Source organism: Lactuca serriola, chromosome 4, assembly GCF_051521515.1.
Source record: "Lactuca serriola cultivar US96UC23 chromosome 4, Lser_US96UC23_V15, whole genome shotgun sequence".
Taxonomy (NCBI): Eukaryota; Viridiplantae; Streptophyta; class Magnoliopsida; order Asterales; family Asteraceae; genus Lactuca; species Lactuca serriola.
In genome coordinates, this window is record NC_136411.1 from 294,459,628 (window position 1) to 294,603,806 (window position 144,179).

Here is a 144,179-nt window from a genome sequence, read left to right on the forward strand (position 1 = left end):
CTCGAACTACCAGAAGAACTGAATGGAATTCATAACACTTTTCATGTGTGTTACTTGAGGAAGTTCACGGGAGAAGTTCCGGACATAATTCCACTTTCGGAGTTGAGGATCGATGAGAACAAAAGGTTGATTGACAAACCGGAGGCAATCGTTGAACGAAAGACTAAGAAATTGCGACGTAAGATGGTTGAGTTAGTGCTTGTCCGATGGAAACACACGAATGGGCGGAATCTCACCTGAGAGACGGAGAGTGACAGAATGAGTCGCTATCCGCATTTGTTTGCTGGTGTGTGATTCCGGGGACGGAATCATTCTAAGGTTGGGAGAATTGTAACGCCCGTGTTTCCGGGCTTGCCATTTTTAGCAATGTAATAGTCTAGGTTAACCTTTGTAACCCCAATTTGAAATAATAAAAATGTATTATTTGTGAATTATGTGAATTATGTGTTTATTTTCTTAATTATTATAATTTAATGAATTAAGAATCAAATGAGCATAAAAAATTAAAGTATTAGATATGCCCGATATCTTTGCATAAAGTTGTAGTGGCCGAAATGAGGTTTTCGAATATATATAGAACGCCCAAATCTGACTTCGTATGAGGAAGTTATGAATTTTCTAAAGTTTCGACTGGGCAGTATGCAGCCCGAATACACGATTTGAGATCGAGCGGTTTTTAGCCGAAACAATCTAAACGAGAATCGAAGATCTCGTTGTTAGTAGTGAAACGATGAAAAGATAGGCGAGAACGCCGAAGAAGTTATGAATTTATAACGAAGTTTTTCTGTCCCGGCCTCCTATAAATAAATAATAAAAATAAAATCAAAATTTGCCGACATAGTCTAAACGAAAGTTGTAGAGCGTAGTCTCACCTACGCGTGGATATAAAGAACGTCGAAGACGGAGTTCGTATGAAGGAGATATGAATTTTTGAAGTTTAATAAATATTTAATATTTATTTTTAATTAAACAACTGATATTATCCGAAGAGGAGTCAGCCGACCTATCCGAAGTACGCCCCGCGTACTGATGTACGCCCAGCATACAATGAAGGATGACGAAGTCAGCACTAGAGTACCTCCGATGACGCAAGTGCTTATGATCTGAGGCGTACGCCCCGCGTAGCCTCGTACGCCCCGCGTACGTGCGAGGGTTCAGCCCCTATAAAAGGCTTGCGAAGGCAGCCGATTTTCTTTTACAAATTCCATCCTTTTCTCTCTAGTTTTTCCTTGATTTGCGTGCCGTTTATATCCCGAAGCCCCGATAATATTCCCGAGCCCCGAGGCGAGATCCGAAGCCCCGAAGATCCCGAAGAGCGTTATTCCCGAGCCGAAGCTCTGCCCGCGAGGAGCCCAGTTTTGTGAAGATCTTCCAGATCTACGGAGAAACACTACTTCTGCAAGCCGTAGTGTTGCCCGATCGTCTTCCGATCAAGTGAGTGTATAGTCCCTTTTCAATACGCGATATTATACAAGTAATCGTTAAACGTATTTAAGAATACGGGATGTGAGTGTGTAGTTATTTTCATTCCAACGCAATATTATGAAGTATTCTATATAAAATACGTGCTATGTGTATATATTTTGTTGTTATATGTGTGAATGTATATTCACTCTCTTCTATCTCATAGATCTGATATATTCTCTATGAAATATGTTTTAGGTGTGTACGCCTCTTCTGTTATGTGGAATATGTATTGATTAAAGCATGCTATACAGGTTTTTAAACAATGTATAAAAATGTATATTTTTATCTTCTAATATGTTGGGTAGAACATGGGTAGATAATTGGTGTGAAATAAACAGATGAGAGGCCTCGGTATTATCGGTGTTATTCTAGTCATTCAGAAGAGTATGGATGACGACCACAGACTATTCTAGACTGTCCTGTGGAACACTAGCAGGCTCATTACCTGTAGGTGTTGTGAATGCGTGTTCACCGGTGTACTCTATCCCCCACATGGTTGCCTTTAGGGCACTTATTGTTGAGGAAGCCCCTCAGCAGTAATGTCCGTCCCGATGAAAATCCTGAGTTAGGTTCCTTATAATAGATGTTATTTTAGTGACGTAAAGTGAGGATAACGGGAATGGGTAATCGGGTTTATTGTGGATTGTTGAAATTAAATATAATTATTGTGGGTTGAAAACCTATATGCTCACCAGGCTCCCAAGCCTGACCCACTCAGTTTATTTGTATTACAGGAAGTGGCGCAAGAGCTTAAGATGGTCGAATCATCAAGTTGTTTTGTTTACAAGTCTGTATATGTATATATTCGTTGAATGACTTGTAATGTTATCGTTTATGCTTTATGATCTGTATCGGAACATGACATCCCGACTTTTGATTATGAAATGAAATCATATTTCTATATGAAATGTTTTGATAAATATCTATTTTATCATGTTTTGTTTTTGGGAACAAATTCCGCATTTCTTTTAAAATTAAAAGGATTTACTCTGAAAATGTTTAAAAAGCATAAATGAAATCGGTATTTTCTGGCCGAGATTTTGGGGATGTCACATACTAAACCTCTAAAATATGTCGTTTTAACTTGGTCAATATACCCGGTTTGGTTACACTTGGTAAATATACCATCCTTGATAACATTTCTTTCTTTCATTACCGTTTTACCATCTTTGTTTTCTTTCCTCCATTATCATTTATTACTTCACCCAAGTGAACATTACTTTTTTCCACTGTCACGAAGGCAAAGATAATCAATATTCATGCTTCCTTATCTAAACCCTAAACCCTAAACCCTAAACCCGAAGCCTAAACCCTAAACCCGAAGCCTAAACCCTAAACCCTAAACCCCAAACCCTAAATCCTAAACCTTATTATGTCGATCTTGAATTTACATCTTCAAGTATTAATCGTGAATCCACTAACCGCAATTTGTATATAGTAAAACCATGTATTTTCAAGAGGTTTAGTACTTAAGCTTAAGTGGGCTGTAATATATATTCCTTTTTCCCATATATATATATATATATATATATATATATATATATATATATATATATATATATATATATATAGTCAAATGTTTTAGACAACTATGTATACATACATGGACAAATGAGAATGCATGAAGAAACAAATTTATTTATATAAAAATAAGGGGTAATATTGGGATTATGTATATAATTAATTTTATTAAACAAAACTAAAATTGGATATACATGGAAATCCCTAAATAAATGAAAAAGGTTATAGTAAAATAAACCTTAAGAAATCGTTCATATATTCTTCTATCTTCTTCACACACCACTTGCGGAGTGATGGTAAGAGGACAAAATTCACCTTTGTCTCATACTTCACCATTTTCACTATCAGGAACCATAATAGTAGCCATCGAAGAGCCAACTTCCACCCGCTTTATCTTGGAGGTCACCTACCACCGCTTAAACACTGTACATGACAAACCATCTCCATTGAACATCGATATCAGAAAGTTGGACTTCACACAACACATCACACACCCTTCTCCAAATTCTCCCTCTGCTTAAACATACAATTTAACACTTCTAGTTACTAAATTTAGCTGTTATTTTCTATCGTAAATGTGGTATTTTTTATGATAAATGTTAATCCAATTAATTATGGACTGTTCAATTTCAAATCAGCGTAGTATATACTTATTTTTTCGGCTGTTGGTTGCGAATTAGTTTTAGTTACATAATTTGATGCTTTTTCTTCTATCCTACGAAACTAAATCTTGAAAATGTAATCATTTCAATAGCTTATAGTATTAGGCCAAAGAATACTATAAGATGATAAAAATCTTTTGTGTCCTTAAGATATTGGAAAGAGATCAGGATTTGAAGTTGTTTTAATGATTTTTATGATTTCATGACAGAAAATACAAACAATTAGAAAAACATACATACACATCAAATTTCTTGCTTTGAAGTGAAATGAAAAAAAGACTAGGTTAGACTTGATACATAAGTAAGCAAGTGACCATGTTGTATTCTAGCATAAAATATTTTGTCAAAATGTATACATGTGAGAAGTATTATAGGAGAATATTCTTGATAATAAATTTTTTTAAAGAACATTTAGAAGTATTCTAGGAGAATATTACAAAATCATTCTTGCATAAGTTTGGATGATGATGTGTGGAATGGAGAAGAACAATGGTCATCAACACATACAATGTTAGATGGAGATGAACAATAGTCGTGATGGAGATTTTCAAGAATGACATTAAATGCTTATAAATTAGATATTATAATAATACAAACTCGGAAACAATATATTCTTATAAAATGTGACTCTATTGTATTATTTTTATTTTTAGACATTCATTCTTGAATACTGTTAATAATAAATGAAAATTCTTTAAGAATGTTCTTGAATAATGTTAATAATAAATGAATATTCTTTAAGAATGTTGTTATTATGTAATAAATGGTTCAATAATTTGTTATATTTTTAAGAAGTCCATCCTACAAAAATATGTATCCATCAGAATATATATTAAGAATGTTTTTTCTTTTTTGAAAGAGTTAGTAAGAATGTTGTTATTTTTCAAGATATCTATAAACATATTTTTCCATAATGTGTTCTTTTAGAATATCATAGTATTTAATAACAAAATCCCTTGATTTGGGCAGAATACCTACAAATCTAATTTTTCCTTTTATAATTCTTTCATAAAAGACTGAAATACCTTTATAACAGTCATTTTTAGAAAATGGTTAATTAACTAATTATGATATAATAACATGAATGTAATTTAAATAATTGGCCCAAAACTATTTTTATTGAATTCTCATTTAGGGATGTCAAAAATTCTTGTTGGACCCCATTCCCATGGTGGCCCTATCGCGTATAGGAGTATTTTTTTTAAAATAAATTTGGGGCGGTCAAGGTTAACCCCCATTTTAATTTCGGGGGCAGGGGGCGAGGGTGGACAGTCCCGTCCCAAAGCCCCCATGCGCCCCCGTTGATAAATTATGTATATTTACTATTATTAGTTATACAAATATAATAAACAATATCATTATTGAGCTCCCAAAATTCAGTAAAAACCATGATTTTACGTAGTTAGTATAATGTTTTTGAGATGTCGTAGCATCCTTTTTAACATGCAAAATTATGCTATAAATAACACTACTTGTTAGCTTAAGCGACTTCTTTTACCCTAAAAAAACACAGTCCATAATCAATTGGGGGCGGGGGAATGGTGGTGGGGCGGAGATAATAGAAGCAATTCGGGGGCAGGTGCGGGAGTGGGAAGGTTGGAGATTTTAGGGGTTGGGACGGTGGTGGGGAAACAAAGGAATTTCGGGGGTGGGTGTGGGGGATTTACTCCCCGTCCCGGTTGCCCCCGTTAACATCCATTTTCTCATTGGTCAATTCATTCACACAATAGTTACCTAGAATACACAAACCTAACCATATATATATATATATATATATATATATATATATATATATATATATATAGAGAGAGAGAGAGAGAGAGAGAAATCATATAAAAACTCATAGAGAAACAAATATAAAGAAATATTTTGATAATTTTAACTTTTTTGTTGGTTTAAGGTTTTTTGGCAACATTCTTAGGCAAAGTGACAATGTTAAAACTTTTAATTTGTATATAAAGTGTTTTCTAGATTAAAACTGCCAATAACGTGTATGCAACGAGTTTATATAGATATTTTAATGAAGATTAAGTAGTTAACTTTTAATGTACAAACTAATGTAAATGTGATTTTTTTTTTGAGCAATAACAAGACAAGAATAAATTTTGAAAGACTTATTTAATAAAAATATTACACTTATGAAACAACAATAAAAATCATTAATTATAATATTAGATAGAAATTTAAAAACTTATGTAGTTTGAAGTAGATGTCATGCAAGCAAAATAGAGATTGTAGGATATATGATAACAACAATTTTTAAATGATATATATATATATATATATATATATATATATATATATATATATATATATATATATATATATATATATATATATATATATATATATATGCAAGCAAAATAGAGATTGTAGGATATATGATAACAACAATTTTTAAATGATATATATATATATATATATATATATATATATATATATATATATATATATATATATATTAATTATTATTTTATATTTAATGGTTGTACTTTAGTTATTTTTCATAATTTGTATTCGTCATAAATTTTAAACAATATAATTTTATTCCTACGCAAAACGCGGGTAGCCATCTAATGAAACTATAATAATCAATCTTATTAATACATTCTACCCGATTAGAACTACTCTCAATGCTATTTCTTAATCTTTCTTAGATGATATATAGACTCTCATTATATGGATAATCTTTCGAGAATTCATTATAACTGTTTTCTATTTGCTCACACACTTTTATTTTAATATCTTTAACCCTTTATTTTTTTCTTGATGATTTTGTGTTGTTCCTCTAAAATATTTCACTATTGCATTTATTATAAAATAATAATCAGCTTCTTGTATATGAATTGATTGTGTGTCTTCTTGTTTTATAACTATTTTTTGGCATATAATATTTTATTATGTTGAGAGGTGGTAGGATATTAATCCACCACCCTTTTAAACTTCTTAAAAATCTTGATGTTATCATTTTAGCACAAGCTTTCTCTCCATTACCTATTAATTTTGAAGAAATAACATATAAGAGCATTTTATTCCTATAGTTTAAGACTTAGTATTTTGTCATCACATCTATATTCATTCTTGTATTTCTTTGGAATTATAGCTTATTTGAGTTGTCAAAGCTTTTCATAAGTTAATTCCACTTGACTAGGTCTTGGATAAAAGTATATTCCTCCAGTTACCTATATTTGAGGTCTTGTTTCTTGTATTTTGTTAATTTGTGTATTAGATATAAATTGGTCTTCTAATTTTTCTTAGTATATTTAATCATAATCACTATTGCTGCTTTCGTTTACTACTTCTAATTTTCTTCTTTCCATATTTTTTATTTTTTAGTGAGTATATCTCAAAAATATTCAATATTCTTTTTTTTTTCAATGCAATTTTCTTCAGGTTTAAACTGAATTTTTGATTTAATTATAGGTATATAAGTAGTAGGTGTTTTATATCCTACATTTTCATTGTGAATCTGATCTATATCTACTTTTTACATATAATAATTCACTACTGAATTTTTATAGATTTATTTGTGTATAATCAAAATGTTGTAATGGTAAAAATCTTATGCAATTAAATAGATTCTCATGTGAATTTGAGCACATTCACCTATGAATGTTCGTATTTATTTTAATATATATATATATATATATATATATATATATATATATATAAAGAGATAGAGGGAGAGAGTGAGTGAGAAAAAGAGAGAGAGAGAGAGAGAGAGAGAGAGAGAGAGTGAGAGAGAGAGATTAACGATCTTTTGCACGTTCACATTGATATTTATCCTTTTTATCCATTATTAACAAACTAGACGAATGCATGCACGTTACGTAGAAACACCTATATAGATAAGATCTTTATATATATATATATATATATATATATATATATATATATATATATATATATATATATATATATATAAATATAACAATAACGTTGTTAAATTTGATATAATAATTTGTATGCTAAATTGATATAATATATTGATTATTTTGAATTATATGATAATAAATATATACATCTATTATAATTGTATAATCTCAATCGTTTGAATCACTTCTAACTGTGAGTTATTTATCAATAAAATTAAATATAATATATGATTTAATGTTATTTATAGTTGTTGTTATTGTTATTTAGTTTTTTAATATTTATTTGCTTAACGTTTTAATTTTATCATTATAATTATTTAAAACATCAAACATTGTTTTTTGATTTTAAAGGTAACAATATAATCATTTATATAGAGTTATTTTTAACTATTGTTATTGTAAGTTATTTTAAGGTACTTATTTGAAAACTTTTAACGATTATAAAAATATCTTTAGGAAATATTTTAGTTAAATTGAGATTAGAATTTAGTTTTTCCATTTAGCACTACAATTTATCACATTTAACTATTCACAAAATATTATTTAGGTTTTTTAAGTGAAATGAAATTTATATTTAACTTTACACTGTAATGTTATATTTAAATTAACAATTTAAGTATTTTGTCCGAACTATTCAAAAGTTGTAGCTTTAAAGTAATAATAGTTTACATACAACAACATATTAAATCTAAAAAATTAAGTATAATATGTTAAAAATTAAAGACATAACTTTATAAATAGAAGTAAGTATATTATTTTAATATTGAAATTTAATTTATTTATGATTATACTTTAGGTTTGATATTTATTTAACCTTATTAACCAACTTATAATCATTATTAGAAAGACTCAGCAAATTATCACTTTTAATTATTTACAAAATATTCTTTGGATTGTTTAAGTTCAACTACAAATTTATATTTAAGTTGACTCTGTAATTTTATAATTAAATTAATAATTTAAGTATTTTATACAAATTGTTCAAAAGTTATTGCTTTAAAATGATAATGGTTTACATCCAACAATATATTAAAACTAATGAATTGAGTATAATATGTTAAAAGTTAAAAAACATAACTTTATAAGTAGAAGTAAAGATATTTTTTTAATATTGAAATTTAGTTTATATACGATTATACTTTAGGTTTTGATATTTATTTAAACTTATTAACAAACTTATAATCATTATTAGAAAGAAATTGAAAACTAATGGGAGTTTCAAATGAATGTGGTAAAAAAATATATGCAAAAAAAAAAAAGATAATGGACACTATATGGTAGGGCGGTGTTCCGCACATATGATGTGGCAAACCCTGTAGCCTAATCGTAATGTATGCATTTGATGTGTATTGCTTTTAATTGTGTCAGGTTATGAAAAGACAATTAAAAGTCTAATAAAATAATATGTATTAGTATCATGTGAATGGTTTTTTTTATGTAATTTGGCACGGGAACACCGCCTCCATATGCGGTTTGAACTACAGTCTAGCCAAGGACTATAGATTTTGGCTGCACCTATTCCTGTGTGTGTGTGTGAGGAGGGGGGGCAAGGAACCACATTTTTATAGTAAAAATTGATATGACGCTAACATGACAATAGTGGCCCAATAATTATTTTATTATATCAAATTTTTAGTTATCATGTTTTTTTCTATTTTTTTATTTTAAAGCGTTTAATGTATTATTAAATAGTAATTTTTTTCTTTTAAATCAATTATCTAAATTTTTTTAATTATATTATTGTTTTCATTTATTTATTTATTTTGAACATATCTTTCTTTATTTTTATTATTTAAAATTCATCCAATTCTTTATTCTTTGTAATGTATGTCCGTTACCGATTACCAAATATATTTGTTAATAAAATGGTATATCACCCATTCTTAAGTCAAATGATAATCTCCAATTAACGTAGAAATCTTCTTTCGCTTTTGAAGACATCTTCAAAATATCAACAAAAATATATTTTTGATATGTGTTTTCCATTAATTTTTTTAATAGGACGTACATTATAGTAAATATTAGTTTTTATGTGTACAATTGTTGTATACCATAAATATTATAAAATATAAAACCATATTGTAAAAATATATTATAAAATAAGTTAAAAATTTTATAAAGAAAAGTTGTAAATTAAAATAATTTGTATAAAAGTTTTAAAGTTGTAAAAAAACATAAGTAAACAGGTTTAAAAAATCTAAGTTGTAAAAAAAATTTAAAACTTATTACATATTATTTTAAATATATTTGTGAAATAAGTTGAAAAATTAGGCAAAAGAAGTTTAAAATTTTAGAAGTCTTTTTTAAAAAACAAATGCAAACAATTAGAAAAAAGTTTTAAAAAATTGTAAAAGAGTATTAAAAAAGTTGTAATAATCATTGCTTAAAATTAATATATCTTAAAAATAACAAATATTCATTAATTAACTAATTATTAATATAATAGTAAAATATCTTAAAAATAACAAATATTCATTAGTTAACTAATTATTTTCATAATAATGATTTTTAACTTAAGGTTTTTTAGTAAACATTTTCTATTTAGTAATATTATAGGTGTCATATCATTTATAGCATAAAAAATGTGTTTGTTTTTGCCACATATTAAGTGTGGAAACCATATGTGAGAGAGAGAGAGAGAGAGAGAGAGAGAGAGAGAGAGAGAGAGAGAGAGAGAGAGAGAGAGAGAGAGAGAGAGAGAGAGAGAGAGAGAGAGAGAGAGAGAGAGAGAGAGAGAGAGACCGCATCCAAGACCACATGAGAACGGTGTTTCAATATCTATATGGTAAAGATTCAATATCTATATGGCAAAGAGTGCTCTCAAACCACATACCAGTTTCCTTAATCTTATCCATTTAATTTATATTATATACATAATGTGTCTATAATGTGTCTAATATATTTTCTCAACATTTCTACTAGTTATCGTAGAATGCCCTCGTAATGCTATCCAAATCATTGAATTAAAACGGAGTATAATAAAAAGGAAATGTGCAAATTCTTTTTCATTCCTAAGATGCTAAGTCACATCATACTATCAAATTTTAAAGATAAAAGAATTCAATAATTTAATCATCCAAGAATCATTATCATGATTGGAATCCTACGGGGATCCATAATTTGATTAATATTTTCAAAGATATTGATATGCTCTTGTTTTTGTATATTAACTTTATGTTTAATGGTTTATGTTATTTAATAGTTTTTAATGTTTAATTTGGGAATAACACGTCTTAAAAATTATAAATTTGTTTTCTAATATATATATATATATATATATATATATATATATATATATATATATATATATATATATATATATATAATATGACTATTATAGTATGTGAAATTTATGTTATGTATAATATTTTTTTTATTAATGTAGTGTAAATTAATTAATTAGAGTAGTTGAGTATTGTAGAATGATATTGCAATATAAAGTAATGAGTTGGTTTAGCGTAGATATATTGTAATAGCGAAATTTATGTGTGAGCGGTGATTGTGTGTGGAGTATCGTTATTGTTGAATATAACTATATTATTATTGTGCACAAATGGTTATAACTGAATATAAGTATCGTCTTATATACATCGAAAACTAAGATTATACATAGTCGGATGGTTATATTGAAATATAACTATCACACTGTTAAAGCTAAAATGGTTTGTGTGAGAAGTGATTTCGTGTATCAGATAATTATAGCGGAATATAAATATAATTATTGTGCATAGATTGTTATAGTTGAATATAATTATTAAGTGTATATAGTCGGATAGTTATAGTTGTGTATAACTATTTTTACTATACACATATGGTTATAGCTGAGTGCAAATATCGTATTACACAAGCTAAAATATGAGATCGTGTATATCAGAGATTGAACAAATATAGATGAATATAAATGATATAACTAATTAAATTTGAACAGTTATTGTTGAATATAACTGAATTGTTGGATGTCATGTAAAAGAAGAAATTGAGTATACTCAAAACGTTGCAGACAAATATAACTCGTGTTGTTGATGATAGCCTGGAATGGTAGCTACAGTAGTTATACATCCATTAGTATATGTAGTTAGCTAAAATGGTAATCTTTATGCTTATATAACCATAACTACTTGTTGTTAATTAAAAAGGTAATTATGTTGTTTTAATATATATTTAGATGTTACAAATTGTTGATAACTTCAAATGGTAGTTTGAAATCTTGTACAATTGTTATTGGGAGCAACATGTGGCAAACCACGGTTCAGGCAACCCACCTACCAAAAGGCGTGGTGCGCCTTTTGAGGTTATGTGGTCCCCTGTCTGATTTTTGCCTATTAATTCAGTTTCAAGCTGCCATTCTTCATTACACCTATCTCTTTATCTCTCTGACGTCTTTTGAGGTTATACGCTCGAGTTCTTCTAGTTATTAGGAGCATTTATCAAGGCTCTGAGGAATCTAAGGGTCTATAGAATTAGATGTACTTAGTATGAAGTTCTGCCTACGCATTTCCCAGTTTTCAGTAGAACCTCCTATAAAGTAAGTTGCACTAACTAAGCCTTAAGTTTAACTTATATTTATATTTATAGTCGTTGTTATGAATGAATAAATAAGATTTCTTAATAACTCCAATTGTATTGTTGATTGATCTACTTATGGGAGAAAGTTGTCAGGAATGGTCACATTGGCTTGGTTGTTGGATTTCAGAAAAGCTATATGCTGAAATGGTCTTGTCTCCTAACTTTCCTACCTAGTTGATCCTTATTCGATATATTTCTTTGTATTCATTGGGATTAGTGAAGCATCTAGCTTTCATTACTAGATTATAATATGGATTAATAAGTTAAAGTTGTTGGATTAGTGTCTAAGCCCGTAACCATATTTGGTAAGTTCTTGACCTGGTTGTGAATGGTCCTTTTGGGTTGCATTCAAACCTGGAAATGGAATAGGATAATTGTTGGAGAGAGAAGAATGATTTATTAATTTATTACTTGGTTAATAAATTAATTTGAAATCAAGATAAATGATTTATTAATGTATTATGGATATAATATATTGATTAGAAATCATATTGTTTAATTAATATTTAATTAGAAATTAAATTGAAATTTATTTTAGGATTAAAGGAATTAATTAAAACTGCAGGGACTAAAGGTGACAATGTTCAAAAGTTGAGCATTGAAGCATTCTAGAACCTCCATTAGAGGTGGGAAACGAAATCTAGTGTGTCCTAGGGTTTCCTTGGGCTCTAAGGGCGCCTTGGAAGCCTTAGGGAGGAAGTTAAGGGATTAGCGTTATCAAAGATACAACTTCCTTATCCTAAACCTTCCTTATCACCTATATAAACCCCTATAGGGTTGGATTTCGTCTAAGGTACTCCAAGAGAGGCATAGATCTGAATTTTCCACTTCCCTTCTCTCTCTATAGTAATCCTTGGTTGCTAGGTTTGTTTGTGAGCCATTAGAGGCGCGACACTTGTGGCGCTTGCTTTCAAAGACAAGAAGATTCAAGATTTAAGTTGTTATTCCAATATAACAACAAGAGGTATGTATTTCATCTTTCTTTTTGAATTTCTAAATCGCTAGAAGCTTGTTAGGGTTATTTACATGTTCATAATGCTGTATAACTAATAGTGATAACATAGATCCAACTCTAGGGTTGCATGCACACATAAGATTGTTTTTACAAAAACCATCAGTGGTATCAGAGCCATTGGTTTTTGTTTTCAATTAGCATTATACAAATGTATGAACTTGACAAATTAGGGTTTATTGCCACTAAACCCTAGGAGGCATGAAATTAGGGTTCTTGAACCCTAATTCACGAAATTTGGTTAGGGTTTCCCAAACCCTTTCCTTAGCCTCCAAGATTTCGAAATTGGTTAGGGTTTCCTAAACCCTTTCCTTAGCCTCCAAGTTTTCGAATTCGAGGGTTATCCAACCCTTGAATTTCAAAATTTGCCTCCGTCCCCAAGATAAGATCCTATTATTTAGGGATTTGGATAAATGCCATATCTTGTAATTATCTTTTAAGTGTTTAAATTTGGTAATTAAAGATTTTGAATTATCCCATCCCATAATTTCGAATTTTAGAGGATTTAAGGGATTAGGTTAAATTAATTGTTTAATTTAAAAGATTTCCTTACCAAAATAGAAGATAATTGTCAAATTAATTAGATAAACATTGCCTTATGTGATAAACTTGATTTATTTGAATTATTTGATAGATTATCTTGCAAGAAATTGAATTAGGTCATATTTAGATAATTACTAATTAATTGGTTAATTATTATTATTTGTAATTTGATCTAGAATGTTCTTGCTTATGTTTTGAAAAGTTTTAAAAACTTGCCCTCAAGTTTTGGAATTTAAATTTTGATTAAAAGTTTAATTTTAAAATGGTAAATTTTAAAACCCTAGTTTTGAAAAGTTCAAATTTCACCCTTTTGGTTTTATTAAGATAATTAAAAGTATAATTCAAAAAGTTAATAAATTCATCATAATTTGGTTTATATTTGATTAAATTAAAAGTGTAATTTATAAATTAAACCACATAGTATTTTAAAAGTGTAAAATACACCCATATACTATGTATAACATTAAAAGTCTAATATTATATATGTATAACTTAAATGCTAGTCTTACCGTTAGTAGGCCTCATTCACGAAGCCAGTATATAAGAGGGGTATAAGGTTATGACCTATAAAATGGCTGTTTAATGGGTGCCCACTCTTACCCACCGCTTCCTTGATTGGTGGAGGGTCGTTAGCCGAACGGGTAGGATAAGGCAAACCCTCTCCTCATTAAAAGTATAATGAAAAATAAAGTAGCTAAATGTTTTACAAAATTCCCAATCTTAGTTACTTTAGGAAAAAGTGAATTGATGCAATTCCATGAAATTACACTTTGTACCCTTGCTAAGACGTTAGTGGAGCGTGTGTGGTTAATCGGCACACTCATTGGGCTCTAAGAAAAGGTGGCAAAGGGTGACTCGATGTTTGTCATAGTCCAATGGAGTGTGTGTGGTTAACCGGCACATCGAATAGGTGACTGTAACATTGGGGGCACCATGTATATTTGCATGGTTATTCACACCCTGTTTTGTGATCCACGGCATCCCAGTCACAAATCGAGGGGAATATCGAGATTTAAACATGCTATTGAAAAGTTCAATGAGTCTCAAAAGATCTAGGAGTTTTCAATACATTTAAAACTTAAATTCTTTTTTTCGTTTTTCATGGTGGAAAATTAGTGAATCGTCATTCACTTACCTTCAAATGTTCTGCAAGTTGGATTACGGAATCCTTCTTCTAATTTGTAGGATGTTGTGTTGGATCTTGGCCTTAATATCTCATTTGGGTGTTTTATTAAGGACTCAATCAACTAAACTTGAATTTTCTCCCATTTCAGAGATGTCAAAGTCTGACAACTACGGTCTTCCTAAATTCGTTGGAAAAGGTTTTCCACATGAAGATGATGTTCCACGATTGGATTGTGAAAATGGAAATCATGCTTCATTTCTCCACCTCCTCCAATAATTCTCCCTGACCCGCGTGTTTAAAAACTTAAAAAGTTCAATGTCATTCAAGCCCTATTGGCAATAAGACACAAAGATGGAAAGTCTATGTGTACATACGTCTTAAAGATGAAGTCACACATTGACAAGATTGTTAGGTGTCGATGTCTCAAGGAAGTTGGCTGTTCAGTGACTTCCCGAATCACATGGTAAGTTCTTTAGAGAGTACTATATGATGGACCACGACATGACCCTTATTGATTTGACTCATTTGCTTATTGCTGTTGAAGCAGAAATGATTTTGCGCACTGGTCGAGCAAATTTTGTCTGATAAATCAATATCCCAACCTTCTATGGGATATGGCCAAATTGGAAGTCTAGAAAATTTTTCTCTACGCAAGAGAAAGGTCGAGTCTGAGATAGTCTCGTGTACCATTCCAGAAGAATCCGTATGTTTCTACTGCCAAAAGGAAGGGGCATTGGTTACGAAGCTGCCCTCACTACCTAAAAGATCTAAGAGATGGGAGAGTCAATATGTATGACTGTACTTTAGGTAAAATCCATTAACTAACTCTTTTAAGTTCCTATTCTAGATTCTTAATACATGATGTGATAAGATTACATTTTGATGTTTTGTAGGATCGAAGAAAAGAGAGGAATCTTAAGGGAAGAAGTGAGCTGAATCTAATCCTGAAGAAATGAATTTCGATCGAATTGCTTGAAGATTAGATTCTTGAGATACTACTTGGAGTTAGAATAGATTTCTAAGAAATATGTAATAACATAGTTTTTCAATTGAATTGCGTTGTAAGGACAATTTTTTCCGCAATAGAATAAATTTTGATTTCATCTTATTTATTTATCCTTGCAATGGCGTGTATGAAAAATTGATGTTTGAAGGTTTCTAATATTAGCAATAACGGATTTGATTCTTAATTATGTTATTTGTGGAGATGTCAAGAATTTACCAAATACGGAGAGTTTCTCATCGCCCAAGTTTCAATTGGACAGAAACTTGGAATCATACAACTTGGTTGTGTGATGAATGAAAACTTTCATATTTGGAAATTAGACTAACTCTTTGATAAAGTGTCAAGTGAAGGACTAAGAGATCGAGTACACTAGGTTGTGCGTTGATCAAATCCACTACAAGGAGAGATAAGATATTTGTCATGATTTACTAAAAGGTTAGTAAATATGATTATACTTATAAGATTAAGTGTAATTCTGAGTTGATTGAAAGAGTTTCAATGAATAACAGAACAAAAAAAGAAGTATCAAGTAGGCAGAAAGATAAAAGTTTATCTATTCTTAGAAAAAGGGAGAGTACCTTTTATGATAAGTCTTAATGATTAAGAACCATATCTCAATTGATCCTCTAGGTGAGTCTTAGTGCATTTGTATGTATAAGAAGAGGAATCGAGAATTGTGGAAATGGTTAAATCAAGAAGTCAATCATACTTCATTCCAAAATCAAGTCTTAGAGTCATACTCCAAGATTGTGACTTGAGTGACATAATCTTAAGTAGGAATGTTCTTATACTTGCACATGTTGGTACGTTGTGATGTCTTGAATAAGACAAATACCAACTAGTACAAAATTGCATGCAGGTTTTGTCTTGATATAGACACACTAACTCACAAATATTTGCTTTGTCAAGAAATGTTTCTTGATAAGAGAATCTAATATGTCAAGAGGTCAGTGGGAGTCTAAAGATCTTGAAAAGGTTCAAGAACAAATCAAGAAGTAAACTGATTAAACACTAGCACACAACTTGAGGAATGTAAGTGTTGACAAAATTTTATTTCCATGCCAATACAGTTGAGTGATTATGCATATGAGTTCTATGAGTTCTCAATAGGTTGCATAAGGGAAAATACCTTGTTCAATGAAAGTACATTGACTGGCATAGGTGAGCTGCTAAATAACTTGGAAGCAATGGTGGGACCCTTGATGGCAAGAAATTAAGAATGAGCATGTTCTGTCCATAAGAGTTTGGATTTGTCGCTAACATTATCTTGTTATAACAAATTCACATGGATAAGGGCACATGCACAATAAAATCTAAGTGTCATAAGGTTTCTCTTCTTCATGAAAATGATTGTGAGGAAACGATTTCATTAAGAGAGATTTGAAGATAGTATTAAGTAATTTGGGTTTCTCAAATTCAACTATGATTACGGCATCTCTCTTCATAGTTCGAATTGTGGGAAATGGAAAATGGGTATGAACATTTTAGACTTATCGCTATAAGTTCTAGAATCGTTTAGACACACACATGAGTTATCTAAGAAAAGGTGTATGAGGTTGAGAAGCTTAGATAAAGTCTTATCGAAGCGTCTTAGTATTAGAAATATGAACTTAAGGAACTCAATAAGCATTGTTTTCTAGAAGTTCAACTGTTTTCTGAATACATGTTAAAGCTAGTGGGAGCATAAGTGTTATGTTGGTATGAATATAATCATCATGTTAGTGGGAGCATGATAATTATGGTAAGTTGCAAATTAGCAATATTAATTATAGAAAACAAGTGTTTTAATTTTCAAAGTTGCAAGGGTTGAAAAGTTGTTTTGCTATAATTAAGGGAGAGAATATTGTACTTCGTTTCGAAATCTAAGAGCTTAGATCGAGAAATTTTAATCAAATTTAGTCAAATATATGAATTGCATTCTCAAAATTCGATTATGATTACGGCATCCCTTTTCTTAATTTGAGTTTTGAGAACATGGCAAATAGAAATATTATGGAAAAATACTGATAAAGTATCACGTCTTTATGTAAGACATTATGCTTCATGTTCCATACGCTTCGAGTATAGGATCGATCGCATATACTGTAATAATTGACCGTTCTAAAATTTTCCAAATTCCTAGAGCATTAAGAGGGAAAAAGGACTAGAACCGGACATGACTAAGTTTATTAAACAACTATCAAAGGACAATATAAGATTCGTCAAGGACTGGTTGCTTGTGAATAGTTGGAAGTATAGTAGTGGATGGACCATACTGACATTATTTTTAAAAGATTTGATAATGAGTTGGCATATGGAAAATGTGGAAATGTTTCCATATTGGGAGTTGGATGTTAAGAATCTATATGTCTAGATTAGAAACTTTTATGCAGAAGGATATTCAAAGGAATGTACCTTGAATATGAGGACTTTGTAATTTCATTGACAATAGTGTTTGTGACTTTAGTGCAGTGACTTTACGAAAGGATCGTTGCATAAAACTTTAGAATATAACATATTCTATAAGTGGCAAGAATTTGATATTCTTACACTTGTGATAAGGATTGGGAGTTGTGAAATGAGTATGATTGGAAATATGTTCATTTGATCTATTTCACAAAGGACCATAGGTAAACATTGTGTGCATGCTAAGAGCATGGGACAATTATAGTAATAATTCAAGTAATAAGTTAATTAACTGAAACAACAAATAATGAGTAATCGATATGGTGATAAATAAAAGGTGTTTTTATTTATACTCAAGGGTTTGGGACCATATAGGATTAGTATTATTCTTGTGTTTCACTTTGCATGTTTTGACTTCCTGAATAATTAATTATTTCAGAATAATCAAATTATTCGAATGGTCCACAGTCGTTCATATGTTGGAAGTAGGTATGAATGAAGAATGTCATGAATTGGTTTGTAGATTTTCTAAAGTGTATTTGAGATAGCAAAGGTTTACTTCAATGTTCATGAGTGCTTATGAATATGATTTTAAGCATTGGATTAAACCCACGCTCACTTGGATCGCTTCATGGATTTTATCACGAGTGATTGGTAAGACGATAATAACTTGTATTCTTGAAACTGAGATGTGTGAGTTGTATGTTGCGAATCGGTTACACATTGATAATATGTAAACGCACCAGTAACATGGTGCTATAAAACATATTGTTGTGTGTGATTTGGTGAGTGAGTGCAAGCAAGCATTGAGTCGAAGTTAATCCGTTCCTTTTACCCAAAGTGGGATAAAAGCGATATTTGTGGGCCCCTCGATGATTTAGTGATGACAGACATAAATGCTTGGCCGGGCTAGGGCTAATTTGATTTGTTCAATTAGTCAGTCGTCGTAAATCGGAAATCGGGAAACAACACATAGACTGAGAGAATGATTTCAATCCATGTCTCACATCTATACGATATCTAGAATGGAGGAATATATGATCCCTTATCTAAAGGATAGGTTACTGATAAGATCAGAGTTCGACAACGTCTTTGAGAGCTACGATTGCCAATCGGGTTGTACTTGCATTTATGGTTACTAGATTTATCCAGGTGGGAGACTGTTGGATTAGTGTCTAAGCCCGTAACCATATTTGATAAGTACTTAACCTGGTTATGCATGGTCCTTTTGGGTTCCCTTCAAACCTAGAAATGGAATAGGATAATTGTTGGAGAGAAAAGAATGATTTATTAATTTATTACTTGGTTAATAAATTAATTTGAAATCAAGATAAATGATTTATTAATGTATTATGGATATAATATATTGATTAGAAATCATATTGTTTAATTAATATTTAATCATAAATTAATTTGGAACTAATTTTAGGATTAAAGGAATTAATTGAAACTGTAGGGACTAAAAGTAACAATGTTCAAAAGTTAAGCATTGAAGCATTCTAGAACCTCCCTTAGAGGTGGGGAACGAAATCTAGAGTGTCCTAGGGTTTCCTTGGGCTCTAAGGGTGCCTTGGAAGCCTTAGGGAGGAAGTTAAGGGATTAGGGTTATCTAAGATACAACTGCCTTATCCTAAACCTTCATTATCACCTATATAAACCCCTATAGGGTTGGATTTCATCTAAGGCACTCCAAGAGAGGATTAGATCCGAATTTTCCAGTTCCCTTCTCTCTCTATAGTAATCCTTGGTTGCTAGGTTTGTTTGTGAGCCATTAGAAGCGCGACACTTGTGGCGCTTGCTTTCAAAGACAAAAAGATTCAAGATTTAAGTTATTATTCCAATATAACAACAAGAGGTATGTATTTCATCTTTCTTTGTGAATTTCGAAATCCCTAGAAGCTTGTTAGGGTTCTTCACATGTTCATAAAGTTGTATAACTAATAGTGAAAACATAGATCCAACTCTAGGGTTGCATGCACACATATGAGTGTTTGTATAAAAACCATCAAAAGTGTTATCCAGTTGAATTATAGTAGGATAGCCAAGATAGCTCTCAATCATTTGAGTAAATGTCCTGGTAAGTTATCTGACTATACCATGTAGTACAATATATATATATATATATATATATATATATATATGTGTGTGTGTGTGTGTTATAATATAGAGCTAATAGAGCAAGAGTTGACAATATAATCTCTCTATGCTTAAGTATAGTAGAAAGTATAAATGTTCCTGTATTAGTTAAGTCTAAAGTGTAGTCTCTATGTGCATAATTGTTGTAATATCAAATTTATTTAAGGGATGATGGCGGAACGATAAAGAGCTCGGGAGACTATAGAGCCATGTGCTAACAAAATGGTGTGTAGGTCGTAAGTACATATAGAACTGTGTTAACGAAATGGCATGTACGCCATAAGTACACATACACTTCTGTTAACAAAATGAAGTGTATGTCGTAAGTACACATATTATTGGCGTATATGTATTGTGGTATATGATATTTTGGGGAACTCACTATGCCATGCTAACCCAATTTATTATAAATGGTTTTCAGGTGCTTCATTGATTCGTGGGAAGGGCATGTTTTGACTATATACACACATTCACAATGTGTGTTCTGCATAATGTAATTATACTCTGATATATTTGAATAAACAAGAATGAAAATTTTAGGTTGCAAATCGGGTCTTTACAAGTTGGTATTAGAGTCCTTGTTTGAGAGAACTGGATGAACACTCATGTGATTCCAGACTAAAGGAAAGTGATTCCTAAAGTATACATAGTATGATGATTATTCATATGCGAAGTGTTAGAAATGAATCGTATTATGTAGGCTAGGGATCCTTTCACGAATTGCATGATAGAATTGTCTGATACTTAAAGATGCCTCATAGCCTAGGGAGTTACTTGTTATTTGTTGTCTAGAACCTATATTAATATTAATTACTTATTCGGTAAATACGTTAAGTTTCATGATACCAAAACTAAATAGATTTAGATTGCTTGATTTGGCATTTTTGCACTGCTCTCGTCTAAATCTAACCGTCCTAGTGTCGGATTTTTTAGTCGACAAACTGTTTGATTTTAGCGGCATGCAATTGTATTCGTGTGATAATTAGTTAATATTGGTAGAAGTTCATCCTCAGACAATATTAGTGGGCAGGGTAAGGAATCCTACAAGGAGAGCCCATAAATTTAATAGATGCTTAATATTCATTAGGTGGGGTGTTGATAGAGAAACAAAATCCTAGTGAAGTATAGGAACATGATCAATTAGGCCCTTGTAGCAGTAGGTGTTTGAAAAAGACTATCAGCAGATGAGTGTAGAGACTTGGAAGCCTTGGATAAATTCTTGGATCTAGTAAGGATATGTGTGGAAGGTAGTAGGTGCCCATACTACCGGAAGCACATGATTCATATAGGGATCAAGAGAAGACATAAAGTTGCTAATGAACTTGAGGGGATTTGGATATCATTTTGGAGTTTGTTCAGTTCGTATTAAGTTATTCCCATTACACCTTCAGCATGGTGATGATCACTAGATTAAGCAGTTTGGGTCTGGATTAGAAGGGTCAAGACCAAGCAAGAGTGATATATGCGATCGGGTAGAAGCGACGGTATCAACAAATGTAGCGGAGATGATCCCAAAAATATTCTAAACTATTAAGAGTGAACTAATAGCCTTGTTTAATGAATGGTACGCTGCCATTGCTGGTACTGTTGCTGCCACATCTACTACTGTTGTTGCTGCTTCAACCCCATATAGAGAAAAGGAAATGCCATATCGAGAGTTCAATAACATCAAAGCACCTGAGTTTGATGGTTTCAAGGATCCAATTTTTTCCATGAGATGGATCTCGGATATAGAAGGATGATTTTACACTTGTTCTTGTCTGAAACCCTGAACCTTAGAAATGCGCATAGTCTTCTACATGTAGGAACAAAAGACTGGTGGAACTTTGTCACCAAGAAATATTCACCTGCTGAGAATAGAGCGGTGACATGGGAACAATTTGTTAATAAGCTCAAGGAAGAGTCTGTTCTATTAGTAAAGAGGGATCAACTCACTCAAGAATATTTATCACTCAAACTAACCATTGAATTGGTGACTGATATCACCAATATGTTCATCGAGAGAGCCTTGTTTTTCCCATGTATGCCTCTGTAGAGTCGAAAGTTGTAAGTGTCGAAAGTTGTTGTAAGAGTTGAAAGTAGTGTATTTATGTTTGATTCTATTATTAGTGAAAGTTTATGGACTTTCGTTATCTTATCTATTTTCAAGGTATATTAGAGTTTCGTGTGTAATGACTAGTCCTTGTATTTTTTGGTATGTAAGTACCCTATAAATAGGATAAGTACTTAGAGGTTAGAATAGTGAACTTTCTCATAATTACTCTTGTACTCTTGAAATCTCTTTGTATCATTCAAGACATAAACTGAGCTAAACAGATCTTGTTTAGATCTCTGTGTTCTTTACTACTTTCATTAATCGATTGACTCAAACTCGTTCTCAACACTCTTAAATTGGTATTAGAGTAGGAATCACTACTTTGATTGAAGAATCTGTATCATTTTTTTTCATCTTTTTTGAGTCGTTAATTCTGATTCATTTTCGGCAATATTGAAAGCATAATTATTCGTCTAATCAAGTATGATTAATCGATTCTTCTATTCTTTCTGTCAATCGATTTTCTAATCATCTCAATTCTCTTCTGAGAAATTCTCATTTTCATAAAATCAAATGGCTAATCTCAATGTGAACATAATGATGAACTATGTGAATCTTCATAGATTTGCAACTAATATCTTAGTACTGATCTCAAAGTATTATGATCAGTGGGCTGATCAAATGGAGCATTAAGTTAACATAATTGGTGAAGATTCGTGGAGATCAATCGAAACTGGAGCTTATCGAGTAGATCTGGTTCACGCCGTTGATAATGCTGGAGCAACTAAAGACAAATTATGCATGGAAATTAGATGAAAACTAATGATAAGAACTGTCTTCATAAGTAGCGTGGAGATCTCCCTCGTGTCGTCTACAACTATGATTTTGGATGCAAGACTGCTAAGGAAATTTGGGATATTTTGAAGAAAAAAAGTATCAAGAAAATGAGAGGACAAAGAAAAGCTTGGTGACGAAATGTTTGACTGAACTTGATGATTTCAAGCAGAAGGAGAACGAAAATATTGAATCATACTACGACAGGATGAATGATTTAATCTTCAAGTGCAATCGGTATGGAGTGATTCGTACAACTCTTGAATTCAACCTCACTTTTGTTTATGGACTCAAAAAATAATGGTGTAGTATCTGCTTGATGATCAAGACACGGGAGAATTTTGATACATATTAGTTATCAAATTTGTACAATATTTTAGAAATGCATGCATACGAGGTAATGGGAATTGCTGAAGAGAAAAAGTTGAACTATGGTGGTCCAATGGCATTGGTGTCAAAGCAAATGTGAAGGAAGATGAATCTGAAGGAGATACGAAAGAAGATGAAGAAGGATTTCTCCTTAAATCAGACGATGAACTTGTTTCCTATTACTCAAAGAATAGGGTGAAAACGTTTTTCAAGAAGCCTATGAGTGGAAATTTCAGGAACAACATGGACAAGAAGCCTATGTCGAATGTCGGTGGAAGTCAGAAAGTGATGACGAAGGTAGAGAAGAAAGAAAAAGAGATGAAGACTAAGGTGAAATTGAAAGGAGATTCAGGCTACAACTTCAATTGCTATCATGGCCATAATCATTTGGCTAAATATTGCATGTTGAGGAAAAAGGAAGAGAAGAAAGATAAGGTGATGAATGAAGCCTATTAAGTGAAAAGGCTTGAGGAAGTTCGTGCTCCGACAAATAATCTTTCGCTAAAGATTGCATGTTGAGGAAAAAGGAAGAGAAGAAAGAGAAGGTGATGGATGAACCCTATTATGTAAAAAGGCTTGAGGAAGTTCGTACTCAGATAGATAATCTTTTAATGGCCAAAGGAGGTGATGATAGCAAAGACACCTATCAAATCCGTTCTTCTAAATCAAATGATGAACAAATGTGTCATCATATTCATGGCATGTTATTTGCGAAACTTGAAGGATAGTTTTATTAGAACAGCGTAACTAGGAAAAGTTTGGAAGACACTTATGAGGATTTGGAGGAGAATGCGAAAGAAGAGGGAAGTAATGAAGAGGATGTGGAGACTACTGGCAGATGTTTTGTTTCGACAACTCCAAAATCTCCAATGACTTCCAAGGTGCGTGATCTTATTTTTTCTCTTAATGTTACTTTAATATCTTATCTTACCATTTTATGCAGATTTAATGAAACTTGCTCTTATTTGAATGACATTCTTATTTCGATGAGTAGTGAAGCAAAGAAATCTAAGGCATCCCTTTAAGAAGCTCGAAATAGGTTTGAAGAGAAGAACAATAAAATAGAGAGTTTAGAGTTTATATAACGAATATCATGTGTGATAGGGATGGTCTTAGGATGGATAATAAGATGTTAGTCAAACAACATAACATTGACTATAATACTACAAAATGCTTATATGGTAATTTGACTAATCTTTATCACTCCGTTAAGATTTGTGTTGAATAACATAGGAAGTTACTTCCTTTCATTACTTTCAAAAGAGAGTTAGTTGTTGAGACTACTTCCGACTATGATGGTAAAGTAGCTGACGATGCCACCATTCCTAATGATTCATATGCTTATGGTGTTGTTAACATAAATGATTGTTTAGATGTTGATGAACTTGTTAAAATTATAAACGAGACCTTGACCAAAAACAAACAAATCAGAATTTTGAACAAGACCGAGAATCCAACACAAAGTACTCAACAAAATTTTGATAATATCGAAGATAACTCTGATAATATCAGTGAAATCGACGATGATGAGTGTGTTGATTGCTTGATTTTTTCTATCATTAATGTCACTTTGGTAGCTAAGGACAAAGATGTTATTGACTCAAAAGAGAAGTTAAATGATGAGTCTTCTTCCACAACTAAGACTTCTTATTAACAGAAAAAAACTATTATTGTTGAGGACATAACAAACAACGAAAGTGACAGTGATGGTGATTGTTGTGAGAAGGAAATTCCACAAATTGTGGAAGCACAAGTGTATGATGATACAAAGTAGCTTATAAATATTTTAAATGGAAAAGGAACACATTATTTGGAAACAAATACTCTTCCTTATCCAACATGCATAAAAGGTCTTCCAAATGAAGTTTTTGTAAAGAAAGGAAATGCTGATAATTTTGATCAAAAAAATCAATGAACTGCTAGAAGAGGATAATTCAAATGTGACTAATGAAGGGTTTTACTCAAATCAGAATATGGAAGAAAACAATTTAAATAAAAGATCTCATGTTTTTCAACGTTAAAATAGTCAAAAATCCTTTTCTAAAGAAAGTGCAAAGAATTTGAATAAAATTTCAATTGTGAAAACACATAAACTACATGTCGAAAGAAAAAGTAAAGTAAATTTTGGACAACCTTTACCTAATTATTCCAACAATCAAAAGGAAAATGATTGTGATTTTAAAAAGGAAAAATCAGTTTCAAATGAAAAACATCTCAAAAATCAAAATAAAGAAGTTAAGAAATCTGATTTGAAAAGTGAAATTTCTGGAAAGAAATTACGAAACAAGGATTGTTCAAAGTTTCAAAAGGAAAAAAAGGCACAATTTTTGAAATACAAGAACTCTCAAAATACTGAAAATAAGTTTTCACAAACATTAAAAATTCATACTTCAAAAGAGTCTTCTCAAAGTGATTTGAAAAATGTTAAAAAAAATGTTGGCAATAACAGTTGGTTGTCGTCAAAAGCGAAAGTTACTCTTAAAGCGAATGAGAAAACGAATGTGAAAAATTCTAAATCATGTTGAATAGAATTTTCAAGAAAGTTTTCATCAAAATTATGTTAAGAAAAATGTTCAAAAGATGAATGTTTTTGAAATGGAATGAAACTTCAAAATCGTTTTCATAACTACGGACAAACGATTCTTCCTCATAATCGTAAAGTTTTTCAAAAGGATTCTCATTTTGGTTATCAAAATAGATACCCAAATCGCTTTCAACAATGGCCACAAAAGCCATCATCACAAATAAATGTTACAAAAAGGACAAATGTTGCAAAGAGAAATGTACCATTCAAACATGATGGTCTGAATTTTCCATATCATCATTTGAAGCAAAAGTCGAAAGTATCCTTCGTCAAAGGAAAAAATGAAACAAAAAATATTAAACATTGGATGGAGGGAAAAGGAAAACAATTTCAATTGAAAAAGAATTTTCAAGATCCAAGAGGGTTATTAGAATTACTTAAATGAGTCCTGGAATGGAAGTACCTCTTCTCAAGAGCCAGTGTCAAATATGTTAAAATGGAAAGAAGTTAAAGAAACGAAAGTCGAAATTTCTCAAGGAAAGGCTGAAAAAGAGAAACTCAAAGTTGAAACTTTGCCATTGCAATATTACATATCAATGCCAAAAGCTGACGAAATTGACTTAATTAACAAAATTAAATCGAAAGTTTGTATTTGTAATTAATTCTAATTAGTCGTGAATTAATTATGGATTAATTATGATTAATATTTAATTAATTCTTATTGACTTCATATTAATTTATCAATCATATAAATTAACAAATAAGTTATATAACTATTGATCTATAAGCATCTCCCATTAGGGAAACATTTCCATATTCCTACATGACCATCAATTCTGACTAAGAATCATATCAATGCAAAACGTGTCATTATCATCCTTTCCAAATAATACCGTACTTCTCACTAACCACAAGTAAACAATCTTTGGTAAAATGCGACAACCGTCAAAATTTGAGACAGTTCTAGATTTGAATTAACTTAGTTGCACATATAGGCATGATACATACTAGACTTTGTAACTAAGAACTATGTTATAACCTACTAGAAACTTAGAAAAAAGTATAATCAGAGGATAGTGTACTTATATTTCACATTGGTATGTGAATTTTACAACTACTTAACTGTAATGACTATCCATATTCGGGTCATTCCTTGAATTGAACATCTTTGCATGAATCATGTAGACACATCATGAACTTGACCTAGAAGTAGAAATTAGTTCAACGTCTCATAGAAACTTAAATAAAAGTTGAAACTAGGACTAGTATACTTTATTCATCAAATTCACTTGAATCTCGAAATGACTATATAGAATGCCAATAAACCGATAAAAATTAATGACATACATTATTTCTAACTTGAATAGGAGTTAGGATACCCAAAAACAATGTGAAGTGGTAAAGATTCAATTTATTTGGATATCCAAAGATTTACAAAATTCCTTAAAACCCTAAAAGTCATAAAAACTTAAACTTATGAAGTTTTATCTCAAAATCCCATAAAAGTTCGTATAAACACTATCATATCAAATTAATATATTTAAAATGTGGAAATATAATCAAGGAAATTAATTTAATTCATTAACATTAACCAAACATTTATAAGCTAAAAATCCAAGAGTTATGAACAAAATTCAAACAAAATACACATTTTATATAAATTGAAAGAAATTTTATAAAAGTTAAGTAATTAATAAAAAAATCAAATATCCTCTCTCCTCTTCAAAATTCAGAATCCCTCTCTCTCCCCTCATTTATCATTTCAAAGTCAATCATTTTCACTTCCCATTCACTCCACCTCCTACTTTTCTCACACGAAAACTTCCCTCTTACTTCTCTCTAACGATGACTAACTTAGAAGAAGAATTATGGGGAGAGATTTTACATCCGATTCTTCATGAGTTCATATACATCGCAGTATTTTGGTGGCCGTTTTTGGTGGAGAGAAACCCCAAAGATATGATGGGAGAGATTAGGTATCAAGAGAGATAGAATCTCTTTTTTTTTTCTCTTTTCTTCTCTCTAAAACCCCCATTCTTTCCTTCTACGAATTAGCTTCATAACCCATGAAATTTCCAGAAAATATCCCTCATTTTACTCTAGAATATTCATTATTTGAAGTTGAACTTCAACGTAAATTCAATTTCCTTACATTTTGTTCACTTTTCTTTTAGAAAATGTCAAGTTTTCTTGCATTTTGCTTCTCCATAAATACTTTTCTTTGAGATTATTCACATGCATGTTGAATTTGATGATAATGGTGGTAGAATTTCACACAAAAACAACATGCATGTTGTTAGAAGGTGAAATCCAATGATCAAAACCTAAATCAAATCCATCAACTTGAGTTTTACAAGTTTTAAATATCCAAAACCACATGCATTCAAGATTTTCATTTAGAAGCATCATTTTAACCGAAATAAGTTTATACATGGTCTTCAAATCATAATGCATGTGATGAACATCAAGCTTAAAGGCTTGATTATCAAACTACATTGTTAAGAATGCTTATAAATGATTTATTCATAAATAAATATGTAAAACGTCTTTTCTGTTCAAATATGATTTTTCCCAGAATCCAAACCACAAAATAAGATTATCTGGAAATTTATAGAAAATAATTTATTTTTCTCGAATTATTATAATTAATGGAAGAAAATAGAGCAATAATTCATATAAAATTCTTTTGATGGTTAATAAATTATGGTAAATTTCGGATATCACCTATGAACTTAGTAAAGACTTTTCATGAAGTTGCATGCATTTATATGAATGTTTTATATTGATTTCACATTTTTTTTGAAGAGAAATCAAGAGTAAAATACAGTTATGCACAAATGTTCAGATTTTTCGAAGATTATTTATTAGTTCTCCCGATTTAATGAATATTTAAAGGATTAAATTGATGAAAAATAGCTACACTTATCAAAAAATTATGACACTTCATAAGAATATCTTATATTACATAAAAATAATAATTAAAAAGTTTAGTGAATTTTATCTACTGTTTAAATTTTTTTCACGAATTAATGCTTCTTCAAGCGAATAAAACAAAGAAAAATAGTTAAATTTTTTGAAAACCAACTTTGATATTTTTCCCAGATTATATATGTTAAATAGTAGTATCACAAAAAGTTTAGATAATTTTATAAACTGTTTCCTATTTATTTTGAATTTCTATTTATTTGAGCAATTAAATAAAGGAAAAATATCTATACATATATAAAATTCATGGAAATTTTATGCACGTCCATAACTTTAGTTGGAACACAAATAAAAAGTTTGGTGATTTTTAACTACTATTTTGTATTTAAATAAAATGTCTTGCTGCAAACGATTATTAAATTATAAACCGAGTTTTATTGATCAAAATTGGCATTTAATAATTTTCCCATTTTAAGGACACTATGAAGCAGTAACGCAAAAAATATATTAATTTTCCATGACCATTAACTATTTTCCTCAAATTTTATGATGTTTCAAAAGAATTAAATTGATGAAAATAGTTTAACAAATCAAAAATTCAAGAAAATTTGTTTTAGTGTCTTTGACTTCATGTAAAATCAAAGTACAAATTTTGGGAAATTTTATAACTTATTTGATTTAGTTTTAATTATTTAACCATTTGAAACACTTTCCAAAATGTTATAGTTGCACTTCAATTGACATTGCCAAAAATGGAATTTTTCACTTGAATTTGTTATACAACAAATTGATTCATAGAAATCTAAATTTCATAGAAAAATGTTTGTAACTTAACAACATTAAATTTTGACACAATATTGGCATAATTCTATTATAGTAGTAAGTATACTAGAATTAGACTTCGATTAGAGACTCTTTAGAGTGTAACATAATTGTAGGAATCGGTAGCGGTACAAGTGGAACATAGTTCAAGGCATCATTTGCATCATCTCAATGCATTGTGAGTATTTATTCAGCCCCCTATTTTTGGTTTTTGTGTTTTGTGGTGGAAAAGCATGTCCGAAAAACTATTTATTTTTCATTGTATTTAAATTGATTTGTGTCAAACTTGATTGCTATATTTTGCTATGTATGTTTATGCAACTTGAAATATGAGGCCTTATCATCTTAAGTACCTTCCACTTTTCTCCAACCATTAACTCTTTGAGCCAATTGTCATTAGGGATATCGCTATTAGGAATTGACAACTCCTAACTTGCCCGATTGCTTGAGCGCATGATTGCATATTAATCTATGTAACGATAAGCACGGATCTTGATAGGGTATCACTAATAGGCTTGGTTGGGAACTCATTGTTTGCTCTTATACATACAAGCTTGTTTACTTATTATAGCAATAAACTTTGTTTCTCATTATAGCAACACACTTTTATTAGTAGAAACTGATTTACTTGTTTTAACAATGAACGTGTTTGCTCCTTGTAGCAACGAACTTGTTTGCTCATAATAGCAATGAAACTTGTTTACTCGTTTTAGCAACGAACTTTATTTCCCATGAGGATATGAATGTTACATCTCATTTGGGCAACATACGTTATTTCTCATGATGACAACGAACGTTGTTTATGCAAAATTATTTATTCATTTTAACAATATATTTTTATTCATGGAATTTTTTTGTCAAAAATTTGATTTCGATTTATGAAACCAATATTATTTTTAATCTGTGAACTCACCAACTATTTTTATACTTGTCGCTCGTTTTACATGCTGTTTTAGGAATCACCTAGTATGAGGCACATAAAGACAACACTTTTAGGAGCATTTGCATGTGTTGTTCCATTTTAATATGTTGTAATAACTTTTAAAAGTTGTTCAAACTCATTGTAATTTGTAAAGTTTTTAATACTATGGTTGGTGTTGTATTTTAACTTTTTCTATGAGACCCTTTGTACTGCCACGCCCCTTGTTTTTACTATGGCGGGGTGTGACATAAATGGTATTAGAGCTGAAGGTTATAGAGAATAACGGTCTTCCTTTGGAGAACCACAACTATAGCAAAAAAATTTCAAAACGTTTTTAAAATACTGAACATACTACATATCTAACTAATTCGAGTACGCATTATTGGACTTTAATTAAGTATAGCCTAGCCAACTATGCTTAATTAAGGAAAATTAAAGCAAGGCTGGAAAAGGTTATAGGAGACTTATGTTCAAAATGATTTTTAACTTAAACTTTTGAAAAACAAAATTTTTCGGTGTGCATATGGGCATTACATATTATAGGCATTCATCTAGTTAGACTTAGAAACTAAGTGCACTTTTATCACAATGTCTTTATTTCGAAATACTCTTATACTTATCAAGTGCTAGGCTAACAAGTTAGGTTATATCACTACCCACTCTAGAAGCAATCCACTTAGTACCGAGAATGAGTATTCCTTGGTAGCTATTGACTTTAGACGTAAGGTTAGTAGGTAAATAGACTCTAATAATAATCCTATGTCGAAACCAATACCAATTATACCTCTATACATCTTCATCGTCTTCGTACTAGAGCTGAAAATAAGAAAAGCGTTTCGATACCGACAAGGATGAGAATTGGAGCATCGGGTAAGGAGGTTGATGAGTCGCCACTAAGTGATCACTTAGATACCATTGGCGGGCCTTCCAGATTCGATTCACGAGGAGACACAGAGGTTTAACCTATTATTACTAATATGTGAGACCTTCTTTCTACGCTACGATTTAGCTCCAGGTTGTTTCCATCTTGAGCTTAAAACTTAACATAGGATATCCCTCTGACTCAAAAGCTTACGTAGTTCTTACCTTACCATATTTACTTCGAATATCCTAATTCAATCAGAAACCATTCCTCTTATGGAAAAATTGGCAAGCCTTTGTTTAAGAACCCTAGATGCACTATTGATTACCACAAGTATACCATCATCTTACACTTTCAAAATTACTAACATGTTTCACACCAAACACCAACCTTAAATTTTCATACCTGATCAAACATCACACTACTTTGTTGTACGAATCCTTCCTATAAATTTTGAATCCTACTTCGAACCTTATTATTTTCATAAGTTTGTTTGAGCGTTAATGACATTACTAACATTTCTATCGTTATAAAGGATTACATCCTCTTACGTCGTGAGCTAGACGCCAAACCTATAACTTAACCTTTGACCTCTATAAATGGCCGCAATATTGCATTGACACCATAAATCATTTTACAAACAATTTTTCTTGTCCTTTTTCTTGGGGAAAAGACATCGATACTCACCTTATACTCGCCTTGTACTCGCCTTAGTATTTAGGTACGATTAGCTACATAAATCTACTTATTCCTTGCTTCTTAATTTTCCATCAAAAAGTTATTTCGCATCATTGGTTTAATTTATCACTGATAAAATACTTTATAACCACATCATACAACTTACTAGACCTTTCCTAGCAATGGAAGCCATATTTCTCGCTAAAAACAACCAACTTTACTTTTGACAACTTGCTTTAGCTTAACACTTCTCTTTAAAACTCAATTTAACCAATATTGGTTTTAACCTTGTTATTTCAATTTCATTTCTGATGAGATTAAAACTTAATCTTGAAGATCGATTAGATCTTAAACAGGTAAATAAAGAATAAACAGCAAGAACGTAAAAGTAATGAACAACTCAAGAATGAATCAAACGAGTCGAATGATTATAAAATAACCCTCAGAAGAGCTCGACAAAGAACATCAACTGTAAAGGGTTGGAGGTTTACAAGAATGATAAAGAAATCTGCAAAGCTATCGTAATGATCGTTATCTTCTAAATCATTGCTCTAATATGCATGCAAGCATATACTTATATAGTAAACCTAGCAAGCTCACGGTTGGACAGGCCCAAAACCGGAGCACAAAACAAATGGACTAACAGCCGAGCCCAATGACGCAACACTTAAACAAATCTTCAACCCAACAATCTCCCCCTTTGCATCCATTGGAGCGAGATCTTCACTTGTTACTTGGGCCAGCAGCGGCGGCAGGTACCTTCTTCTTTACTGTCTGAAACAGACAAGAGATAAGAGCAAGTATCGTCTGCCTAAATCTGATGTACCATTGGATCATATCGTTGAAGTATTTGACATCGTCCGCTGCATTCTCTTTACACCTACGGATGATCGACAGCACATGCTCTAGACAAGCTGTGGTATAAAGATGTTTATCCGCTAAAGCAAAGAGACATTTCTGTCCTTCTGCTCTAGTGAACATGACCGAATTACGCTTCAGGTCGATCTTGCCCATCTTCATTTGATTGAGATCACTGGCCGATCCAACAGGAGATATCTTCGGTTTCTTCTTGAAGACTGTGGCTACCTCCTGGTCCATCAAGGCGACCTCCATGATGTAACAGACTAACATCCTTTTGAGATGGTCTATAATTGGACCATATTCAGCTTCATTTGTCAAAAGGATGTTATGCAAAACGATCCAATCATGACGGTTTAGGTTCGGTAGATCTGCTAAAGATATTAGATGTTCGGTTCTAGCAGACCCTCGAATCACCCTGAACCGAACGTTGATGAATCTTCCTTCGGAATATGGCTTCAAAACCTGAACATTAACGATCTTCTGAGCGCTCCATGTTTGATACTGTGGTTGAGCGGCCTTCAGATAGAATTCGATAAGCTCCCTGTCGACCTCTGGATTAGGATGAGGGACTTCAAAAATGTTGGAGAAGGCGTGGAAGATAAACGCCTTTCGAGTCAACGGCATATCGAACTGCGAATCGACAGAATTATAGCAGTCGAAGGAGATCACCGGTTCGAGCCATAGGATGCTAGGAGTATCTACGGCCTCCTTTATCATTCTCTCCCGAGTCCAGGCAGGGAAAAGAGTCTTCCTGCTCTCGAGGAGATCGTGGGCTTCTTTCTTCTTGCGTTCGGCTTCTTCAGCTTCTCGCGCCACACGAATGTTGTCATCATCAACACTGCGACTGTTTTTGCGTTTCAACATGTCCGCAATGGTTTCTTTATCATCTTCATCTTCTTCCTCAGCTATTTTCTTTCCTTTATCCTTCACACCCGAACCCGAAGTTTGACCAGTTGGAGGTGGTTCGGTTGTGTGAGTAGCTTTGGAAGAAGGAGGTGGTTTCGATCCGGACTTCACTTCTCCCCTTTGTTTCGGATCGGACACGAAACTAGGTAGCCCTTCTATTTTGCTGAGGAGGTCCAGAGCAGGAGCAAGTTTTTCAGCAAGGGTGCGCCTCACCGAATGATTGAGAATCGGATCGTGTGCTTCCAGGATGTTGGATAGGGCAGCGTGTACATCCGAAACACAAGTTTTTATAACCTCCCGTTCGGATCGAAGAGCTTCAATCTGTTGCTGTGAGTTTGAAAGCTGAGTGCTCTTGACCTTGAGGGTGGTGGTTTTATTAGCAAGAACGTCCATTAATGAGTTTTCAGCTGCAAGATCCTCTTGTAGTTTAGCGAGGCGCTCGTCAATGGAGGCATGAAGGGCCGAGTTGTCGTCGCTGATGGATTGGCGAAGGGAAGCGAACGACTGTAACTCCGTTGAGACGAACTTGGCCAAGTGTTGAACGATTGGTTCCAAAGTTGTCTTTGTAGAATCAGTGCTCTCCTGTAAGGACTTCAACACAGAAGAGGCTTCCGAGAATAGTTTATCGACTTTTGCGGTCGCAGCCTCACATGCTTTTGTGGAGGCGTCTATTGCTGCAGTGGCAGAGGCGACAGAATCATGCTGAGCCCTGGAGAAGGCATCAACAATCTTCTGAAGAGCGGCTTCAGAGAGAGAGAGGACTGAGTTTTGGAGGATGAAGCAAGAAGCAAGTCAACCTTCTCGTTTAGCTCCTTAAGATGCTTCTTTGTTACTGGAGCATCGTCCTCGTCGTCGCTTTGAACCTGAAACAGACTAAAGTAGACCGAATCGAAGGTCATATTTTCCCCTCCAAGAAAAGGGTTATGTCCATCAGAGGCATGATCTGGAGATGTTGGGGGTGGTGAAGCTGGGGGTGAGGTGGTATGTGTAGGTTCAGGTTGAGTGTTGGTGGGGGTAGTTTCGGCTGGTGGTTGAGTGTGGATAGGTTCGGTTGTATGCTGGGTTTTGGTTGTATGAGGAGGTTCGGTTACAGGTGGTGTTTCGGTTGCATCAGTATGAACCTCCGTATCAGATACGTTGGTTGTAACCTTTGTAGTTGTGGTTGTTGTATCTGTGAAAATGGGTGGTGGTATAGGGAAAGTGGTTTTAGGAATGGTGGTAGTGGGGTTTATGGTGGGAATGGAAGTAGGGATTGTTTGAGTAGATGAAGGAATGGGTGAGACATGGATTTCCATGTCTGGGGTAGGTGATCGGGGTGGGGTGCTGCCTCTTGGAGGAGTTTCGCCTCTTTGAGAGCCGTCCGAATCCGAACTCTCACCGTCTGAGTCACTCGAAGAGGAAGCAATTATGAGTTTGCGCTTCGGTTGAGTCTTTCGCCTCTTCGGCTGCGGGGACTGTGCAACTTTGGTTGGTTTCCTCTTCCTGGGAGAAGGACCTTTAGCCCCTTTGGTCACTTGCTTCCCTTTATCTACCTTTTTGCCCCTATTAACAGGCTTGTCAGCATCATGGATGGACTTGAGCATTTCCTGTGTGAGTTCCCTAGGTCCAGACGCCTTGAACTCCTTAATGGTCCGGATGATCCTGCTGTCAGATGGAACATTGCCATACATGGTCTCTGGAATGGAGCCAATGAAAGAAAACTTAGATGCATCAGAGACGATGATCTTCGTGGTATGAAAAGAACCGATCGAAGACATCGATGCACCGGCAGCAGTGGGGACATCGAACTTATCCATCGCCCACTTTGTGATGAGAGTCCAGAACCGGGCATACGACACCTCAGAATGTCGTGAAGAAGAAGAGAGGCTCTGGATGAGTTGTTGCCAGAGAACCAACCCATAGTCAAGATTGACTCCGTTGTAGACGCCATACATAATCGACAAGAACAGTCGACTAGAACCATCGGATCCTGAGCTCCGTTCAGATAAGCCCTTGAAGAGGACTGTAAACATGCCGTTCCACTGAGGCGGCAAGCAGGATTTTTTTAAACTTTGCGACGGAGGAGAGCACCTCCGTGTACCCCATATTGTAAAACATGTTGTAAAGATGCCCAATCGGAATCGTCTCCGGATTAATCCTTGAAGGGTCAGCAGCAAACCCTAGCAGTGTACCAAATCGTTGCCGTGAAATCGAGGTCTTGTGCTCAGAAACCTCGAAGAACACCCTATCGACTGCTTTATCGTAATGTGCAGTCGCATACACCTACGAGAGGAGCTCCATGGGCACATACTCAACCCTAGAAAGTGCAGGAGCGATTTGTGAGTACTTCAGGCACTCGATGATCGGAAACATATAGGAATCGTATGCCTGAGGGGTTAGGTCAATCACCAAACACTGTTGAGGGAGAATGGGAAGGATGTGTGAGGTGGCATGGACTGAGGATGATTCTTCCATTGTTGAAGTTAGGAAGAAGAAGATGAACAGTAAAAGCTTTAGGGAATTTTTGCTCTCTTGGAAATTCGGATGCAGTAAAGAGGTAAATGGGAGTAGAGACTGCCTTTTATAGTGGGTGGAAGGAGAGAGAAAAATCTGTTCAAATCTTCTATGGAAACACGAAAAGGTTTTTCGGAATGACAGATGCGTGACAGTTAAGGCATGCGATGATCACGTAGGAGAGAGAGTGTTAGATTCCTAGGAACACGCCGCCCAACAAGCGCCATTTTAGAAGAAACCGTTTCAATTCCACACGCGTCTTGATGTGCCAGAGAGGAACCGCTTGAAATTCGCACACGCGTCCATGATGTCAGTTAAAGAATGGGCGTTTCAAATTCGCATTCGTCCCTTTTTAACCGCCATTTGAAATTCAATCTTTTTATCTCCCGCCTGAGTCAGCAACCCTTCAGCTTATCTTTTAAATGACATCTTTTGAATTAATTTCCCACGTGGATGATTGTTGACCACGTCTTAATAATTAACCACCAATGCAATAAAAACAGCCTGTAATTATTAGTACCAGATTGTTGGAAAATCAAAGATTTTCGTGCTAAGAGTGTAAAAAGAAAAGAAATAAAGCAACTCTTTTTAGGAATAAATGTGATGTCAATAATGACACGAAACAGATGATCCCGGGCACGAATCTCTTCCTTCAAAGTCAAGAGAGACCTTAAAGTGTTAGTGTGGTTTCCCGTTGAATGACGATCAACCATTTATTAATAAATGTTGAAAGGCTTCGTTTAATTAGGCTACTTAAGGGTGGCTTTCGCTTTGATGCAACAATTCTAATCTTGAAATAAGAAAGAAAGTGAACAAAGTACTTGTGAGACCAGTGTAGTCTGTTGAACAAGTAGGCAGGAATTAATTTTATTGGCTTGGAAAATATAAAATCTCAAAAATAAAAAAAACTGGATCCCAAGGGAAGAAATGTTATGGTGTTTAACAATTTCATAGGAATCACACAAAATAAAATTTGAGATTTCATCAAGGTACATCCATCAATTCTTTGGTGAAAAACTTGAGAAAATTAATTGTTCACCGTCAATTCAGATTTGGTGTTGAATTTTGGGTTTCACTCAGCTCGTAGTGGCACAAAACTAAGATCATAAACACAGTTGTTGTGTAACCATAAACCTCAGTGGTAAGTTCTGAGAGTCTCAAGGGTTACGTTGATGAAACGAATGTAATGGAGAAATGTAATGGAGATGGTGTAAGAAATTAAAGTACCTCTGCTGCGAAAATAAGGACCAAGCAGAAAACTCTTATTTCATGTGAGAAGAGAGTGAGGTAGCTCATGATTAGAATAAATGTGATAGCCTAATTGGGAAGACAAGGTTTGTTTATACGAAGTCATTAAGGCTATTATTCAGAAAAATATGAGGCTTGGGACACATACAGCAGCATGCTTCTAGGGACACTTAAGAAATCCAACAATTATATCCCCATAAACAAACGAACACATAACTAAAATAAAAAAATATTTTTGGAGTTTTTGATATATATATAAAAAAAATAAAAGGAAATAAAAGAATAAAAAAAAACTAAGCAAGAAAAAAAAACTTAGAAAGAGTAAAAAAAACTTTGGAAAAATTTGGTAACCGAACCCGAACGTTCGGTTGGTTTCGGTTGAGAAAAGTTTGAAAAAAACCGAACCCGAGCATTCGGTTGGTTTCGGTTTAAGAAAATTTTGGAAAACCGAACCCGAGCGTTCGGTTGGTTTCGGTTTCAGAAAATTTTGAAAAACCGAACCCGAGCGTTCGGTTGGTTTCGGTTTAAGAAAATTTTGAAAAACCGAACCCGAACCTTCGGTAGGTTTCGGTTTTGGAAAATTTTGAGAAACCGAACCCGAACCTTAGGTTTCGGTTTTGGAAAATTTTGAGAAACCGAACCCGAACCTTCGGTAGGTTTCGGTTTTGGAAAATTTTGAGAAACCGAACCCGAACCTTCGGTAGGTTTCGGTTTTGAAAATTTTTAGAAAACCAAGGAATTTAGGCTTGCAATAAGAAAATACTTTTGACAATAAGATAAACAACTTTGAACATGAAATGTACAACCAAGAAAACTACCTTTGTGGTGATGAGCGAGTCAGATTACGTAACCGAACCTGAACGTTCGGTCAATTTCGCTTCTTACGTTTGTGGTTGAGAGGTAGTTTGAGGTACTGACTCTGATTCCATCATACCTAGCCCTTGTAAAATTCTGTTGAATGACGCTTCTAGAAGAGCTTTGGTAAAGACGTTAGCCAGTTGATCAGTGGTTCGAACAAAGTGTACTTCAACGTTTCCATCTTCCACATGATCTTTGATGAAGTGATACCTCAGTGCTATGTGTTTGGTTTTAGAGTGTTGCACTGGGTTATGACAGATCCTAATTGCACTTTTAGAGTCACAATATAGTGGGATCTTCTTCATATTGAGTCCATAGTCGCGAAGTTGACTCTGGATCCAAATCACTTGAGAGGTGCAGGATGCAGCGGCTATGTATTCAGCTTCGGCAGTAGACAATGACACACACGTTTGTTTCTTTGATTGCCAGCTAACCAACTTCCCGTCAAGGAATTGACAGCCGCCAGTGGTGCTTTTTCTGTCGAGTCCACATCCTCCAAGGTCTGCATCTGAATAGGCTTGAATGAAGAAGCCTGAGTTGGAAGGATACCATAGACCTAAGGAGGTCGTTCGCTTGAGATATCGTAAAATGTTCTTCACTGCAAGCATATGAGGTTCGCGTGGGTTTGCCTGAAATCTAGCACAATAACACACATAAAACATGATGTCAGTCCTGCTAGCAGTAAGATACATTAGTGAGCCTATCATTTGACGATAGAGCGTGATATCAACAACCGGTTTGTCCAGGGATGGAGTTAGCTTGGTGCCGAATGCCATTGGGACTTTCACTTTGGAATCTCCTATCATACCAAACTTTGCTAGAAGATTCTTCGTGTAAGCTTCCTGATTGATAAAGATGCCTTCGGGTCCCTGTCTAATATTTAAGCCAAGGAAAAAGTTAATAGGACCCATTGAGCTCATTTCAAATTTAGTCTCCATCAGCTTTCTGAATTCAGCTGTTAGGCTGGGATTCGTTGAGCCAAAGATGATATCATCGACACAAATTTGAACAATCATAAGGTGGTTACCTTCCTTTTTGCGAAAGAAGGTTGGGTCAACTGAACCTTGTTTGAATTTGGACATCTTTAAGAATTTAGTTAGCGTTTCATACCAGGCTCTCAGAGCTTGTTTAAGTCCATACACAACTTTATCCAGAATGTAGCAATGATTGGGGTACTTTTCGTTCACGAAACCAGGAGGTTGCTCCACATACACGGTTTCTTCGAGTTCTCCATTAAGAAAGGCACACTTGACGTCCATTTGGAAAACTTCAAAGTTTTTGTGGGCAGCATAACCAAGAAATATTCTTACTGATTCCAGCCTAACTACAGGAACGAAAGTCTCTTCATAATCAATCCCTTCCTCCTGACAATATCCTTTTACTACCAGACGAGCTTTGTTCCGTATAACATTCCCTTCCTTGTCCATTTTATTCCTAAAGACCCATTTGAGACCAACAATCGAGGCATCTGGAGGAGTTGGAATGAGGCGCCAGACTTTGTTCCTTTCAAATTCGTTCAGTTCGTCTTGCATCGCTTGAACCCAATCGGAGTGATCGAGAGCAGTGTTAACTGTCTATGGTTCAACTTTTGATACGAATGAGTTAAACATGCAAAATTCAACTTTGGAAAATAAGGATGTCTGTTTTGCCTTGAGTTGTGATCGGGTTAGAACCTTTTCAGAAATATCACCAACAACTTGAGAAATAGGATGATCTTTGGTCCATTTGGTAAGAAGAGGGTAGTTTGGATCAAAGGTTGGGTCCAGTTCAGCATTGATCATTTCTTCTGGCTCGGATAGGCTTTCGTAGTCGAATGACATATCAGCTTGCTCCCCCTCGATAGATGAGCTATCTGGAATACTTTGAGAATCTTGAGCTTCAGAGGTTTCTTGTGGTGCTTGGCTTTTAGGCGTTGATGCACCTTCGGATGGTGAAGCACTTTCGGTTGGAGAAGTACTTTTGGGAGCAGTTAGAGAGCTTGGCTCCCCCTCCACATGTGAGGTCAGCTGAGTTGATGATGGTTGATCCTCCCCCTCGACTGAAGCATCGTATGATGGAGGTTCGTCAGAATTTGATCCCCCTTCATTCATTCTCCTGGCAGCTTCTTCGACAATTTGCTTCATGTGGTCTACCCTGTTGTCTGCTGCGCCTGCTTCTGAGAGAATAGCTTTCTCTGGTTCGTCAAATAGCTCCATAAACTTTTAGAATAGATTAGCGATCGAGACTGTGACTTGGCCAGTTTGAGGAAAGATTTCCCCAGCTGTGTCTTCTTTGGCCTGTAGCTTTTTGACATAGCTATCGTCGAAAGTCACGTAATAAGTCTCTTCGATTTTCTTCGAACGCTTGTTTAGAACTCTGTATGCTTTGGAAGTTAGAGAGTAGCCCAGAAAGATTCCCTCGTCGGCTTTGACATCAAACTTGTTGCGGTGTTCTTTAGAGTTAAAGATGAAACACCGTGAGCCGAACACGTGGAAAAATTTCACATTGGGCTTCCTGTTGTTGAGAATCTCATAAGGTGTGAGCGTGAATCGCTTGTTGAGATATGACCTGTTCTGTGTAAAACAAGCAGCAGAAATAGCATCAGCCCAAAAATAAAGAGGTAAGGAAGTGAAACTTAGCATGGTTCGGGAAGCTTCACACAAAGATCGGTTTCGTCTTTCAACAATTCCGTTCTGTTGAGGTGTGTAGGGAGCTGAGAAGTTATGACTTTTTCCCTTTTCTGCCAGAAATTCTTCAAATTCTCTGTTTTTGAATTCCAGACCATTGTCGCTCCTGATGTTGCGAACGACCTTCTTGAGCTGTACTTTAATCTGCTTGATGAACACTTTCAGCTTATGAGTCGCTTCAAATTTGAGCTTTAGAAAGAACACCCATGTAAACCGCGAAAAGTAATCAACAATAACAAGAATATGCTTGCTACCACCGATGCTTTCGATAGATGATGGACCACATAAATCAATATGAAGTAATTCGAGTGGTTCAACAACTTTCGTGTTAATTATAGATGGATGACTTTGACAACTCTGCTTCCCCATTTTGCATGCAGCACACAAATGATCTCTGTCGAACTTGAGCAATGGAAGACCTCGAACATGAACTCCAGTGACAAGTTTGTTGATATCTTTAAAGTTGAGATGAGAGAGTCTTCGGTGCCACAACCAGCTTTCGTCAGATTGTGCTTTTGATAACAGGCATATAGCTGGGTTTCCTTTGATGGGTTTGAGGTTTAGAGGAAACATTTCACCCTTACGCTCTAATTTGAGAATTACTTTCTTCGTCTTCTTCTCAATAATTTCAGAACCTTCATCGTCGAATGAGACTTTGAGACCTGTACCTCCAACAAGCTGAGATACACTGATGAGGTTGTGTTGTAGTCCTTCCACGTATGCCACCTTCCTTATAGTGAAATCACCATTGGTAATCATTCTGTATCCCTTTATGGTGCCGAAGGAGTTGTTTCCAAACTTGACGTTGCCACCATTTGTAAGAGACCTGTATTCCCTAAGCTCTTCTTTCCTCCCTGTCATGTGATGCGAGCAGCCACTATCGATGTACCATTCTTCGTCAAACTGCTCGTCACTTATAACCTGTAAAAATCAAGCAGATTTAGGAACCCAAAGTTTCTTGGGTCCACGTGAGCCTTTCACAGGTACAAGAATAGTAAGAGAGATGTCAACAAAATATGTTCGTTTTATTAGTGTTGTTTCATCTTTCTTTTTGATGGTAAAAACTTTGATTTTATTAGGATTAGGTGCGTTCGGTTTAGACTCTGGTTTGGATGCAGAAACCTTCTGTTTGCCCTTTTGTTCAGCTGACGAATGAGATTTTTGAGAATAAACTGAGTGAACTTTAGAGCGAGATGGAGATGAATTGGAAGAATTAGAAGAATTAGATGAATTAGATGAGTGAGAATGAGAGGGCTTAAATTGAGATGACTTCTTGGCTGGAGACTCTAGGTGACCCTTTTGCTTTTGATCATTGGTGGGACTGACCTTAGAGTTTTGACCTCTTTTGATTTCGGAACCGAACCTTTGCTTTCGGTTGGAGTCATCCTCAGAACCGAACCTTTGCTTTCGGTTGGTATTCTTTTCTGAACCGAACCTTGGCTTTCGGTTGTTGTGGCTCTCGTGCTTTTTAACAGGATTATTCTCAAACTTCAGATTCTTGTCTTGATGTGATAAATATGCATTCTGGGATTGCCAGAATTGTTTCCTTTCAGAGAGATTCTTCCTGTATCTCTGGTTCCTTTGACGTTTCTGATTCCTCATCTGCTTTGTTTGATGATGGATATTGGCTTTCATTTTTGGTTTCTCCTTGGCTGGTTCACTTTAAACTGTGGAAGTTTCACTTAGAACTGAGGAACTAGAGGGAACGTCTTCTTTTGCCGAACTTCCATTTTCTTGAGGAATGTCTTTCGTACCACTAGTACTTGGCACATTGAAATTATCTGGCTTGTTCAAGGGTTCTGGTATGTATCTCCCTTTACTTATCCATGAGGTCCTCTCGGATAAGCCTACCGTTTCATCTGCATTATCGATTGCAGCTGACCAGAAGAACTCATCGCAGCCATCAGCATTGTCTTTGTTTACAATTGCTGTGAGTTCTACAGTATGATGTTCGGTTACTCCTGTGACCCTGTACACTTGATTTGGAGTGGTCCTGACCTTTTGATATACAACCGCTTTCTCTGCTAAGATCGGGGACTTTTGTTGGGACAATCGAGTGAACTCCACTGAATTTTCTAAAATTAGATTCTTGTGGTTTTCGGGTTCGCTTTTCACAAATTCTGAGCAGTCAACCGTGTCCTCTACAGATATTTCACTCATATTGTGATCCTCATTAAGCTCAGATGCATTTACAACATCAATTTTGTTTTCTGAGCTCAAGTTGGCATTTAAAGAGTCAAATTTTTGTATGGTTTCTGTTCTCAGTTTAAGTCTATCATTTTCATCCAAAAGGTTTTTAAGCATGTCCTTATGGTCCTTGGATTTAATGAAAGATTCTATTTTGTCCAGTCCATACATATAGGTCGGATTGACGTCATCAGATGATATCACACTCTCACAATTATAAGCTTCAGCATCAATTTCATCCTCCTTAAACTCAAGGAAGGACAAAATCATGCGATGAATCTTTTGTCCTATTTCACAATCCAAGTGAAGCTGAGTAATATTAGTGTAAAGACGTTTTGCAATCAAACAAAAAACATTTCGCTTTTTTAACAGCTTTAAATTGTCTCTTTGTAAATAAATGTTTTCATCTTTTATTTTAACTAATTCTGACTCCTTCAACTCGATCCACATGCGCCGCTCCTCACTCTTCGAAGACACCCTGCTTAATTGATCAGTTAGGTTAGAATTGGTGACTCGAGTTTGAGTTAAACTACTATCTAGATGAGAGATTCGTGAATTAACACTTTTTAGTTCTTTTTCATATGAGCTTTGTGGTACTTTGAATGAAATAAAAACCGATTGTACCTTCTTGATCAGTTCATCGAGTTCGTTGAACTGCACGCTGAGCGGTTTGGCTGTAAAGCACATATCCTGCTGCTCCTTCGGTTCATTGCTTCCACCATCAGTGTTGTATCCCCTCATCTGAGATACTTCGGACACCATAAAGCACCTTCCTCCACTGCTCTCCTCTTTTGCCACACAAGCCTTTCCATGAGAAGGCTTCCTCACTTCATAATCTTCAGAGTCGGTTGACCAAACTTCCACGCCACCGAACTCGTCATCAGCAACCGAACCCTGCACAATTAGAGCATTCATGGAAGGGTTAGCGGTAGATTTCTTCTTCCTTATCTCCTCAAGCTTTTTTTGCAGCAAAGCTTCCTCATCCTTTTCCTCATCCTTTTCAGCCATCTTTTTGAGAACACAATCCTTAGCATAGTGGTTTTTCCCTCCACAGTAGTAACAGCTTACTCCAGACTCACCCTCTGCCTTCGGTTCCTTCTTAGACTCATCAACCTTCGGTTCATCTTTAACCTTTTCTGAACTATAACTCCCCTGCCAGTTTCGGTTTTTGTTGCTGGGGAATCTCTTCTTAATGAACCTCTTGGGGTTAGACACCATCATAGCATAATCCTCAGCCGTGAGGTCATACTCCTCCAAGTTGAGGTCTTCGTCCTCCATCACAACTTTACTTTTTGACAGGAGGGCCAGCGAACCTAGGCTTGAGACAACATTCTTTTCCTACAGCACAATTTTCTCCTGAGACTTGAGAATACCCACCAGTTTCGCCAAAGAATATGATTTAAACTGCTCATGGGCTTTAACTGTAGACACCACTTCTCTCCACTCTGATCTTAGACCATTTAAAAACGTAACCTTCTGCTTGATAAGCTTCCTTTCGATGTCATGTTTGATCATCCTGCTGAGAAGATGATTGAAGCGATCGAACGTTTGGGTAACAGTTTCTTCGGCTCCTTGTCTGAATTCTCCAAACTCAGATAAGAGAAATGTTTGGATAGAGTGTTCAAGATCCTCGTCTGTAGAGTACAATTCACGAAGCCTATCCCAAACTTCCTTTGCCGTCGTGCATGAACTTACCAACCTGAAAGTTTCAGACTGAAGGGCGAATCTGATCAATCTTAATGCCTTGATATTGCACTGGAATTTATCTTTTTCATCTTGCGCAATATCTTTAACATCCTTCAGTAGATCATTATACTCCTTTTGAGTTTTAATAATCCTTGACGTTGCAGAGTGAGAAAACGGTCCATTAATAATTGCTTCCCAGATGAGGTATCCATTATCCTTAGATCCTATAACATAGTCTTCAAAGTGATGCGCCCAGACTTCATAATCATGGGTGTATAGGATGGGAATCTTCGTGGTTGATCCAATGCTGTTGGAAATATTGATGGGATTCGATTGCGAATCGTCCATAATGATTGAATAACATGTTTAAAGATCAGACTTGTAATAAATCAGATTAGGGCAAAACAATAAATATCAAGATACGTCAATAATGAGATGACGGCTCAATAAATATCAGTAATTGCGGAAAACCCTAATTGAAACCTTTTCACAGAAAATAAGTGTATTGATTACACAGCCTCCTGCTCTGATACCAATTGATGAGATTAAAACTTAATCTTGAAGATCGATTAGATCTTAAACAGGTAAATAAAGAATAAACAGCAAGAACGTAAAAGTAATGAACAACTCAAGAATGAATCAAACGAGTCGAATGATTATAAAATAACCCTCAGAAGAGCTCGACAAAGAACATCAATTGTAGAGGGTTGGAGGTTTACAAGAATGATAAAGAAATCTGCAAAGCTATCGTAACGATCATTATCTTCTAAATCATTGCTCTAATATGCATGCAAGCATATACTTATATAGTAAACCTAGCAAGCTCATGGTTGGACTGGCCCAAAACCGGAGCACAAAACAAATGGACTAACAACCGAGCCCAATGACGTAACACTTAAACAAATCTTCAACCCAACAATTTCAAATCCATTTCAATGGATATACGTGATTTTTAAGGGCATATAAACCATTTTAAACCTTGCTTACCATTTTGGCACGTTTTCGAAAAACTTAGAAACATTTTCTTTTATACAAGTGTTTAAAATCGATGGTATAAAACTTAAACATATGACATTGAAGTTCATATTATGTGTAAAAGTTTCACCGGATCATTCAAACCACTTTTGTTTTCGCTCTTTGGACCACTTTCTTATCTAGGCATTGTACTTTACTTAAATGTGTTTTCTTGAAATCCAATATGATATTTCTTCAAGTTTCTGCTTCACACATGTTTCTAAGATATCTCTAATTCCTAAATTTCCAACAAAGCTCATTTGTTTATTTTATTTCAAACTAGTTTTATAATTTGTGTTTCTAAAACTTACAACATTGCAAAACTTAGTGTTTACTTTTAAACTTCCAATGACACACTTTCAACAATGCACAATTATTCATCTAAATATGTTGAGTCATTACCTTATCTGTTTTAACCATACTTGGAATCCTGTCTAAAAAGTCAAAGCTGTCATATTTTCAATTACTAGTGGTAATGTTTCTTCTTTTTCACAAATGAAGTTTAACTTAATAGATAGCTCATGAATATCTAGCAACCGCTTTAAAACCTGGACATGTTTATTTAATCACCAGCATACATCAGGGATTGAAGTTTGAAATATATCTAAACCTAAGTTTTACATCTATTTACGGATATTGTCCTTCAAATTTTAACAATAGCAATCATTGCTGCTGCTACCTTCCATTTCATTCCCCCACAGTTTATTTGTTGCTGTCTATCTGATTTTAGATCTTTCACGCTCCTAATAATAACACAATACATGGTCTAACTTTTTTTTTTGTCTATTTTGCTTCCCTTAGTACCATATTCATACGAATACAAACTAGAATTCTACCTTTTTCGTTCTGAGTGATTAACATGTGTATAGTCATTAGTCATAATTTTGATTTTGTTAACTTTGATATATTCCATTACGCCTTTTATCATATACTTTATATTTTCATTTTGAAATCTACAGTACACAAGTAATCCTTATTTACATTTTTGCTTTTGTTCTAAATTCAGACTCATGATTTAAAATGCAATTTTCATTGTATTTTCCTTGCAATTAGCACACAAGATGAATACCTTTGTTCTTATCATTTTTTTCTAAATCTAGAAAATATATGTGATATATATATATATATATATATATATATATATATATATATATATATATACAAATTTTCTTATGTTTCTTCATTTCTTTACAAATATAAAAAGTTTTAAATGTTAGGATTATCTATCCTTCAAATGATTGTTTTTGGTAGAATCACTAAACAAATAATGCATTATTTTCAATGATCGACATTTCTACACCTTTCTTAATATATCATTTTACTTTGCAATTTCCAGTGAGTTCCTAAACTCTCAAACATGTTTTTATAAATATTCTGACTCCTCGTAAACTTGAATTTGTCCTGATTCAATGAATTGGACAATTTTTCAAGAATTGTAATATGAATATTTCTATATAAATTCCCTTATTGAGAACTTAAACCTTTAACATTAATTAATCTCTTTATTATTTTACTATTTCGTTTAATTGACACACATATATCTTCATTTTCTTGGAATTATTGCACATTTGGTTAATAGTGAGAGTACTTATTGCTTCTAAACACTCAAAATACTACCTAGATATTGTGATTTAAAATATCATAAACTTTACCGCCTTCATTAGAAACAAGGACTCTCTAACTATATTCTTCAATAATTGTTATATTATAGTAAGAGTATCCGTAGTAGAAATTATAGCTTCAGAAATCCTTAGCCATTTGATAATTTATTTTGTAGACGACACTTAAATAGTCCTTCCGCTTGAGATGTACCAGAATTTTTGTTGCCTACCCTTAGTACGTATCTTTACAAACTTATCCTCGATTGCTTCTCTTTTATTCATGCTACCCCTTCTTATTTCGAAATATATCTTTTCCAGATTTTGTAGCCAACCCGGAAGTGAACAAATTGCTCCTAATTAATCTCTACTTTATTAGATGCCGAATTTACACTTAGACTAAACGGAGTGGCGGTGTCAAACCCACTCGCTATGCTTGCCATCGATCCAAGAACACCGCCCCCTCGCTCTCGCCAGGGGGTCGCTACCCATGTCTCATTACAAAATTGGCGAGAAGAGAGAGAAGGTGAGGGAGGAACTTAATTGGTAAAAAATCCCCCAAATCTCCATCACAAAACCCCACAAGTCATCTTCATCTAGGTAATCCCGATTTTCAATTACTCAACACTTTGATTGCAGTTTGTTTAATTTGGTAGCTTTTGTATGTGGGAAATCATAAACCTTCAGGCGAAGCTTACTTTGGTAACAATGGTAGCCGGGGGATTTAGGGTTTTCAGAAAATGATCAATTGGCACGTCGTTCATCTTCACCAAGAATGAATAACTCGAGGTAATATCATGTGGTGCTGGAACTAGTTGGAAAACAAGTGTGAAGGTGTGGCTGCAGGATTTAGGATTTAAAAAAAAAAACAAAAAAAAAACATGAAGCTCTAGTTGGTGTGTGAGGCTAGCATGGTATCAATGGTGAAGGTGAAGGGAGATCGAGAATTATAATGAGGAAGAAAAAGAGAACTTTTTGTGTGTATGTGTTGACCCGAAAAGCACCTATTGGATAAGATGAGTCTTGATAGCTTGAGGATTCATGTGGGTTTAATATGTGATGGTGAAAAGTGGAAAAGAAAGAGACATGGCATTCCTTTCAATTATTGTAATCATATTAAGTGTGTGGTCATATTCATTAAATAAAAAAAATGCTTGTTTAATAAAATAAAGTAATTTTTTTTTATCTTTTTAGCATTAAACACTAATATAGTTCAATACATATCGATTGAAGGCAAACGGGTAACAAACTGCGCTGTCAACCCTTTCTGGATGGCAAAACACTAATATAGTTCAATACATATTGATTAAATTAAATTAGAAAAAAGAAAATAAAAAAAATAGAATGTTAGGAGTGTCACCACTCCTTACCAGATGTTAACATTAGATGCTAACTAAAAAAATGAGATGACACTAAAAAAGGTGATGTGGCAAAGTGTCATGAGTGCTACCATTCCTCTTAGCCTTAGTGATGATTTAGAATGCGAGTTAAGGATCAATGCATACTTAGCACTCAAGGCAGCTGGTGCTTCAGAAAAACTAATAACGCTCTTCAATTTTGATGATATCAAACTAGACAATCTTTTTCGACTAGGTCGCCAAGGTTGGATCATGATTCCATGATCCTAATTTCCCACAATCTAGACCGTAGAACTCGAATTAGGGAAACAATAATTTTATTATAGCTAAAGAGTTGGGCTCTTCCAATAAGGAATTAAACCAAACTAACCAAAGAGCTCTGAAAGTCACCACATTTCCAAATATACAGTTGTATTCAACTGAGTTCTAATTGAATACATCACAAATTGAATATAAGGACGGAATTCTTTCAACTGGGGGAGACTGTGACAACCATCAAAATTTGAGACAGTTCTAGATATGAATAAACTTAGTTGCACATATAGCCACGACATATACTAGACTTTGTAACTAGGAACTATGTTATAACCTACTAGAAACTTGGAAACAAGTAGAATCGAAGGATAGTATACTTAGATTTCACATTGGTATGTGAATTCTATAACTACTTAACTGTAATGACTATCCATATTCGGGTCATTCCTTGAATTTAACATATTTGCATGAATAGGGTAGACACATCACCCACTTGACCTAGAAGTACAAATTAGGCCAAAGTCTCATAGAAACTTAAGTCAAAGTTGAAACTAGGACTAGTATACGTCATTCATCAAATTCACTTAAGTCTCGGAACCAGTACATAGAATCCCAATAAAGTGATAAAAATTAATTACAAACATTATTTCTAACATCAATAAGAGTTAAGTTACCATAAAACAAAGTGAAGTCTCAAAGATTCAATTTATTTTGATATCAAAAGATTTACAAAATTCATTAAACCCTAAAAGTCATAAAATGTTAAATTTATGAAGTTTTATATTAAAATCCCATAAAAGTTTTTATAAACACTATAATATCAAATTAATATATTTAAAATGTGGAAGTATAATCAAGGAAATTAATTTAATTCATTAACATTAACCTTACATTTGTTAGCTAAAAATCCAAGAGTTATGAACAAAATTTATATAAAATACACATTTTATATAAATTGAAAGAAACTTTGTAATATTTAAGGAATTAATAAAAAATAGAAAAGAAAATCAAATATCCTCTCTACTCTTCAAAATTCAGAATCCCTCTCTCTCCCCTCATTTCTCCTTCCAAAGTCAATCATTTTGACTTCCTATTAACTCCACCTCTTATTTTTCTCTCTATAAAACTTACCTCTTACTTCTCTCTAACAATGACTAACTTAGAAGCCGAATTATTAGGAAAGATTTTTACATTTCATTCTTCATGAGTTCATATACATCGCAGTATTTTGGTGGCCGTTTTTGGTGGAGAGCAACCCCAAAGAGATGATTAGAGAGATTAGGTATCAAGAGAGATAAAATATCTTTTTTTTCTCTTTTCTTCTCTCTAAAACCCCAATTCTTTCCCTCTACGAATTAGCTTCATAACCCACGAAATTTCCAGAAAATATCCCTCATTTTACTCAAGAATATTCATCATTTGAAGTTGAACTTCAACGTAAATTCAATTTCCTTACATTTTGCTCACTTTTCTTTTAGAAAATGTGAAGTTTTCTTGCATTTTGCTTCTCCATAAATACTTTTCTTTGAGATTATTCACATACATGTTCATGCATTTTGAATTTGATGATAATGGTGGTAGGATTTCACCCAAAAGCAACATGCATGTTGTTAGAAGTTGAAATCCAATGATCAAACCTAAATCAAATCCATCAACTTGAGTTTTACAAGTTTTAAAGATCCAAAACCACATGCATTCAAGTTTTTCATTTAGAAATAACATTTTGAACAACATATGTTCATACATTGTCTTCAAATCATAATGCATGTGATGAACATCACGCTTAAAGGCTTGATTATCAGAGTACATTGTTAAGAATGAATATAAATGAATTATTCATAAATAAATATTTAAAAGTTCTTTTTTTTCAAATACGATTTTTCCCAGAATCCAAACAACAAAATAGGATGATTTGGAAATTTTCAGAATATAAATCACTTTTCTCGAATTATTTTAATTAATGGAAAAAATAGAGCAATAATTCATATAAAATACATTTGGTGGTTAATAAATTCTAGTAACTTTTGGATATCATGTATGCACTTAGCAACGACTTTTCATGAAGTTGCATGCATTTCTATGATTGTTTTCTGTTTATTTCAAATTTTTTTGAAGATAAATAAATTTAAAAATACAGTTATGAACATTCAAAGAAATATTTGATAATTTTTTCATTTTCTGGAAATCATAAAGACTCGAAGTACAAATTTTCAGATTTTTCAAGAGAATTTATTATTTTTCCTGATTTAATGAATGTTTAAAGTATTAAATTGATGAAAAACAGCTACACTTATAAAAAAATTATGACATTTCATCATAATATCTTATGTTACATAAAAATCAAAATTATAAAGTTTAGTGAATTTTACCTAGTGTTTAATAAATTTTCAAGAATGACTGCTTATTTAAGCAAATAAAACAAAGAAAAATAGTTGAACTATTTGAAAACCAACTTTGATATTTTTCCCAGATTATATATGTTAAATAGTAGTGTCACAAAAGTTTAGAAAATTTTGTAAATTGTTTCCTATTTATTTCAAATTTGAGTTATGCGAGCAATTAAATAATGGAAATATATTTATACATACATAAAATTCATGGAAAGTTTTATGAAAGTCCATAACTTTAGTGGGAACACAAATAAAAACTTTCGTAATTTTAACTATTGCTTTGTATTTAATTAAAATTTCTTGGTACAAACGATTGTTAAATTAAAAAACGAATTTTGTTGATCAAAATTGGCATTTAATAATTTTCCCAATTTAAGGACACTATGAAGAAGTAACCCAACAAATATAATAAGGTTCCATGACCATTTACTATTTTCCTTAAATTTTAAGATGTTTTCAAAGAATTAAATTGATGAAAAATAGTTAGACAAATCAAAAATTCTAGAAAATTTATTTTAATGCCTTTGACTTTATTTAAAGCTAAAATACAAAGTTTGGGAAATTTTATAACTTAATTGATTTAGTTTTAAATATTTAACTATTTGAAACACTTTCCAAAATGTTATAGTTACACTTCAATTGACATTGCCAACACTTTCCAAAATGTTGAATTTGTTATACAACAAATTGATTCATAGAAATCTAAATTTCACAGAAAATGTATGTAAGTTAACAATATTAAATTTTGACACAATATTGGCATAATTCTATTGTAGTAGTAAGTATACTAGTATTAGATTTCGATTAGAGACTCATTAGTGTGTAACATCATTGTAGTAATCGATAGCGATACAAGTGAAACTTATTTCAAGGCATCATTTGCATCATCTCAATGCATTGTGAGTATTCATTCATCCCCCTATTTTCGGTTTTTGTGTTTTGGGGTAGAAAAATATGTCCGAAAAACTATTTATTGTTCATTGTATTTAAATTGATTTGTATTAAACTTAATTGCTATATTTTGCTATGTATGTTTATGCAACTTGAAACATGAGGCATTATCGTCTTAAGTCCCTTCCACTTTTCTCTAACCATTAACACTTTCAGCCAACGGTTATTAAGGATAGCGCTATTAGGAATTGACAACTCCTCACTTGCTCGATTACTTGAGTGCATGATACCATATTAATCTAGGGAAAAATAAGCATAGATCTTGATAGGGCGTCGGTCATAGGCTTGGCTTTGAACTCATTGTTTGCTCATAAATATACAAACTTGTTTACTTATTATAATAATAAACTTTGTTTCTCATTATAGTAACACACTTTTATCACTATATACTTATTTACTTGTCTTAACAATGAACTTGTTTGATCCTTGTAGCAACGAACTTGTTTTCTCATTATAGAAATGAAACTTGTTTACTCGTTTTAGAAAGAAAATTTATTTCCCATGAGGATATGAACGTTGCATATCATTTGGGCAACATACTTTATTTTTCATGATGACAACAAACTTTGTTTATGCAAACTTATTTACTCATTTGAACAATATATTTTTATTCATGGAAACTTTTCTCAATACTTTGATTTCAATTTATGAAACCAATATTAGTTTTAATCTATGAACTCACAAACTATTTTTATAGTTTACGCTCGTTTTACATGCTTTTTCATGAATCACCTAGTCTAAGGCACATAGAGACACAATACTTGTAAGAGCAATTGCATGTGTTGTTCCAGTTTAATACGTGGTAATTACTTTTAAAAGTTGTTAAAATTCATTGTAATTTGTAAAATTTTTAATACGACGGTTGGTGTTGTCTTTAAACTTTTTCTATGAGACCCTTTGTACTGCCACACCCCATGTTTCCGATTTAGCGGGGTGTGACATAAAACCTTATAATTTTCTTGACAGTTACGTAACAACTTTAGTCAGTCAAAATATTAATCCTTTTCTCACAATGCACAACGCATTTAAAAAATTAGAATAAGTACATATTATAACATATGTGATCAATCCTATATATCTGAAGCATATGGAACACGACTAATTGTTATCTATACAATGATTTAATATTTCTTCAATTTCTTCCTATAATATTTCCTTATAGAATCTTTAGTGTTGAAATGTTTCAACATGATATTCATATATGACTTTGACTAAGTTCTATTAAACTATACAATCTAAAACTTTATATTCGAAATAAAGTATGTGTTCCCTCTCCCTTAAGTACACTATAGTGAAACATTTCCCGAGCTCTACAATTTGCAAATTTGAGATGTTGATCCCTACAAACAATATTTTCAACATGCAATACTTGCATAAAATTATGCTCCCACTAGATTTGACATGTACCTAGAAATCAACTGGACCTAAAAAGATCAATGCCCTTTTACTTTCATACAGAACCAAATACTTCTATTACATGATGCTTCATTAAGTTTTTAATAAGACTTCTTAAGCTTATACAACTCAGTTCAATAGTGTATATACGTATGTGTGTTTAAGCCCTTCAAGACAAATATATATATATATATATATATATATATATATATATATATATATATATATATATATATATATATATATATATATATCTTGAGTGTTCAAATAATTGCTTCTCATTCCTCACAATTCGAAATATGAAGAAGGATGCCGTAATCATATTGTGAATTTAAGAATGCAACAAGCATAACCAATATCCATATTAATCTTTATCAGGTGTTTAAAATGAATTAGCAAAAGTGTTTCCTCATAAGCATATTCATGAATTACAATGAAACCTTTTGCCACTTCGATTTGAAGGTGCATGTGTTACTATCCAAGCAACATAACTATGCTTCTATGTTGTTAAAAGCTTACCCATATTGATTAGTGTATTTCTGCTTACCAACGTGCTTTTCTTTTGCCATCAAATGAAAACCATAGAACACACAAGCATTGTAACTTAACTGGAAGGGCACAGAAATAAGAAAGTTTCAATTAAAACACAATAGGTTTTCAACCTCAAGTCGTGTGAGTGATAACTAAAAGGCTTATTTTTAGTTGACTCTTGAAATTTTTTCAAGATCAACATGAATCCCACCGACTTCTTAACTTATAAGTTTTCTCTCAAGGAACATTCCTCGACGAGCTAAAACAAATATTCAAAAGTTTGTGCGGATACTCGACAAGAAAACACTTCATATAATTGGACTTAGTTTATCTTTTGTCTCTCGATCTACGTAAACATCAAAACATCGATTCTAAATATACTCGAGTAAGGAAAGCATTATTACTCCACATATTATGAACTGTTATCAAGCTTCTTAGTTCGAAATGAGTTTCAAGAAATGATTTGGAGTTACTAGAGCATGGCTATAAAGCTTGATTGGAACAGAGTATGACTCATCTAAAAACAAACAATTTCCAAGATGATCATTAAACAGGATACTAAAGTATTCTCCATTCCTTTCATATTGGATAATCTTTTATCTTTCTACCTAATAGATTCTTCTATTCGTTTTGCTACTCTTTTAACCCTTTCAAAAGTATTAGAATTCTATTTAATCAAATAAACATAATCATATTTATTAAAACATATGTATATCACGACGAATACAATTATCATCCCTTGTGGTGGATCTAAAAGGTCTATATCAACATATACTAGATCAATCAATCTTTCAGTTGCTTCACATAAACATGTGAACAATTAGTTAGTTATAATTTTTTAATGAACAAGATTCTCATGCATCATACAAGTCAAACTGTATGACTCCAAGTTTCTGTCATATTGAAACTTGTTGATGAGATTTCTTTTCACTTGGTCAATTATGATAGTACCACAAGCGATATCATGAGAATCAAATCCACACTTAATATTTCTATTATTGGAAACATGGTCAACACATTCATTAATAGCATTACAAGGATATATAAAATAGGTAACCATAAAAACCAAAACTCCACCTTTTATTAATTCAAGAGAAAATTGGAACTTGTCCTTAAAATGCATGAAACCTTAAAAAATTATGTTTCTAGACATCTTTGAGGAGTAATAGCAACCTATTAAATCATCCTAACTCCTTAGTAGTAGTTCCAAATTCTGACCATCAAACCATGCGACAAAATTCCATTTCCTACATTCAGATTTAGCTCACTTTTGCTTAAGCTTCCTTCTTTCTTTTAGACCCTGCAATTGGATCATCACATCATTTATTACAAATTATGAATAGGAACTTATAATGGAGTTATATAACGGATATACCTGAAGCAGAGTCACATGAATTGACTTTACCTTCTTCAAGAACCTTCAGGTATTTTGGGCAGCATCACTTCGAATGTCCCTTCAAATGGTAGTAGAAACAAATAGACTCATTGGGGTCAACATTGTGAATGATTTTATAATGAACCTTTCTCTTTACCATATGACCAAAAGGTTTGACCTTGGTCGATCCCTTTCGATTTTGAAGAGAAACCATTTCATGATCACAAATGTTACTATTGTCAATGTCCATAGAAACCTTATGATTAGAATATATAATCATTTTTGTTTCAATTATGTTCTAAAGCATCTCTGCTTCAACAACTGTCAACGTCTCGGTCAGATTGGTTAGGGTCACATCAAGATTTCTCATATTAAAGTTCTCAACGAATAGACCACATGACTTAGGAAGCGAGATAAAAACCAAATCAATGGCTTGCTCCATTGGCAATACGACACCCATTCTCTTTAAGTTTAATTTCATTTTTAGAACATGCACACACATAGAATTTCAATCTTCTTGTTTACATGGCAATACGGATTAAGTAGTTTCATATATTTCAACTTGAAGACAACGTGACGTTAAGAGAGTCACATGTGACATCCCCTATTTTTTAGAACCAAAAAGAACTATTCCTTATGCTTTAAAATCATATCATTTTTGTTTTCAGAAAATAACAGTATTATAAAACATTTTCCGAAACTGTTTAGTTTTATTAAAATATCTTTTAGCAAAGATGTTGTTTTAAAATACAAAAAAACTAGCTGTCGCAATCAATATAATATTGTTACATGGTAATGACCTAGTGGTCGTAAACACTATTGCAAGTTGTCTCTTATATCATTTGGCATACTAATCAAGTTGCAGAATCTTTATCCATGTAGCTTGTGATGCATATAAATTGAGTGGGTTAGGTTGGGAACCCTAGTAAGACACATAGGCTTTTCAATCCCATAATATTCTTATGATAATAACTTTTAATTATCAAACCTAAAAAACCAACTATTACCAAAGAATATAGATATATCCTTAACTTATGTATCTATAAAACATTTCATGCATACATACCTATGCCAATTTATTCTCACAAATCCTAGTCCATGATTATCATAAAGAATCAACTTTCCTGATGAATCATTTAGAGCAATGGTTTGCTACACAATTAGGCGCTCCTGTGGCTAGTATATGTCATAAAGGCACTTAAGCAATCCGGGTATTTGATGAATACGGTATTGTCATCCTACTCTAGAAGATGCTCAAGACAAACACTCTAGTTATCTGATCTGGACTTGCCAACTGTGACTAGCCAGAGGAATAATTTATCGTACTCTGGTACATAATTTGTACCATCCACACCTGATAGTGTCATAGAACAAAGTTCTACTCTCCATTCCTATCGCACACCCCCTGAATATGATGCTACCCAAAATTCAGGCTAAATTGAACTAAGCATCACCTTTAAGTCCTAGTGTATAACTAGACAAGATTACAAAGCCTATAATCAACACAATTTCATGTCTATGTAATATTTTTACAACACATGGTGTAACTAAACAATCTTATAACTCAACTAGAACTAAGAATTATTTATACTTCTTATTTTATTTGGTAAGTTTATAATACTTATAGTGGATTCCCAAATCATTTTTATGTTTACGTTGTATTATCTGAATACAATATATGACTATTCTCTTTTCCAACTAATCAACATCTAAATATTCCTTATATGTCTTAATCTAAAACTTAGACGGGATTACAATCTATGTAATCCTCTTTTGATATTAACTCCCATTTAAGCCACACTTGTCATAACAGAATATTAAAAAATACTTATTTTAAGATTATCATGTAATAATATCATATAAACATTTTAACAAATAATTAACCATAGCTGGTGCACATAATGCATGTTACCAATACACATTTAACAAATATTCCAAATAATAAACATCAAATTTCACATATAAACTTTCAACAATTATTTAATATTTAGTAATAAATTATGGTATTAGATTATGTTCATGAAAGTAACTATGTACTCACCTGATGTAGGTGGAAGACTCATGGGAAAGTAAGATCCTTTACTGACGCTTTAGATTTCCCTTTAAAACGACCTAACTACGAATAATATTAACCATTAGTAGTTGTTCGTATTTATATTGTTTTATCTTTATAGAGTTTTCTTAGATTTATCAATAATCCCATACAAAACCTGACATATAGCTGATAAGAAATCACCATGTAAGATCGTATCGGATGTAGGATCTGTTTGACATATAAAGAAATACTATTAAAAAAATCCACTTTAAACACCTCATTAATATTACCTTGTCATCATTCCTGTAAGTAGATTGGTCAATAGAATGAATGGTATTACACATAGATCTTATTTATAAGTTCATAATAATGATTATAAAAATAAATATAAGTTATATTATAGCACGGGAAACATAACTCAACTTACAGGTTGATTGACAAAAATTCATAACTTTCTTATACGAGCTCAACTTTCGACGGTGTTTATATCAATGTGTAGATATCGACGGGTACTACAACTTTCATTTAGACTCTGTCGGCTAATTTTCAATTTAATTTTTGTTTACAGTCCTAAGTGGATTGGACTATAGATAACGCTACTAAAATCATACTAGCTATGTTTTCAACGTTCTATATATCTTTGACTTTATGTTGACGATTACTACAATTTTTATTTAGATTTTTTTTTGGCTAACACTCCGTCTATTTTTATTTCAATTTCTATATCGCACACTGTTGTACTATGTTGCACTCAAAACTTTGAAAAAAATCATAAATTCATCATATAAAGTTAGATTTTAGCAGTGTTTATACCGACGAGTTCCTATTGACAAGTGTTTATATAGTATCAAATCTGTTTGGCTAACAAACCCTCCACCACATAAACGAGCAGTGGGTGAAAAGGACACATATTCAACGGTCAAGTTATATGCCATATCCTTATACCCCTTTTGTGATATGTGCTTTGGACTTGACACTGTCACTCGATGACTCCGATTGGGTTGAGTCCTGGAATCACGTAAATCAAGAGACAACATAGGTCGACGTCTGGCTGGTGGTCTCGGGACAAAGCTCCGAAGGTCTAGTTAATGTAAATTTGAGAATAAGGTCATTAGGATTTTCGATAGAGAGAAAGAGATCCCTCTTCTATAGAAGAAGGATCCTTTTATACTGGTCGTTCCTTGCCTATGATCCCAACGATGTCCTTTGTCCTGTCTTAGCCGACAGGAAGTGGAGGAACCCTATTGGATGATCGTGCACTACTACTGGTCATATGTTATTGGTGCAGAATAAACAGAGAAACGCGATGGGCACTACACTTGTCGCTCTAGGAAACGACCGACCGTGTCTTGTCTAATTATAGACCGAAGATTGTCGTTAGGAATTTGATCAGGGCGCGAGTGCGCGAAGTGTGAGGGTCTTGGCGTGAGGTCAAGGTTCCGGGTTTCGCACTAGTGTGGATTCGCAGTCGTTAGCTAGGTCATCCTAAAGATAACAATTTGGTTATCTTTAACGTATTCCTAATCAGATATGTTAACAAGTCCCCTAGGCTAGTAGGTGCCAACGTTCGTGTAACAACTATCAAATTCAGATCATTCTCGGGCTCATGCATCTTTTCATAAACCATATATGTAAATCATGTCATGGCCTAGTAGTAGAAATTAGGTCACAATCTTGTAGAAACTAGGATCCAACTAAAATCTAGGGCTAATATACTTGACTCTTACGATTTTGGTAAGTTGTCTACCTATTATAGGAAATGCCAATACCCAAATTAGAACAAAATACAAACATTTGTTAAAATTGAAAAAGGGTATGAGCCCTAGAAACAAATTGAAAACTTTTAAATTCACATCATTATGATGTTAAACATCTAACAATTTTCCAAACACCCTAAAGAGCCTAAATACATTTTATAAAATTTTGAATCATTTTTATAAAAATTAGGGAAATTATTTAAAAGAAACAAGAGAACGATAGCTTCTCTCACTCAAAATTTCAGCCTCCCCTCTCACAAGACACTCCTTCTATTTCTAAAACATATAATCATTTCACTCTTCTCCACACTCTTCACCTCTTCATTCTCTCTCTCACACTCTACCAACATTCATTGAAGTCACTCTTTGTCTCCCTTTAAACCCACAGAATTCTCCAGCCAAAACACCTCCTAATCTCCAAATCTTCATATTCTAGAGCAGTTCTTTAAGGTAATCACGAAAATCTTTCTTCTACTTCACTTTTCTTTCTATTTTTAAAAGTTTCCTTACACATTTCCTTCTCCTACACCATTCATTATGAACATTCATGTGCATAGCCATGAATGTCGAGTTTGATGATGATGTTGGTAATATTTCACCCAAGAACAACATACATGTTGTTTAATGGTGAAATCCAAGGGCGAAAACGTATGTCAAACCCAAGGATACATATTTTTACAAGTTTTAGAGGTTCATCTGTGACAAACCGAAATTTCCATTATGAACAAACCATATCAAGCCAATAGAAATAGAACAGTTACAGTGAAAATTCAGACTTCGAATATAAGTTTGGCAGTTTTCAGGATTTACATTTAAGGAGATATTAGGAGAGTGGATGCACTAGGGTTTTGTGCAACACTGTTATTCCAATACTCTAGGATATTAGAGTTCATTCCGGGAATAAAAATATTTTCTGCCAAAAATCCCAGGACTATATATAGAAAACTGAACCAAATAGTTCATTAGTTACATTTCCAATTAGAGAAAAGCCAAGATCTTCGGGTTTTTATCCCAAATTGTGAGTAACTCTTTCTAGTAGTGTTAGAAATCTTTAAAGGTGTTCATAACAAGGATTACATTGCTAAATCATTCGATTTAGTAGTTTACTCCCCAAGGTATTCTTGGGCGGTAAACTCCCGAAACCAAGCCTAGATTGTCCCCTGTGATATACTACTGCCTTGGACTTGTATAGGAGTGTATTAGGGACATGAAATCAAGCAAGAACCACCCAAGTTTAGGAGTTCACGGACCAAGAGTATCTTAGGCCGTAAACTCCAAAAAACATGCTCAAAATGGTGCTTTTAAGGCACCTAAGGCCTTAGACTTTTACCTAGACTTGTTCCAATTAAATCAAGGGCCTTAAACAAATAGAAATCACCTTACCAAGTGAGTTTACGGCCATGACATGGTTCATGGGCCGTAAACTCATTAAAGGGGCACCCAAGTGTGTCAAGAGTCTCCATATGGTTGGAATAAAAGCCTAGAGCTTATACCACTTGTGCATGAGGCTTGAAAAAACCATAAACACCCTCCCAAGGGAGTTTACGACCGTAAACTCCATGGGATATGGTCCCAGGGCCGTAAACTCCTCAAAGGAGTTAATAGGAAGCCCAAACACTTGATTTAGCCTTGAAGCAATTCACCACATGAGTTGTATAATTGTTAAACTTCATTAGGGACTTTGTTGAGAGTTTACGGCCAGGAATTTACTCCCGTGGGCCGTAAACTCCAAAACATATGGTCATTTGACCATAAACTCGCATTAGGAGCATCGCACTCTTTTGTTGCAACCCATTAGCCTCCTAGCACTTGACCAAAAGTGTTTTCCTCGCGTTAAAATGTTTATAATTCTATAATTAGTGTTTTAATCACTAATTATTTATATACATATGTCTTCATATGTAATTAGGATCATTGTGTGTGTCTAAAGTCTTCACTTGACACCAAGCACTTGCCCGATCCTTCCTTACGATAACAGTCCGTTCAATTCCAGTAACTTACTGCAGGTGAGTTCATACCCCCTTAATCAATGTTTTAACTATTTTAAATCTTTTATGGGGGGATACAAGTAGAATTATGCTAATTATTATATCAATCACATGTGATTAATTAGCAGCATTCAAATGATTGGCTACTCATTAGCCGTTTTACCAAACAGTTTCCTTCGAATGTTTTTCATAAAAACTTTATGTGTTTAAAAACTCCTTATTTCACTGTACATTTTATTATGTATATTACATTTCAAACTTATTTACAATTGTGTTTCAAACAAATGTTCTTTATACTAAACTATTTTATCAAACCCATGCCTTCAAAACCATTTTATAGATCGACATCAAGTCGATCTTTTCTTAGAAAATATTTATGTTCAAAGGTTTTACAAGTCTTATTCTATGCTTTTATATTATAAATTGCATGCCTCTATATGTATAGTTATATAAGAAATGTTTAAAAGACTTAGGGGTCGTTTGATAGTTGCTGACTAAGAAAGTGCTGATTGAGAAAGGTCTGTCTGAGTAATAAGTTCTGACTGAGTAAGAAACTATGCTGTTTGATTATACATCTGAGTGAATGTGCTGACTGATACAAAATGACAATTTTACCCTGATGCTCTTTATAGTAGTAGTAGTAATAATAATAATAATAATAATAATAATAATAATAAAAGTAATAATAATAATAATAAAAGTAATAATAATAATAATAATAATAATAATAATAATAATAATAATAATAATAATAATAATAATAATAATAATAATGTATACAAAAAACTTCCAGCATAAAAGACATTAAATATACTATTTTAGAGATTAAAACACAAAAAACCCTTTAGCTTACTGGTAAACATCATTCTATGTATAGAGGAGACCCGAGTTCAATTCTTGTAACCTCCAATTACACTTGTTTTTATCCAAGGCCAAGGGTATTATTGTAAAGTCTTGCTTTCTTTCTCAGTCAGCCTCCTGCCAACTCCTTTCTCAGTCAGACATTTCTTACCGAGTCAGATGGCCAGAATTGGATAATCAAACACATTTTGCTGACCGAGTCAGCCAAAAACGTCTGACTTGACTCGGTCAGACGCATATCAAACGGGGCCTTAGGAAGGCTATCCACCCTATTTCCTTTTCGCGCTTGAGATGTGGTCTGGTCGGATATCGGGTACTCGTCCGAAGGTCGTTTAAATATTAGTTATATATCATGTGTACATATATAGTCATAAAAGGTCCTTCCAGTTCATCCCATGCCCTTGGGTAGCAAGGGTATACATCCATGTCCATACGTACCAGTTAGATTACTAGTAAACTACCATATGGGTAGTTTAGGAAGATACTAGAGCTATTACTAGAACACAATATCATACTATGAGTCAGTTCATTCATGAGTCAATACTTACTACTATGAGAACATATACAAGTATACTAGGAAGAGAACGTATACAACGATACTAGAATGAGTACATTACTATACTTGCTAGGTAGAGAGCACGTACATTACAGCTAGAACAGTTCATTTCATTACATATATATGAATATGTTAATTATTGTGATATGTATCGGAGCATGCCTTAAATGTCATGGCCTGAGTTGTAGCAGAGTCTCTTAAAGGGAGAGCGTGAGTTTGCGTATAGATCTATACTGGATTGACTATCCTACACCTTGCTGCTAGCTACAGCCGGACCTGCAGGTATGCAGGTGCCAAACGTCATTCCGTTTTACAACCATTTGTATGTCGTTGTTACCAGTCGATAGTGTGGTACAATTAATCACATGATGGCTTAATATAAATTCGATTTAAGGTAGTTACTACAGTAGTAGTTCCTATAATACAACACTATAGTACTACATTTATTTTCCCTTTTCTTATATTTAGTGGTCATTTCACTTAAACATTTAATGTAAAAACTATATTTTTATAATGATAGTTACACTTGGGAAAATCACACACTTTTACAAGAAATGAACATTTAGAACAGTTAAGTCTTGGTAGAAGACTACATTTAGAACAGTTAGATCTTGGTAGAAGACACACTTGTTTAATAGTAGGAATCATAGGGATTTCTAGGGTTTTTCAAACGTTTACAATTGTTTTACAAACATTTTTATACTTACAGTTCATTTACATTTTCCATAGTTACAGTTCATTTACATTTTCCATACTTACAGTTCATAAACTTACAAATTGTTACATACAAATTAAGACACTAAAATACTTATGATCTCACCAGCTTCAAAGCTGATACTCGCTTTCAAAATTACTTGTATCCTCAGGTCATCTTAGACAGGTACCGATGCAAGGATTAGGCAAGATGGAGCTCGTTGAAGACTCATCTTTTATTTTGATTTATGCTTTAGTGTTTATCAAAATTTGACAGAACACACTTGTATAATAATTATATTATTAATGCAATGGATGATGTTGTTGCTTGTTTACTACTTTTCATTGTTGTGATACTGCACATGACGTCCTCCGCCCCAGAACGTTTCCGCCGTTCTTGGTTTTGGGGTGTGACAGATTGGTATCAGAGCATTGTTTATAGTGAATTAAGTATATCAACCCATAAAAGATATACTAACTATAAATACATAAGGGATTAAAAATACTCTGACCAAGAGTTTATACTTTAAATAATAAAATATTTAAGTAAGTATACGTGCCTGCATTCATACTAAAATCAGTGTCACTAGGACAGTACAAAAGAATTACGATTGTTGGGAAACACAGGTGGGCTTAGAGACATATGGTCAAAACTAGGAAGATATAGCCTGATCACCTATATTATCCGAGGGTTCACTAGCATGTGCCTAAGTTTAATTGTGTGGTTACAACAATGCTAAAATCTTACCAACCCTACCACAATGAGAACAATAGAACATAACATTAAAATTTAAATACTATAGGAGTATTTGGTGTTACTATAAGTACTTTATACTTGAGAACTAAAACGGGATCTTCATTACTAAGTTGATAGTTGCTAAGTGGATACACTAAGGCTATATGTAATTAGGATGTTATAGACTTAGAATCCGTGAAAATTTTACTTCACCCCTATTCTGTGTGAATATGGAGTGAAGGTCACTTATTCGAAGGTCTATCCTGTTTAGATTACACATAACTGATATGCACTTCACAAATAGCGATGTAACTAATGAAGGTTTTCTAAATAATTATCTAGATAGTTCATCTAATAATTATTCTCTTACCCTAAATTCTCGCATAGAAAACATAGCTGGACTCCATCCCCTCGGCAACAAGTACCTTCCGAACGAGGTCATTGCTGGTTGGTTCGGAGAAGAACCAGATAATGATCAGCCTATCCTTTTGAATGATCACCATGATGAAGACCTTTCTGATGAATCTAATTCCGAACCAGAGGTTGAGAACCTACCACGAGCAGCTCCATTTCCAATTCCTAACCCTCGTTCGGCTTTTCATGGCCCGACGCCTGAGTGGGTGGAATGTTTGGAAACATGAAGCCAAGGACAAGATCAGCCCATGCCATTTAATGGCGACCGAAGCTTTTATGACCTAAGCAATGGGGGCTTAGCAGACCGAACCTTGCCAATCTCGGTCCGCAGAGTGGCCCGAAACGAGATTCAAGGCAGGACAGCCCTACATCAGATTACCGAAGTTGTCACCGATGCTAGAATGCATACCCTCCACACCATTTGTCTAGAAAATGCTCATGAGAGATCAGAGAGAAACCATGAAACCCTGCTGCAAGCACTGGCTGAATCACGAGCCGAAGTCATAGAGCTCCGAGTACGCCAAAGGGTGTACGAAAGACACCTACTTGATGTAGAATGTCAACTGGCTGAACTGAGAGTTTACCAGAGGGATGACCGTCACTAGTAGTAGATTCTTTACCTTACCTTCCTTGTTAGAAGGTAATTGTTTTCTATCTTTGCCCGATGTGGCATTTTATATGAAATTGGCTTGTACTGTAAGTACTTTAGGTTAGGTCCTTATGCTGTCAAGAATTATCTTCTCTGGATATGATGTAAGACCTTTACAAGGTTATTTTCCTGAATCTTTACGTCATGAATATCAAAGATATTGACAGCCGGCTAACTTCTGTGTCATTCTTCATTCAAGTACTCTTATCATTCTTTCATTAGAGTCTATCTGAATCATGCTTTAGTCAAGTCATTGGACTATAGTAATTTAGCTCCGGAGGCATTTCCAAGTCTCTTTCGATGGTTGGATCTTGTTATTCACCAACCCACGATACCTCGGCTTGAACGAAAAACGTCTTGAGACCATTCTACGAACTTACTTCTACTCATTACTGGGACTGCATCATAGTGATGTAGGTCAAACCTTCACGATCATACTTCCAATCCGTACTAGGACTGCGTCATAGGGATGTAGGTCAACCTTTCGAGAACATACTCTTACTCTTTGATTGAACAATCGCCGTACATCTAGGTTCAACCAGAATCACTCACAAAATCCTTATCTTTCATGTAACAGAATCATGTCGTCATCCGGAAACAACCAGCCAAGCAACGAGACCTCTACTTTTCCTATGGACGCTGCTACCTTCCAAACCACAGTTACAACTGTCGTGATGGCTGCCGTGATAGCTATCCTTGTGCACCGTAGCGCTATCAGCACAAGCAATGCTGATGTTGGGATTGAAGATTCCAATCGTAGTATCAATCCAGGAGGTCGCCAAACAGTAACAGTTACAGGCTCGCAAAGCCGAAAGACAGAGAACAAGAAACGAAAGCGTCAAGCTCAGAAAGAACGCAAGAAATCCCAAAGGCTGGCTATGCAACAACAACAAGTGGAAACCCCTACCATCCCAATATCGAGTAGGCCATACGAGGGAAAACTCCTGAAGTGTGATAAGTGTAGTTTCCATCATCATGGGGCTTGCCATGAGATGCAGTGTTGCAATTGACAAAAAATAGGGCACCATGCTCGTGGCTGTGGAGCACCGGCTCGACCCATCACTCAAGTCCCTTTCAGCGGGACTAACCCTACACACGAGAGTATATATAACGCAGAACGCTTTAGGAAGCAATTTTCAAAGTGGAGTAACGAAGAAGGCACTCGTGTCCACATAACACTGGCTAAACATCGCAATCCCATCACCAATGCAAGTACTAGCCAGTCATGCCACCAATATGGTGAGATAGGGAACGTCAAGAAGGATTGCCCTATAGCAAAGAAATCTGGCGTAGATGGGAGGATTCTCAGGATCACAGCTGCAGAAGAGCCTACTCCGGAACCCTTGTTAATGTAACTTAGGCGTGTTGTTGTAACAAACTTATAAACTATCCAGAACTAGTGCAACTAGAGTCTTACACTTTGCGAGATCTTGTCTGTATAGGGATTCTCGTGCTGCGTATACTTGTCTTTTGTAGTATATCTTATTCGCAGCAATAGTCTAGTGGTAAATCTTAAGTACTGTAACTCTGTTCATGGTTGCACGGTTGTGTTTTGTCTGTAAACGTCTTATGTTCAAATCTAATGTCTTTAAGTTTCAGTATGATTCCGACATTATCATACGACTCGATTCAATTTGTGCTTCACGAAAACAGCTTCATACGTACATCTCTTTCTTCTAGATCACTTTTCCATAGAAGTCGTCATATCAGAACACCGAAGTACTCATGCCAGGAGTACCTCATAGTTATTTTCTTTCCGAAGAAATCCTCGAAGTACCACTCGTGCAGTACGTCAAGTTCAATCCAAGGATTCATGCAATTGATCTATCACTGAGGAATGTATACATAAGAGTGATATATAATCAAGGTTCTACAGGTTTAGAATTGATGATTCCACTTTAACTTCTTTTTCCCCGATGGGATGTGAGCTTAAAGACGAAACAGTTATTCGACTACCTTTTCAATCTTAATTATATACGACTCGTATACAGAAAATTGTGATTGTGAACCATGTATGAATTCTAATATGAACTGCAGGACGGAGAACTACTTAAGCCTACGAGTAATCACATCGTCATGTGAACAAACATAGGACCCAATACGACTCTTGTAAACAGATCACCCTATAGTCTAAACACCTACGAAGATACCAGAACAGCCCAGACAACTTAGCGAACTACACAGAAATAGAATTACAAGACTATGCTTCTCACCCTGGAGAACCCCAACCTTATTATCCCAGAGATTGACGGATTGCATCATACGTACCTCGGATATCGAGGACTCCGTCAAGATTTTTCATTAGAAATGGTTATCTCTGCCTCGCATAGATGAAATGGTTGAGCAAAAGCAAGGAAAGAATTACTTTCAGAAATGGATCTGAGATCCGAATATCACCAGTTCGAGTGATTAGGGAAGGGTGTCCGTAAGGTTGTCTTCCGAACTCGATGCGGACACTTCAAGTCCATAGTGATACCTTTCAGATAGGACCAATACGCCCATAGTTTTCATGAGCTAAATGAATAGGGTACGTCTTTCTTACTTGGACCAGTTCGTCATTTCTCCATGTAATGACTTACTTATCTACCCTCATAGTAAGAAGAAAACCCAAGGAAACATTTCCTACAGAGGAACTTTTAGCAAAGTTCTCTAGGCACGAGTTTCGAAATTGAAGAGTCAAATTTCTATGACACCCTGTTAGTGATGTGAGAAATTTTGAGTACTCTTACAATTTGTCAAAACAGTTGGGAAATTTGTCGACACCTGACACGCCGACAGTCTTTCGCCAAATTCTAGGTCTTACAGACCTACTGTCATAGTTCATCAAGAAACCCTCGCAAATCACAGGAAACCATACGACCTTGACCCAGCAAGGAGTGGCCCTTGACTGGGAAGTTAAGCAAGAGAAAGAACCTTTGGATATTCCAAGTGAGAGACCAAATTCTTTACGAAGTCTCACTCGGGAATGGCTTAATATGCTTCGTAAAGCGTGGAAAGCTAAATCCAAGATAGACAGGACCTCTGAGATTTTTACCAGAATCAGTCCTGTATCTCGCAAACTAGACCTACTTTGCGAACTCAGTAACGTACATTATACTCTTAGCGTCTCGATCGTGAAACCATACCTTTCCGTTAGGACTCTTGTAAGTCCACTTGTCGAGATCCTCGCCTTCGTATTAGAACCGTAGTGACCCTCGACCGAGAGGTCAAGCGGACGAAGCAGCGCCATCGCCCGATAGTGAAGGTTCGTTGGGATTGCAACCGAGAACTGGATTTCACTTAGGAGCGCTGGAACCAATCGATTAGGAAGTTTCCTCCTCATGACTCGATCATTCGTACCTACTTCCTTGCCTAAATTCTAATTTTGGGATGAAATTCCCTTCAACAGGGGAATGATGTGACAACCCAAAATTTCCATTCTTAACAAACCATATCAAGCCAATAGAAGCAGAACAGTTACAGTGAAAATTCAGACTTCGAATATAATTTTGGCAGTTTTCAGGATTTACACTTAAGGAGATATTAGGAGAGTGGATGCACTATGGTTTTGTGCAACACTGTTATTCCAATACTCTAGGATATTAGAGTTCATTCCGGGAATAAAAATATTTTCTGCCAAAAATCCCAGGACTATATATAGAAAACTGAACCAAATAGTTCATTAGTTACATTTCCAATTAGAGAAAAGCCAAAATTCTCTCTCACGGATCATCGGGTTTTTATCCCAAATTGTGAGTAACTTCTTCTAGTAGTGTTAGAAATCTTTAAAGGAGTTCATAACATAGATTACGTAGCTAAATAATTCGATTTAGGAGTTTACTCCCCAAGGTGTTCTTGGGCAGTAAACTCCCGAAACCAAGCCTAGATTGTCCCCCATGATATACTACTGCCTTGGACTTGTATAGGAGTGTATTAGGGACATGAAATCAAGAAAGAACCACCCAAGTTTAGGAGTTCACGGCCCAAGAGTATCTTAGGCCGTAAACTCCAAAAGCATGCTCAAAATGGTGCTTTTAAGGCACCTAAGGCCTTAGACTTTTACCTATACTTGTTCCCATTAAATCAAGGGCCTTAAACAAATAGAAATCACCATACCAAGTGAGTTTACGGCCATGACATGGTTCATGGGCCGTAAACTCATTAAAGGGGCACCCAAGTGTGTTTAGAGTCTCCATATGTGTAATAGCCCGGATTCCCAGGTATTGTTCATTTATTTATTTTGATAAGTTGTGAGGAGAACTCGGCGAGTTGGAGCCTAGACTCGCCGAGTAAGATCGTGGATTTGGACGCAGGTTCGCGTCTGGACTCGGCGAGTCCAACGAATGGACTCGGCGAGTCCGCGCTGTTTAATGAAACCCTAATTTCCAGGTCCTAAGCCCTATTTAAAGGACCTTATGGCCCTTCATTGCGGCTACCTTAACCTTGAGAGCACCTAAACAACTGAGAGTTCTTGTGAGTGAGATAAGAGGCCATTATTCACCAATTTCGTGTGTATTTGCAAGAAAGGAAGGGGAAAATCAAGCTAGGAGAGTTGGGGAGCTTGGATCTACTTCCATTTCGTCAGAGGAAGCTTCTTGAGGTATCATTCAGAGCTTATTCTCGTGTTTTTGTTGTTATGGTCAAATCTAGGGTTTCTTCATGCCTTGTTTGCCTTGTATTTGGAGTGTGAGAGGTCCCATGGGGATATGGTACCCAGATCTGGACCTTAGTAGGTCCAGGGAGTCCCAAATTCCATGCTTTATGTCCTTCCTTTTGGGTTGGAGACTAGGGTTGCCATCTTAGAGATCATTTCTTCAAAAGGAGCCTTGTAGGTGTTGCATGGTAGCCAAGACTGTGACTTTACGTGATGAATGAGCTTGGGAGGGCCAGATCTATGAGTTGATGGAGCGGATCTGACCTCAGAAGCGAGATTGAGTTGATGCATGGCATGGACTCGCCGAGTCCGAAGAACAGACTCGGCGAGTAGCATGAAGATTGTCCTAAACCACTCAGCGAGTGGTCTTGCCGAGTTATGGGTTGACTCAGTGAGTCAGGAAGAGTTAGAGAGAGTTGACAGGTGGACTAAGTCGAGTTGGAACTCGTCGTGGCCCCGCGATTCATGCCAGGTGGGACTCGTCGAGTTGGGGGTGTACTCGACGTGTCAGGAGAGGATCCTAGAGAGTCAGTGAACACGTATAGACTCGCCGAGTCGCCCTAGTGCACTCGGCGAGTCCAGTCAAAGTTGACCGTTGACTGTTGAACAGAGTTGACCAGTGTTGACTTGATAGGGGTAGTCAACCTTAGTGGTAAAAGTGTTAATTAGAGATATATGATGTTATTGGATGATTATAGCTCGAAGGATCGAGCACGAGTGATTTCTAGGATTCGCGAGTTATCGAGATATACGAGGTGAGTCTTCTCACTATACTTTACCTTGAGTAGGTAATCAGAGTTATGTGACATAGTATTTGTATGCTATATGTATGTTATGTGTTGTACTGCATCATTTCTATGTGATTTATGCTGTGCATGCTTATAGAGTTGGAACCGGAAGGTTCCCAGAGTTAGAACCAGTGGGTTCACAGAGTAGGGTCTACGAACCCATAGAGTTATAGCCTCGAGTGGCTAATATGTGTTATGTGTGGTATATTGGGGAACTCATTAAGCTTTGTGCTTACAGTGTTAGTGTTGTTTGTTTCAGGTACTAGTGATGACCGTGGGAAGGCGCCGGCTTGATCTGTACACACGCATGGGATTTTTATGATATGTGATCTTGGGATTTTGTATGATATGGATTGGAGTTTTAAACTTGATGTTTTATGAAAATTAAATGAAAATGTTTTTATATTATGCGAAAAATTATTTGTTAAATTCATAGTGTTACAATTTGGTATCAGAGCCTTGGTTTGAGGGATTCGTGTACACCTTCGGGCGTATTTGAACTCAAACTGAGGATTTGAGAAGTATTTTCAAAAAGAGTAAAAGATTTTGGAAAAAATGCAGAGCAGAGTGTGTGTACGATCGGCCCGCGCCCGAACGATGATTTCCCAAAATACCCTCATGTTATGTGATATTGATACTGATATGATGTATTCGCATGCTAGAGTAGGCTAGGTATTCCTATTAGGACTAGAGTGGCCTGATTTGTGATGCCTTAGCCTAGGAGGAGGTGAGCTGCTATGAGATGCTTGAGAGTGAGTAGGTAGCAGCGAGGGGTTTATGAGAGATCTATTAGAGAGTAGCCTATGCATGATATAGTACTTGGAATTTGGGATCCGAAGAGGAGGACTTGGGGTGTATTCTGATACGGTGTGGACAGTAGTATTGGGCCCGTACTACTGAAAGCACCGGAGCGGTGTACGGCCTAAGTAAGAATCTTTGGAATACCAAGGATCAAGGAGGGATGAGTTGTCGAGTGTGAGTATGCTCGAATGGGTTCTAATTTATCGTATGTTGTATTTCAGAGGTAGATCATGGTGAGGACACGTTTGATGCCCGAGAACAGCGATACCAGTGATGAGGAGATCCGCCGGATCATCCACGAGGAGGTAGTTGCGGCCATCAGGGCAGAGATACCAGAGATGTTCGGGTCTATTAAGACCACACTGATTGAGACCTTTGAAGAGCGTTATGTCGCTCTTTCTGAGGCTGCTGTTGCAGCGGCCACCGCAGCTATTGCTGCCGCGAGGCCGCAAGGTGGTGATGCGTTGCTATTCCGGGAGTTCAGCAACACAAAACCACCAAAGTTTGATGGGACCCAGGACCCGATGGCAGCTATGAGGTGGATTTCTGACATAGAGGGATGTTTCTTCACTTGCTCATCTCCTGAGCATTTGAAGGTTCGGTTCGCGCTAAACTAGGTTCGCTTGGGAGCGAAGGACTGGTGGAAGTTTGTGACGACGCACTTTATGCCTTCTGAGCTTCCGGCAGTGACCTGGGAGAGGTTCACTGCCATGTTCCGAGATGAGTACGTTCCCCAGGTGGAGAGGGAGCGCTTGGCCCAGGAGTTTCTGACCCTCAAGCAGGGTACTGAGTCGGTTACAACGATTACCAGAATGTTCCATGAGAGGGCGATGTTCTGCCCTGAGCACGTGTCCACTGAGCAGGCACGTATGAGCCGGTATCCGAGTATCTTGAGGCGAGACATTCGGGAGTTCACGGCGAACTCCTCGTACCGGACATTTTCTGAGCTTCAGGCAAATGCCCGGAAGAGGGAGATTGAGCTAGAGACTCAGGCTAGGGAGGAGGCGGAGTCTCAGGGTGAGGGATCGGCGACCGGCACAGTCTCAGCCGGCAGCCAAGTGGGCCAAGCCCGATGATCCCAAACCAGGGAGCCAGAAGGGCTGCACTTGTGGAAAGTGTGGCAAGGGTCATGATGGGTCTGTAGAGCAGGATCTTTTTATAAGTGTGGCAAGGAGCGGCACATGGCCAAGGACTGCCCCAAGGGGTTTGCGGTGTGTTTTCACTGCAATTAGACCGGACACTGGAAGGCAGAGTGTCCGAAGTTGCGAGGATCATCTCAGGGAGAACCTCAGGGATCTGCCCTTGCCGCTATCAGAGCTACAGAGAGTCGGCTAGTGAAGGCCGAGGCGCCGAGGGCACGAGGGAGAGCTTTTCAGCTGACCGCGGAGGAGGTCCGCGCAGCGCCTGATGTCGTGGCTGGTATGTATTCTTTCGTATATTTATTTTTGATGTTGAGATATTATGCTTATATTATGTTCTGCGTAGGTACTTTTCTTGTGAATTCTGTACCTGCCTTCGTGTTATTTGACTCGGGTGCGAGTCGATCTTTTATATCTTTGGCCTTTAGTCAGCATATCAGTGTTAGTCGTGAGGCGTTTAGTCGGCCTCTGAGAGTGTCCATAGCTGATGATAGGGTGATATATGCCACGGAGGTTCTCCGCGTGTGCGTAGTCGAGATTTTCGTTGTTGAGTTCCCGATTAATCTGGTTCCTATTGCGATGGGTGATGTCTGTGTCATTGTGGGCATGGAATGGTTGAGCAGATTCGGTGCGGTTATCGACTGCGAGCGACAACTGGTGACCATACGAGACCCTAGTGGGGGAGTTCTTTCGGTGTACGGCGAGGGTACACGTTCAGGATCAGCTGTTTTTTCAGCCGCTAAGGCGAGGCAGTGTCTACAGCAGGGCTGTAAGGGTTTTGTGGCGTATGTGATGGATATGCGGGTGGATTCCGAGAGGCCGAGTTCAGTTGAGGAGGTTCCGGTGGTGCGTGAGTTCCCGGATGTATTTCCCGAGGAGTTGCCGGGTGTGCCTCCTATGAGGCAAGTGGAGTTCAGTATCGATTTGGTTCCGGGGGCTGCGCCTATCGCTAAGGTGCCTTATCGTCTTGCACCTCCAAAGATGCAAGAGTTATCCTCACAGCTTCAGGAGCTGCTGGGAAAGGGGTTTATTCGGCCGAGCAGCTCGCCGTGGGGGGCACCTATCCTGTTCGTCAAGAAGAAGGATGTTTCACACCAGATGTGCATTGATTACCGGGAGTTGAACAAGCTGACGGTCAAGAACCGTTACCCGTTGCCGAGGATCGACGATTTGTTTGATCAGTTGCAGGGAGCATCTTGGTTCTCCAAGATTGACTTGAGGTCTGGATATCATTAGGTGAGGATGCGAGATGAGGACGTCCAAAAGACAGCGTTCAGGATGCGTTATGGGCATTATGATCTTATGGTGATGCCTTTCGGGCTCACCAATGCCCCGACAATGTTCATGGATCTCATAAACCGAGTGTGTAGGCTGATACTGGATCGGTCGGTGATGGGAAGTACGGAGATCGTGCTTCAGACGTCAGAGCAGATCCAACAGGTCAGACAGAGGTTGTTGACCGCTCAGAGCCGACAGAAGATTTATGCAGACAGACGCCGGTCCGAGCTTGAGTTTCAGGTTGGCAACCTTGTACTCCTGAAAGTCTCTCCTTGGAAATGGGTGATTCGATTTAGGAAGAGGGGCAAGTTGGGGCCCCGATATATTGGTCCTTTCCGTGTGATCGCGAGGGTAGGCCGGGTAGCCTATCGTTTGGATTTGCCAGCAGAGTTGGGACAGATTCACGACACTTTCCATGTGTCGCAACTGAGGAAGTGTATAGCCGACGAGTCGGCAGTGGTTCCATTAGAGGATATTCAGGTGGATGCGAGCCTGAATTATGCTGAGAGACCAGTCGCCATCAGAGATCGGAAAATCAAGGTTCTAAGGAACAAGGAGGTACCCCTGGTTTTGGTTCAGTGGCAGCATCGGAAGGGGTCCGAGATGACTTGGGAACCGGAGCGTGAGATGCGTGAGCAGCATCTAGAGTTATTTGCAGAGCGAGACTTCGAGGGCGAAGTCTAGTTCTAGTGGGGGAGAATTGTAACAGCCCGGATTCCCAAGTATTGTTCATTTATTTATTTTGATAATTTGTGAGGATAACTCGGCGAGTTGGAGCCTAGACTCGCCGAGTAAGATCGCGGGTTCGCGTCTGGACTCGGCGAGTCCGTGCTGTTTAATTAAACCCTAATTTCCCGGTCCTAAGCCCTATTTAAAGGACCGTATGGCCCTTCATTGCGGCTACCTTGACCTTGAGAGCACCTAAACAACTAAGAGTTCTTGTGAGTGAGATAAGAGGCCATTATTCACCAATTTTTTGTGTATTTTCAAGAAAGGAAGCGGAAAATCAAGCTAGGAGAGTTGGGGAGCTTGGATCTACTTCCATTTCGTCAGAGGAAGCTTCTTGAGGTATCATTCAGAGCTTATTCTCGTGTTTTTGTTGTTATGGTCAAATCTAGGGCTTCTTCATGCCTTGTTTGCCTTGTATTTGGAGTGTGAGAGGTCCCATGGGGATATGGTACCTAGATTTGGACCTTAGTACGTCCAGGGAGTCCCAAATGCCTTGCTTTATGTCCTTCCTTTTAGGTTGGAGACTAGGGTTGCCATCTTAGAGGTCATTTCTTCAAAAGGAGCCTTGTAGGTGTTGCATGGTAGCCAAGACTATGACTTTACGTGATGAATGAGCTTGGGAGGGCCAAATCTATGAGTTGATGGAGCGGATCTGACCTCAGAAGCGAGATTGAGTTGATGCATGGCATGGACTCGCCAAGTCCGAAGAACAGACTCTGCGAGTAGCATGAAGATTGTCCTAAACCACTCAGCGAGTGGTCTTGCCGAGTTAAGGGTTGACTCAGTGAGTCAGGGAGAGTTAGAGAGGGTTGACAGGTGGACTGAGTCGAGCTGGAACTCGCCGAGTTGTTCTTGAGACTCGACGAGTTGAGTCGTGGTGGCCCCGCGATTCATGCCAGGTGGGACTCGTCGAGTTGGGGGTGTACTCGACGTGTCAGAAGAGGATCCTAGAGAGTCAGTGAACACGTATAGACTCGCCGAGTCGCCCTAGTGCACTCGCCGAGTCCGGTCAAAGTTGACCGTTGACTGTTGACCAGAGTTGACCAGTGTTGACTTGATAGGGGTAGTGAACCTTAGTGGTAAAAGTGTTAATTAGAGATATATGATGTTATAGGAGGATTATAGCTCGAAGGATCAAGCACGAGTGATTTCCAGGATTCGCGAGTTATCGAGATATACGAGTTGAGTCTTCTCACTATACTTTACCTTGAGTAGGTAATCAGAGTTATGTGACAGAGTATTTGTATGCTATATGTATGTTATGTGTTGTATTGCATCATTTCTATGCGATTTATGCTGTGCATGTTTATAGAGTTGGAACCGGAAGGTTCCCAGAGTTAGAACCAGTGGGTTCACAGAGTAGGGTCTACGGACCCATAGAGTTATAGCCTCGAGTGGCTAATATGTGTTATGTGTGGTATATTGGGGAACTCACTAAGTTTTGTGCTTACAGTGTTAGTGTTGTTTCTTTCAGGTACTAGTGATAACCGTGGGAAGGCGTCGGCTTGATCTGTACACACGCATGGGATTTTTATGATATGTGATCTTGGGATTTTGTATGATATGGATTGGAGTTTTAAACTTGATGTTTTATGAAAATTAAATGAAAATGTGTTTATATTATGCGAAAAATTATTTTTTAAATTCACGGTGTTACAATATGGTTGGAATAAAAGCCTAGAACTTATACCACTTGTGCATGAGGCTTGAAAACACCATAAACACCCTCCTAAGGGAGTTTACGACCGTAAACTCCATGGGATATGGTCCTAGGGCCGTAAACTCCTCAAAGGAGTTAATAGGAAGCCCAAACACTTGATTTAGCCTTGAAGCAATTCACCACATGAGTTGTATAATTGTTAAACTTCATTAGGGACTTTGTTGAGAGTTTACGGCCAGGAATTTACTCCCGTGGTCCGTAAACTCCAAAACATATGGTCATTTGACCATAAACTCGCATTAGGAGCATTGCACTCCTTTGTTGCAACCCATTAGCCTCCTAGCACTTGACCAAAAGTGTTTTCCTCGCGTTAAAATGTTTATAATTCTATAATTAGTGTTTTAATCACTAATTATTTATATACATATGTCTTCATATGTAATTAGGATCATTGTGTGTGTCTAAAGTCTTCACTTGACACCAAGCACTTGCCCGATCCTTCCTTACGATAACAGTCCGTTCAATTCCAGTAACTTACTGCAGGTGAGTTCATACCCCCTTAATCAATGTTTTAACTATTTTAAATCTTTTATGGGGGGGGGGATACAAGTAGAATTATGCTAATTATTATATCAATCACATGTGATTAATAAGCAGCATTCAAATGATTGGCTACTCATTAGCCGTTTTGCCAAACAGTTTCCTTCAAATGTTTTTCATAAACACTTTATGTGTTTAAAAACTCTTTATTTCACTGTACATTTTATTATGTATATTACATTTCAAACTTATTTACAATTGTGTTTCAAACAAATGTTCTTTATACTAAACTATTTTATCAAACCCATGCCTTCGAAACCATTTTATAGATCGACATGAAGTCGATCTTTTCTTAGAAAATATTTATGTTCAAAGGTTTTACAAATATTATTTTATGCTTTTATATTATAAATTGCATGCCTCTATATGTATAGTTATATAAGAAATGTTTAAAAGACTTAGGAAGGCTATCCACCGTATTTCCTTTTCGCGCTTGAGATGTGGTCTGGTGGGTTATCGAGTACTCGTCCGAAGGTCGTTTAAATATTAGTTATATATCATGTGTGCATATATAGTCATAAAAGGTCCTTCCAGTTCATCCCATGCCCTTGGGTAGCAAGGGTATACATCCATGTCCATAGTTACCAGTTAGATTACTAGTAAACTACCATATGGGTAGTTTAGGAAGATACTAGAGCTATTACTAGAACACAATATCATACTATGAGTCAGTTCATTCATGAGTCAATACTTACTACTATGAGAACATATACAACTATACTAGGAAGAGAACATATACGACGATACTGGAACGAGTACATTACTATACTTGCTAGGTAGAGAGCACGTAGATTACAGGTAGAACAGTTCATTACATTACATATATATGAATACGTTAATTATTGTGATATGTATCGGAGCATGCCTTAAATGTCATGGCCCAAGTTGTAGCCAGAGTCTCTTGAAGGGAGAGCGTGAGTTTTCGTATAGATCTATACTGCATTGACTACCTACACCTTGCTGCTAGCTACAGCCGGACCTGCAGGTCTGCGGGTGCCAAACGTCATTCCGTTTTACGACCATTCGTATGTCGTTGTTACCAGTCGATAGTATGGTACAATTAATCACATGATGCCTTAATATAAATCCGGTTTCAGGTAGTTAGTACAGCAGTAGTTCCTATAATACAACACTACAGTACTACATTTATTTTCCCTTTTCTTATATTTAGTGGTCATTTCACTTAAACATTTAATGTAAAAACTATATTTTTATAATGATAGTTACACTTGGGAAAATCACACACTTTTACAAGAAACGAACATTTAGAACAGTTAAGTCTTGGTAGAAGACTACATTTAGAACAGTTAGGTCTTGGTAGAAGACACACTTGTTTAATAGTAGGAATCATAGGGATTTCTAGGGTTTTTCAAACATTACAGTTGTTTTACAAACATTTTTATACTTACAGTTCATTTACATTTTCCATACATACAGTTCATTTACATTTTCCATACTTACAGTTCATAAACTTACAAATTCTTACATACAAATTAAGACACTAAAATACTTATGATCTCACCTGCTTCAAAGCTGATACTCGCTTTCAAAATTACTTGTATCCTTAGGTCATCTTAGACAGGTACCGATGCAAGGATTAAGGAAGATGGAGCTCGTTGAAGACTCATCTTTCATTTTGATTTATGCTTTAGTGTTTATTAAAATTTGATAGAACACACTTGTATAATAATTATATTATTAATGCAATGGATGATGTTGTTGCTTGTTTACTACTTTTCATTGTTGTGATACTGCACATGACGTCCTCCGCCCCAGAACGTTTCCGTCGTTCTTGGTTTTGGGGTGTGACATCATCCACCTCATGCATCCAATTCTTCCTTTGAAAACATAACTATGAACAAAATATGTCCATGCATGGTCTTCAAACCATGATGCATGTGATGAACATAAAGTTTAAGAGCTTGATGATCAATGTACATTGTTAATAGTGCATGTAAAGGATTTTAATCATAAAAAATCTAAACATCCTTTTTTGTTCAAAACAAAGTTTTCTCAGAATCCCAGTAAGATAATAAGATTATCGGAAAAATCCCAAGAGTTGTTTTCATTTCTTTGATTTACTGTAATTGTTACAAGAAAACAAGGCCATCAATAATTTAAAGAACTTTCTGAGGTCTATAAATCCTAGATAAATTCGTGGATGACCGATAAAGGAAATCATGGTTTCTTATTAAGTTTCATCGATGTTTGTTACAGTTTTGTATGACTGTTAATTTTCTTTTTATTTAGTACCAATAACTCATAAAACCAATATAAGGATTTTAAAATGATCATCTATGATTTTTCACAGGTTCTACACTATGCGGAATACTCAAACACACATTTTGGGAATTTTTCATAATGCATATCTACTTTTTGAAGATTTTTCTGTTAATAATGAAATAAAAATGGGAAAAATTGTTCTACTCATCCAAAAATCATGAAAATTTACCAGAACACCTAGTAATACGTTAGGACTCTACATAAAAAGTTGGATGATTTTTCTCTTCTGTATGCTATTTTTCTTTTATTTTCCTAAGATTAAATACACTTAAATCCACAAAATCGGACTCCAGTATATAAGAATCAACTTTGGTATTTTTTTTGTTGATTATGTACACTGTATATGTTGTTCAATATTTTTTTTGGTAATTTCCCATAACTATTTATTAATTATTCACGAATTAATGCTTATTTAAGTGAATAACATAAAGAAAAATAGCCAAACTATTTTAAAAGTAACTTTTATATTTTTTCCAGCTTTTATATTTTTAATAACACTGACACAAAAATTTTGGAGTATTTTGAAAACTCTTTTCTATTTATCTCGATTTTTGTTAGAGTAAATGCACAAAAATCATAAAATCGGGTTAAACTGTTTAAAAATAAAATTTTGTATTTTTGTTAGCTTAATTATGTTGAGTAACAGTATTACAAAAAGTTTGGGAATTTTTATTATCTGAATGAAACTTTTCACGAATTTATATTGATATAAAGGTTTAAAAATTTTGAAAAATAGTTAATCACATTAAAAATTGAAAGGAAATTTTCTGGAAGACCTTTACTGTACTTGGAATGAAAATATAAAGTTTAAAAGTTGTTGGAAACTGTTTGATAACATTTTTGGATTTTAAGAGTTTAAAGCACCTTTAAATGTGTTGAAATACCCTTTATTAATATTACAAAAATCTGGAAAATAACATCAAAAATTGTCTTAATCACTTGAATTATAAAATTTCACCATTTAAGAAAAATTGTTACCAATTGGTTTATTCCGAGGCACCACTTGTAGCAACTTAAAACATTTTGAGTATTCACGCCTCCCCTTATTTTCGGTTTTTGTGTTTTGGGGTGAAAAAGCATGCCCAAAAAACTATTTATTGTTCCTTGTATTTAAATTGATTTGTATCGAAGTTGATTGATATATTTTGCTATGTATGTTTATGCAACTTGAAACATGAGGCCTTATCGTATTAAGACCCTTACACTTTACTCCAACCATTAACTCTTTGAGCCAATGGTCCTTATGGATAGCGTTATTAGGAATTGACAACTCCGCACTCACCCAATTTCTTTAGTGCATGATACCACACTCAACTATGGAACAATAAGCATAGATATTAATAGGGAATCAATCATAGGCTTGGTTGTTGTTTGCTTATATACATACAAACTTGTTTACTTATTATAGCAATGAACTTTATTTCTCATTATAGAATTGTACTTCTACTAATGGAAAATTTTATACGAAACCTTGATTTAGTAAACCTGTGAACTCACCAACTATTTTCACAGTTGACCCTCGTTATACAAGCTTTTTGAAGAAACAATTAGTAAGTGGATATAAAGATTCGTCATCATAGTGCATTATGCATCGTGTGGAAGTTCTTTTATGAAGTTAACTTTTGAACAATGTTATTTTGGGAAACTTGTATTTTTTTTTGTTTAAATTATGGGTTGTAAAATTTTAACTACTACTATGGTGATGTATCTTTATCTTTTGCAATGAAACCTTTATCGCAGTCATATCTTGCATTTCTGCTTTAGCGGGGTGTCACAGGAATGGTATCAGAGCTAATGTTATAGAGAACGTTAGTTTTCTTTTAATAAACCCAACCTATAACCAAAACCTATGAATTTTCTATTTACAACGAACATACTACTAATATAATTAGGCCGCGAGTTGTAATATTGGACCTCAAGTAAACATACTCTGGTCACCTATATTTAATTAAAGAAAGATTTTTAGAAGACTTAAGCTAACTATAATGGGAAATATGTTCAACCAAATTTTCGCGAAAACTTTATTTCAAAAATTCAAAAGGTGAATTTTGGTGTGTGTAAGCATTGCATATTATAGGAATTCATTGTTATTTATTTCATAACTCATTAAAACTATGCCTCAGTTCACTATGTCGACATCGTCATCCTCTCGCTCTACCCCCTCAGCTGATGAGTCCGGCTATGTCACTGTTATCCCTCAATGTGATCCCCCTGCCTCTGTGGAAGAAGAACCATGGAAGACATGGGAGACCCAGTGGAGAATAGTAGCGATATTGCCCTGAGTCAGCAATGTGAGACATCGCATGCGTCAGTGTTGCCATAGCCGCCACCTTCCGGGCCTCATAGTCGACACACTGCGAGAAAGAATGTCTCTAGGCCCGTGGGGATATCATCTGATGGAGCTAGATCCAGTAGGGTAGGACCCAACATGGCAGGACCAAGAGTATGTTGGATTAGGTGTCTAAGCCCATAACTATAATTGGTATGTACTTGACCCGAGAGTAGCATGGTCAAGTACATACCTTAGTGCATTTGTATGGCTAAGAAGAGGAATTTTGAATTGTTGAAATGGTTAAATCAAATAGATGAATCATACTTCGTTCCAATATCAATTCTTAGAGTCATACTTCCATATTGTACATTGAGTGACATAATCTTAAGTAGGTTTATAACACATCATGACATGTGAAGTAGAAATGTATCTTACTCTTGCATATTTGAAATGTGTATGTTGTGATGTCTTGGATAAGACAAAGGTCAACTAAGACAAATTGTGTGAAGTGTTTGTCTTGATAAGAATTTGCACTAACTCTTGAATACTTGTTTGTCAAGTAATGCTTTTTGACAAGAGAATGTTATATGTCAAGAGGTCAGTGGGACTCTTAAAGATCTTGAAAAAGGTTTCAAGAAATAATCAAGAGTAAACCTATTGTTTATCACTAGCAAATAAATTACGGTTGATAACCTATCGTGTTGACATATTCTTGTTTCTGTGCCATTCCAGTTAAAGTTGACTATGCATGTGAGTTTTGTGAGTTCTCAATTGTATGCATAAGGCGAAGCACCTGGATCAGTGAAAGTACATTGATGAGTAAAAGTGGGTTGCTGAACAACTTGGAAGACATGGTAGGCGCTTGTGCTACCATATGGCAAGAAATTAAGGTTGAACAAGTTCGGTCCATATGAGTTCGATTTGTCACAAACCGTGTCTTGTGATTATGGTTATGACATGTTCACATGGATAGGAACACATAAACTATACAATCTAAGTGGAAAAAGGTTTCTCTCCTTCATGAACATGATTCTAAGGAAATGCTTTCACTAGTTTTTTTAAAGATTTAGCAGTTGTGTTAATTGCATTCTCAAATTCAATTATCATTACGACGTCCCTCTTCATAGTTTGAAATGTGAGAAATGGAAAAAGGTTTAAACATTTGGGACTTGTTGCTATAAGTTCTGAAATTGTTTAGACACACATATAATATTTCTAGGGAATGGTGTATGAGTTTGAGAAGCCAAAATAAAGTCTTATTGAAGCATCTTGTAACAGAAACCTAAACTTTGGTAAGAAAGTCAACAAGTAATGATTTCTAGAAGTCCAGCTACTTTCTGGGTACATGTCAAATCTAGTGGGAACATAAGTGTTATGCTAATAAGAATGTAATTATTATCCTAGTGGGAGCACAATTATTATGTTAAGTGTTGCGAGTTAGCAATGTTAAATATAGAAAGCAAAAGTTTCAATTCGCACAGTTGCAGAGTTTGAAAAGTTGTTTTTCTATAATTAACGGAGAGGAGCTAATAATTCATTTCAAATCTAAAAGCTTAGATTGATATTTTAATAGAATTTAGTCATGAGCATATATGAATGTTATGATGAAATGTTTCAACATAAAGAAATTCTATATATGGAAATGTTATAGCGAGAGACTGGTAAGTATCATGTCTTTATGTAAGACATTATGAATTGTCTTTCATATGCCTCGGGTATAGGATTGATTTTATATGCTATAATATTTGTTTGTTCTAAATTTTCTAAATGCCTAGGGCATTAAGAAGGAAAATGGACCAGAACCGTATATGACCAAAGTTGTTAAACAACTGTTAACGAATCCAAGGTTCACCAAATATTGGTTGCTTATGGACAGTTGGAAGTATAGTAATGGAAGGACCATATCGATATGATTATGAATAGATAGGATTGTCACATGGAAAATATGGAAATGTTTCAATAATGGGAGTTGGATATTAAGAATCTATGTGGAAGTTAGAAACTTTCATGCAAGAAGGATGTTCAAAGGAATGTACTTTGAATATGAGACTTCGTATCTATGGAATTGTCCTGTAATAACCTCAAGTGGAGTAAGTTGTAATATGATTGTTCAAGTCTCTATGAATTTGATGCATTGTCATTACAAAAGAATCATTGCATGATAGTTTAGAATCTAACACATTCTAATAGTGGCAAGAATTTCGTTTCCTTACACATAAAATAAGGATTTGAAATTTTGAAATGAGTGTTATTGAAAATGTTTACAATTGATCTATTACACAAAGAAAGGACCATAGTTAAACATAGTGTTCATTCTTGGAGCATGGGATAACTATTGTTTTAATTCAATTATTAAGTTGATTAGTCGAAACATTATACATTGAATAATGTGTAATTAATATGGTGATTAACTAAAAGGTGTTTTATTTATATTTAACAGTTTTGAGACCATATTGGATTCGATTATTCTTATGTTTCACTTTTCATGTTTTACTTCCCAAATAACTAGGTTATTCAAACATCCACATTCAATCATACTTTGGATGTAAGTAATAAGTTAAGACTGTCATGAATCCGACTCTAGATTGTCTAAGTGTTTTGACATAGCACAAGTTTGCTGTAGTGCTCATGAGTACTCCTGTTGGATTAGGTTATTAGACTTATCTAAGTGGGATACTGTTGGATTAGGTATCTAAGCCCATAACTATAATTGGTATGTACTTGACCCAAGAGTAGTATGGTCCATTTTGGGTTGCATTCACCAGAGCAATTTGATAGGAAGGATATTTGAGAAAAAAGTTATTTACGATTAATTAATATATTAAAAATATAATATACTGATTGAGAAATCATATTATTTAACTAGTATTGATCAAGAATTAATTTGGAATTAATTTAGTGATCAAAAGAGACTAATTGAGTTAAAGGGGGACTGATATAAATCAGTGATATTGATAGTTTGGGCTAATTATCCATATTGATTAGGATGGATTAATTCTATGTGGGAGTCCAGGAAGAGTTAGTCCAAAGGGCTTATCATATGGATTATTGGATTAAAGGCCCAAGGAAGTGAATTAGGGTTTACAAGTTAGACCCTAGGAATTCCAAACTATAAAAATCACCCCTACACTCCAAAAATCGGCACTTGTGATCATAGATGAAACCCTAGCCAAATTTGGAGCTTCATAACCTCTCACTCATTTTTCTTGATCCAATTGTTGGTGGTGTTTTGTGAACCATTTGAGGCATCATACTTGAGGTTCTAAGCTCTTAAAAGGCCAAGTTCTACAAGCTACAACAAAGAGGTAATCATCTAACTTATTTTATGTTTAAAATATCAATGTTGTATGCTAGTTAGGCTTCATGCTTTGGAAAATGAAAAATTCCATGTATAACTAGAGAAAAACTAGATCCAAAGCATTAGGGTTGTATGTGCACCATAGGACTGTTATAGTACATAAAATCCATCAGAGTAACCCCACTACAGCAAGTCATAGGGATACTTGTCAGTCAGGCAGGTATAACCTAGGAGGAATATCAGAGAATGTAGTGGATGGTAGTGGACCTATGCCAGAGTCTCGTAGTGATAGCTGGGCATCAGGAGGTTTTGGAGTAATGACATGAATTTACATCTTGTTTCAGCATGCGATGGAGGCTATCGATACTGCTAGAGCTACCTGGGGAGTGGCAGGTCATGCAGTGACCGCATGTTATGTGTTTGGAGTGCTGCTACTGATCATGGTGTGGATGTTTCTCATTGGGATATTGATTCGTACTTGGTTCTGCTTTAAGTATTTTATTTTATCATTTATTGAAAACCCATGTGGGATGTCTTTTGGGAGAAACATTAAAACTTTGTTTTGGGAATGATGTATTATTTTGGTATTAAAACTATTTCAGATGGTCATGAAAAAGATTATTTTATGTTTGAAAAGATTTACTATGAGATTAAACCCTACATTGTATTTAGTCAATGGTTGAATAAGCTTTTTTCTAAAATATATATTCATAGTAATAATTTAAACTATTAATTTGACAACACATATAATTTTAAAAAAAATGGTAGTGAACCAAATATTATAAATTATTATATATATTTATACTTCATTCTTCTCTTGTATCTTAGAACCATGTTAGGAAGGCTTACGCGCGGGCACCCACAAAACGAAACACCTATTGTTGCTCAATTGGTAGCACAACAACTCATGATAGCAATCCCAAACGTTGTTTCTCAAGTAACTGTGGGTCTTAATAACCAAGGAAGTGAAGGAGGAAATCAATGAAACAATGAAAGAGAATGAAGCTACCAGTCCTTTATGGCATGTAAACCTAAGGAATTCCATGGAAAGGAAGGTGTGGTCGGGTTGATGAAATGGATTGACAGCATGGAGTCGGTGCTTCACATTAGAAAATTCCTCGAATGCAACAAAGTGGAGTATGCAACTTGTTTACTCCAGATAGGGAATTGACCTGGAGGAATACCCTAGTGTAAACCCGAGGCTGTGCAGCGGCATATCAGCTAAGTTGGGAAGACCTGAAAAAGTTGTTGATAAAGGAGTATTGTCCCAAGGATGAAATTCAGAAGCTTGAATCTGTGTTCTAGACCCATTCTATTATTGGAACACAAATAGATAAGTACATAGTCCAATTTCACGAACTACCAAAATTGGTACCTCACATGGTCACTCTTGAGGAGAAACAGATAGATCGCTACCTTCGGGGCTTGGTACCTGAGATTCAGGGAATGGTTACTGCAGCAAACCCAACCATCATTCAAAGTGAAGTAAGTCTAGAAAATCTACTGACCAATGATGTCTGGAGGCAAGTCAAGGATGAAGCAGAAAGTTTCAAGAAACATTATGGTAAGAGCCTAGGAGCAAGAACCAGTCAAAACTCAGGAACAAAGAGTCTTGGAAACTCAGGAGCGAAAGCATTACACATGACTGCATTCGAAGTGCAACAAGTGTAACTTCCACTACGAAGGAGCTTGCCCTATGTGCGGAAGATGTAACCAGACAGGCCATTAGCTGAATTATTGTAAGCTTAATAAGGATGGAAAAAGGGCATGTTACAAGTGCCGGAGTATTGATCACCTCCGTAATGCTTGTCCCAAACTAATTAGGGGGCGTGGTAACAACAAACAGGACCAGGCTATGCAAAATTTCCAAGGAAATCAAGGTGGGCGGGCAAAAGGTGTAGTCTTTGTGATTAGTTCAGAAGAAGCTCGTCGAATCTCTGAAGTTATTACATGTATGTTCCTCCTAAACAATCACTTTGCATCAATAATATTCGTTACGAGAGCAGATAGGAGTTTCATTTCTGTAGCATTTAGATGATTAATTGACTTGAAATCGAGAAAGATGAGGAATACTTATGCTATTGAACTTGCTGATGGGTATGAAATTAGGGCTAATGAAATAATTCTAGCTTGTACTTTGAACTTAGCTGATAAACTCTTTAGCATTGACCTAATTCCCATAGAGTTAGGTAGTTTTGATGTATAATCAAAGAATAAGGTGGACATTGGATGTTATGAGAAAGTCAATAGAATACCTCTCCCCAATGGCGAAACCCTTATCCTACATGGTGAGAAGCCGGGAAGTATTTTAAACATTGTGTCAAGCATGAAGATTCACAAGTACCTGGACAAGGATTGTGTTGCATTCATGACCTACGTGGTAGAAAGAGAACCTGAAGCAAAGCAAATGAAAGTGATCCTGGTGGTTCAAGGCTATCCCGAAGTGTTTCCCGAGGAATTGCCCAGTCTACCCCCACACAGACAAGTCAATTTTCGGATCGACCTAATCCCTGCAACGACACCTTTAGCAAAATCACCATATCGCCTTGCGCCATCCTAGATGCAAGAATTATCCGGACAACTTCAAGAACTTCTAGACAACGGGTTTATATGCCCAAGCTCTTCACCTTGGGGAGACTCGGTGTTGTTCGTCAAAAAGAAAGACGGGTCATTCCGAATATGTATTGATTACAGAGAACTGAACAAGTTGATAATCAATAATCAATAATCAATATGATTTTCCTCGAATAGATGACTTGTTTGATCAGTTGCAAGGCAGTTCGTACTTCACAAAGATCGATCTCCGGTTAGGATATCATCAACTAAAAGCTCACGAAGGAGACATTTAGAAAACCACATTTAGACCCCGTTATGGACCTTATGAGTTCTTAGTCATGCCTTTTGGACTAATGAACGCGCCAGCTGTTTTCATGGATTTGATAAACAGGGTCTGTAGACCATACCTAGACAAGTTCGTAATCGTATTTATCAATGAAATACTTGTTTACTCGCAAACCAAAGATGATCATGAATGACATCTAAAGCTAATGTTGGAGTTATTGAATGTGTAGAAATTGTATGCCAAGTTCACAAAGTGTGAATTATGGATTCAAGAAGTACATTTCCTTGGTCATGTGGTCAGCGAAGAAGGAATTTATGTCGATCCAGCTAAGATTGAGGCAATCAAGAAGTGGGAAGCCCCTAAAACCCCGATAGAAATACGATAATTTCTAGGATTAGTTGGGTACTACAGACGCTTCATTGAGAATTTATAAAAGAATTCCTCAACCATTAAAATCTTTGACCCAAAAGGACAAAAAGTTTCTCTAGGAAGAGAAACACGAAGAAGCTTTCCAAATCCTAAAAAAAATATACAATGCACCAATTATGTCCTTACCGGAGGGATCAGATAGTTTTGTAGTGTATTGTGATGCCTCTCATCAGGGTTTAGGATGTGTGTTAATGCAAAATGATGAGGTTATTGCATACGCTTCCAGAAAACTCAAATCACATGAGAAAAGTTATACAACCCACGATTTAGAACTGGGAGCAATAGTTTTCGCTCTTAAGATATGAAGGAATTATTTATACGGAACCAATTGCATCATTTATACCTACCACAAATGCCTTCAGCATATTCTATATCAGAAAATCTTAAACATACGGTAGAGGAGATGGGTAAAGTTGTTTAGTGATTATGACTGTGAGATACGATACCACCTAGGAAAGGCTAACGTACTAGACGACGCTGTTAGCATAAAAGAAAGAGTGAAACCTTCTTCTATAAGAGCTTTGGAAATGGTAATACAGACAAGCTTGAAATATCAAATCATCGAGGCCTAGGAAAAAGCCTTGATAAAGGAAAATCTACAAAGTGAATTTTTCGTGGTTTAAAAATGAGATTCGAAACCAAACCTGACGGAGTACATTATTTTAAGAACAAATTTTGGATTCCAAGGGTTAACAAACTGAGAGACATAGTACTAGAGGAGTCTCATTGATCTAAATATTCAATCCACCTTGGAGCGAATAAGATGTATAAGGATCAATAGTCAAAGCAAAACATCAGAAGCCATCTGACATATTGCAACAACCCAAAATTCTAAAACAGAAATGGGAGCAAATATCCATGGATTTTGTCACCAAACACCCTAGAACCTGTAATGGTCATGATTCGATCTGGGTCATAGTGGATCGACTGACAAAATCTACTCACTTTCTTCCTATTCGAGAAGACTTCATGATGGAAAAACTGGCCCAAATCTACATCGACAAAATTTTGGTTACGCATGGTGTACCTCTATCTATCATTTATGATAGAGATAGTCATGTAATATCACGATTTTGGTGGATGTTATAGAAGACTCTAGGAACCTAGATAAATTTAAGCACAACTTACCACCCTCAGACAGACGGTTAGGCTGAGAGAACAATGCAAACCTTGTAAGACATGCTTCAGACGTGTGTTGTAGAACTCAAAGGAAGTTGGGACACTTATTTGCCTCTAATCGAGTTTTGCTACAATAAGAGCTACCACACGAGTATCCAGTGTGCCCTTATGAAGCATTATCTAGACATAATTGTCGCTCTCCATTATGTTAGATTGAGATAGGAGACCGACAATTAACTAGACTCGAACTTATCCAGGAAATAACTGAAAAGATTGCTATCATCAGGGATAGGCTTAAAACCGCCAGAGATCATCAAACAAGTTATGCAGACAATCGTCGGAAACATTTAGAATTCCAAGTCGGAGATAAGGTGCTTCTAAAGGTGTTGCGTTGGAGAGGGCTTGTATGTTTTGGTAAGAAAAGAAAACTAAGACCAAGATATGTTGGAACCTTTGAGATCATTGAAAGAATCGGTCCGGTAGAATATAAACACAAATTACCCCACGAGTTAAGCGCCATTCATGACACATTCCAAGTCTCAAATCTCAAGAAATATTTAGCCTACGAATCAATGATAAGCTGAATTTCATTGAGGATTCGATAGAAATCCTTGACAGGGAGGTGAAACAACTCAAGCGGAGTAAGATTCCGATTGTGAAGGTTGGATGGAACTCAAAATGCGGGCCGGAGTACATCTGGGAGCGTGCAGACTTCATGAAGGAAAAATATCCACAACTTTTCCATACGATGACAAATGATGATATAAATTGAATTTTGGGACGAAATTCTTTTTGAGTGGGGGATATTGTGACAACTGTCAAATTCAGCTCATTCTCGGACTCATGCATCTTTTCATAAACCATATATGCACATCATGCCATGGCCTAGTAGTAGAAATTAGGTCACAATCTTGTAGAAACTAGGATCCAACTAAAATCTAGGACTAATATACTTGACTCTTACGATTCTAGTAAGTTGTGTAGCTACTGTAGGAAATGCCAATACCCGAATTAGAACAAAATCCAAACATTTGTTAAAATTGAAAAAAGGTATGAAACCCTAGAAACAAATTAAACACTTCTAAATTAACTTCTTTATGATGTTAAATATCTAACAATGTTCTAAAAACCCTAAAAAGCCCAAAAATTCAAATTTATAAACTTTAAAACCTAAAAACTCCTTAAGATATATTATGAACATAATAATAATATCTAAGAATAATAAAAAATTGGAAAAATAATCATGGAAAATATAATTTAAAGTATCAATATATATATATATATATATATATATATATATATATATATATATATCCTTAATTATTAGTTTAAATATAAAGAGTTTTATGAACAAAGAAAACTAGGCAAAAATACATTTTTTAAAAAATTGAATCATTTTTATAAAAATTGAGGAAATTATTTAAAAGAAACAAGAGAGTGGGAGCCTCTCTCATTCAAAATTTCGGCCTCCCCTCTCCCAATACACTCATATTTCTAAAACATATAATCATTTCTCTCTTTTTCCACACACTTCACCTCTTGATTCTCTCTCTCACACTCTACCATTGAATTCTTTCTCTTTCTCCTTTTAAACCTACAAAATTTTCCAACCAAGAACACCTCTCAATCTCCTAATCTTCATATTCTAGAGTTGTTCTTCAAGGTAACCATGAAAATCCTTCATTCTCCTTCACTTTTCTTTCTAGTTTTAAAAATTTTCTTACACTTGTCCTTCTCCTACATCATTCTTTCTGAACGTTCATGTGCATAGCCATGAATGTCAAGTTTGATGATGATTGTGGTAGGATTTCACCCCAAGAACAACATGCATATTGTTTAATGGTGAAATCTAAGAACCAAAACCTAGGATATAGATTTTTACAAGTTTTAAAGGATCATCCACCTTATGCATCCAAGTTTTCCTTTGAAAACATCACTATGAACAAAATATGTTCATGCATGGTCTTCAAACATGATGCATGTGCTAAGCATAAAGTTTAAAAGCTTGATGATCAAAGTATATTGTTAATAGTGCATGTAAAGGATTTTATTCAAAAAAAATCTAAATATCCTTTTCTGTTCAAAACAAAATTTTCCCAGAATCCGAGTAAGATAATAACATAACCTGCAAAATCCAAAGATTTTTTTTTTCATTTCACTGATTTATTGTAATTGTTCCAAAAAAAGACATAAATCATTTAAAACACTTTCTATGGTCCATAAATCCTAGATAAATTCGTGGTTGACCCCTAAAGTATAATCATCTATGATTTTTCATAGCTTCTACACAATGTGGGATACATAGACACATATCTTGGGAAATCTTCATAATGTATATCTATTTTCCAAGATTATTGTGCCTATAATGGACTAAAAATGGGAAAAAATAGTTTTGCTCATCCAAAATTCATGAACATTTTCCAGAACACCTTATAATCTATTAGGATTCTACATAAAAAGTTAGATGATTTTTCTCTTCTGTATGCTATTTTCTTCTATCTTCCTAATATTAAATACACTTTTATCCACAAAATTGGACTCCATATATAAATGTCACCTTTTTATTTTTCCTAGATTATGTACACTGTATATATGAAGTTTACATAAAGTTTGGCAATTTCCCTTAACTGTTTAATAATTATTCATGAATTAATGTTTATTTAAGTGAATAAAACAAAAAAATATAGCCAAATTGTTTTGAAAGTAAATTTTATATTTCTCCCAGCTTTATATGTTTAATAACACTGGTACAAAAACTTTGGGGAAATTTGGAGACTGTTTTCTATTTATCTCCATTTTTGTTAGAATAAATGCACCAAAATCATCAAATTGTCTTAAACTATTTAAAAATATTTTTTTTGTATTTTTTTCCAGCTAATTTATGTTAAACAACAGTAAGACAAAAAGTTTGGGAATTTTTATCATCTGAATCCTATTTTTCACAAATTCATTTTGTTATAAAGGCTTAAAAATTTGGAAAAATAGCTAATCACATCAAAAATTCAAAAGAAATTTTCTGGATGACCTATACTGTGTTTGGAATGAAAATATAAAGTTTAAAAGTTTTTGGAAACTGTTTGATAATTTTTTGGAATTTTAAGAGTTTAAAACACCTTTAAATGTGTTGAAATACCCTCAATTAATATTACAAAAATCTAGAAAATAACATCCAAAATTGTCTTAATCACATGAGTTAATAAAATTTCACCATATAAGAAAAATTGTTACCAATAATAGAACAAAAAAATTTGGCATTTCTCTATATGTAGAATTTAGTATATTAGCACTAGAATTCGACATAGAATCTCAGTAGCGTATATTTGATGTCGTAAGATACCAGTAGTAAAGCATTGGTGTATTCCGAAGCACTGCTTGTAGCAACTTGAAACATTCTGAGTATTCACGCCTGCCCTATTTTCGGTTTTTGTGTTTTGGGGTGGAAAAGCTTGTCTGACAAACAATTTACTGTTCGTTGTATTTAAATATATTTGTATCAAACTTGATTGCTATATTTTTCTATGTATGTTTATGCAACTTGAAACATGAGGCCTTATCATTTTATGTCCCTAACACATTACTCCAATCATTAACTCTTTGAGCCAATGGTCATTATGGATAGTGCTATTAGGAATTGACAACTCCTCACTTGCCCGATTGCTTGAGTGCATGATACCATACTCATCTATGGAACGATAAGCATAGATCTTTATATGGCATCAATCATAGGCTTGCTTGTGAACTCATTTTTTTACTCATATACATATAAACTTGTTTACTTATTATAGCAACAAATTTATTTCTCATTGTAGTAATGTACTTTTATTTATGGAAACTTTTATACCAAACCTTGATTTAGTAAACATGTGAACTCACCAACTTTTTTCCTTGTTGACCCTCATTTTACAAGCTTTTTCAGGAAATAATTAGTAAGTGGATGCAAAGATTCATCATCATAGAGCATGTTGCATTGTGTGGATGTTATTTTATGAAAATAACTTTTAAATAATGTTATTTTGGGAAACTTGTATTTTTTATTTTAAATTATGGGTTATAAACCTTAAACTACTACTATGGTGATGTATCTTTATATTTTGAAATGAAACCATTACCGTTGTTATATCTTGAGTTTCTGCTTTAGCGGGGTGTGATAGTTGGCCTGGTGTAGCTGAGTTGTTCTATCTTAGATCAAGACACGTGTTCACCGAAGATGGCTTTAAAGTTTGGTGATGTGGTAGATTCGTCTGCGCAAACAACTTCATAATGGTAACTGTTTGATTTTCCAGCTTTGCATTTAGAACTTCCCTTATCTGGGACGGTTTTACTCTTTACACTACCATTCTTCAACTACTTCTATCTTTTCTTCGTTTCTTCTTTTTCTCTTAGAGAACAATGTTGCAATAACTAACTAGAATCGAGCGAACCCATGAAATTTCAAGGCCTTGCAAGCCCAAATCCGCTTCTTGCTTAAACATGGGGTGAAGTATCCTAGGAAGGGGCAATCATCTTTCATCCACCAAAGGGTAAGGTCGGAGTCCCCATTACGATATTCGAGGTGGGCTTGAGGCTGCCGGCAACTAATGTTTTTGATCTGACTACCAACGCCGTCAAAAAGATCACAGGCTTTTAGATTGGCATGTCGAGCCCTTGGAGTGTTGCCTCAGTTTTGGGTGTCCAAAGCCTATTTCACCTGTTCCACCCAATCTGGCATCCATACCTTTTCTCCAAGGCAAGGCATTCATGCATTCATAGTTAACCAAAAAGTACCCAAGAAGAATTGCATGATAAGTAGCTTTGGGTGAATCATGACCTAGTTGGTTACGACTATCCTGGGGTGACCGTTTATTCTGAGCAGGCGCCCCATCTGAAGGGTGGTAGCCTAACTGTAATGAAGGTGTCGAGGGTTATCTGCTTCACCGGGGAAGACTAGGAGGATTATATCCTAGCCACGGTAGGGAGAGGTTCCTCCTAGAGGGCTCGAGGGATGATGCCTCAGTACTTTGTGGAGACGGAAAATAAGTGCTCTTCGCCTCCCCCCCCCCCCCCAAAGGATATATTTTTTTTTCCGAAACCACTTTGATGAGTTATAAAAACACTTTGATCGATTAGATCTTTGTAACAGGTAAATAAAGAACGTAAAAACAGTGAAATAAAACACAAGTATGGATCTCAATGAGTCGAATGATTCGATTACTCAATCCTCACCAGAGCTCGACATAGAACTTCCGCTGTAGAGGATTCTAAGGTTACAAAACAAGAATGATGAATATGCTTGAAAATACTTATCTAATCGTTTCTAATCATTACGTTCTAGGATGCATGCAAGCATCTATTTATAATAAACCCTACTAAACTCACGGATGGACAGGCCCATACCGAAGATAAACATTGGACTAGCTAACGATCCCAATAGACGCAACACAATACTGGACCTAACAATCTCCCCCTTTGCGTCAATTTGGAGCGAGACTATCATTTCTTCTTGCTTGGACCAGCAACATGAACTTTCTTGGTTGTATCAAACAGACGCGAGATAAGCGCAAGGATAGTCTGTCTGAAGCGAATGTACCATTGAATCATGTCGTCAAAGTACTTTTTATCATCCGCTGTGTTCTGCTTGCACCGATGGATAATTCCTAAGACATGTTCCAGACATGCAGTGGTATAGAGATGTTTGTCTGCCAAAGCGAAAAGACATTTCTGGCCTTCGTTTCTGGTAAACATAACAGAGTTTCTCTTCGGGTCTATCTTTCCCATCTGCATCATGTTTAGGTCACTTGCTGAGCCAACAGGAGAGATGGTAGGCTTTTTCTTGAATACAGTCGCTATCTCCTGATCCATCTTGGCGACTTCCATAATGTAACAAACAAGCATCCTCTTGATGTGGTCGATGATCGAACCATATTCTGCTTCATTAGTAAGAAGGATGTTGTGCAAGATGATCCAGTCGTGTGGATTCAAGTTGGGAAGATCAGCAAGCGAGATGGCATGTTCGGTCTTAGCAGATCCCCTTAGCACCTTAAACCGAACGTTAGTGAAGTTTCCTTCCTTGTACGGCTTTAGAACCCGAACATTGATAATCTTCTGAGCGCTCCATGTTTGGTACTGTGGTTGAGCGGCCCTCAGATAGAAATCGACTAAGTCCCGATCAACCTTTGGATGAGGATGAGGGAACTCAGCAACGTTGTCAAAGGCATGGAATATAAACGCCTTTCGGGTTAGTGGCATGTCGAACTGAGAATCGATAGTATTATCACGATGAAGAGAGATGACCGGTTCTAGCCACAAGATGCTGGGTGTTTCAATGGCATCTTTCAGTAGCTTCCCAAGAGTCCAAGGAGGAAAAAGAGTTTTCCTGCTCTCGAGAAGGTCGTGAGCTTCTTTTTGTCTTCTTTCGGCTTCTTCAGCCTCTCTAGCTACACGAGCACTGATGTCTGCATCTTTATCTCGACCCTGTCTCTTTAAAAGGTCGGCAATTGTCTCCTTATCATCATGGTCGCTCCCCTTAGCAATTTTCTTGCCCTTTTCTTTCACACCGGAACCTGAGGCTTGGCCTACTGGAGGAGGTTCGGTTGTGTGAGTTGCTGTTGAAGTTGGAGGCGGTTGAGACACATTCTCTTTTTCTCCCCCTTGTTTCGGAATGGATACGAAATCAAGGAGCCCTTCAATCTTGCTCAGTAGAGAGAGGGCAGGAGCAAGTTTTTCTGCAAGAGTTCGCCTAACAGAATAGTTGATTATTGGGTCATGTGCTTCTAGGATGTTGGATATAGCTGAGTGGACATCCGAAACACATGAAGAAATTATCTCTCTTTCAGATCGAAGAGACTTAATCTCCTTTTGTGAGTTGGAGAGTTGAATACTCTTGACCTTAAGAGCGGTAGTCTTCCTTGCAAGAGCATCCATGAGGGAGTTCTCAGCAGCTAAGTCTTCTTGAAGCTTGGAGAGGATCTCCTCAATGGTTGTTTTGAAAGCTGAGTTGTCATCAGAAAGAGTTTGACGAAGAGAAGCTAACGACTTCAGCTCTGATGCAACTAATGTAGCCAGCTGGTTGACAATTGGTTCCAACGATGTTTTGGTGGCTTCAGCAGATTCCTGCAAAGATTGTAATAAAGAAGAAGCATCAGTAAATAGTTTATCGACTTTTTCGGTCACTGCCTCACATGCTTTGGTTGAGGCATCAATGGCTGTAGTGGCGGAGTCAAGCGAGACTTGATGAGCATTGGAAAAAGCATTAACAATCTGCTGAATAGCAGCTTCAGAGATGGAGGACTGGGACGTAGAAGATGAGGCGATGAGTGAATCGATTTTATCGTGAAGCTCTTTGAGATGCTTCTTTGTGACAGGAGCATCGTCATCGTAGTCACTCTGAACTTGAAATGGACTATAGTAAACCAAATCGAAGGTCATGTCCTCTCTGCCGAGGAATGGTACTTCGTCCTTTGCTGCCTGAGGTGAGGGTGGTGGTGATGGTGGAGGCTCGGTAGTTGTAGTAGGTTCGGGTTGGGTGGTATGCTTGGTTGTTGGTGTGGGTTCGGGTGCTAAGGTGGATTTGGGTGCGTCAGTATGAACCCCCGTATCAGATACGTTGGTTCTTACTTCTGCAGTTGTTGTTGTTGCTTCTGTAAAGATGGGTGGGGGTACTGGGATGGAGGTGGATGGTATTTGAGTGGTGGAGGTTATGAGGGGAATGGAAATAGGAATTGTAACTGGTGGAGAAGAAATTGGAGAAGTGGAAATGTGAATCTCTGGTGTAGGCGAATGTGGTGGAGTGTTACCACGAGGAGATCCGTCAGAATCAGAACCCTCTCCCTGAGATTCGCTTGAGGAAGAAGCGATAATCATCTTTCGCCTTGGTTGGGTTTTTCTCTTCTTCATCGGAGGAGATTGGACAGCCTTGGTGGTTTTTCTCTTCTTGGGAGATGGGCCTTTCGCTCCCTTTGCAACCTGCTTGCCCTTATCACTCTTTTTTCCTCTTGGGGCAGGCTTGTCAGCATCGTGAATTGACTTGAGCATCTCAGGAGTAAGCTCTCTCGGACCAGAGTGTCGGAACTCCTTATATGTTGTTATGATCCGGCTGTCAGCAGGAACATCGCCGTACATCGATTCAGGGATTGAACCGTTGAAGGGAAATTTTGAGGCATCGGAGACAACGATCTTCGTGGTATGGAAAATACCAATCGAAGACATTGGAGAACCAGCAACAATGGGGACGTGGTACTTGTCCATCACCCATTTGGTAACAAGAGTCCAAAAACGGGCGTATGAAATTTCAGAGTGCCGAGAAGTTGAAGAGAGACTCTAAATAAGTTGTTGCCAAAGGACCGATCCATAGTCCATATTGATTCGGTTGTAGATCCCGTACAGAATTGAGAGAAAAAGACGACTTGCCCCGTCCGATCCAGCACTGCGTTCAAACAGTCCCTTGAACAGTACCGTAAATAACCCATTCCACTGAGGAGGCAGGCATGATTTCTTGAATTTTGTGACCGTAGTCAGAACCTCGGTGTACCCCATGTTGTAGAACATTGAAAATAGGTGACCCACCGGAATCGATTCAGGGTTTACCCTAGTTGAATCAGGTTCAAACCTGAAAATCGAGCAGAAACGTTGTTTGGAGATCGACGCCTTGTGATCGAGCACGTCGAAGAAAATCCTGTCGATTGCCTTGTCGTAATGAGCAGTGGCGAAGATCTGAGATAAGAAATCCATAGGAACTGCTTCAACCTTGGTAAGAGCAGGAGCAATTGGCGAGTACTTGAGACACTCGATTATCGGGAACATGAAAGTGTCGTACACCTGAGGAGTAAGATCAATAATCAAACTCTGATGGGGACGAATCGACAAGATGTGTGAAGTAGCGTGAACTGTGGAAGAATCCGCCATTGTTGTGAAGAAAAGGGGAGAGATGATGAACAGTAGAGTGTTTGAGGGTTTTCTTGCTCTCTGGAAATATGGGTGCAGTAAAGAGGTAAACAAAGGTTTACATTAGCTTTTATACTGTGGGTAGAGGAGAGAGAAGAATCTTTCCCAAATCGTCGAGTGAAATACGAAGAGTTTTTCGTAGGCGATTGATGTGTGACAGTTGGTGTTGCCGATGATTACGCGTGACAGCATCTTTTTAACGGCATCTTTAAAGCAAAATTACCCACGTGGATTAATATTAACCACAACCCGTTTATAACTGCCAATCCCATTAAAATGCCTTGTAACTAATGAAATCAGAATTTTGGAAAAGCAAAATGATTTTCGTGCTTAGTGTGTAAAAGAAAAAGAAATAAAGCAACACATTTGAGGGATTATGTGATGTCAATAAAGACACAAAACAATGGATCCCGGGAACGAATCTCTTCCTTCAAAGTCAAGAGAGACCTTAAAGTGTGTGTGTGGTTTCCCATTGAATAACGATCAGACACTTATTAAGAAGTGTTGAAAGGCTTCTTTTAATTAGGTTTATTTGGGTGGCTTTCGCTTCAATTCAGAATTCCTGATCTTGATATAAGACAGAAATCGAACGAAGTACTTGTGAGACAAGTGTAGTCTGTTGAACAAGTAGGTTGGAGATAATTTAAGTGGCAAGGTAAAATAATGTTTGTAAAATCTCAAAAAAATTAAAACTGGATTCCAAGGGAAGAAATGTGATTGGTTTTAACAATTTCATAGAAATCACTCAAAAGGAAATTAGAGATTTTACTTTGCATCGCCATGGATAAGTCCGTCAATTCATTAGTGAAAGCTAGAGAAAATTTATTGTTCACCGTCAATGCTTAGTAGGAATTGAATTGTGGGTTTCACTTAGTACGTAGTGACACGAGGCTAAGATCATGAACACAGAAATTGTGTAACCATAAACCTCAGTGGTAATTTCTGAGAGTCTCAAGGGTTACGTGTGTGAAGCGAATAAGATGAAGAAAAGTAGTGTAGATGGTGTAAAGAAACCAATGTACCTCTGCTGTTAAAATAGGGACCAAGCAGAAAACTCTTATCTCAGGTGAGAAGAGAGTTAGGTAGCTCCTAATTAGAATAAATATAAAAGCCTAATTGGGAAGACAAGGTTTGTTTGTACCAAGTCAGTAAGGCTATTATTCAGAATCAGGTGAGGCTTTGGACACATACATCAGCATGCTTCTAGGGACACTTAACTAGTGAAATGATTTCCCGATAAATAGACATACAAAAAGATAAGACATAAAAATATAAAATAAAAATAAAAATAAATAAATAAAAAAATATTTTTGGAGTTTTTGAAGTAACGAAAAGAAAACAACAAAAGAGTAAAAAAATTGTTGGAATTTTTTTGATTTAAAAAAAAAAACATAAAAAAATGGAAACACTTTGAAAAAAATTGGAACCGAACCCGAGCGTTCGGTCTATTTCGGGTTTTTAAAAAAAATTGGAACCGAACCCGAGCATTCGGTCTATTTCGGGTGCCAAAAAAAATAAGTTTGAAAAAGAAAAGAACTTTGATAATAAGATAAATGAATTCGAGAAAATAATACAACAGATTTATAACCAAAGAAACTACCATTGAGTGATAAGCGAAGAGTAGATGATACGACCGAACCCGAGCATTCGGTTGATTTCGGTACACCAGAACAAAACCTGAATCCGAGCGTTCGGTTTATTTCGGCATACATGAGACCCGAACCTGAATGTTCGGTCTATTTTGCTTCCAACTTTTGATCTTGCGAAGTAATCTTTGGTACTGACTCTGATTCCATCATTCCTAGCCCTTGTAGAATTTTGTTGAAAGAAGCTTCAGGAAGAGCTTTGGTGAAGATGTCAGCCAGTTGATCAGTGGTTCGAACAAAGTGAATTTCGACGTTCCCATCTTCCACATGATCCTTTATGAAGTGATCCCTCAGTGCTATATGCTTGGTCTTGGAATGTTGCACAGGGTTATGACAGATCCTAATTGCACTTTCTGAGTCACAATATAGTGGGATCTTTTTCATATTGAGTCCATAGTCCCGGAGATGGCTTTGGATCCAAATCACTTGAGATGTACAGGAGGCAGCTGCGATGTACTCTGCTTCGGCTGTAGACATAGATACACATGTCTGTTTCTTTGATTTCCAGCTAACCAACTTCCCGTCTAGGAATTGGCAGCCTCCAGTGGTGCTTTTCCTGTCTAAACCATAACCTCCAAGGTCTACATCTGAGTAGGCTTGAATGAAGAAACCTGAGTTTGATGGATACCATAAACCGAGAGAGGTGGTTCGTTTCAGATACCTGAGTATGTTCTTCACTGCAAGCATATGGGGTTCACGAGGATTTGCCTGAAATCTAGCACAGTAACAAACAGAGAACATTATATCAGGCCTGCTAGGAGTAAGGTACATTAAAGAACCAATCATCTGACGATATAACGTAATATCGACTGCCGGTTTCTCCAAGGATAGTTTAAGCTTAGTGTCGAATGCCATTGGAACTTTAACTTTTGAGTTTCCCATCATGCCAAATTTAGCAAGAAGAGTCTTGGTGTAAGCTTCCTGGTTGATAAAGATGCCTTCGGGTCCCTGTCTAATATTTAAACCAAGGAAAAAGTTAATCGGACCCATTGAGCTCATTTCAAATGTAGTCTCCATCAGCTTTCTGAATTCAGCTGTTAAGCTAGGATTCGTTGAGCCAAAGATGATATCATCGACATAGATTTGAACAATCATAAGGTGGTTACCTTCCTTCTTACGAAAGAAGGTTGGGTCAACCGATCCTTGTTTGAATTTTGACATCTTTAAAAACTTGGTTAGCGTTTCATACCATGTCCTAGGTGCTTGTTTCAGACCGTAAACCGCTTTGTCCAGAATATAGCAGTGATTGGGGTACTTTTCATTGACAAACCCAGGAGGTTGCTCCACATAAACGGTTTCTTCAAGTTCTGCATTCAGAAAGGCGCATTTCATGTCCATTTGGTAGACCTCAAAGTTCTTATGTGCAGCATAGGCCAGAAATATTCGAACAGATTCCAGCCTCGCTACCGGAGCAAAAGTTTCCTCATAGTCAATTCCTTCCTCCTGGCAGTATCCTTTCACCACGAGACAAGCTTTGTTTCGAATCACATTGCCTTCCTTGTCCATTTTATTCCTGAATACCCATTTGAGACCAACAACTGAGGCGTCTTTAGGAGTTGGAATGAGGCGCCAAACCTTGTTTCTTTCGAACTCATTGAGTTCGTCTTGCATAGCTTGAACCCAGTCAGAGTGATCAAGAGCAATATTAACTGTCTTTGGTTCAACTTTTGAGACGAAAGAATTGTACATACAGAACTCTACTTTGGAGAATAAAGAAGTTTGCTTTGCCTTCAGTTGAGATCGGGTCAGGACCTTTTCAGAGACATTACCCACTACCTGTGAAACAGGATAATCTCTGGTCCACTTAACAAGAGGAGGGTAATTTGGATCATAGGATGGATCCAATTCAGCATTCACCATTTCTTCTAATTCAGATTGGCTATCATCGTCGTAAAACACATCGTCATTCTCCCCCTCGACTGATGAGCTTTCCAGTGTAGCTGGACTTTCTGGTGCTACAGGACTTTCGGGTGGTGTTGAGCTTTTGGGTGCAGTTGAGCTTTCGGGTGGAACTGAGCTTTCGGCTGGAACTGGAATGGAAATCTCCCCCTCAATTTGTGAGCTTGGTTGTTTTGAAGAAGGTGGATTCTCCCCCTCAACTGAAGCACCATGCTTTGGGGGTTCGTTTGGAACATGTTCTCCTTCACCCATTCGTTTGGCGGCATCTTCGACGATTTGCTTCAAATGGTTGACTTTGTTGTCTGCTGCCTTGGCTTCCGAGAGAACAGCTTTCTCCGATTCATCGAATCGTTCTACAAACTATTCAAACAAATTAGCAATTGAGGCCGTGACTTGACCTGTTTCAGTGAAAATCTCTCCAATTGCATCTTCAGTGGCCTTTAGCTTCTTGACGTAGCTGTCATCGAAAGTTACATAATACGTTTCTTCGATCTTCCTCGAACGCTTATCTAAAACCCGGTACGATTTTGAAGTGAGTGAGTATCCTACAAAAATTCCTTCATCAACTTTAACGTCGAACTTGTTACGATGTTCTTTAGAGTTGAAGATGAAGCATCATGAGCCGAATACATGGAAGAATTTAACGTTCGGCTTCCTGTTGTTGATTATCTCATAAGGAGTAAGAGAAAAACGCTTGTTGAGATAGGACCTGTTCTGCGTAAAACATGCTGCAGCAATAGCATTAGCCTAGAAATATAAAGATAGAGAAGCGAAACTTAGCATCGTTCGGGCCGCCTCACACAAGGACCGGTTTCGTCTTTCGACAATACCGTTCTGTTGAGGGGTGTAGGGGGCTGAGAAGTTGTGAGTGGTTCCTTTTTCTGCCAAAAAGTCTTCAAATTCTTTGTTTTTGAACTCCAGTCCATTGTCGCTCTTGATGTTGCGAACGACTTTCCTCAGTTGCACTTCAACCTGCTTAATAAACATCTTTAGCTTGAGAGTAGCCTCAGTTTTGTGCTTCAGGAAGAACACCCATGTAAAACGTGAAAAGTCATCAATAATAACAAGAATATACTTGCTACTGCCAATGCTTTCGATAGATGATGGACCACATAAGTCAATGTGAAGTAACTCAAGTGGTTCGACAACTTTAGTGTTTATAATGGATGGGTGACTTTGATGAATATGCTTCCCCATTTCACATGCAGCACACAAATGTTCTCGATCAAAATTGAGCAATGGAAGACCGCGAACAAGACCTCCAGTGACAAGCTTGTTGATATCCTTGAAGTTGATATGAGAGAGCCTTCGGTGCCACAACCAGCTTTCATCAGAATGAGCTTTGGATAACAGACAGATAGTTGGATTTCTTTTGATAGGTTTGAGATTGAGAGGAAACATTTCGCCTTTGAGTTCTGATTTGAGAATCACCCTTTTTGTTTTCTTTTCTATGATTTCCGAACCCTCATCGTCAAATGAAACTTTAAGACTGGTACCTCCAACAAGTTGAGATACATTGATTAGGTTATGTTGTAGCCCTTCAACGTACGCCACCTTTCTTATAGTGAAATCTCCATTGGTATCATCCCATATCCCTTTATCATTCCATATGAGTTGTTCCCGAACTTGACATTCCCACCATTCTAAAGAGATCGAAATTCCCTTAGCTCTTCCTTCCTTCCCGTCATGTGACGTGAGCAGCCACTGTCAATATACCATTCTTCGTCGAACTGCTCGTCACTAATAACCTGCAAAAATTAAGCATATTTAGGAACCCAAAGTTTCTTGGGTCCACGTGAGCCTTTCATAGGAACAGGAATAGTAAGAGAAACATCAACAAGATATGTTCTTTTTATTAATGTTGTTTCATCTTTCTTCTTAATGGTGTATACTTTGATTTTGTTAGGATTAGTTACAGTCGTTTTGGTTTCAGGTTTTGGCGTTTGGGCCTTGGACTGCTTTCGGTCATTCTTGACTGTGGAAACCTTCGATTTTCCTTTCAAATCCTTTGAAGAATTTGAACTTTGAGCAGGAACATAATTAGAATGAGAGAATTTGGATTGAGAATGTTTCCTAACGTGAGGTTCTAAGTGACCCTTTTGTTTTTGATCATTAGAGGGACCGAACCTTGAACTTTGGTAGCTTTTGCTTTCGGAACAGAACCTATGCTTTCGGTTGCTGGTGCTCTCTGAACTGAACTTGTCCTTTCGGTTGTTGTTGCCCTCTTGCGGCCTGACAGCACTTTTCTCTGACTTCGAATTTTTGTTAACATAAGAGAAATGGGCGTTTTGAGATCGCCAAAACGGCTTTCGCTCTGAGAGATTCTTTTTGTATCTCAGATTCCTTTGCTGCTTTTGATCCTTCACTTGTTTTGGCTGTTTGTGAATGTTAGCCTTTTGCTTCTGCTTCTAGTCAGCCGGTTCACTTTACACTGATGATGTTTCGCTTGTGGAAGTGTCTTCTTCTACAGGAACTTCTTTTGTACCACTAGTGCTTGGCACATCGAAGTTGTCAGGCTTGTTTAGTGGCTTTGGCACATATCTGCCTTTGGTTTTCCAGGATGTCCGCTCTGACAGACCAACAGTTTCGTCGGCATTATCTATAGGAGCAGACCAGAAAAACTCATCACAACCATCTGCATTATCTTCGTTCACTATGGCAGTGAGTTCGGCTGTTTGATGTTCGGTTACTCCTGTGACCTTATATACCTGATTTGGTGTTGTTCTCACCTTTTGGTACACAACAACCTTTTCTTCTAGAATCGGGGACTTATTTTGGGACAATCGAGCAAACTCCACAGAATTTTCAGAAATAAGATTTTTGTCGTTTTCGGGTTCGCTCTTGACAAACTCAGAACAATCGACTTCATCCTCTACAGAAATTACGCTCATATCATCATCCTCATTAAGTTCAGACGCGTTTTCAACATCAATTTTAGTTTCTGAACTTAAATTGGCATTCAATGAGTCAAATTTTTGTATAGTTTCGGGCCTTCGTTTCAGCTTATCATTTTCATCCAAAAGGTTTTTCAGCATGTCCTTATGGCCATTGGACTTTATAAAAGATTCGGTTTTGTCCAAACCATACATATAGGTGGGATTCACATCATCAGACGATACAACACTTTTGCAGTTATATGCTTCAGCATCGATTTCATCCTCCTTAAACTCAAGAAAAGGTAAAATCATACAATGAATTTTCTGCCCTATTTCACAGTTTAGATGTAGTTGAGTGATGTTAGTATAAAGACGTTTAGCAATTAAACAAAAAATATTTCTCTGTTTCAAAAGTTTTAAATTGTCTCTTTGTAAATAAATGTTTTCGTCCTTAGACTTAATCAGCTCTGACTCCTTCAGCTCTATCCACATCCTTCGTTCCTCACTCTTGGATGATACCCTGCTTATTTGGTCAGTCAGGTTAGAATTGGTGATCCTTGTTTGAGTTAAACAACTATCCAGATTTGAGATTCGTGAATTTAAGCTATTTAATTCTCTTTCATATAATTTCTGTGGGACTTTAAATGAAATAAAAAGAGATTGTACCTTCTTGATTAATTCCTTAAGCTCATTTATCTGCACACTGAGAGGTTTTGCTGTGAAGCATAAGTCCTCTCGCTCCTTGGTGTCCTCATTCCCACCGTCTGTATTGTATCCCCTCATGTGAGATACATCAGTCACCATCAAACACTTCTCACTGCTTTCATCACCTCTCGTAACATATGCCTTTCCATGAGATGGATTCCTGACTTCATCGTGCTCTGAGTCGGTTGACCACACTTGCACGCCGCCGAACTCGTCATCCTCTGCCGAACCCTGTACAATAAGAGCATTCATAGAAGGGTTAGTAGCAACTTTCTTCCTCTTGATTTCTTCCAGCTTTTTCATCAGGACAGCCTCTTCATCTTTTTCTTCATCCTTCTCTGCCATTTTCTTCAGAACGCAGTCTTTGGCATAATGGTTCTTTCCTCCACAGTAGTAGCAGTTCACACCAGATTCTCCTTCAACCTTCGCCTCTTTCTTTGGTTCTTCTGTCTTCGGCTCCTCTCTAACCTTTTCAGAACTATAGCATCCCTGCCAATTTTGGTTCTTATTGGTAGGGAACCTTTTCTTGATAAACCTCTTTGGATTAAACACCATCATTGCATAATCTTCAAAAGTAAGATCATAGTCTTCTAGGTTCAGATCTTCATCTTCTACCACATTTTTGCTTTTAGACAGGAGGGCCAAGGACCCCAAACTTGAAACAACATTCTTCTCTTGCATGACAATCTTTTCTTGAGATTTCAAGATTCCCACTAGCTTTGCCAGCGAATAAGATTTGAACTGCTCATGAGCTTTGACTGTGGACACGACAGCTCTCCAGTCGGATCTTAGGCCATTCAAAAAGGTAACCTTCTGTTCAATCAGCTTCCTTTCTATATCATGTTTGATCATCTTGCTAAGAAGATGATTGAAGCGATCGAACGTCCGAGTAACAGTTTCATCGGTATTATGCTTAAATTCACCGAACTCAGATAAAAGCAACGTCTGAATGGAATGCTCCAAATCTTCATCTGTGGAATAAAGCTCTCGCAACCTATCCCAGATTTCTTTAGCAGTACTGCAGGAACTCACTAACCTGAATGTATCACATTGAAGAGCGAATCGGATTAGTCTCAATGCTTTGATATTGCACTGAAACTTTTCCTTTTCGTCTTGAGCGACGTCTTTTACATCTTTTAACAGATCATTATATTCTTTCTGAGTTTTGATGATCTTTGATGTTCCTGAGTGAGCGAATGGTCCAGACACGATTGCTTCCCAAATAAGATATCCATTATCTTCAGATCCGATGACATAATCTTCAAAATGATGCGCCCAGACTTCATAATCTTGGGTGTATAGAATAGGAATCTTCGTCGTTGAACCAATGTTGTTTGAGATGTTGATAGGATTAGATTGAGACTCGTCCATGCTTGATCGTTTAACCTGTTTGAAAGATCGGACTTGTAATACGTAATATTAGGGCAAAACAAATAAGTGTTGAGTTACGTCAATTATGGAATGACGGCTCAATAAATATCAGTTAATGCGGAATAACCCTAATCGTAAACTCTTTCACAGAAAAGATGTGTATCGATTACACAGGCTCCTGCTTTGATACCAATTGATGAGTTATAAAAAATCTTTGATCGATTAGATCCTTGTAACAGGTAAATAAAGAACGTAAAAACAGTGAAATAAAACACAAGTATGGATCTCAATGAGTCGAATGATTCGATTACTCAATCCTCAGCAGAGCTCGACTAAGAACTTCCGCTGTAGAGGATTCTAGGGTTACAAAACAAGAACGATGAATATACTTGAAAATACTTATCTAATCGTTTCTAATCATTACGTTCTAGGATGCATGCAAGCATCTATTTATAATAAACTCTACTAAACTCATGGATGGACCGGCCCATACCGGAGATAAACATAGGACTAGCTAACGAGCCCAATAGACGCAACACAATACTGGACCTAACACACTTTACTCATTTCATTTAATTATTATCTTTGTAGGTCATGAGAGGATCTTGCCCTTTGAAACAATTTTGCGGGGGAAGCGGAATCTCTAGTACCGTGATGTACCTTTGGTTGAGATCCTCTTGCTGCCTGTTAGTGTTGATCGAGCCTAGGCTCTTGGTGCACCCCTATTGCTCGGGATGAAGGGTCTGATCCTTAGGTTGATTTTTCTTTGGTGGACGCAATTGTCAAGGGTGTTTCTTGCGATGACCCTACGCCTCAGAAATCTGAAGACGAGCCAGTGAAAGAGGTGGCGATTGGCAGCGGCCGAGAAACATCCAAGCGGCAAAGAGCTTGGGTGGACTCCCCACTTGCCAAAGATGTTGGTACCAGTACTATTGGTAAACATCTTCGCAAGATACTCAATATGGACTTCTTGCTAAGGAGTCTGATGTTTTGATTAACATCCCTGATGACGACGCTCTATACCTTTCGAAGGGGATGGACACCGAAGCAATAGAACCACCTCATGAAGCAAAAGAAGAACCAAAGAACGATTTTGACCTTCGTGGTGGTGATTTTGGGGAAGAGCCAGAGGGTAAAGTTCGAACCTATATTGGTTTTACTTTGTCTCCATTTAGAGACAATGTTGGTGTGGCTGATCCTCCTTTACCTCCAGTTACTTTTGGTTTCTTTCTCCTGTAGCGGACACTCACTCGTCAATCTCTACTTATGCAATATTCGGTTTCGTATGAGTGGAATCGTCATGCATTCCCTCCAGCCACCATAGAAGCATTGGAGCGCATCTCCAACTCCCACATGGCTAATAGATTGCAGTATGCAGCGGCCTAGGCAACCCTTTACTTAGTGGCGGCGGTTAGGTGCCTGCGTCACGTTAGCTTACAGTTGGCGGAGTTTAATGCTCTCAAGGTTGAGGGTGACGGGCTAAGGCAGAGGGTGATTAGCTGTGAGATCGAGAAGCGTATATTCGAGGGTTGCTACGACTTTTTGGTAGGGGAGAAAGCATCTATGGAGGAGCATGTAGTGAGTTTGGACGTGGAGGTGGAGAGCTTGGAGGTAGAGAAGGAGGCATTGGAGAGGAGAGTGAAGTTGAAGGGGTGAGTAGTTGGTTGTGGATGAGTCATAGAGGAAGGTTTCAGAGGAAGATTTGGCATGGCTACTCTAGACGGGCATCATCCGTGTGGTGGATTGGGAGATTAAGAGCGTTGAGTTCTTGGTAGGGGTGAAGCAGACGATGAGGGCGTGCATGGCCAGCGGTGTGGAGGGTGGCAAACAAGTTGTTCGGGAGCAAGTTGCTACCTAGAAGTTGACCCTTGGAGAGGCAAGCACCATTGTGGGGCATACCCAAGCATTGCACGCCTATGTAAAAAACTTCATGAAGACAAAATTTTCATCCTACCTCTGTCTTGGTAAGCTAGATATGGAATGCATCCGCCAATAATGCAGTGATTTTGACGCTGATGACAACCAACCTAAGGGTAGCTCCTCTACAGTCAGGCCCACCTCTAGTCCTCTCAGTTAGTAATCCTTTCTCTCATGCTTGATGTTTAAAATACAATTTGGAACAACATTTACTTTTTTTGGCCATGTGAAACCTTTGTCTAAGTTCGGGTAATGTCCGACGAACAATACACTTTCACTTGTGGTCTTTATGTTGTGGTTGTTCTTGGTTTAATGTTTCTTTAGTTGTCATCCCAGGTGATTTATTTTGGCCATCCGAGGTTTGGATTCTTCCCAAAAGTTTGTGTTGGCCTTTAGGGTAGTTATTTTTTCTGGGAGATTTTTTCTATTAAAAAATTATGAGTGTCTACCTTAGGAAATTATCGAATGTAATTCCTACCTGTTTGTGATAGGTCATATATTAGTGGTTTGGTCTAGGGAATCATTTGTATAATTGTTATAGGGTCTTGATCTTGTAATGTATGTGTTTGTGTTTGTTTACGGTTGTGTTGGTGTTTATAGCTGTAAACGGGTGTTGTCCATGAACCCTCGTTCACGGCCAGTCTGTCCTTATATATACTGTCAGAGGCTGTCAGTCCTAGGTGACGTATCCAGAGAGTCTGCGTTTAACTTTTTGTGTATGTAACTGAGGGTGTACCAGACGTTTGGTGAATGAACGTGTCCATTGCTTGATTATCTTCTTGTTCTACTCATTTCTTGTTTGAATTTGTTTTGATCACTGGTTTGGATCACTGAATTGGGGCTCTACAATTGCTATCAGAGCAGATACAGTGTCAAAACATATTCAAGTATCGTTTGTGGTTGAAGGAATTGTTGTGTTCTTCATTGTTCAAGCTTGTTTCTGCAACTGATCATGTTTTCAAAGCTAAGGGAATCAAAGTCTTACAAAAAACAATCATTTTCATCAAAATCTGGGAGTTTACGGCTACGTGTGTTGAAGGGTGTACGGCCGTAAATGCTTAACTTAGCCCTAAACCATTCAAGTTAAAGTACTGTTAACCGTTTCTGGACCTTAATCGATTGTTTGACCGTAAACCATTCATCAAGTATTGACCGTAAACACATCTTGGACCGTAAAGCATTATTTGACCGTGAATTGAGTGTACGGCCGTAAACAGATTCCGGCCGTAAACACTTGTATTGTTTCAACATTTTGTTTTCTTTTACCTTTTCATTTAATCAAGAAAAATAAAAAAAAAAACAAAAACAAAAATGGATTCACAAAACTCAACAATTCATCATGAACTGGACTTCCTAATGGGAACAACACGTATTCCTTGTTTGTTATAGCCTGAAGGTTTCCCGGAATGGAAATATCGGATGGAACAATACATCAAGATAAAGGATTTCAAAGTTTGGCGCAGTATGCTAAAAGGTGCAGCTAGAATCACTACCACTCTTCCAAATGGAACCATTCTCGAAAAAGATTTTGCAAATTACACAGACGCAGATTTCGAGAAAATTAAATAACAAGAAAGGGATCTTGCGACACTTACGATGGCATTATCTTTGGAGATTGCTCAAGGTTTCCTTGAATATGATTCATCAAAAGCTTTGTGGGAAGCTTTAATCGAAGTGTATAAAGGAAATGTGGATATGAGACAAAGCCGTTAGGATATCCTGCGACAGAAGTTTAATATGTTCAATCACATTATTGGAGAAACTTTGGAAGCTAAACTACAACGTTTTATCACAGTCACCACTAAGATGAGTTCATCCAGTATCTCAGTGCCAAGATTAGAAATCAGTAAGAAGTTGCTTAACTCACTCCCAAAGGCATGGGATATGAATGTTGCTGTCATCAAGAAAACAAAAGATCTTCACTGACTTAGTCTGGCTGAAACCATGGCCATCATCAAAGCATGTGATCTTGATGACAATAAGAGGGAGATAAATCATGTAAACCCGTACTCAACTACAAATCTTGGAATTTCTACAAACAATTCTCTTTCATCCTTTACCACTCCTCAAAGTCAAGCTTGCGCCATTCCCAAACCACAAAGTCAAATGTTTATTACTCCACAAGTTTAACCTTTTTTCTGCTCCTCCATCATCATCATATGCCATTCGATCCATGCAGAGTACTCATCCACAAGTTGTTTCCTCTTCAAAAGCACCTGTTTCAGCTCCTACTCCTAAGGAAAATGAAGAAAAATTGGCTCTTGCTATCGGTCTTGTAAATTGCTACAATGCGTTCATAGCTGGTGAGCTAACTCCTCAACTATCTTTTGTTGATTTGGATAAAATTCATCCCAAATATGTTGAGGAGATGGACATCACATGGAAATTTGCGATGGCGGTGTTCAATGCCAAACAGTTCTCCAAAAAGACAGGCAAAAATAATTGGGGAATGAATACTGAGAAGAAGGTGGGGTTCAACAAAGGCAAACTCCGATGCTTTAACTGCCATGAACCTGACCATTTTGCCAGAGACTGCCCAAAGCCTGACAAGAGGGAGAACATTTAAAGAACAATGGTGTCAGTGGGTAGCAACGGGGGAGCTACCACCAGTAACTAGACCGTGAATCTTGGTGTGGTGGCTCATTCATTTGATTGGGATGACCAAATTCAGGACCTGATAATGCGCATCTTGCTCAAATCAACGACATCGCAGAAGGAGAAGCTGTAGTGGACCCGGAGGCGGAGATGATGAAATTACAATTTGCGTTCATGGTTCAAAATTCCCCTGAGCCTGTGAAAAATGAGGTCAGTCAAATTTCTTGCTCTCAAACATGCATTGATACTGTCAAATTCTTACGTGAGCAAATTAAATTTATAAAAAGGGAGAATGAGGACCTTAAGTATGAAGGTTATACCCTTTGAAAAGGTCAAAGACTTATAAAAGAAAATTTTGAAATCACAACTCAGGACTTTAGAAAACTACAAGAAGATTATAGCAATAAGTGTGAGAGCTACAATTTTATTAAAAAAACAACTTGCGATTGCAACTACCGAGCTTGACACATTGAAAATTAAGTTTTAAAATGCAGATTAATTTCAGAAAATTTGTTGTGTCAAGTGAAGTAGTTGCGTCAATGCTGGAAAATAGTTTGGGATTTAAAAATAACCATCATAAAGGTTTAGGGTATGATAAAGTTCCACCTCCATTCAATAATGATTGCACTTTTGTCCCTTTGACTCAGGAAGAGATTGACCAAGAACCATTTATGGTGTATGGTAAACCAGTGGCACAGGTCACATAAAGTATTGCTAGGGAAATAGATACTAACATTTTTACTTCCCATGCAGATTGATCTCTAAGTGAAGAAAGAAGGAGTCTGAAAAGAATAGTGATAATAATCCTGCTTCAAAATCTGATGTTTTTTTTTTCTGACTTGAAAACTAGTATTTTTCTTGTAATAACTCTATTACTAAGTCTGATGGCTCAAATTTCTTTGATATGTTTGATGAACTGTTTGATAATTCTGATGTTCATGTTACAAGCACATGCACTTAACCCTCACCAGTCACACAACCTGATTCTTGCACATGTGCTTATGGGAAGAGCAAGGTTGTCATTAAAGAAAATAACCCAAAAATGATGGTACCAGTTTTTATACCAAAAACCAAACATGTTTTAACTGTGGAATCGCTAGTCATATAGTTTGAAATTGTCCTAATCAGGCATTTGTTCATTTTTCTGCACTGAGAAGAGAAAACGAGTCTCGTGGAAGGTCACTAACGAGAAAGTCCTCAAGATCTCGTCTTCGTGATGATGATCGGAAAGTTCATAATGATAAGAAAAGGGCTAATCTTAAACCGAACAAACATGCTTTCTCTAAACCAACCACATGTACTTTGCTGAAATAGACTGCGACTGAGCCAAGGTCAATTTCGTTAAAGGGTGCATCTGGATCTTTGACTAATTATATCCGAAAAACTAAATGCTCAAACGAAAGGAAAAATGTTTCTAAATCACCTGTGAATACCTTAAAACCTAACTACCAATGGATGCCCAAATCTACAACTGTCCCATCATCATCATCCTCTGAAAGTGTTTCTGATATTAATACAAAATTGAAAAATTAGAAAGATAAATCTGTCAAAGTCAAGGGTACACCTAGGGCTGTAATGACTTGGGTTCCCAAATCTAAATAATCCCGCTCATTGTGTAGGAACAATTACGGAGGAATGTCGCCAGACCATGGTATGTTGACAGCGGTTGTTCCAGGCACATGACAGGTGACACCTCCCAACTGCAAAACATTCATAATTTTAATGGAGGATAGGTTTCCTTTGCAGGAGGAGATGCCAGAAAAATCACTAAAAAGGAATAGTTTCAAATAGAGTGCTGAGCTTCGAGAATCTTAACTATACGCCCGAGTTAAAGCACAATTTGTTGAGCGTCTCTCAGATTTGTGAAAAGGGCTATTCAATGCATTTCACCAATAAAGAGTGTCTAATTTTGAAGCCAGGCATTGTCATTCCAGATGAATGGATTCTTGTGAAGTCAAAACGGGAAGGCAATGCATATATCATTGACATGAACAACAATCTTCCTGAAAAATTCACTTGCCTTTTCACAAAGGTTTCCGAGCACAATGCTATTTTGTGGCATCAAAGACTCGGTCATGCTAAAGCAAAGAACTTGAATCGACTTTCTAAGAATGAAATAGTGTGCGAGCTTCCTTTCAAGGATTTCATCACTTTTGAAAAGTGTATGACATGCACCCAAGGAAAGCATCACAGAAAACCACACCTACCTAAATAGGTTAATTCAATCAACCAGGTGCTCTAATTGTTACATATGGACTTGTTTGGTCTTGTCAACATCCTCAACATCAACAGAAATTGATATTGTCTGGTTGTGATCGATGACTTCTCGCGGTTCACATAGGTTTCTTCTTGTGAAACAAGGTTGGGGTTGCTGAATTGATTAAGAAGTTTATTGTGATGATAGAGAACCAGACCAACCACCGGGTGAAGGCGCTCAGAACTGACAATGGGATAGAATTCAATAATGATGTTCTCGATCACTTTTGTGCGGAAAAGGGGATAGTGTGTCAATACAGTGTCGTTCGCACACCATGACAAAATGGTGTTGCCGAGTGGCGAAAGCGAGCTCTAGAAGACGCCGCAAGGACGATGTTATGTTACTCTAAACATCTGGTTTTCTTTTGGGCCGAGGCGATCAACACGACATGTTATGTTCAAAATCGTGTTATGATCAACAAAGCTCAGATGAAGACTCCATATGAAATTCTCTATGGTCACAAGCCATCTGTTAGTCACTTTCGTATCTTTGGCTATCCTTGCACCCTCCTTAACCTAGAATCCAATCCCAAATTCAATGCCAAAGCCGATGATTTTTATTTTGTGGGGTATGCTACTCACAAAGCGTACAAGGTCTATAATAAAATGAAAAAGCAAATCGTAGGGTCCTTTGACGTGTTCTGGTTGGAGTAGAGCGAGATGGATAACAGAGTAGGTCCATATTGTTTGTTTGACTACACATCTTTATTCAAATCGTTCAATGTGTCTTTAGATGATTTTTATAGTTCCAGCTCTGGTTCGAAGATTGTGACTGAAGATGAATACAAAGAAGTTGTTTACAGTCCGCCAGTAGTGTCCTCTACGACTCCTTCAGTGGATGTATCTGTTCCAAGTGATTTGTCAGAGTCTTCATGCCAACAAAAAAATCCAGATGCTAATGCCACTCCTCTTACTCCTGATGAAAGAGAGTTCATGTCCAGAGACGCTTCCGCTATTACTCAAACATTTATGGAACTTCTCTTTCCCGAACCGATTGCTAATGAGTTCGTGGCAAGCCCATCTCATGATTCTAGACCATCTATGGTGGACCATTCAGAAGATGATGGATTTTTCAATATTCACAACCTTGCCATAACGCTCAATGACATCAGCCAGAAGCTTCCTTCCAGAATTTAACGCGATCACCCGATCGAATACGTCAATGGTCAGCTGGGCGATGGTGTCCAAACTAGGAGTTAGAATGGAGATGTAAATACATGTCTCTATTCTTCTTTCAGATCTCAAATAGAGCCAAAGAATTTTGAAATGGCTTTGAATGAGTGCAGCTGGGTGGATGGTATGCATACTAGGGGTTTGGAAGCTGGTTGAATTACCTAAGGGCAAGCAGTGACTTGACACGCGTTGGGTTTATCGAAACAAGCAAGATGATCCAGGGGTTATTGTGCGGAGTAAGGCCCGATTGGTTGTACGTGGATTACGCCAAATTGAGGGTCTTGACTAAACCGAAGTTTATGCTCCGGTGGCTCACTTGGAGGCTATTCAAATTTTCCTCACGTACGTTTCTTACATGAACTTCATGGTTTACCAGATGGATGTTAAGACTGCCTTCCTATATGGCGCTGTGAAGGAAGAAATGTATGTTGATCAACCTCCTAGGTTTGTCATGTCGAAGTTTCCGAATCACATCTACAAGTTGGACAAGGCTTTATACGGGTTACATCAAGCTCCAATGGAATGGTATGTAACTCTTACGAAGCACTTGCTCGAGCATGGCTATTCACAGGAAACAATTGATCAAACCATGTTCCATAAGCATGTTGGTGCCAATTAGATTCTTATTCAAATCTACATCAATGGCATCACATTCGGGTCTACATGTCCACAGCTATGCAAGGAATTCGAAAGCGTAATGAGGAAAAGGTTCGGGATGAGTTCTCTGCGAGAGATGACCATGTTTTTAGGGCTTCAAGTCAAACAAGACTCAACCGGAATCCTTTTACATCAAGCCAAGTATGTTGAAGATATGCTAGAGAAGCTCGGGTTTCAAGACGCAAAATCTGCCTTGACGGCAATGGCCGAGAGACCTCTGTTGACTCCAAATATTGAAGGTGAATCCGTAGATCAGACTGACTACAGATCAATGATCGGATCATCAATGTATCTAACCGTAAGCAGGCCAGACATCATGTTCGCGGTTTGTCAATGCGCACGATACCAGGCTAATCCTAAACTTTCACATCTTATTGCTGTCAAAAGAGTTTTTCGGTGTCTCAAAGGCAACCCAAAATTGGGTCTTTGGTATCCGAAAAATTATGAATTTCATTTATATGCTTTTGTTTACAGTAATTACAAAGTTTGTGAGCTTGACAGGAAATCAACATCTGGTGGATGTCAATTTCTTGAAGACAGGCTGGTGCCATGGCAGTGCAAGAAACAACATATTGTCTCAACCTTAACGGCAGAGGCAGAATATGTAGTTGCTTCTACCTGTCGTTCTCATGTTATCTGGATACAACATCAATTACTGGATTACGGTTTGAATTTTCTAGAAACCCCTATTTTTGTGATAATGAACCTGCAATTCAAATTGCTAAAAATCCAGTCCAACACTCGAAAACCAAGCACATTGATATCAAAGTGCATTTTATCAGAGATTGTTATGAGCGCTCACTCATTTGGTTGGAAAAGGTTCCCAGTGCTAATAATGTGGTAGATTTATTCACAAAAGCGTTTAACAAAGCTCGATTCGATGTGCTTGTGAGATTTTTGTAAATGATACACTTTAAGGACTAATGATTGTTTTAGGTTAGTTTAAATTTGTGAATTTAATTTTCATTCTCACCCCTGCACAAATTTAGGGTGAGAAATTAAACAAAAAGCAAACAGAAATTAGAATATTTAAAAAATCCAAAAAAAATTTGTTGGCAAGTGATATATTCATGTGATAACAGACAATTTGAATCTGTGTAATGTACCAAAGTTGAATTGTCTAGGCTCTGTGTTCGATGCGCTGGAAGGGACGAAAGATTTAAGTATACTTAACTAGCTATAGATGAACTTAAGGAATCTAGAGACTTGAAAAATCTTAACTTAGATGGTTCCATTTAGCCTGACAATACGACGTTTGGGTAGATTGAGCAGGGAGATATACATGTGAATCCACAGGTCACACTAAAGTAATTCGTATCTAGAACCGTGGTTTAACTCTTCCTCGATGTACGGACTCTGTCCTTAATTCCGGTAAAGTAGGTCTGTAGAAGGTTATTTTCTTGCTTTTCTTCTCTCAGTCATATGTTGCCTCCTCTGAATGATTGAAATACATTCGACCTGGACTACAACATATACAATTCTATTTCTCTACATCTTCTATCTATCCAATTCTTCCTATCTATTTGCCATACGATGTCTCCTTTGCGTGATTGAAATGCATCCGACCTGGTACACAACATATGCACCATTCAACTTCTCAATCCCTCTAAATTTGGTTAGTCATATGCTTCACCCTCTGCGGGATTGAAAGAGATCCAACCTAGATGTAAAGCATATGCATTCTAAATCTGACTTTTTCCATAATAATTGTCTGCTCACCTAAAGTAAGGAGTATTTTGGAAGTCCCTGATTATTGGGGTATATCAGGAAGCAGGAAACATGTGCTAGTACATTTAAAATTGAACAATCACTAGGTTGTCTATAGATCACGCTACTCAATTTAGGTGGACAACAATATCCTTGGTCGTCGTCAAATGAATGGTCCTTAGGAATTTTATCTACAAACATAAGGTCATGATGCCTTGTCATTTATAGTATGTAAAAAATTTGTCATGTTTAAGTGGACCACAATATTGGCGATCAACAAGATCTAAACATGAAGGTAGAGGTACTGATAAACAGATTAAGGCTATCTAATAACTTTGATCCCAATATCACAAAATATTATTAGCATTACTTGAGGTCAAATTAGTGTTAATTCATTTTAATTTCAAATTTTAATTTTATTTTCATTTTTATCATGCTAAAAATAAAAAATTAAAAAATTAAAAAAAAAATTTAAAAATTATTATAATAGTTTATTTTAATTTTTCAAATTTATTTTATTTTATTTTATTTTATTTATAATCCTCAAAATGCATTATTTTTAAAATTTTTTTAGTATTGGGCTTATTTTTTGAAACATTTTGGGTTGCAGCCCATGGATTTTGGACAGGCTGTACACTCTTCTCCTTCATTTTTTCTTGTGGTCTCAAATTGCTCCTGAAATCCTCTCATTGCTATTCATCGATCCATCCGAAATCTGTGTTTTTACTCGAAATTTTTTGTTTAATTGTGTAGGATGCTCATTGCGATCACCAAAATGCTAATCTAACACAAAATCAACCGTGAATCGAGGGTGAAGTCAAAGAAATCGAATTGTTCGTCGTTTACGGCCAGTTGAAGGGTTTACGGTCAGTCGAAGGGTTTACGGCCGTACACACCCTCTCTAACCGTAAACACAAGTTTTTGAACATAATTCCTTATTTTTATCATTTAATCACCTATAAAAGCCTAAATTAATTGGTAATTGAGTAAAACCCATACTTAATTGCTTAAATAAATTGTTTTCTCACTTGGCTTGGTTAATTGCAGATCAAGAATGGCTGAACTCAAGTTTGCAGACAGTCACAATTTGGCTATATTCTTGATTGACCCACCAGCAGCCCATGACGATTTTAGATCAATGGTGCATGGTCTGAGGAAATGTTGCCTTGCTTCCGTTCTCACGTTAAATACTGTGATCTACCAAAGCCACATTAAATATTTTTGGAACTCTGATATGGTAAGAAAAGAGGATGGTGACTCCAAGTATATTAAAGCAAAAGTTAAATGGAGAAAAATCACTATTACAGAGCAGATTGTCTGGGATGTTCTGAGGATTGAAGACCAATCGAGTTTTCTGACCGAGATTGAAATGGCTCATGTTGAAGAAATCGTTAAACATATAGGTTATGAAGGAGAATTTCCTCCAACCATCAAGAAGTTGTTACCACCTTATTGGAGGTTTTTAGCCCATGTCTTTGTGAGCTGCATCTTGGGCAGGAAATCCGGAGCGGATGAAATTTCTTTACAGAACACAAGTGCAATCGCTTCTCTTGCTGCGGGTTTTGATTTCAACTTCTCAAATTAATCTTGAAAGCATTGATCGTGAATATTGTAGGAAAGAAAAGAGATAAATTTCTCATGTACCCAAGACTCCTGCAGCTGATCATCAACAACCAATTCTCTGAGATTGAAAAGGAAGGAGAGAATTTAGACATGAAATCCCTTGGGTCTACCACCTTTGGTCTTATGAAGCAAAATCGTAAAGGTAAATATTTGTTTGAAGGAAAATACCCCCTGGTGAATCTGAAGACAATGTCATTACCGTCTAAGAGCTTGAAGAAGAAAGGGTTCCTCCTATTGTAATTGTAGTAGAGGAACATGAAACCATGATAAATGTGGAGGTACATAATGACTTCAATAAGAGTCAAGATGCAGGTGGTGATGGTGATGATGATGGTAATGATGAGGGTTTCAGTGATGATGATTCAATTTTTGGTAGTAACTTGGATAGGCATGATGATATAGACATGAATTTTGGGTTTTCGGATAATTATTGCCCATCAAATGAGGACCTTGACTCCTTCTTTTACAATGTCCATGAAGTTGCACAACTGGTAATGGAGACACGGGAAGTAAAATATATTCAAGAAGCTATGCCTCCTACTACTGAACAAATGGCCAGTATTCAAATTGATACGGATGTAGCATCAAGGATTTGTCCCCTTAATGTTGATATTCGAAATTCCATGCCATTTATGAGTGAACCATTTGTGACTCAAACCTCCCAGCCTCTGTTGAAGAGAAGAAGATAGGATACGAGGCTAAGGGTACTAATTCAGGAACATACCTCACTGATTTAGCCTGCAATCACAACACAAGAATATGTGACAATCATTCAGACTCAAAAAGGACCTAGCAAAGTATTTGAATCCGGGAGTTCTTCAGCTCCTGGAGGTTCCTCCCTCCCAAGGCCTGATCATGACATCGCTTCTGAGAGACTTGCATAGGTCTTCTCTGAACAAGAAGCAACGGGCCTTCCTCCTCGCGAAAAAGGTATCTCAATTGAGGAAGGCAACTCAGGGGGAGTGGACCAATCTGCCTAAGAGCTTAAGGAAGAAATGGATGTGTTAAATCAGAGAATCATTGAAAGACATATTTTAATTGATTACCTCAAAACTCAAGTTTCAGAGCTTAAGACAGACAACTCTTTGAAGACAACACATATATCCAATTTACAGACCCACCTAGGAGCTCTGACTGCCTATTACTTCGACCTCAACGATAAACTAGCCATGGAATTTGATTGCAAATTCAAATGTTATGTTGGAGAACCAGGCAGAGCTGACCTTGCCCGAGCTTCACAACATGAACCTCCCGTTGATATTCCCACTGAAAGAACAACCCGAGTAGTTGATCAATTTGACCATGAGCCAGTTCAAGCTCCACACTTAGTTGCTTTGAAGCGAGATCAACAAGCTGCATCTTCTAAAATACAAAGGTGGTTGTTCAAAAAGAGTTCAGATCAGAACGTTCGTGGAGATCAATCCCGACTCACCATTACTGAACTCAAGCAAAAAAAAATTTGGTACTAAGTACGGTGATTGGTCAGGAATTGTGTTGTGGGGCTTTCATGACCGATTGAAACTGTGGCTTGTGAAGTGTAAAACTTCAAATGTTGAATATTACAAGGAAAAACATGACTTTTGTTCATGGACAAGGGTTGATCTGTCTGAACTTGCTAATGCTCCTTTTTCTAATCCATCCAATGATCCACAAGCAACAAATTTCAAGAATTTTATGGAAGATCAAGTGAAGCAGGGCTTTACTGATATGAAGACTGTTGAGTCTTTCATCAAGTGCTTCCTGCATTTAATGGAACCAAAGACTAACGAGCCTTTCAAGACAGTGATGTGGCCTCCCACTAAACAACTGAAACAAATTCTTGTTGTCTAGAACTTCCAGGATGGTTCATTAAAGAGTATGTTTTACTGGGTCTATGATGAAACCATAGCTTCCGCTGTCATTAGATTCCCAAAAGGTGTATTTCAAATATTTGACAAGAAAGTTCTGCTTCAATTTGGAAAATGGGATATACATTATCTGGCTCAACATCAAATCCAAGTTGCTGAAGATATTATGAAGCCGCCGCTAAAGAGTATACTGCTATGATTGCTGAGATTATCAAGAAGCAGATGTGGCTTGGGTCAATGGGGTGGTCTGATGTGCTCATTATTGAGAAGGACTTAATCAATGCTAGCCGCAAACCAAAAGGGAGATTGATAGGTAATATATTAATGGTTTGGTTGGCAATCATTTGTATAAGTCTTATAGGGTCTTGATCTTGTATTATTTGTGTTTGTGTTTGTTTACGGTTGTGTTGGTGTTTACGGCCGTAAACGGGTGTTCGCCCCTGAACCCCATTCACGACCAGTCTGTCCCTATATATAGTGTCAAAGTCTATCAGTCCTAGGTGAAGTATCCAGAGAGTTTGCGGTCAACTGTGCATGTAACTCAAGGTGTACCAGCCGTTTTGTGAATGAACGTGTGGATTGTTTGATCATCTTCTTGTTCTACTCATTTCTTGTTTGCATTTGTTTTGATCACTAGTTTGGATCACTGAATTGGGGCTCTACAGTTTGGCAAGTTTTAGGGGCCAAAGTATGCTCTCTTTTAGTTGATGGGGGTTGTTCGTTCTTAGTTGTAATGTTTTGGCTTTAGCCCTGGATCTCGCTCTAGTAAGCTCGGGCCTCATCCCTCTTTAGATTCATGTGCTTATATTTTCGGGTCAAGGATTTGGCCAGCCTTCTCACGTGATCCTTGGCTGGTCCATCTTTTATTAAGGTATTCCTTTTTTAGTAAGTTTTTGCTATTACCTTTTCATTACTTCGTTCTAAGTCTTGGGCCTAAGAGATGTGCATTCTGGTCTTGGTCGTCTAAGTTAAGCCGGCATTGTCACCTCGAGGCATTTAGAACTTAGGTATTTTTGTATTAAGGGAAAGATAATGAGCCTTTAAAGCCTTTGTTCATGTCATAAGAAAAGGTGATAATCCTTTGAATTTGGTTGACACGTTTAGGGAAAGGTTATGAGTCCTTGTTGTCACTTGGTAAATGTGCACAACCTATTATTAATAAGGTACCAAGCTTAGATATAAATGAATATCTAAATTGTTTTTTTAAATAGTCATTTTTCATCATTCCATTGATAATAACTTTGAGACATCAATTTTGTCAAATGAGTGTAATAATGACTAAAAACCGGCACTAAATGGGCTTAAAACTAGAGCTACTTGATAAGGTGTGATTATCCTCTTGGAGTTATATCTCATTGCACTTGCCCTTAGTGTGCCTTGTTTTGCATTTTCTCCTTGCTCTAGGAGTAAAAGTGGCGCAAGCTTATGTGTTTATGGTTCGGGGATGGGTCACCCATATTGTGCTTCTAGAACATAGGCTCTATTTCAATGTGTTTCTACAATCTTGTATGGGCCTTCCCATGTGACACATAGTTTTCCTAAAGGTTGTGAATGGTCGGAATCGTTCTTTCTCAACACCTACCTTGAAGCTCTTCACTCGCACACGTCTATTATAGTAATTTTCGGTTTAGGCCTTGTAGGTAGCTTGGCGGAGCTGCGCGGCTTCGCGTTCCTCATCAACCATGTGCAGGTATTGACGTCACTTAGTTTCATTTGCATTTGCTTCGAAGTTCGTTACACATAGCGATCCTGCCAAAATTTCAAGTGGAAGAACTGTTTCTGTGCCATATGTATAACTGATTGGTGTTTCTTCAGTGTTGGATCTCGCAGTCATGCGATGAATAGAGCATCATGGACAATTCTACTACTTGAACCCCTTTATTCCTCATTAGATGCTTTTTATGGCCATTGAAAACGATTTGGTTTGATATCTTAGTCTTGCCATTAGCTTGGGGTATGCTACTAAGGTAAACCAGTCAAGGATTTGTTTTTTCTTCACACCACTCTTTGAAGAGGCTTCCTTCAAATTGAGTGCCATTTTCGGTGATCATGACGCTTGAATACCAAACCGCATGAGGATGCTTTTCCACATGAACTTTATCATTTGTCTCCCTGTAACAGTGTTTAGGGACTTTCCCTCAATCCACTTGGTGAAGTAATCAAAAGAGACCAACAGGAACTTAGATCTGCTCGGGGCGATGAGAAATGAGCCAACAATGTCTTTACTCCGTTAGTGGAAATTCCAGGGGTTGCGGAGACTGGTAAGTGGCATATGTGGTTGGATTTAGAATGGATCGAATGTTTGACACTCCAGGAAATTTTTGGTGAGACGGGCTACGTCCTTGTAGATGTCCCCAATATACCCCAATACGGACAACTTTTCCGGTGAGTGACCATGCACCCTCACGTGCTCTGATTTCCTCCGTGTGGCTTTCTTCCAAAAGGAACTGTCCTTCAGAGCTTGATATGTACTTCATCCATGGTGCAAAGTATCCCCTCTTATATAACTTCTTATCCCTTATAGAAAACTGCGGTGCTTTGATCTTGATCCTGTTAGGCTCTGCGGGATTATTTGGGAGGATACCCTGCAATAGATAATCTATAAAGGGTATGTTCCAATCTAGGGTTTTCAAGATAATGTTGACCTATTTGTTATCAATGCTTCTTTTTGAGAGAATATACACCATGAACTTCTTGGTTAGGTGATCAAATGATGTCGAGGCCACATTGTTGAGGGCATCGGCCCTCACATTTTCTCCCCAGGGGATTTGCTTAATCAAGAAGCTCTTGAATGATTACACCAACTCTCTTACTATGTTGGAGTACCTTTGCATCCTTTGATCCTTGGCATCATACGTGTCATTAACCTGGTTGATAATAAGGAGAGAGTCACTAAGGACTACAATGTGTTTCGCTCTAGCTTCTCAATATAGCTGAAGACCTGCTATGAGTGCTTCATAGTTTGCCTCGTTACTGGAAATTTGGAAGTTGAAATGCAAAGCATACGTGATTTCATCTCCATTATGGTTCTTGAGGATTAAGCCTTCTCCTAACACCTCCTTGCTTGCAACTCCATCAGTATGCAATTCCCAGATATCTCGACTCACCTCTAGCTTTGAGAGATCTATTAGGAGAATCGTTGGTACATTCTTGATCGAGTCGGGAATCTCAACTAGGAAGTTTGCTATTGTCTGGGCTTTGATGTTGGTGTGTGATCGATAGTCTATGTGATTATCGATCACCTATTTTGCTAAATGTCCTAAATTTTCTGGCCAAGACAGGAATTGCTTTATTGGATAACCAGCTAAAACCTCAATCTTGTGAGATTGAAAGTAGCATATGAGTCACCTGGCTGCATGATTAATGCAACGACCAACTTCCCGAAGATTAGGTAATTGAGCTCGAGACCCTGTAATGATATACTCACAAAGTGTATTAGTGACTGCTTCTTGTCTCTTTCACTAGTTAGCACCATCGATATTGCCTCATCGGGTGCTACTAATTACATATAAAAAGCTTCTCCTGGTAAGGGGCTCGACACGGCCCAGAGTTGGTGCAAGGCTTCTTTTAGATGTTGTAGGGATTTTTCGGTCTCTGGTGTCAAATTGAATTGCTTTTTATTGAAGCATTCATTCAATGTTTGGAAAAACTGGAGGGCTTTTTGATGGGTTTTGAGCATTCTAACATTTCCTAAGTGTACATGCAACCCTAATAACCTTGGATCTATGTTTGTCTAATTATCATGCAAAGTTGATTTCCAAGGCTATGATCCTATCTAGTATACATGGGGAACAATTTTAACTTAAATAATAGATAGAACTACAAACCTTGTTGTTGTAAATGCTCCTTGAAAGCTTGTGAGCCTAGCACCCCAACTGTGATGCCTCAAATGCTTCACACAACACGAAATGCTATGGAGTAAACTTAGAGAGAAAGTATAACACTCTAAAAATCGGCTCTAGCCCTCTTGTCTCTTGTCTAACCGATTTTTGGGAGAACACATGAGCTTTATATAGTGTTGACACATCTAGGGTAACACCATGTAAACCCTAATGTGTCATGACTCTTCATTTCCATGACCCATGGGTTTGTAACTCCCATGGGGCCTCCATGGAGCATCCAATGGGTTTAACCCAACTTGATTATCCATGGAGCCTCTTAGCCCACTATATAAGTTATGGATGATTTACATAATCAACCCATATATTTAATTAGTTATCTGTTGATCACTTAATTAATTCAAAAATTAATTCTTGATCAAACTAATTAAATAATATTATTAATATATTAGAACTTATAATACATTAATAACCACAAGTGTTATTTCTCTCATTTAGTCTATCCAATTGCATGGTGCCATGCAACCCCACTGGACCATGCCGGGTCGGGTCAAGTACATACCAGAAATAGTTATGGACTTAGACACCTTATCCAATAGTCTCCCACTTGGATAAGTATAATAACTATAACTGCAAGTATGACTTCAGGAACTGATCGACAATCGTAGCTCTTTTCAAGGTTTCTAGGAACTGAGAAGATGATGGTACTCCATTTCAGATAAGGGATCATATAATCCTCTGTTCTAGATATCAGCCGGACAAACACATGGAACATAGTCTTGCTTATTGTCCAACAGTTTGTTTCCCGATTTCCGATTTGTTTGACAAAGAACTTAATTGAACACATCAACTTAGTTCTGACCGGGCCCGGTACATAGGTCAAAACAAAATCATCGAGGGGCCCAGATATCAGCTTCTAATCCAAGAAGGAACATATAAACTTCAACTCATATGCTTGTTCTATTACTTGTTAAATCACACACAAATGCACGCTTTATAACATCGAGTTACCAATGCGGTTTCGTACGTTCAATGCATAACTAACTCATAGTTAACAAGTAATATCTCTAGGTTTGAAGACTTATATGATATTACCGTCTCGCGATCACTCGAGATAAATTCCATGAAGTGATACCAGCGAGCGTGGGTTGAATCCAATACTCAGAACTTATGAGCACTCATGAGTGTTGAGCCCATGTCCAACATCTTAGACCTCTACAACCAACTCATGATAGTCTTACTTCATATCTACTTCCAACATACGACTGAATGTGGATAATTTGAATAATATGTGAAACAACATAAATATTCTTGAAGTCAAAACACGCAAAAGAAATAATAGTAAGTGATTAACAAAAGATAGTAACACTTTACTCATAAATAAATACAACTTTTGTTCATTATCAAATGTCAACTACATTTTACAAATTTCAATATTATCTGACTACTAAAACTAAGATCATCCTTCAGCCCTATGCTCCTAGCATGCTGGAGATGCTTAACCCTACCTAGTCCCTTCGTGAGGGGATCTGCCAGGTTCTCATCCGATGATACCCTCTTTGCCACGAGGAGCCCTTCTTCTATACGATGTCTGATGAAATGATATTTTCTGTCAATGTGTCTGGATCTCCCATGATCCCTTGGTTCCTTTGCTAAGGCAACTGCACTTTCACTATCACATAAAATCTCTATAGGCTTCGATATAGCTGGTATAACTCCAAGGTCTCCAATGAAGTTCTTTAGCCACATAGCCTATTTTGCCGCCTCGCTTGCCGCTATATACCCTGATTTGCAAGTTGAATCAGCCACTGTCTCCTGCTTGGAACTTTTCCAAGAGATTGCTCCTCCATTTAAGGTAAAGACCCAACCCGACTGAGAGCGGAAATTATCCCTATCAGTCTGGAAGCTAGCATCACTATACCCTACAACTCTCAAGTCATCACTCCCACCGAGGGTAAGGACCCAGTCCTTAGTCCTCCGCAGGTACTTGAGAATGTTCTTTACTGCTGTCCAGTGAGCCTTAAAGGATTCCCCTGATACCTGCTAACCATGCTTAAAGCGAAGGCTACATCAGGACAAGTACATGTCATAGCATACATGATCGAGCCTACTGCCGAAGCATAAGGTATCCGACTCATTTCTGCTATCTCATCCTCCGTACTCGGGATTTGAGTCTTACTTAGTCTAGTGTTACTCTGGATAGGTAACTCACCTTTCTTGGAATCTTGCATGCTGAATCACTTCAACACCTTGTCCAAGTAGGTACTTTGACTAAGTCCAATTAGTCTTTTACTCCGGTTTCTCAAAATACTTATCCCTAGAATATAGGCAGCTTCTCCTAGGTCCTTCATTGAGAAACACTTCCCAAGCCAGGACTTAACATCCTGCAGAGTTGGGATGTCATTTCCTATGAGTAGTATGTCATCGACATACAGTACCAAAAGGCTAACTATACTCCCACTAGCCTTGACATATACACAAGATTCATCTTCACTCCTAGAAAAGCCAAATTCCTTGACTTTCTCATCAAAGCAAAGATTCCATCTGCGAGGTGCTTGCTTTAATCCATAGATGGATTTCTCAAGCTTACACACTCTATTAGGGTACTCTGTGCTGACAAAACCCTTTGGTTAATTCATGTAAATATCCTCAGCCAACCTTCCATTAAGGAAAGCGGTTTTTTACATCCATTTGCCATATTTCATAATCATGAAATGCAGATATGGCTAGCAATACCCTAATGGACTTGATCTTGGCTACTGGAGAAAAGGTCTCATCATAATCCACTCCAGGAGTTTGAGAGAAGCCCTTTGCTACCAGTCGAGCCTTATAAGTGTGTACATTACCATCCATGTTGGTCTTCTTCTTGAAGATCCATATGCACCCTACAGTCTTACGACCTGGTACATTCTCAACCAAATTCCAAACTTGATTGTCACACATGGATTGTATCTCGCTATGCATTGCCTCTTTGCATTTAGAAGACTCAGGGCCTGCCATGGCTTTCGCATAGCTGTTAGGTTCATTTAGACCTACTAGTGTCTCATCACTAATAAGTGTCTCAGTTTCCACACTAATATGGAAACCATAGTAATGCTCAGGTACATTCCTAACCCTTGTGGAACGCCTCAGAGGTAAAACTGGAGGTACAATTGGATCAACAGGAGGTTCCTCCTGAAGTTGACTGCTAGGGTTTGAGGTTCCTTCACCACTTGACTCTTGAAGTTCTTCAAGGTCAATTTCTCTCTCTCTCTCTCTCTCTCTCTCTCAAGACTGCCCTCCTTGCTACAAAGACCACATTCTCACTAGGTCTGTAGAAGAGGTAACCAAAGGATTTTTGTGGGTTGCCGATGAAAATACACTTCTCGCTTCGAGGTTCGAGCTTGTCATGAGTCTCACGTCTCATGAAAGCCTCGCAACCCCAAACTTTCATGTGGGCTAGACTAGGAACTTTTCCTGTCCACATCTCGTGAGGTGTTTTGGAAACCTTCTTTGTAGGGACCAGATGAAGGATATGGGTGGTAGTCTCTAAGGCATACCCCCAAAATGAGATTGGTAGCGTAGCTCGACTCATCATCAAATGAACCATGTCCAACAAGGTTCGATTACACCTCTCAGCTACACCATTCAACTGTGGTGTCCTGGGAGGTGTCAATTGTGAGACAATCCCACATTCTCTAAGATAGTCGAGGAACTATGAACTAAGATACTCACCACCTCGATCAGATCAAAGCATCTTAATGTTCCTGCGCAATTGATTCTCGACTTCCTGTTTAAATTCCTTAAACTTTTCGAAAGTCTCTGCCTTATGCTTGATTAAGTAAGACATATCCATATCTACTATAATCATCAGTAAAAGTCACGTTATAATGATTAGCATCCCTTGTGGCATGTTTGAAGGGTCCACACACATCTGTGTGTACAAGATCCAACAAACCTTCACCCCTCTCACATGCACCAGTGAAGGGTGACTTTTTCATTTTTCCAAGCATGCATGATTGGCAACTATCATCTGACTTTAGGTCAAAAGACTCCAAGACTCCATCCTTTTGGAGTTGGCCTATGCATTTCTTGCTTATATGCCCAAGACGAAAATGCCATAAAGATGCTTTATCCAAGTTATTACTTTTAGAAGAATCAATACACAATACATTATTTCCTAAGTTATCTACTACAGATACAGCTTCATACACACCATCACAAGGTAATGCTTTAAAACAAAACACATTATTATAGAAAGCATTTATTCCACCAGTTTCATTATCAAAAGAAAAGGTAAAACCTTGTTTATACAAAGCATGAAGGGAAATAACATTTCTTGCCATTTATGGCGAGTAACAACATTTATTCAAATCTATAGTAAATCCACTACTAAGCAACAAAGTATAAACTCCAATCTTGGTGACAGGTGAAACTTTCATATTCGCCATGATCAACTTTATCTTTCCATGTTCCACATTCTCACTTCTTCTTAGTCCCTGTATTTCAGAACAAATATGAATACCGCAACCGGTATCAAGGACCCAAGAGTTAGAATAGAGTGAATTATTAGATGAGATAGTGTAAATACCTGCATGGTTGGGTTTAACTTTCCCATCCTTCAAATCTTGCTGGTATTTTGGGCAGTTACGCTTCCAGTGCGCCTTTTCGTGGCAGTAGAAGCATTCAGCCTCTTTGGGATCAGAAGAAGGTGTAAGGAAGCCTTTCTTGGTTCTGCTAGAAGAGGAGCCATCAAGGGTCTTACCCTTGGAACCCTTCGAAGGGTGCTTTCTCTTCTTCCCTCTACCTTTCCCGATTGCCAGGACAGGTGCTGAGTTTGGAGTAGTAGCAGGAGTGGTCACAACCGACATACCTTTAAGACCTGATTTTGCGGTCTTTAGGAGTCCCTGAAGTTTGCTAAGTGAAACTTCCTCCTTATTCATGCGGTATGTCATGCGGAATTGATCATAACACGAAGGTAAGGAGTGAAAAATAACATCTATTGCTAACTCCTCAAGGAAGTTCACATTCAACTTCATCAATCTATCCACATACCTTTGCATTTTCTGCATGTGGTTTGTGATGGGTTTGCCATCTTTCATTCGGGTTGTGATCATATAGGAGATGATTTAATATCGCTCTTGACAAGCACTCTGATGGCAGCGGTCCATCAAATCCTGGTGCATCTTAAAAGGATAGTAGTCCTCATAGGACTTTTGGAGCTCGGCTGTCATGGTGGCCATCATGATACATGCCACTTTGGTAGTATCTCTTTCATGTGCCTCATATTCAGCAAACTCCTCAGGAGTAGCATTTGGCTCAGGCACCTTGAGCTCCTTGTCAAGAACATATTCCTTGTTCTCGTAACGAGTGACCATCCTGATGTTTCTGATCCAATCAGTAAAGTTGGATCCATCAAAGATGACTCTCCCATAAAGGTTCATGAGAGAGAAGGAGCCTGCGGGGTTTGAGCCAGGAGTAGCATTGTTGGAAGACAACTGAAAAGAAGGAAAAAAGGATTAGTTTAGATATTGGGATAGTCCTTAATAAGACACCCAAATGTAATATTGAGGCTAGGATCCGATCACAATATATTATAACCTAGAAGAGGGATGCCGTAATCCAAGTTATAACATATTTGAAAGGTAGGTGAATGACGAATCACCAATTTCCACCATGAAAACGAAATATAAATTATTAGGTTTTATTTGGCTTTTAGAAATACCTAGATTCTTTGATATTCATTGAACTTTTCCATGGCATGTTTCAATCTCGAGTGTGCCCTTCATATTTTGTGACTGCGATACCGAGGATCACAAAACAAGGTGTGAAGTAACCATGCAAATTACTTGGTACCCTTAATGTTTTTCACTCAATCGTAGTGCCGGTAAACCACACGCGCTCCTTCCGACCTCATGAAAAAACCTTAAGTCACCCTGTGCCTTCCTTGTTAAGTCTAAGTTAGTGTGCCGGTAAACCACACACGCTCCACCAACGACTTAAACAAGGTGCAAAGTGTAATTTCATGGATTAGCACCTTATTCACATTTTCCTAAAGTAACTAAGATTGGGAATTTATAAAACATTTAGTTACTTTATAATAATCATTATACTTTTAAGGAGAATTTATAAGCCCTTGTCTTACCCGTTCGGCTAACGACCCTCCACCAGTCAAGCAAGCGGTGGGTGAGAGTAGACACCCATTAAGTTGTCATTTCATAGGCAACAACCTTATACCCACCTTATAGACCGGCTTCGTGAATGAGGCGTACTAGCGGTAAAATGACTTTGTTCTTATACATATATATATATATATATACATATATATATATATATATATAATTATTAAATCATAATACTAAAATATAAGGGTAGAATTTTAACTTTTAAAAATCTAAGGGTTGGAACTAAAGTGTTAATCAAGACTTACTTGTTCCAAAACTCGAGGGCAAGTTTTGTAAACTTTCAAAACTTTTCATTTCTTGTAACTTATGAGATAATTAGAGTAATAAGATGAAGACACTTCATTTTTCTAACTCTTGTGTTCTTTTAATGGTTTTTAATTCAAGTGTGACTCTTGGTTTTCCATAACTTGAGGACAAGTTATGTACTCCATTAAAATACATTATGATCAAGAATTAAACTACAAAGTAGGTTACAAGTAATTCCTATGATCATCTACATTCATAAGATCAAGAACATGAATATTCATATCGAAGTTTCAAGACCATATGAACACATATAATCATGAAAAAAATGATATTTGCCATTGTAAATGGATTAGAACAAACATTACACCATCTAAAACAAGTTTTATAATACCAAAACAGTTTAGGGTAATGTTTCTAGTCCATTTCCAGTAGCAAAGGTCGAAAATCTGCACTCTGTCGCTCTTACTCGCCGAGTGCATGAACCTACTCGGCGAGTAGGTTGAAGATACACATGAACTCGACGAGTCCCCCCATGGACTCGGCGAGTTCATCAGGTAGACAACAAGTTTTTCGACTTTTTTCAACTTTTTAGCACAAATAACAAACAAACAAGCGTAGGCTCTGATACCACTAATGGGTTTTGAGCATTCTAACACTTCCTAAGTGTACATGCAACCCTAATCACCTTGGATCTATGTTTGTCTAATTATCATGCAAAGTTGATTTCCAAGGCTATGATCCTATCTAGCATACATGGGGAACAATTTTAACTTAAATAATAGATAGAACTACATACATTGTTGTTGTAAATGCTCCATGAAACCTTATGAGCCTAGCACCCCAAGTGTGATGCCTCAAATGCTTCACACAACACCAAATGCTATGGAGTAAACTTATAGAGAAAGTATAACACTCTAAAAAGCGGCTCTAGCCCTCTTGTTTCTTGTCTAACCGATTTTTGGGAGAACACATGAGCTTTATATAGTGTTGACACATCCAGGGTAACACCATGTAAACCTTAATGTGTCATGACTCTTCATTTCCATGACCCATGGGTTTGTAACTCCCATGGAGCCTCCATGGAGCATCCAATGGGTTTAACCCAACTTGATTATCCATGGAGCCTCTTAGCCCTTTAGTCTATCCAATTGAATGGTGCCATGCAACCCAAATGGACCATGTCGGGTCGGGTCAAGTACATACCAGAAATAGTTATGGACTTAGACACCTTATCCAACACTTTTTTGGCCAACTTGACGATGAATCTGTGAATTGATGTTAACCTTGCATTCATAACTTGCACTTACTTGAGATTGTGATAGGTTTTAGAGTCGAGGAACTCCTGTATTGTGGCCTGCTTGGGCGATATTCCCTCATTGGTTACCTGATACCGCAAGAACTGGCCTTCCTCCACCCCGAAGGTGTATTTTGTTGGGTTAAGTTTCATTTGTGCTTTTGTCATGGTCTGAAAAGTTTCCTCGATATCATGGATCAATGCTTCTTCGTCATGAATTTTAATGACCATATCATTGAGGTATACCTCCACATTCCTGCTACTTTGGTCTGCAAACACTTTGTCCATCAAGCACTGGTATATTGCTCTGGCATTCTTGAGACCGAATGGAATTTTGTAGTAGCTGAAAGTGTCATGATCTGTATAAAATGTCATTTTCTCCTCATCATCTATTTTCATCTGGAGTTGATGATAACCCTTGTAGGCATCAAGGAAGCACTTGAACTGGAATTCTTCCAAAGATTCAACCTTTTGATCTATCTATAGGAGGGGTTAATGGTGCTTTGGGAAAGCATTGTTCAAGTCAGAGTACTCAATACACATCCACCATGATTCATTGTACTTCTTTACGATTATTAGGTTTGCTATTTAGTTAGGAAAAATTGCCTTCCGTAGGATGGCTTCATCCACAAACTTTGCCACATCTGCATTTATTTCCATACCACTATCACCCAGTTGCTCCTTATTTTTTTTCCTTGATTAGGGTGCTCTGCAGGAAAATGTTCAAGTCATGTTGAATGACCTCATGGTCGACCCCCGTCGTATCAGTATGTTGCCACACGAAGTCCTTGGAGTGACGCTTCAAGAGGAAGACTAGCTTTAGATTTTCTTCTTCTGATAGGTTAGCACCTATTGGGACAGTTTGTTCTGGGTAATCCGGGTGAATGATGTGCTTTTTTGTTGGGGAATCTTCCTTTGACTTTTTCGGTGCTTGCACCAGCTCTAGTACAGCAATTGTAACGCCTGTGTTTCCGGGCTTGCCATTTTTAGCAATGTAATAATCTAGGTTAACCTTTGTAACCCGTTTTGACATAATAGAAGTGTATTATTTGAGTATTATGTGTTTTGTGCTTAATTGCTTAATTATGTGGTTTGATTAATTAAGAATAAAAATAAGCGTCAAAATTTAAGTGTAAAATAAACTTGATATCTTTGGTTAATGTTGTAGTACATGAAATGAGGTTTCCGAATATATATAGAACGCCCAAATCTGACTTCATATGAGGAAGTTATGATTTATCGAAGTTTCGGCTTAGCGGTGTGTAGCCCGAAATACTCGATTTGAGATCGAGCGGCTTTTAGTCGAAACAATCTAAACGAGGATCGAAGGTCTCGTTGGTGGTCTCAAAGCGATGAAAAGTTAGGCGAGAACGAACGTCAAACGAAGAAGTTATGAATTTATAACGAAGTTTTTCTGTCCCGGCCTATTAAAAATAAATAATAAAAATAAAGTTAAAATTAGCCGACGGAGTCTAAACGAAAGTTGTAGAGCATAGTCTCACCTTCGCATGGATATAAAGAACATCGAAAACGGAGTTCGTATGAAGAAGATATGAATTTCTGAAGTTTATTAAATATTTTGTATTTAAATTTAATTGAAAAATCCGGTATTATCCGAGGACGAGTCATCAGACTCATCCGAAGTACGCCCCGCGTACACCGAAGATGTCGACACTCGCAGCAAGTGGCTTCAGATGACGAACGCAGTAACGAATTCGGACCAGTACGCCCCGCGTACTCCGAGGCTCCAGCCTCCTATAAATAGGATGCAAGGGCAACCGAGTTCTTTTGCTATTTTCTCTCTTCTCTCTCCCATTTTGCATCGATTTGCGTTCCAGAAATACCCCGAAGCCCCGGTATTATTCTCGAGCCCCGAGGCAAGTCCCGAGATCCCGAAGATCCCGAGAAGTGCGGTTCCCGAATCGAAGCTCTGCCCGCGAGAAGTTCGATTTTTGTGAAGATCTTCCAGATCTGCTGAGGATTACTACTTCTGCAAGTCGTAGTGCTGTCCGATCATCTTCTGATCAAGTGATAATACAAGTATGGTTTGAGTGTATTAAGTATATTGTTGTTTATATGTGTGAATATGTATTCACTTTCTTCTATCTCATAGATATGATTTATTCTCTATGAAATATGTGTTATGTGTGTGTGTACCTCATCTGTTATGTGGAATATGTATTGATTAAAGCATGCTATACAGGTTTTCAAAACTATGTATAAAAATGTATATTTTATCTACTAATATGTTGGGTAGAACATGGGTAGATAGTTGGTGTGTAATAAAACAGATGAGAGGCCTCGTTGTTGTTTGATTTAGTCATGTAGCGGATTTTAGATGACGACCACGGACTTTTCTAGATAGTCTTGTGGAAACATTGGCAGGTTCGTCACCTGTAGGTGTTAATGAACTTGGGTGTTCATTCGCTGTACTCCATCCCCCTCATGGTTGCCTTATTTGACTTATATTGCTGAGGAACCCCCGAAACATGTGTTGTCGCCCCGATGAAATATTCTTAGACTAGCTCCCTTATGTTAGTTGTTTTAGGGACATAAAGTGAGAATAACGGGAATGGGTAATTGGGTTATTGTTGGTTGGTGGAAATTAAATATGATTATTTATTGTGGGTTGAAAACCCTATATGCTCACCAGGCTCCCAAGCCTGACCCACTCAATTTTATTTGTATTACAGGAAGTGGCGCGAGGGCATAAGATGGATGAACCATCAAGTTGTTTTGTTTACAAGTCTGTATATGTATATATTTGTTGAATTACTTGTAATGTTATCGTTTATGCTTATTGGTCTGTATCGGAACATGACACCCCGAGTTTTGATTATATAATGAAAATACATTTCTTTTATGAAATCCTTTGGTAAACATTGTTTTATCATGTTTTGTTCTTGGGAACAATTTCCGCAACTCTTTCAAATCAAAAGGATTTACTCTGAAATTATTTTAAAAGCATAAATGAAAATGGGTCTTTTCTGGCCGAGATTTTGGGGATGTCACAGTTGGTATCAGAGCATTAGTTTAAGCGAACTAGGAATTTGTAGGATTTCTAGACTTAAACTTAGAATGCTAAGTGAAGTTTTGAGATGTGTGTCTGTTATATTTTAGACACGAGCACTGGTTTATTTTAGGAAAGTTGCCTAAAATGCTTTATGTGCTAAATGTTATATGTTGCCATATATGATATTATTTGTTCGGATCTATGGTTTGTTGCCGACCGGATCTAGAAACCTTATGTGTGTAGGATTCTAAGCGTACGTCTACGATATTTGAACTAGCATGTAAACGTTTCAGAGTGATAAGGATGATTTGAATATCTATCGTGATTGAGGATCTAATTTCACCTTATTCGGTGTGTAGCTCAAAATGGTGAGAACAAGAAGTGGAGTTGGAAATGCTGACGAAAATAGGAATCAACCACCAGTGATTGAACAAGTACCTGTCGTAGCAGCATCACCTGAGCCAATAACCATGGCTGGTGTGCAAATGATGGTTCAGACGATGTTGGATTGTCAGATGGATGAAACTAGACGGTTGCTTCAACAGAATCGTGAAGAACTGTCAATTCGTGTGGAGGAGCCTGAATTAAATGAAGGGCACTCGGAAGGTGGAAACTTCAGTGGGTCTGTTGGTCAAGCCAACCCACCGATAGTTAGGCAAAATAACCCTGATGGAAGGAATGATGGAATGGGATGCAAGTACAAGGACTTTCTGACTTGCAAACCATCGACCTTCAATGGAAAGGAGGATCCGATTGGAGTTATGGATTGGATCTCCGAAATGGAGTTAGCCTTCATGACATGTGGCTGCAGAGGCAAGTCGCAGACTATCTATGCAGTGCGTCAGTTTCGAGGTGGAGCCGTTCGTTGGTGGAACACTCTAGGGAAGACGTTAAGCCCTAATGAGCCACTGCAATTGACATGGGCAGAGTTCTTGGTGCAGTTCAAGCACAAGTTCTGCTCGGCCCAAAATCTATTGGAACTAGAGAACAAGTTTCTGACATTGACGAAAGGCAGCATGTCAGTTGATGAATACACCAATAACTTCACCGATAAGATGGATTTTTCCTTGCGTATCGTCCCAGACGAGTTGACAAAGGTGGACCGGTATGCGAAGGGACTCCCATGGGAGTACGAGGTGCCAGTACGTCAGGCACATACTCTAGAGGCAGCTATCTGGGCTGCCAAGTCTGTTGAGAACATGATTAAGGGGAGAACCACCAACAAGGTTGAGGTTGGTGAGAAAAGAAAGTTTGAGGGAACATCCGGTTCCGGTAAGAAAGGCAAATTTTCGAAATCCGATTCGAAATAGTTTGGAGGAAAGGGAGGTGAAGCGAAGTGGTGTGATAAGTGTAAGAAGAAGAACTTTGGGAAATGTAGCGAGGATGTAACCTACTACAAGTGTGGAAAGGTTGGACATTTTTCCAATGAGTGTCCGAACAACAAAAGGATGTGTTTTGGTTGTAATGAAGAGGGGCATATTTTGAAAGACTGTCCGAAGAAGAAGGAGGCAGCTAGGCCCAACATTCCACCAAAGCCGAAGGCGAGAGCCTTCCAGATGACACTTGAGGCTGCGAAAGATGAAGCTGATTTCGCTTCAGGTACCTTTCTTGCTAATGAATTACCTGCTCAAATTTTGTTTGATTCTGGAGCCAATTACTCCTTTATTTCGCATGAGTTTGGTAGAAAGCTAGCTTTGCCTGTTGATAGACTAGATAATGCTTTATTAGTCGAAGTTGCTAGTGGCAAGTTTGTACCTGTTAGTCATCGTATGAAAGACATCTTAATCGACCTTAATGGGAATAAGTTTCACGAGGAATTATTGCCTATCGAGCTTAATGGTTTCGACATCATGTTGGGAATGGATTGGCTTAGCGCCAATGATGCCGAAATATTGTGCAAGAAGAAGATAGTTAAAGTAAACCCGCCTAGGAAGGATTCATTTATGGTGTATGGGGACAAACGCAGAGTGAATTCTGGAATCATTTTCCTAATGAAAGCTAGAAAGTGTTTGACCAAGGGATGTACATCATATTTAGCATTCGTGATTGATGCTAAGAAGGAAAAGAAGGTGATGCAGAGTATTCCAGTGGTGTGTGAGTATCCGGAAGTATTTCCCGAATATCTTCCTGGATTACCACCTGATAGACAAGTAGAGTTCAGAATAGACTTGTTACCAGGAACCACGCCAATAGCAAAAGCACCTTATCGATTAGCACCGACGGAGATGAAGGAGCTAATGATGCAACTTCAGGAGTTATTAGACAAAGGTTTCATTAGACCTAGTTCATCGCCCTGGGGAGCTCCGGTGTTATTTGTGAAGAAGAAAGATGGAAGTATGAGAATGTGCATCGATTACAGAGAACTGAACAAGGCAACAATAAAGAATAGATATCCGTTGCCGAGGATTGATGACCAATTTGATCAATTGCAAGGTTCGATCTATTTCTCGAAGATCGATCGTAGGTCAAGATATCATCCGCTAAAAGTAAGAGAGCAAGATATATAGAAGAGTACATTCAGAACGCGATATGGACACTACGAGTTCTTGGTTATGTCGTTTGGACTAACCAATGCTGCGATAGCATTTATGGATTTAATGAATATGGTTTGTAATCCTTACCTTGATAAATCCGTGATAGTGTTCATAGACGACATTCTGATTTACTCGAAAAGCCAGGAGGAGCATGGCAGACAATTGCGAGAAGTGTTAGAAGCCTTGAAGAAGGAGAAGCTGTATGCAAAATTCTCTAAGTGTGATTTTTGGATTCGTGAAGTCCAATTCTTGAGTCACGTGGTCAAACAAGAAGGGAAAATGGTTGATCCAGCGAAGATCTAAGCTGTGATGAAGTGGGAACAACCGAAAAGTCCCACGGTGATTCGAAGCTTTTTAGGATTAGCCGGATATTACCGAAGGTTTATCCAAGGATTTTCTTTGATTGCTACTCCATTAACAGCTTTGACCCACAAAGGAGCTACTTATCCTTGGAGTGATAAGCATAAAGAAGCATTCGAGAAGTTAAAGAAGAAGCTATGCGACACACCGATACTTTCTTTACCCGATGGAGTTGAAGACTTCGCTGTTTATAGCGATGCGTCTGGGGTTGGATTGGGTTGTGTTTTGACCCAAAGAGAAAAGGTGATAGCATATGCGTCTCGACAGCTGAAGGAGCATGAAAAGAATTACCCGACTCATGATTTGGAGTTGGCAGCGGTAGTTTTCGCTCTAAAAATATGGAGGCATTACCTCTATGGCACAAAGTGAAAACTTTTCACTGATCATAAGAGTCCAATATCTCTTTAATCAGAAAGAATTGAATATGAGGCAACGACGCTGGCTACAGTTACTCAAGGACTACGATTGCGAGATACTTTACCACCCCGGTAAAGCTAATGTTGTTGCTGATGCTCTCAGTCGGAAAGTCAATCTTGAAAGGAAAAGGCCAAGAGCGTTGAGAATTGAAGTTGTCTCTGTTGGATTAATGTCTAAGTCCATAACTATATTTGGTATGTACTTGACCCGACCCGGCATGGTCCATTTGGGTTGCACTTCACCGACACAATTTATATGGATAATCTTTTGAGAATAGTATGTTTATGATTAATATTAATATATTATAAGTTCTAATATATTATTATGGAATCATATTATTTAATTAGTATTGATCAAGAATTAATTTATAATTAATTAAGTGATCAAAAGGAACTAATTAAATATGGACTCTTATATATATGGAATGGGCCAAGTTCATTTAGGTTGGGCTAAGCTTTCATGGATAGTCCATCGAGTGTTTAACCCATGGATCCTAGGAAATGAAAGGTCATGGGTATTAGGGTTTAACCCTAATCCTCCATACTATATAAAGATGTCTTTGGTTGGTGAAATTGGCACTAGTGTGGATACACTAAAGAAGGGCTAGCCAATTTCACTAGAGAGAACCAAGTAATCATATTCTCTAAAGTATTCCAAGGTGTCTTGGTGATTTGTGATTCCACTTGAGGCTTCCACACTATTGGGGCTAAGCTCTTAAAGCTTGAAGACATCAAGCTACATCAAGAGGTATGTATTCTATCTTGTTACATTCATAGTTTTTGTATGCGAGATTAGGATAATACCTTGGATGTTCTTATTTGCATGTATAATAGAGAAAACATAGATCCAAGGTATTTAGGGTTGCATGTACACTTAGGAAGTGTTAGAATGCTCAAAACCCAACAGTGGTATCAGAGCCACGGGTTGTTTTCTGTTATATTGATGCAAATATTTTATTTTCAAAGTTGAAAAAAAAAGAAAAAAAACATGAAGTTCGTCAAATTTTAAGATAATTACTTGTTCTTGTGAAAAACTAATTATTTGTAAAATTTGAATAATTTGCTTTATGAGTTGAATTAGGTCAAATTTAATAAAAGATAAAATAATATGATTATTTTATTAGTTTTAAAAGTTTGATCTAAAGAGTTTTATTTTTTTGAAACCTCCATAAGTTATGGATATGAAAAGGTTTTAAAAAAAATGATTCAAAGTTTTTATGGAGTTACAAAATTTGGTGTTAATGTTTTAAAGGATTCCATAACTTAAGAATAAGTTATGGATCACCAAAAGTTTTTTGTGTTACCTTGTTTTATGAGTGAATTTAGATTAATGAATATATTATGTGATAGTTGGTTTTAATCCAAATTAATCTAAGAATTGATTCTAAAATGTGTTTTTGTAACTTGTCCTCAAGTTATATGAAAAGTCACATTTAAGAATCATAAAACTCATAAAAATTGGCAAAGGTTACAAAAATGAAGAGTCTAGTTCTAATTAAATGGTTTTATGACTCCATAACTTGTCCTCAAGTTATGGAGGACTAAGAGTCTCTTCATTTAATAAAATAAAATAAAATAAAAAAAGGTGTAACCTTAATTAATTCCATAAGTTATAAAATAAAGAAAAGTTAATTCTTTTATTAGTTTAAAGTCTTCCATAACTTGTCCTCAAGTTATGGAACTTGAAGAGTTTTTGGATTAAAACTACTTTAAACACATAAGTTATGGAATTAATTAGTTTTGAATAGTTTCAAAAATTGCCCTCAAGTTTTGGAATTTGTAAAGTTTTCTCTTATGAATACTTTAATTCCAAGTTAGCCCTTAGAATTTTAAAAGTTAAAATTCAACCCTTATACTTTATAATATTATAAGTTAATAATATATATATGTATAAGAGTAAAGTCAGTCTTACCGCTAGTACGCCTCATTCACGAAGCCGGTCTATAAGGTGGGTATAAGGTTGTTGCCTATAAAATGGCAACTTAATGGGTGTCCACTCTCACCCACCGCTTGCTTGACCGGTGGAGGGTCGTTAGCCGAACGGGTTTGACAAGACTATAATTCTCATTCATTAAAAGTATTAATGATAATACTAAGTAACTAAACTCTTAATAATACCCAATCTTAGTTACTTAGGAAAAATGTGAATAAGGTGCTAACCCATGAAATTACACTTTACACTTTGTCTAAGTCGTTAGTGGAGCGTGTGTGGTTAACCGGCACACTAACTTGGACTTAACAAGGTAGGTAAAGGGTGACTTGATATTTATCATAGTATCGATGGAGCGTGTGTGGTTAACCGGCACATCGATTGAGGGGTAATTTATTAAGGGTACCAAGTGATTTGCATGGTTACTTCACACCTTGTTTTGTGATCCTCGGCATCCCAGTCACAAAACCTGAAGGGCACACTCGAGATTGAAACATGCCTTTGAAAAGTTCAATGAATCTCAAAGATCTAGGAGTTTCAAAACCAATTAAAACCTAATAATTCATTTCGTTTATCTTGGTGGAAATTGGTGAATCGTCATTCACCTATCTTCAAATATTTTATAGCTTGGATTACGGCATACCTCTTCTAAGTTATAAAATAGTTTGTTGGGTCCTAGCCTTAATATTTCATATTGGGTGTCATATTAAGGACTTTAAATCAACTATCTTGAATATCTCCCAAAAGATGTCTGTAATAGACACCTATGATCTTCCCAAATCTAGTGAAACAAGGTTTCCTAAATGAAGATGATGTCCTTTGGAAATCATACTTCTTTCACCTCCTCCAATTATTCTCCCCAACCCACAAGTTCTTGAAAAGTTTAAGGTCACTCAAGCCCTATTGGCAAGGCAAGGTCTAGGTGTGAAAACATCTTGGAGATGTAGTCACATATTGACAAGCCGGGAGAGTTGGGTGTCAAAGTCTTGAGAAAGTTGGTGGTTCAATCACTTTCTAAGTCACATAGTGAGTTCCTTTGGGACACCTATGAAACAGACTATGACAAGACCCTTAATGATCTTATCTATTTGCTAAGATCAACTTCCTAAAACTTTATGGACATTGACAATGATGACATTGGATATCCAGTAAAGCATTCTCTTCCAATGGAAAGGGATCGGCCATAGTCAACTCGGTTGACCAAATGGTAAAGAGAAAAGCTAAGTCTGTGATAGTCTCGTGTACCATTATCAAAGGGTCCATACGTTTATATTGCCAAGGGAAGGGGCATTGGTTGCGAAGCTGCCAAATTTACCTAAGGATGTTAAAGTCAATAAGTTTGACTCTACTTCAGGTAAAGACCACTATCTAACTCTGTTAAGTTTCTATTCTGAGATTCCTGATACATGATGTGACTGGGTCACATGGTGATGTTTTAAGAATCAAAGAAAAGTGAAGAAACTTAAAGAAAGAATATGTTGAATCTGATGGCGTAGATGGATTTCTATCGCATAGTTTGAAGATCGGATTCTTGAGCAACTTCTTAGGAGTTATGAGATATTGCTTAGGAATAGATAACAACAAGTTTTCATATGGATTGTAAGGATAAGTTTTTCCGCAAAGTTTTAAAATAAAAGAAAATTTTTTTGATTTTATTTATTTTAAAATATCCTTACAATGGCTTTTGAGGAAAAATTGTTGCTTATATGATTCCATTAAGAGCAAGAGTGGAAATATGAAGTTGATTCTTTCATTTGTGGTAATGTCTATATTTACCAAATAAGGAAAGATTCTCATCACCCAAGTTTCATTTGGACCGGGACTTGGAATCATGCAAGTTATATAGCATGATGAATGAGAACTTTCAAGTTTTGGAAAAATTAAGACTAATTACTGGTTCACATGGATGTGTGAGTCAAGTGAAGGACTAAAGGATCGAGTACACAGTCTTGTGCACTGATTAAGTCCACCACAAAAGATCGATAAGATTATTCGTCATAGTTTACTAAAGCTCAGTAAATATGATTATACTTACATGCTTAAGTGTAACTCTGAGACATTGGAAAAGGTTCCAATGTAAGGCAGAGCGAATAAGAAGAATCAAATTAGGCAGAAGGATAAAAGTTTCTCAAATCTGAAAAGATGGGAGAGTACTTTAGTATCTGTTTTTGTGATCATCTTAATGATTAAGAAACCATATCAAAATTAGTTCTCTAAGGAAATCTTAGTGCATTCTTATGACTAAGAAGAGGAACTTGAATTGTTGAAATGGTTAAATCAAGAAGATGAGTCATACTTCGTTCCAATACAAGTCTTAGAGTCATACTCCAAGATTGTCATTTGAGTGACATGTCTTAAAGAAGGTTTAAAACACTTATCAAATGTAAGAGTAAAAGTTTTCTACTCTTGTACATTTGAAATTGGTAAGTTGTGATGTTTTGGATAAAACAAAGACCAACTTAGGCCTATTGGGTAAAGTGTTTTTCTTGATTAGAATCCGCACTATCTCTTGGATGTTTGACAAGGGAGTCTTATATGTCAAGAGGACAGTGGGAGTCTTAAAGGTCTTGAAAGTCTCAAGAAATAATCAAGAATAAAACCTGAAATTCTTCACTAGCACACGACTTGAGGTTTATAACCTATCGTGTTGACATATCTGTGCCCATTCCAGTTAAAGTTGGCTTTGCATATGAGTTCTTAGAGTTCTCAGTTTGTTGCATAACAACTTGGAAGCAATGGCAGGCCCTTGAGCTGCCAGGTGGCAAGAAGTTAAGATTGAGTTCAATCCATATGGTTTTGGATTTGTCATTATCTTTGTCTTGTGATTATGGTTTGACAAATTCATATGGGTAGGAACTCATACACCATATAAATCTAAGTGTCATAAGGTTTCTCTCCGATTCATGAAAATGATGGTGAGGAAACGCTTTCACTAAGTAGATTTTACGAAGATATCAATTGTGTTATTTGCATTTTCAAAAGTAGTTAGTGGAGCGCGTGTGGTTAACCGGAACACTAACATGGACTTGTGAGAAATGGCAAATGCCTAAGCAATTGAGACCATGATTATGGTATCCCTTTTCATGGTTCTTGAAATTGCTTAGACACACAGGTGAGCTATCTACGGAAAGGGTGTATGAATCTAAATTTCAGACTGTCCAGCTGATTTCTGAGTACATGTCAAAGCTAGTGGGAGCATAAGTGTTATGCTAATAATCATCATGTTAGTGGGAGCATGATAATTATGATAAGTATTGCAAGTCAGCAATGTTAATTATAGAAAACAAAAGTTTCAATTGGGAAAAAGTTGTTTTGCTATAATTAAGGGAGAGGAAATTATGCTTCATCTCAAATCTATAAGCTTAGATCGTGAGGTTTTAATCATTTAGTCAAGGATATATATGAATTTCATGTTGGAATGGCTCAACATAAGGAAATTCTGTATATGGGTCCATTATTTGCGTTCTAAAATTCGATTATGATTACGGCATCCCTTTTCATAATCTGAATTATGAGAACTTGGCAAATTGAAATGGAAATATTATAGCAAAAGACTGGTTTAGTCTTTATGTAAGACATCATGAATCGTG